Source organism: Staurois parvus, unplaced genomic scaffold (genome assembly GCF_062004578.1).
Source record: "Staurois parvus isolate SC_StPar_1 unplaced genomic scaffold, SC_StPar_1.0 ptg000011l, whole genome shotgun sequence".
Classification (NCBI taxonomy): domain Eukaryota; kingdom Metazoa; phylum Chordata; class Amphibia; order Anura; family Ranidae; genus Staurois; species Staurois parvus.
In genome coordinates, this window is record NW_028317807.1 from 25,241,313 (window position 1) to 25,363,208 (window position 121,896).

At 41.2% G+C, this 121,896-nt stretch overlaps 1 protein-coding gene across 2 annotated transcripts; it reads right to left on the reverse strand.

The window, feature by feature from the left end:
• Positions 1-55,984: 55,984 nt before the first annotated feature.
• FTCDNL1 (formiminotransferase cyclodeaminase N-terminal like) lies at positions 55,985-120,318 on the reverse strand. 2 transcript variants are annotated; one of them, XM_089672905.1, is made up of 7 exons: positions 120,241-120,318; positions 117,843-117,966; positions 97,580-97,606; positions 93,942-94,037; positions 83,109-83,261; positions 78,231-78,425; positions 55,985-56,472 (listed from the first exon to the last, which is right to left on the reverse strand). In XM_089672905.1, the coding sequence occupies exons 2-7, from the start codon at positions 117,955-117,957 to the stop codon at positions 56,036-56,038; spliced, it is 1,023 nt and encodes a 340-aa protein (XP_089529031.1). In that variant the 5' UTR covers positions 117,958-117,966; positions 120,241-120,318; the 3' UTR covers positions 55,985-56,035. The 2 variants fall into 2 exon arrangements, with proteins under 2 accessions (XP_089529031.1, XP_089529040.1); XM_089672914.1 differs by lacking the exon at positions 97,580-97,606.
• Positions 120,319-121,896: the final 1,578 nt, after the last annotated feature.

Here is a 121,896-nt window from a genome sequence, read left to right on the forward strand (position 1 = left end):
GGTAGACCATACTTAGAAGATAGTTCCTGGTATGACAGCAAGCGCCATTAGGCTTAATATCACATAAGGTTTTAACTTCTAATCTTGCTCACTGTTGACAGTCAGGAATAGATATAAAATGTGATAAAGAATGGTACACTACAGGGGCTGGTATAGTGACCAATAATCAGGCTTAATGAATCTCTGCCTAGCTGCCACCCACATCAGAACAGTTGTTCCCGTGGGACCCAGGAGATTGGTACAGGCTGTAGAGCCCCTAAAAACTATGTTTCTAAGTTCCTTAAAGGGAACCCAAAATGGCTGCCTACAGACAGACAGCGGAATTAGCAAAGGACCCTTTAAACCACCATCTAACTGTAACTAGGACACATCCCCAGAAGTAAATCTGATAATTGGGTAATCACCCAACAATTAAATAAGCTTGTTATGGCAGCCACCATGATGCTCATTTGTTTTGTCTTTGGAGCACAGTTATTTTTACTTTATGACACTTTCTCACTCCTAAGAAAGTCCTTTTATGGGTGAAACATGTTGAGTTGGTGGGGTTTGAGTTTTCACTAATGTAGCACTACCCTTGTGAGTGCCGCTGTGTTGTGGGTATCCCTAAGTTTCCCTCCACATTGCCAGGCAACAGGTATTTTTCACACCGATTCGCATATAAAGACAGTGACCAGTCCATGGGATTGGTTTTGTTGTTTTATTAGGGGAATTCAACTTGGATAGGGAAATAAGCATTAGGGGATGCGCAGTTTGGCTTGAGACAATGGAAGGGGGACACTTCCTTCCTATGTACAAAGGCAGATCCTTGCCTGTTCTTTTCCTAAAAGCCATCAGTTGTTGCGGATCAGTAGCAGCTGCCCTTTATGGGTGAGGAACTAGCAGCACCTCAAAATCCAACTAAACTTCTCATAGCTACAGAGACATCTTTCTCTCCTCCTCTAGAGCTGCTTCCAGCTCCACAGCCTGCAAGCACTACCAGCCCTCCTAGCTTCTTAGAAGATCTCCCAGGACAAGGATAAAGGATTGAGCCCAGCGCTGTCCTTAGAAAGCTTGCTACAAGTGGCAGTCCTTCCCCTTGTAGATCCCAAAGAATGCTGCTGTGCTCACACTGTCCTCTTTGCTCCCTGCTGCTCCAGGTCTTGATTCCATTCACGTCTCACTGCTGAATGTATCCTCCTGAAACAGCCTGAGCTGAGCCTGGAGGTTGCCCCCCATACCTAGGCTATCCCTCACAGGCACTGACAGTCTCCTCAGCACCCCATCTTCCACCCGACTCTCCTGTCAGCCTGACTCTCTCATATTTATGAGGCAATCCACCACTCTACCAGGGCCTCAAAATCTGGGAATGGCTGGTCCATGAATATGCAAATTAGGCCTCCACTTCTTCCTGTTTACCGACTTCTGGAAGGTTCTATGGTCCTCCAGAGTCAGGAGGAGGCGATAGAGCCAAAATCTGTTGCGTAGTCCAGCTGACCTGCAATAACCCGACCTTAATCACTGACTCAACACAATTACCATGAGTCATACACAATGATTTTACCTATAATTAACTACACTACTCAAGTAGCACATTAGAGAGTGTTACACTAATTTTGTGCTGAAGATTTTAGGGTAAGCAGAAAACAGTTATATAATATATAATATTACAATAGGCACATAAGGATATCTGTTTTGCTTGGAGATTCAATCTGGGAATCCCTGTCCTCATTATTTTCACTCCCTGCATATAACTGTAACAAATTCAAACCTTTTTGCTAATTTTGCTACTTTTTTTATTTAGTTTAATAAAAGTTACTTTTTAAGGCCCGGAGGGTCCTGTGCACAGAGAGACAAGCACACAGCTCTCATGTTATTTCACAGTGATAACTGGGTAATGCCAATCCCACTCTGGACTGGTAGATGTAATGTGGATTTTTCTAATTGAAGAAGGGCACCATGCCAAATAAATTAATTTACACACTGGTCAATTTCCCCAAAGAAGGACCCAGGTATCCAGGCATTACAGTTACCAAAAATATAATTGAATTTAGGAAGAAACAACATTTTGTAGGACACTAATGTGACCCAGAAAATTAAGAGGGAGATTGGCCAAGGAAACACATTTCCCCCTGAAGTTGTAGAAGCAATGGATATAAATGTAGATTATAGAAGCTATATGGGTCCCGTTACACCTGAATCCCCAAATACCAAAACTCTCCAACCCATTCCAGATGGGAAGCAGGGACCAGCACTAGTGCCTGAGGATCTAAAGCAAAAAGGACCAATTTAGACCAGTTTAAATTAATCCCAGAGAAGGTGCCAAAGGCATTAAACATATCAGTGTCCTGTAAATCCAGGAAAAAGTCATCGGCATAGAGTGATTTTTTTTCTCTAGGGAGCCAACAAGCAGACTGTTAATCAACTGTGAATCCTGTACCATAATAGCCAGTGGTTCCAAGACCTGAGCGAAAAGAATGGTTGATAAAGGGCACTCTTGGCAGGTACCTCTTTGAAGAGAAAAGGCATCTGAAATCCTGCCATTAGTGCCCACTCTGGTCCTGTTATTCAAAGGCACAACAGAAAGCTAGGCCCAATCCTAAATCATCACACCTCCCAGAGATAGACCCATTCAACCGAGTCAAATGCCTTCTTGGCATTCAACAAGGCAACAACCCTCATACCACAGTTAGTACAGGGAATTGCTAGATTAAATAACAAACAATGGATATTGATATTGTGCCCTTGCCAGGTATGAAGCCAGTCTGATCAGCATATATAAGATCATCCAGTATCCAGGACAGATGCCTGGTCAGGATTTTTGGAAATATTGTTGAGTCAACATTAGGCAAAGATATGGGTCTACAGCACACACACAATCCCCCAGGTCCTTACCTGGTTTGGGTGCCAACACAATAATAGTTTCAGGCATAGACTCTGGGAGAGATCCCTGAGGGGTGCATTGGTCGAACAGGGCAGCAAGCATAGGAGCCTGCAGTTCCACATGTTGGGAGTAAAACTCTGTAGGAATCCCATCCGTTCAAGAGCCTTGACAGGCTGAAAATGGCCTATCGCATTCTGCACTTCCTCAAATGAGAGATCCTGGTCTAATTACTCCCTAGCAGAGTCCTCTAGGGTGGGAAGAAGAGTTATCCTATCAAGATACTTACAAAAATTAGACTCATTATAGCTGGCCCTAGAAGAATATAAAAATGGATAGCATGCCATAAATCTATGGTTGATATGCTCTGGAGAGGTAAGAGGTTGTCCTTGAACAACCCAAATTCTACCTATGTAGGTAACAGAAAACTGGCCTTTAGCCAGCCAGGCAAGCAGCATCACATTATTGTCACCATATTTAAACACAAGTTGGGCAATATAAAGAAAGGATTTTTATTCTGGTCAATACACAACAGCACCACCTCCTTTAAAGCATGTTGCCATGCCCTATAGTTAGCTCAGTCAGGGCCTCCTTCTGCTGGAGATCTCACTTCAGTTCCACAAGGGAGTGCATATAATTCTTTATAGAAGAAGCAATACATGAAATATATTCCCTCCAAACTAAATTTTAAAAGCATCCCACAATACCAAGGGATTAGCACAGTCTTCATTGGTATTCCAAAACTGACAGATAAACTCAGGAACATCTGAGGAAGTATTTGGACAGCCTACACAGCCCATGACCTGGGGTCATGGAATTAGTTAAGTTGAGTAAAAAGGGAGCATGGTATGAGATTCCCAGTTTTCTAGGGAAAATTAGAATAGAGGTAACTCTCTGTAAAACAGCACAGGAGACATGGGCCGAGTCTATACATGAGAATGATCTATAAATAGTGGAGTCACAAGTGTACTCCCTACTTGAGAGTTGAAAATGCCTCCATGCATCTGTCAAGTGCCCATTACAAAAAGATCTTGGGACGATCTTGAGGTAAAGTGGGGTCTGTCCAGATCTGGGCATGATAGATTGAATTAACCTAGAAGCAGGACATTATCAGTGTCATAATGAGTTACTATCTGCATCAACAATAGGCTAGCATTAGCACAAGGTGGTAAATCCACTTAGCTCTCATAGCAGCCTTAACTGTATCAGTGAATCTTTCCAATTTCTGGGTTTCCACAGAGTAGTCAGGGAAGAGTAAAAGCTTCCCATTACAACAGGTTAGGTCACCAGTGGCATGTGCAGCCTGAAAGATCTTATCTCGGTTGCTAAAATTCAGCAGAATCAGGTGAATAGCCCACCAGGTCAGGTTTAGGCAGCATACAATAAGTATGTTCCACTGTAAAGTAAGGAGAAAGTTTGGCGGCATGTAGTAGGGACCGCAGTAACTCCTCCACAAACAGAGTTGGATTCTTTCTCTCAATGTCCTCAGCCAACTCCAGAATATGGAGATTATTTCTCTTGCTACGATTCTCATGGTTCTTGGCTATGTATAAAGATAACACCTCCTGCGCTCTAGGACTCAAACCAGAGGTGGAGGAATCGAGGAACCTCAAAACAATTCCACCAGTGCATAGAAGGATGTGCAGCTCTACTACAAGGCTGGGGAAGCCTGACTGACACTATAAAGTGAAACAAAAAGAAAGAGCGCACCAACCTTGCGCATTACTTCAGTAATTCAGTGATTTTATTAAATAAAATACCATATATATACTCACAAACAAGGATGTAAAACAAGCATTACAGATCCTCAAAGGAACTGGGGAGTGTAGAGCTAATGTAAGCCATGTCATGAGGGTAGACTTTCAAAGTATTTATGAAAAATAGGGATAAACATCAAAAATAACATAATCATAGAACAGCATCATCAAAAAAATTTGTAAAAATGAATATTGTCATAAACATAATGGTATTGGTGAATATTCTATTGTGTGCGTTGTTATAAATGATATGATCGAAAAGAGAACACAATGTATAAGTATACAGAAATACATAGTTGCATGAAATTATATTATAATATATGCTCTTGTACACATAAATGATAATATCGAGCATTGCTGTAAAAGTTATATATAGACAAATAAATGAATAAATAAACAAAACACTGCATAAAATGAAAAAGGACTGTACTTGAATAGAGATGAAGTTATTATATTATAGTAACACATTAAAAAAAATGAATCAATCAATTAATTAAATGAACAACTAACTGATTAAAAAATTAAACAATTAATTGAAATTGATGTAATAATATTGAAACTAGTTGGCTCTGATGAAGAAGGGTCTCCCTTCGAAACGCGTCAGCCTCACTTTGTCTACCCTCGTGACATGACTTACATTGGCTCTACACTTCCCAGTTCCTTTGAGGATCTGTAATGCTTGTTTTACATCCTTGTTTGTGAGTATACTGTATATATTTTATTTATTAAAATCACTGAATTACTGAGGTAATGCGCAAGGTTGATGCGCTCTTTCTTTTTGCTTCATTTCTTGGCTCTGTATTCCAGAGCTCTGAGTTTTTTTTTATATAAGGATCAGGTGGTAGTAGTGTCCTTCACAGTGGTGTCTTCCACATGGCTAATGAGCTGCTAAGGAGTGGTAAGCCAAGAGTGGATTTTGTCTAGGTCTTGCCAGATCAGGCCAATATCCAGCTGTAGGGCATACATCTTGCATTTCAGAGCCACAGAACAGGTATTAATAGCCTCTATAACATCAGGAAAGCCAGGCACTGGAAGAGTAAGCCATTCTGGGAGGCCATATTGGAAACCTGCTCAGGACAGCCTTCCTTCCCGTGCACTTGTGAGCCGGCCGCAAATCAATGTTCTGCGCACTGGAGTGCGGCTTTCCTAACTGTAGCTAGCTGCAAAGAGCTTTTCAGGTCCAGGACCATGCTGCACCCATCTGATGGAAGCTTCTCCCTGAAGACCCCCACAAAATTATTCCTACCTGAGAGTCAAAGACTGTCCGGCTAGCATTGGATGCCCCACAGGTGCTGTTCCTATCTGACCAGAACTTATCAGTGAGTAGGAGTAAAAGAGATAAAAGCTTAAAAATCATAACCAGCTTATCTCAATGTAGGACAATATCAGCATATTAGAGAATTCTATAAATATATTTTTGATTGTACAAATCTATATAAAAAACATGCTAAAAACAAAAAAAAGTAACACATACATTCTGGGGGCAAAACCCTCCTCATCAATCTGAATAGCTCTGGAAGTTGGCTCAATCATGTGTAGAAAGTAGTATGGTGATAGTCCAATATAGATATATTCTATTTTTCCAGTGCATTAGGTCAACACATTTCGCCAGCATTTGGCTCCCTTGTGACCTAAATGAATGATAAGGGTATAAACTACATAAGACAATAACAAATTTACAAACAACAACATTATCATGCACAGAAAATGTATATAAATGTATATGCATGCTTACAGTCTGATCTATATGGCACGGCACTCAGCAGACAGTCCCCAGGCAGACACAGAGGCTTCAGGGACCCAAACACCCATCTGAAGGACAGAGAAAGGCAGGTGGACAAAAATCTTTGTAAATAAACACAAAATAATATACATAGCACAATGAACTAGAATAATACAGGAGGGCACTAGGGAACATAGTTGTACAAGCCACCTACTTGACAACATGTTAGCATATGTGCCTGGTGGTCAGGAAACAAATAGGACCCAAGGACATGAAGGCCATAATATATTCAATTTTTATGGTACACCAGTGGGCCTACAGTATACAGAGTAAGATTCAATATTTCATATTACCCAAAGCCCCATTAATGGTAAAAGAAAAAATGCATACTTACACACAGAGTCAATAATAGATATTTCCCGTTAAGATATTTGTTGTGAAGTGGTCACCCAGGGCCATTAGGCCACAATCATGTCCAAACCACCAAGGGATCAAATCATCGCCTCCTCTATTAGATGTATATATATATATATATATACCAAACTGTTTGAAGACCAAGGAAAATAGAAGAATCTAAGGCGTAACCTTAATCACAGATAACAGAAGGCAGACCCAATGGTCCCCATAGGTTGAAAACACCAGTATGAAAAGTCAAACCAGTATGGACTCACCACTCCTGATAATGCACACCCATCTCTGACCGCCTTTTCAGACAATCACACCACCGAGGAGGAGGGCTCCTTAAACACCACCCCCCCGCCGCAAGATGCAAGGCGATGATATCCTTGAGCGATATGTTCCCCTACTCCCATGCATGCGCATTTCACACAAACACACCCATGCCATTCCTCTTGAAAACCCCACATCCAAAGCAGCGGTGAGAAGCCAATTGTGGAATGGCATAATACACCCCCTAGTGTCCAAGCATAGGAGTGCATGTGGAACACATATGGACGCCATGGATCACAAACCAGGCTACACCACCAAAGACCGGACAGGGCAAAAGCTTGTTACAATATATGCATCATTGAACTGCAATATTAAATAGAAATCAGCATAACCTAAGCAACTTCTAACACAGATATGAAAATGCACAGAATATGCATAAATAAAAAACAAAACACAAAAGGGGAAATAAAAAAAAGACATTTTATCTTGCTTTTTTTTTTTTGTTTCCCCTCTTTTGTGTTTATATATGTAACCCACTGACATGTTATTACTTACAATACATTAAAATGGACATCAGATGGCAGTGGCTTGCCATGCAATGTTGCTCACATTGATAGAACAGCCTCTGAACCAGAGGTCCTGTGGACTGTCTATCCATGGGGAAAGATGAATTGCGACAATCTGCTGAACTACCGTATTTTCGCTCCATAAGACGCACTTTTCCCCCCCAAAAAAGGGGGGAAAATGTCAGTGCGTCTTATAGAGCGAATATGGAGCGGCCGGTCCGGTATTTTCGCCGCCACCACCGTGTCAGAATACAGGGCAGCCACTCAGCTCTTCTCTGCAGCAGGACCTTACCAGTTCCTCGGTCCAGCGCTGTGCAATCTTCACGCGCCGGCATGTTTAGTGTGGGCACCCGGCTGTGACAGCCGGGTGTCCACTGCGCATGTGCGAGAAGCACTGCACTTTGTGAATGGTGCGGCATCTTCTGGGACACATGACAGGTCCCAGAAGACGCCGGGCCATTCACAAAGCACAGCACTTCTCGCACATGTGCAGTGGGCACCGGGCACAGCTGGGTGCCCACACTAAAGGGAGGACAACTCCATGCAAGTGGGAGCGGGTACTTGCTCCCCCCCTTCCCAAAGGTCTGCAGTCTCTGGTCATCCCCTGTACTGTCTGCAGTCTCTTGGTCATCCCCTGTACTGTCTGCAGTCTCTGATCATCCCCTGTACTTTCTGCAGTCTCTGGTCATCCCCTGTACTGTGTCCGCAGTCTCTGGTCATCTCCTGTACTATGTCTGCAGTCTCTGGTCATCCCCTGTACTATGTCTGCAGTCTCTGGTCATCTCCTATACTATGTCTGCAGTCTCTGGTCATCCCCTGTACTATGTCTGCAGTCTCTGGTCATCTCCTGTACTGTGTCCGCTGTCTCTGGTCATCTCCCGTACTGTGTCCGCAGTCTCTGGTTATCTCCCGTACTGTGTCCGCAGTCTCTGGTCATCCCCTGTACTATGTCTGCAGTCTCTGGTAATCTCCTGTACTATGTCCGCAGTCTCAACTGCATTGAACAAGACAAAAAGCACATGAGACAACAGACATAATGGTGACACATCTTTATAACTTCTGCTTTAACATTTACATGGAACTGTTTATGATACGCTTTACTTTGTTATTTTAAGCCATTGTGTGATAAAATAAAATCACACTTTATTTTTTACCTTTCCGGCTCTTTAATTACAAGCATAATCGCCTATAGACACTAAAGAAGTACTATACGTGTCTCAGAAAATTCAACAGGACTCCTTTTTTAAGGAGATCACTAGGAGAAAGAGCTCCCTTTTGTCCCAACAAAAGAAGGATAGGCAAACTACTACTTTGAAGTATAAGAAGAGCTCCCTTTTGTTTCCTTAGAATCTCTCAGGGATATTCCCTTGTCTGCACTTACCTTAGCAAGATAAGTTTCTGAGTTGGCTATCTTAACCTCTAGGGAGCCCTTTCTTCTGTTATGCAGGGACAAGGTTGGATTCAGGCCCAAGCACGTTTTACCTAAGGTGGTTTCTTCCATCCACCTCTACCAGGACATTATGCTCCCCTCACTCTGGCCTGCTCTAAAACATCCCATGGAGTTTTCTCTTTATTGTCTGGATGTAGTGAGAGCTGTTCGAGTTATCTCACAGCTGTTTTCTCACTTATACTGACTTACGGTATTTTTATCCCTCTTGAAGGGTCATGTAAATGACAGGCTGCATCTTATTCCATTATTTCTACGTGAAATAGGCATCTCATCATATACAGTTATCAGCTTAAGGACATGGTTCATTTTTTTCCTGTTAAACTGCACTCTGCTGGGTTTTTTCTCAGATTTGCAAAGCTGCCAAGTTGTCTTCTACCATGTAGATGTTTGGGCCGCATCTGAAGCAGATTTCAACTGTAAAGTTCTCAGAGTGGGCCTATGAGCTCTATTAGGCCTTCCTTGTTAAACTTTGGTTACTGTGACTTGTTAGCATTTTATTTGCTGTGTTGCCCACTCTCAGGTGGATTGTTTTGAGACATCACTACATTTCTGACTCCGCAATGTGTCCCCAACAGAAGAATTTTGGAAAACAGGAGATTCCATTCCCCTGTTTATGTGATCCACTCTTACTATTCTTGCTAAAAAAGTGGCATGCTGGGACTGAAAGGGGTTATGCTGGACTGTCTTATAGCTTTGATTGTACAACCTCCTGAAAGCATAACCCTACATTTCTGACTTATCCTGTATCGCCTAATGAATGCCAAGAAAAAGATTGACAGTAAGTCATAAATCCTATTTTTTACACTCTTTAAATAGGATGATTGATGAAGCCAGACATTTTTAATAGCATTAGATTTAAAAAATGGCTTGTTTGAAATCACTGTTGTGCATATATGTATTTTAGTGAATGGAATTTGATTTTAAAAAACATATTGAGTGGTACAGATTCCTGGATTCCTAAAGAACTCTGTATAGGTATATTTTATGTGTATGAGTCTTAAAAAGTGAAATCCATACCATTGTCAATTCCATGGTCTAAATAACAGCTGATTAGTTCTAAAGAATCCAGTTTCACCAGAGTCACAGTTGATGGGAAAATGGGCAGCTTAATAGGGCTGAGTAGCTGGTATCAGCCATTGCAATCTGTGTTTCTGAAGGGTTATTAAAGAGAGAAAAGTAAACAAAACTACTTCTAATGCTCCCAATGCATATGCCACACAGTTTTCAACTCCCTTCATATGTACATGCCAAACTCACAGGGAAAGGTGGTCAGCATTACCCAGAAATCGTAGTCCTTCTTGAAAAATGCCAAACATCATGAAATTTTAAGTTTGAAAGTCAAAACCGAAAACAGCAAAGTTTTCAGACTACTGACCTTGGTGAAATTCAGATCTGTAGACTCATGTTAGAATGTAGAAAAAACAGTCTTGTCAATCTCACTTAGCATTTGTATTGTTTTTCAGATTCCCTTGAAAATTTCCAATCATTGGTCCTTTTTATTCTATGCAGGATGAAACAGCTATCATTTGATAGGCTGGAATAACAAGCCAAGCAATTCATTACTTTTTTCTTAAAAGCCAGAAGCACATAATGTTTATTAATAAAGGGACAAGGTTTACAGAGATTTTATTATTATTATTGAACATAAAATGGTTTATAGTACAAGCAAGGGTGAAATTACCAGCTAATTAGGCTGCGAGAATCAGGTTTAATGGAATATAAATCTGGAATCTTCACAAACCTTTAGGGCCTCATTCATTAAACATTTATACATACAGGCTTTATGGTAAAGTTTGGGGGGGGGGGGGGGGTTGGAGGGTTGCACGTACAGATGGTAGATCCAAGGTCAAACAGCTCATTTTAAAATGCAAATCAGTTCCTGGGATATTAAAAATTCTCTAAACAGAAAAAGGCGAACATTCTGAACGCAGAAATGCTGACTATGGATGAGTCGTCTGGTTCTGGCAAGAATGTTTCTGCAATTTTTTGTTTGTCTTGTAATTTGTATTATAATATGATGCACCTATTAACTCTGTGAAAGCTGGATGGGTAGTGTATTTTACTCAAATATGAAGATGAAGTTTTAGACATTTATTAATGTTTATACAGAATCATTGTAAGGTTTGTAATTTAACTGGGCACTGCAGGGCATCCAGAGAAGGAATAATAGCTCCATACTAAGGGCAAAATATGGCCATAGCCAAAATTAGGGCAACTTTTAAGTTGCCAACACAGCCTCCTACAACGTCAAGCACATTGCAAACCCAATAAAGATATTGCCAGATAGCCAAGCTTTTTCCCTATGCCACACAGAACACTCCTCCCCACACCCCAAAAAAGCTACTTTAATTATGTCACAGAGCAGGCTGATGTGGCAGGCGTACACATGCAATGTCAAAGTAAGGAGGTGTTCCTCATCATCTGACCAATCACCATTACTAGGGAAAAGAGAGGAGAGGGAGTTTATTAGGAGAATTCATAATGCATACAAAACAGCGGTCTTGGCCAAGCTCCCCAGCCTTGCAACACTCCTGAATAAAGAGAAGCTATATTATGCATTTCAGCTGGGTAGATGGGCCCTAATAATGTATCCAATCAATGTACAATAAGATTCATAAAATAATTTAGTTCCTTGACCTGGCTCCTTTCACACGGAGCGAAGTCTGTTCTGATCCATGAGCAGATCCCTGGCTGAATTAGAGTCAATGGATGTCAATAGATAGATGTCAGGTTATTTATCCAATTCTTTATTTAGCAGTTTTGCAAGCGAACAATGCTGATCAAAAGAAAAAGAAAAAACACAAAAACCAAAATGCCATGCTCCAAAGGAAGACCTGCAGAAGATGTCAGGTTTTGTACATCCATACCTGTTCAGTTTGTACCTGGTGGACCCATGAGAGCTCTATGGGCAGCACAGTCCTATTCCATTTCTTTTTCCAGACCTGGAAAGACTCGGAGATAGGCAAGTATAATCAGACAATCAGCAGCTGAGCAGCAATAACATTTGTTCCTGTATTCGATAACAATAGTTCTTTGTTTTTGTATTCTGACACCATCTTCTACTCCCATATTTTCTATTTTTTTTTTGCATTCTGTGGGATCTATGCAGCATTTGGGTTCTGGTCAGTTTAATACAAAAGAGTCACTGGAACCGTGATTTTAAAACAGTGCTTTTATTGAAAGCTTTATAGAGGACACAGAATAACGTGAACATGAAAGGGAGAACATCCTTGCAGGCTCAACAGATTGTGTAATTTACTGTGAAAGGTTAAAGTGTAAGTAATGGAGATTTGGATAACGTGGTGAGTAGTTAGAACCACTGTCAGGTTTTTATTGCTGCATGTGTCCTCATCAGGGAGATTCTAAATGCCCAGATCACGAACGTCACTGAGTATGAAGAAAAGGTTAAATCAAAAATGTTTAAGTTGCCTCCAGAGCATGAATAGAGGTGAAATATTCTAGTAGGGGCACTTGTTAACGACAACTGTCTAAGAGGGGATTTCTCACACATTGGAAAGATATCTTCTTACTTCTTTCAGTCTACAAGAAAGGAAGTGAAAGAAAATATCCTTAACAGATGACAGTGGTTTTAACCCTTCCCTACTCTCCCAAACGAAAGAAAAAATTGGGGCTTCAGATATATTTTAATGTGCCAGTACAACAATGTGAAAAAATAAAGTTACCACCCTGAATCTGTACATTATTTTACAGAGGGGATATAAAATAGAATCAACAATAGATATACACCTGCACTAGGCAAAAGCAAGGAAAAACTTTAACTTTTTTTACGATCAGAGCTCATTGATGCATGGATGCCCAGATCACATTTAGCAGTGTCAATGCACAGTGATTAACATGACAATAATTCTAAGGCTACAATTTATACCAAAATAGTTTTACATTGTTTCTTAGGAACAACTAATTTTGTATAATGTTGTAATAAATACCGTGCTCAGATGTATTATTATAGACATGTGCACAAAAAACTATATTTCTAAATTTAAAAAAAATATTTACTTTTTAAACCTTGTACTGTCTTTAAAATTAGTATTTGTGATTTGTATCTGACAATTAGTTGATGCTGGTAGCTATCAGTGATAGCGTGATTTTGGAACTAGTAGCTGGCATTGCTGCAGGTTCCTGATTCCGCAGTGGAACATAGATTAATGTTTTCTCAACATGGGGGCATTGTGCTAGGGAATGTTACTCTACCTGAGCTGGAACTACAATGTGCAGCTCTGTTAATAGCACACTATCAGATGTATGCTATCAAATCAACTTTGCCATTGAAGCTTGAGTGTTCTACTGTAGATGAAACGTCTTGTCGTATGTGTGTTATTATTGTATTTCAGTTGTCCTTGTTGTATTTTAGAGCATGGGCATTTTTAGGCCTGTTTTCTAGATATCTATGTGTTTTCTAGGTAGTTTCACAGTAAAGTGCATTACATTTTTACACCTTACTACAATTGTGCCATCTAGTTTTGATGAATAGGAGAGGTGAGAAATGTCCTGCATGTTACCTTCTCTTCTTCATTACCAGCAATGTTTAGATCTTTACATAGAAAAATGTGGATTACAACTAACCAAGGAAAGTACTGATGCAGTCATAAAGAATTCCAGGGAGTCTGTTGACAAATCTAAACTGTGTCAAGTAAGGGCTTTTGGGTTTGGTTTGAGGGTTGAAGAGAGTGATTGGGAAGTTTGACTGGAAAGGGGGAGGAATACAGAACATTTTTGCAATTACTGTTACCCTATTCCTAGATCACTGGATGGAATGACAGCAGATTTAAGAACTGTGTATTTGGTTGTCCTGCACTTCAATAATACACAATAAACTAATACAAAAATAATCATAAATTAGTTTATTTGTGTTGATGAATCTATCTTTAAACACCTGATTGGTTGATTTAAATCAGCTCGTATGACTTGACTGAGCACTGTACTTTTCTGTAGTGAGTCATTCAGGAAACAGATGTAATGAAATAACCTCTCTATTGCCATGAATTACACATTTAAAACTGGCAACGATCCTCTATCTTAGCAAAAGACCTGGGCTGAGGTTCAGGACTGTTTTAAAGTTGGAAAATATTTCATATTCCAGAGCTTGCAGTTAAAACATACATTTCAGTTGCAGTTTCTCACCTCAGCAAATACTTTTAGGTCTTATGGGCTGCTCAAAAGCTATGTGGTCATCACTCTTACCTTGTGGTGCTGGAATCCTGGGATCAATACCTCCTTAGGACTCTGTTTAAAGGGGATTTATATTTCCTACACACGACTGTGTGGGTTTCCCTGGGATACTCTGGTTTATGTCCATAACCCTAAAACATATTGGCACTGGCTTACAAGCAAATTGACCCTAGAGACAGCCTGCATGTGTGTGCTTTTATAACTGTAGTAGATTATTAAGCTTTAGAGCTCGATTGGAGTAATATTGATATGTAGTCAGATAGATATTATACTAACAACATAAATTCGCAAATTCATACTATCTCTTTTCTGTTACAGGAGATGCATGATATGTCTAAATATGAATTTGCAGTTCAATAGGAATAAAAGTTAGACCAAGTGAACTCTGTAATCAGCCACAGTAACATAACACGACCCTGTCTTTGTTTGCCATACAAGTCTGTGTGAGGACACTTGTGCTGAGCAGCGTGGGTGTTAATCAGTTACACCAGCATAGAGCACTGGAGTGGGAGAGGAGAGTTGAGAATATTTCCAGACAATCAGTCACAGAAATACTAAGGTGTGAGACCTCAACTGGGCTTTAAAGGATACGTTCACGTTTTGGACCATGTTACATGTTCCACAAGGTTTTAGGGTAGAACATGTAACATGTTCCTAATGCTACAGCTAGCCCCCCTCCCCCCACCCCCGCGTGACATAATTTCAAGGAGAAGGTCCCCTGTACCTAGCTGTCTAATTTGAAAACAGCACGGCCATGCGGGCTCCACTCACATGGCCACATCATCAATTCACAGAGTTCTGTGAATTAATGAACTGCAAGTCCTGACAGCCTCAGTGGCTGTTGGCTTGTAGTTTTCAATGAACTACCACAGTGCTGTGGAGCGCCATGGTAGTTCATTGAATCTTCCTGTCAGTATATCTGCTTGCTTGTACATCCCATACGGGAAAGCAGATATACTGACAGGTCTGCAGGAGACCTGCATGGCATCAACGATCTGCTGATCATTGGTGCAATGTTTTACAAGCTCATGCAGACAAAAATAATAAATGCACGTTTTGTTACTTGCAAAAAAATGTGCATTTATTATTTTTGTGAAAAAGGTGTACTTATCCGTCAAGCTATTTTATAGGCAGTGAAAGTGATTGGTGAGTAAAGTGAATTGTTTTAAGGTTCATGCACAAGGACAGTTATAGGGAATTTTTATGCCTAGCATAAATTTCTCAGAGCTTTCTCATACCCGGGGAGCCATATGTACCAAGTAAAAACCTTCCATAAAAGTGAATGGCTGTATTCTTGTAAATGCCTATGCTTGTGTGCATCACTATTTACCCACACATGTACATCTGACATATTCACCCAGCATCCAACGGGGGGGATACAGAAGTAAAAAAAAAATCCTGGAGTTGGGATTTAAGGGTTGATTTTGGAGAAAATATTTAGAAGTTATGCCAAGGTAAAAGAGGAACTATAGCCTAAATGTTTGTGTTTAATTTTGAATAGATTTTCAGGTTTATATAGATTGTGGGGTTGGATAATGTATATTGCCACTGCTGTCTCTGTTGCAAAGATTTACCTAGTGGTTGACAAGACAGGAAGTGAGAAAAGATTTCTCCAATGTAGACACAGCAGAAAGAAAATAAAAATTGTGTAATGGGGATGAGCTCAGGGCATTTGGCATAGACAAAATGGACAGCTTCCATGACAGTTTCCAGCTGTCAATAGTTGCTAAGGAAGCAGCAGGCCCACCAGATCCATACCAACTATTGACGTCACACAACCCATTCAGCAGGAATCCCTGGCCACCTAAAGAAATGGGCAGGGAATAAAGCAAGTTACACCATTGCCTAAAAAGGCCACATGGACATATTTGGGCAATAATGTCACCACTATCCTCTCCCCTTCCCTTATATAGGTAATGACAGATCAGGGAGCAGTAATTTGGCTATAAATACCTTTGGGATTGGTCATATATGGTTAATCGTTGCAAGTCTATGGGCGGCAGGCATCATGATCGATGATGGCTTTACAATAAGGGGCTTTTTTAGGGATTTCTTTTAAATAAAGCACTTGCCAGATGTTTGAGTGTTTTTATTTCTAGGTGACATCTTTTTTGTGTGAATGAGTTGGGGTACTATGTACCCATCTTCACTCACGTTGTGGAGGTGGGCATTATTAAATGGGCTTCCAGATTCCAATAAGCTCCCCACCTCCACACCCCCTCAACCACAACCAGCTTCTTAAAAAAAAAAAAGAAGAGGGCACACAGACCCCTTGAAAAGTCCCCCTCTACGTTATAATGTAACTTAGGAATCTGCTATGTTATTTTGGGAACATTTGGGGCCTGTATAACATTTTTTTCTTTTTAAAAAAGAAGCCATAGATGTTTTTTTTATGTCAGATTTTTTAAATAAATCACTGCTACCAGCCACAGGAAATAAAAGAAAAATGTGTTTGCACTGATGCATGTTCCCCGAGGCAGTGCCTTCTGAAATTGCTATTTTGTTACACACCCTTGCCTATTAGTTAAAAAAAATTTCCATTTTTAATTTCACAGATTGGGCTCCCATTGATTACAATGCGGTTCAGGTTCGGCATCTGAACTTCTTTGAAATCTGCTGAACCCAGCTCCAACTGAATCCAGGGCAGTTTGGCTCATCACTGAACCCAGTGCAGTTTGGTTCATCACTGAACCCAGTGCAGTTTGGTTTATCACTGAACCCAGTGCAGTTTGGTTCATCACTGTTGTTTAATACATCTGAGGAAGGGTTGGAACTTCTGTCCAATTTTTATTGCTGATTGTGTCCCCATCAGTACCAGAGTGCGTAGTCCACTTCAGTTGGAATAAAATTAGTGGGCTAAACCAACTAACAGTGCTTTCCCCAGCCAACCAGACAGATGCATGTTTCCATTGCCAACTACTGGCTAATCTTCATTTTCAGCTTTGCTTTGAAATCCCAACCTTGTCCAGTTTCTAACTCTGTAATATTTGTTACACAAAGTTTTACCATCTTCACTATTGTACCATGCTTACCAACTGCCAAAATGTCCCAAGATAAGCCACTTTTTATATAGGTGTTCTTCAAAGGCTTTTTTTCCTGAGATCACAGTGTGAAGTTTGCTGGGTTATTCTATCACTACCTTTGCCCAGCAGCCCTGTCCAAGGCAATACAGCACATTACTCAGTCTGTGCTTATTTGTGGCACTTGGGGGGGGGGGGTGCACGGGATTAACGGTCCTGCTGTTGCACTGGACCCGCACTGAATGAGCTGATGAGAGGGAGAGAGCTGATATGTTGCTCACCCATACTGTGCACCCATGCAGACATCAACACATTTGGGGTCCTCTGTGGGGGGAGGCAAAGAGGGGCAAGCTATATTAGGATGGAGATGGGAAGACTTTTAATCCACTTAATTACACCAAATTTGGGGCATATTTTTTCCTGCTGACCTGCAATAATGGGCACAGTATTACTGACCATTGCATTCTGCACACAGTGCTGTATCTTGCTGAATCCTGCCCCTGCACTGCATTTACCATGTTGTACATTGTGCTTCTGACCCCAGCACAGCATTCACCATGTTGTGTATTATACTCTTGAACCCCACACTATATATGCTATGTTGTACATTATATTAAGCTGGGTGACAGAGTCATAACTAGTTTTATTATACAGCATTTTTGCCCCTTTAACCCATTAGATGGCAGCCAATAGCTTTTTTCTGTGTATATATTTTTGTTATTGACATACACTCTATCTATACCATCACAAAAGAAAAAATTGTGTGTAGAACATCAAGCAACCTCCACCCATTGGTTGGAGCCCCTCCTATAACCTAGTGTCCTTCACATTGTTGACTGTTTCCAATTTTTATCCAACGCTAGGGATGTTGATGCTAATCTTTGCTTGGCAGTATTTAGAATACCCTTTGTAGACACTTGCAAATGTAACAATTTTATTCTAGCACCTTTTTAAGGATTTTTTTCAGCTCAAGTTTATAGTCTGTTAAGTGTTAACAAAAGCAATGAAAAGCAGCCTGGCTTATTAAAACATCATTCATACGAAGGGTAACATTACATGACACAGCGCTGCCCCTGTAATTCTAGATGCAGGCTTGGCTTGGTTTTGAAGTTTACATTTTTACATTTATCCTGAATGTGACATACTGAAAGGCTGGATGACTGTTTAGGAATTGCGTGCTTTGTACCAAAAATCTGCTATATATCAAGGCAAGGAAATGTCATTAATTCAATAAAGCCAGTCAATTATTAATCAATTATGTTCCAAATGCAGATTGTTAAATGTGATGACAACCTGGCTTGTTTGGATGTGAATGAAAATGATTAATGATAGGTAGCATGAACTGAAGAAACACAATGATAATACTTAGCAGACTTTATTAACACATTTTCTATATCTGTACAGTTGACATAACTAGACTTGTCTCCAGTAATACAACAGAAAGAGAAAATTACAAGGACAATTACTAGGTGTAAAGCACCAATTCTGTGCTATCAAATCAATTTTCAATGAAACCTCAGATACACCCTTTTTTAGATACAGAGGCATTAGCAAAACCTTCAGTAAGTTTTGTATTGCTGCCACTGCTAAGCAGATTTTCCTCAATTCCTGTTCCAAGTGTCAATGGGCTGGGATAGGAAGCAAAGGCAAATCATTTGAATTAGGTCATAGCAATAAAAACCTGACAGAGGTCCTAATCGTTCCTCAGTCTTTTCAAAATAAGAAAATACATGGTCTGGAGTTTAACTTTAAGCACTTTAAATAAAATTAATTTTCTGCTTTTAGGTACAGCTAGCTCCCTTCTGCCTTGAAAACAGCTTTCAATTTTCAGACACAACAAAATTGCAGAATATTTTTTAGGGATTTTTGCTTTGTGTTGTATTTTGTACTTAATGTAAAGTCATTTTTTTTCATTTTGGAAAGAATAGGAAATGGTTAGAACCCCTGCTGACATTTGTTTTTCGTCTATGTCCTGTAGGGAGATGTCTCTTTAGTTCTTGTCCATATATAAAACATCAACTGAGAGGATTTTTTTTTTGTAAATTAGGGGAAATCCTGTTGGTAAGATTTTTCTTCACTTCCTGTCCCAGAAACACAATAACAACTGAGAGGAAATCTTTCTAAAATGAGGGGAAATCCCTTCACTTTCTGTCCCAGAGTCAAAACAGCAAATGAGGAGAGAAAATTAGAATAGAGAAGAGAGACAGCAGCGCCAGTCTAAGTGTAGATGGTTAAAATCAGGCAGATCTAATGGTAAAATTGCACTCACATAGATAGGTAACAGGTAGACACGTCAAGTGATGGAGGTCCAGTGGGAGCATCAGGTCCTTTGGCCACGCTCTGGGTGTTTTCCTGCCGCTTCAGTGGTGTCCAGGACCTGAAGCTCCCACTGGACCTCCATCACTTGACATGCCTACTTGTTACCCATCTATGTGAGTGAAATTTTACCATTAGATCTGCCTGATTTTAACCGTCTATACTTAAGAGTGGCGCTGCTGTCTCTCTTCTCTACCTGCATTAGGAGTATCTACAAGCTCTTACAGCCGGCTGCCTCCTCAGACAAGTCCATACTACTACAAGCCCCCCACTACAGATGGACTTGGACACCACCTCCACATGGACCTTCTACTAACCCCCATTGCTGATAGTCCATCCCCAAACGCACACAGGGTAGATGCGTCTTAGCGCCCCCCCCCCCCCCACTAACCTGAGAAAATTAGAATAGACTGCATCCCTATTAGAAGACAGCTGTAAAATATTGGCTTGTCCATTACTTTTTGTTCCAGTGACAACATTCACCAGGACAAATAGAAGGGATGAGTCTACCCAGTGCGGACACAGACAGCCATCAAAATATAACAAAGGCTTTAACACTTCTCTATTTGAAACCAAGAAATTGAAAACGTTTGGCTAGGGATATACTTTAATAGTATGGTATCTGCACCACCACTTGTCTGCAGTTTTGACACAAGCCATCCTGGACACATGGATTGTGACTTTTCCATCTGAATGTGGCAGATTTTTTTGTGGCCTTCTGTACACAAATGTTGTAAAGAGCAGTTACCTGAGCAGGAGTGGATGTCCTATCAGTGGAACAAGTCTTGCCATTCTCCTCAAAATCTCATCAACAAGGTGCTTTCACTCATACAACTCACACTCATTTAATTTTTCTTTGTTTTTTACAGTGTTCTCTATAATTGTACTTTATTCTCTCTGTTTCTACCAAAAAAGTCTTCGATTATTTTTTTCTTAAGTTTCTTTTGTAGTAACGATGACGTTTTTAATGCATGTACTGAAGCATATTAGAGAAAAACCTGGTCTTCTTTCTCAGCCATAGACTCCCTCACCAGCTTTTCTACCATAGAAATTCACCACATCATTGTTACTGAAGAAGGATAGGGCTAACTTTCTGCACCTCTGCACTGGTCACCTTCTTCCCCAATATAATTTCAGAACAGTCATTATAGTGAAAAAAGGGATTCTATTGACAGAGAATTTATTTCAACAACAATCTTCCTTTTATAGCTGCATTTAACATTTTATGTACAGTATGTTATTTATCTGTAAAAGGCCACCCTTGTGTAGATATCCAAAATCCTGAGACTGCTGCTGGGGTCAACGGTGCCCTGTTGCTCCCGTTGTAGTACATGAAAGTGGCAGATCAGCGATTTCTTGGGGTGATATCACCGTGTTGGCCAATGGGTACCAACAACCATTTCACAGTTAAAGTTGCTTTATGTATTATGTCACAGCCACATGATTTAGTCTTTGGCTTTTTGACTGAGGCAGCACATGTAACTAATAAAGATCACAGAAATTAATCATTATAGATGAAGGAAAAACATAGGACATGGTTATTTTCCAGTGAAATTATGAATATTCTATATATTTGTTTGTGTATGTAATATATATGTGTATATATATATATTACTGTATATACACATACAGTATATGTAAGTGTAAGCATATGGTATGAATACTGAAAACAGCTGTTATATGTTTATACACTATATTCAATGTCCTATGAAACAATGACCTAAAAGCTCTAGAAATAAACTTTGAAAGACTGAGCAATATTTGTAATTTTTTATTAGTTTTTGGCTAGGAAGGGAACATCACCAGTTGTCCTTCATCTCTATCGTCAATAATATCTGATATGTATATTACAGGTTTCCAACAGAGCAGCCCTGATCTTCCTCTTCTTGGATCCCCTGACGGAGCTCCTGAGCCAATAAGGAGGGAGAGACCCAGAAGAGCTGAGTTTCTCATGCAGAGTGCTGGATGGAGATGGGGCTCAGGTAAGTATAAGACGGGGGGTAAGGGGAAGCTGCACACTGAAGGTTTTTACATTCAGGCATAAAATGCATGAAGGTAAAAAACCTTCAGACTTTAGAACCACTGTAAAGGGTAACTCCACTTTGGTGGAGAAGTCTGCACTAAAATACATGTCAAATTTTAGGCATTTTGACCTCCTTATGATATAGGGGTCACATTACAGGGTAAAGAGTTTGCCTATCTTTTCTGGTAGCGGTGGCTGGATTGGTTTGCTCGCATCCTGGCACAAGATAATTTGGATCTTTTGTTTTCACAAGTACTTTTGTGAACTTTTTCTCACTTTATTATTTTGAATACAAAAAGAACTTTTTTGAGGACTTTATGTCAAACATAATATGGACATGGTGTATTGAGGATTTAAAGGGACATTGCCTATGTTTGACATTTGTAAACACCAATGATAGAGCTTTACATGTATGGTTTAATATTTTAGCTATCCTCTGCAACAAACAATTTCATTTTTCATTTTGTAAAACGCTGTGCAAACTGTTGGCGCCATATAAATCCTGTATAATAATAATCATTTCTGGTGAACTGCTCCTAATGGGTTAATCCTTCTAAAGGTATGCAGACCCTGCAATATTGCTCATTACAGCCCTGAAAGTGCATCAGCTGATCAATAATGAAAATGTCAATCCCATTCAGAAGTAAGTATCCAAAAGACATTGATGAACAAACAGCTATTTCTTCAGAGTAGAAACAGTAGAATTCTGCAAAAATAATTGTTAAAATCTCTGCAATGTGTTTTGATCTCCCAGAGGGGATTGTTTTTTTTCCTCAGCCAAAGGGGAATTACTTTTTAACACATATTTTATAGAGCAAACACCAATTTCTATGTAATCTGTGCTGAGAGATATATAGGGGCTGCCATTTTTAAGGTCCCTCTTTTAACCACTTCCCAACCAGCCACTGCGCATAAACAGCCGGGTGGGAGCTTTCTCATTCTGAGTGGATGCTCCTGAATGTCCTCTCAAAACATGTGCCTTGCACGGCCCCAGGGCTGTGGAGCGGCACAGTCCAGTGATGGCTGTGTACCTTGGACACAGCACATAACAGATCGGAACATGGACACTGTGATTGGCCCTCCCGAATACATGATGGCTGTGTCCAATCACAGCAATCACCCAATGTCACAGCAATCACCCAATATATAATGTTTGGGGGTTCTAAATTCTGATTTTTACTTGTAAACAAAAAGTGTTAGAAGGCTGCCTGCTCTTAAAGTGGATAATGCCTGAAGGTTATCCTTGGATGTTGGGCCTCTCTATGTGGCTAGGCTGTGAAAAAGTGTCACACGTGGTATCGCAAACTGTTATAACAGAAACTAAGAAAAAATTTTTTTCAAAATTTGCGGTCTATTTTAATTTATAGCGCAAAAAAATAAAAAAAAAACAAGTGGTGATTAAATACCACCAAAAGAAAGCTCTATCTGTCTCAAAAAATGATAACAATTTCACATGGGTACAGTGTTGTATAACTGAGTAATTATCATTCAAAGTTCGACAGAGCTGAAAGCTGAAAATTGGCCTGGGCAGGAAAGGGGTGAAAGTGCTCAGTATTGAGGTGGTTAAAGAGTGGTTAGTTTCGCTTATAGGCTCCCTGTCCTGTCTCCAGCCAGTTTAACCTGGTCTTCCATTCCCCTTGCTTCTAGCAATGGCGATGCATTGGCATTGTGAGGACCATGGAGAGCTCCAGCAGGTGGTAGTAAGCAGGCCACATGCATCCATTGGTCATGGCATGGGCCTAAGCATTTCAGTACTGGGAGGATGGCTTTTAGTTTAGCCTATGGATAATGGGAAAATCTTTGATCGTGGATATCTGTGTACCTCTGAACAGGTTTGTTGAGTATAATGGAAGAGACACTTATGCTCTTGAAATATTCGTAATATCACACCCCATAACTTAGACTCTGCAGTGCTAATTTAAAGGATAAGTTTACCTTTCATAACATGTTACACCCATATTCAGGGTGTAACATGTAAAGATAGGACTGGCCCCCACTCCCCCGTTGTGATAGCTAGCTGGGGATCTTCTGCTAGCTGTCAAAGGAGTCCTGCATGACACCAGTGATCTGGCTCCCAAAAACGAAAAATAGTAAATGCACATTTTGTCTTACCTGCATAAAAATGTGCATTTATTATTTTTTGTTGAAATGATTGGTGAACTTATCCTTTAACCATTTAGTAAAAAAACAGAAAAGCAAAGAGAGTGTGGTGCAGTGCATGGCATGAAATTTATCTGAGGTCCAGGTATATCCATATCTTCTCCCATGGTCCTGTGCCAGGCAGAGCACTGAGGATTCTGCTGCTTTCCTGGTTCTTGAGAGAGAGATAGAGACTATCCTGTGAAAAATGTGTACACATTAGTTCTCTGTACAGGTACAGGTAAAGCATCCAGGGCCTGTGATATTTCTTCTGCTTGGGGCGAAGTGGCCATCCACAACTTGGAAGGCTTCAGAGGTTGTATAATGATGACCATCCCAGAGACGTAGCCCCACCTCTTGTGTTCATGTCATACAGTAGGCCCCCTGCCATAGGAACTGGCTTATTAACCAGGGGCGGACTGACCATTTGGAAACTCGGGCACTGCCCGAGGGCCCGGGGTCAGTAGGGGGCTCCATGAAATTCCCCTGGTACCTTTTTCATAGGCTTTTTTGAGTTTGGGCAAGGACACAGGGGCCCCATGATCCCCTATTGCCTGGGGGCCCCATGAGTTGTCAGTCCGCCCCTGTTATTAACTGATGCTGGGGGGTGTTATCTTCTGAAATCATTAACTGAAGAGCCACCATGCGATACTGACCTGAAGAAAGGATATAGATCAGAACGGCATACATGTTACAGTTACATACATGATACAGTTACTAGAAAACAGTAGCTAGTAATTTCAGGATGCACTCAGCAATGACCCCTCCCTCTCCATTTTTTTTTATAGTACATGATTCCTACAGCTAAAATGCAGCTAAAAGATAAAAATATAGTATAGATAAACATTTTCTTTTTCTTTACTAGCTTGGAGTTTAATTCTAGCATCATATGTCTTTTAACTTACAGTAACTCATATTACCAATATGTTTTTTCTCCGGATCATCATAGGAGAGGAACCCCCTAAATGAATTGGGACTTTAAAGACATAAATATGTACCGTAACTTGAAAATAAAAAAAATACAAACTCTTTATTTTGTCAAATTTTCACAGCATAACTTCACCATCAAAATATTTGTTTGGCAATACAAAGAATATATATGGTCATACATAGTTAACCATTTTTAAAAAACATATTGTGACATCACCATCAACACATATTATTACAGAGACAATGTCTATAAGTCCAACACGTTTCGGAGTGACTTCACTCCTTCTTCAGGGAAAGAAGCTAACTCTGCATAGAGGTGACATCATCTACAAGATTGAACGTATATTTGTTTGAAACATTGAATATCACAAAAATACTGTTAGTGGATATAAGCAATCTGTAGATATACTCACAATACATAAAAATATAGGAATATAAGTGAATCTTTAGCCAGACTTAAAAACAGAACTTCGCATCGTCGGTACCTCATAGGCCAGGGGACCACTGAGCCCCGGGTACATAGGGCCCCCCTAAACTAGATCACAAGGGCACACCCAGATCACTGCAATAGAGGACTTGAAAAATAAAGGGCATTTCCAAAAACATATTTGTATAATAAACAAAGAACCATAGTGGTATTTCGGGGTAAAAACCCACCATGATATTTATGAGCATCTGGACACTTCAGCACCTCATCCAGATCTAACTCGATACACTGGGGAGTATATAGGTAACGGTCTTCAAACAATTATGTTCGATTAAGCCGTGTGAACCTATTGAAGATTTTATCACTAGGAGAAATCAATAAATATATATATATATATCAGTATACATATCCATTCAGCTGACAAAACATAGATGCAGGACCCTACTTCCCAGACTAAACAGGGGAAGAGAGAGGGAACTTACCAATAAATGGATCTAATGCTGCCCAACACACATAAAGCTGCCCTGCGGCAATCCAGAACCGTCTGCACTGGCCCATAAGAAAGAGGATTATCGAGGATATAAATTATGAACCCCAGTTATATAGGAACCTTGAAAGGGGTCCAACCAATCCTCAAACAGTGACTGAACATCGTCCACGGGAACAGACAAGGGATCCAAGATGGCGTCCAAATGCCAAACCAATTCTGTCCTATACATGGATGCTGCTGGGCACCTCCCCCCGCAACGCCGATGCATGGCGTCACCCCAACCCATAGTGCAGAGTGACTTCACGCATTGCGCCAGGGCACAGGGGAAGCGACAAAGGCCGGGACCCCGCACCACAAATCGACCGCACAAAGCTGCACTCACAAGGCCAAAGGCCAGTGGTGCAGCCCCAGCGTAGAGGGACCAAACACCCCGGTTCAAAACCACTCAGCCCAAAGCCAAGGGGCAGCAACAACGAAGTCATCCGCATCAACTCCACACTGTGCATGCATATATCAAAAAGTATACAGAATATACAAAATTACATCGATACAAGATAGGAAAATAATGGAAACAATGACAGAAGCCAGAACAATCTCAGATATGAGCACCAAAAAATGAAAAGTATACAATACATATATTGGGCATTAATGCAGCATAACATTTGACATAAAAATGCACTATTAAACACAGCAGGATAATTGGGCAAGACAGGTGGCCAGACAAGAGCATATGGTGGAAATTATTTTTCCATGCCACCAGAGACAAACTCTTGCAAAAATGGCCTAAAATTGACTGATTTGTTCAAACCAGGGGGGAAGTAGCTTGTAGATAGAAAATTCATCTAAGCTCCAACTGCAATAGCAGTTTGTTCCAGTCACCCCTCTGCGACCTGGATGTACCAGGTCAAGTATGAGGAATTTAACTAGGAAAATGACCGTTATGGAAAGCAAGAACATGGCGTCCCAGAGGTAATTCAGGATCACCTGTCCGCATACCTTTGTCTATATGCTTGTCTCCAAAATTCTAACTTTGGCTTGCTCACATAACAACATCCACATTCACAAAGAAGTTAATATATCACTCCTGCATGCTCGACAATTGGCAAAATGTTTGGATTTAAAAAGAACCCCATTTGGTAATCTAAGTTTTCTCCAGATCATGGTTGTCCATACATGGGCAGATTTCCTCTTGAGAACATCTTCCTATAGCGAAACGTGTCAGACTGGGACTAAAGCAGACGTCATCATGCAGCCAGTCTGTTTGCAATGCAGCTCTGTTTGCTTATTATATTGTGAGTACCTCTTCAGTGTGAATAAAGTGATGTATGCGGTTTTACACTATGTTGCTCTTGTAATTCATGTGCTGCAGAGGCCTGTGGTTCCCTATGTTCAATCCAAATAGGAGTGCATAGTGTACAGGCCTTTAATGGAAACGCGCCATTTGACCTCCTATAACGTGTGGTCTATTACTCGGGTAAGAGGCTGGTATTTATGTGTGGTGGAGGAGTCACATACAAGCCACAGATGAATTTGTCTGCTCACTGAAGATTTCTGTTTCAACACTATTTGCACAAATTGCGGTGTTTGCACATTTATGGAATGAATTTTATTCTATGATACGTTATGAACTTTTATATTGATAAATTATTTATTTGCACATTTTGTACATATTATGAGGTTTTATTATGAATTGTACAATGACGGTATTTGCACAATTGAATTGAGTTCTTAAAGGTGCAGCATAACCATATTTGGTTTTAGATTTCACATAGAGAAAAGTGGCTGACAAAATACCTACTCATCCTTGTCTGGTCTGCCTCACAGATAGCCAGATACATTGGCAGCTTCACACATGGTAAACACAGTCTCTCTGTAAAGAAGGAAGGATCACACAGCGTTTCCAAGCACCTGGAATATCTATCTCCTAGTGGTAATAAACCCAATAGCAAACATTTATTATACTGCAGCTTACCAATTCTTAGACGTGGTAGATGCATTCATTTTCTTTTTTAGGTTTTATTTCCCTTATTTTCACCTGGTGATCTGGCCAGTAAGTCTGTTGTTTTTCAAAAGAACACGCTCTCCTGTAGATGTATCAGTTAGAAGGATAAAACAAATCATTTAACACTGACGGGTGCTTACAGTGATCTGTTTTTATGAATGTAAAATCTTTATCCCAAAGGGAAGAAAACCTGTTACTGTAACTGTTTATAACATGTGAGCTGGAGTTTGGCTTACATTTGTTATTGTATCTAAATCTGCTAGTTAACCTAACACTTCCCTACCCCCAGATTAACTCCTTGTTGCCGACGCCTCCCGGCCCTTTAAGGGTTCCAGAAGCTGGGAGGCGGGCGGGGATTTAGGGACATGTGACCTCGGTGATTTGCTGTCATGGCAGTCACATGATCGGGAAAGGTGCTGATCTAAAGAGGAGATCGGGACCTTTCCGTTAGTACCAAACGTGTGTGCTGAGGGCGCGCACTCTCAGAACATATGTGTTTTTTTAATAGAACGCAAATGTGGGGCCGCTCGGCGTCTAGGCCGGCACCAAGAGGTTAACAATTCTGCTGTCCAAATGTGCCCCCTGTGCCTGTGTCCCCTTGCCTGAGATTCATATTGGCTCATTGGATTGGGACAGTAACAATTTATGTCAAGCCTAAAGCATTACTTTGGATACAGGGACCCATGATAATCTGGAATGATTGCTCTGGACTTGCTATTAGTATTAATACCTGTAATCTTTGTTGCAAAGATCACGCCATAACACATATTAGCCTGATCAAAAAATGTGCTACAGCCCTTCATATTCACATTTTTTTATCAGAAATAATAATTATTGAAAAAAGAAAGCATAGTTTAACAGGAGAGCCTCAGTTCCTGTTCTCTATACAGAGTGAAGCTCAAGTGAGTGATTTTATGTGTTTGAACTTTTCTGAATTCAGTGAATTCCATACTACAGTTTCAAATACAACCTGTTAATCTAGAACTTCATATTCATGCCTCCAGTACATGGTAAATCCCATAATTATAATGTATATAAAAGTTTATGTCCGCACCCTCCTTATTTCCTCCTAACTGGTCATGTTAAATGTCTTCTAGTATATGCAACTATGTTTCGTGACACACACCATGCTCCCATTAAACTGTGATTAATGTCCATGCCACCTAACTAATAGTCTTCTGTGTTGTAGTAAGTTTCTACAGGACAAGATTTCCATTTGAAGTTTAATACTGCCCTCTACTGGCAACAATAAATGTTTCCTTACAGTGACACAAACCATTGAGTACTGTCTGTGATTCTTCTATGTGCACTAACAGCAAATTTTCAGGACAAGCTTTTGGGGTGTACTCAGTGCTGGATTACCAAATAGGCAGAGCAGGCACCAGACTATAGGCCACATGCTGTTTAAGGGCCCCGCAATAACAGATCAAAATGATACTGATTCAATCTCCTAGATTGTGAGCTCGAAAGAGCAGGGCCCTTGAACCCCTCGTGTATTGTATTGTTACTGTATTGTCTCATGTACTGTCCCCCACTATAATGTACAGCGCTGAGCAAACCTTTTGGCGCTATATAAATACTGTATAATAATAATAATAATAATCTTGAAAAATAATTAAAGTGAAGCTTTTCTAAATTAAAAAACTCAAAGAAATGAAAATTCTACATTAAAGACTCTATAGAGAAAATAATGTATTCATGTAATGTACCCAATAACAAATCAAAGTAAATAAACCATAGACATCAGGTTCACATTACAGTTCCCTATTAAAAGTTCACCTTCTTTCAGCTGTCACGTAAAAAAAAAAATTGGTGCAGCTTATGTATGTGTACTGTTATCCCTCTAGAGCACATGCGTGAGAAACCTCCAGAAACCTACAGTGGGGGAGGGGGGGGGGGTCAAGGTTAGGCCCCAAAGTAGTGTGCATAAATAGGTGTCACCAAATTTTTTTACAAACCTGATGTCTATGGTTTATGTATTTTAAGTTGTTATTGAGTACATTACATTAATACAGTATACACTCTATATAGTCTTTACAGTGGATGTAAAGGCTCTAGGTTTTTTACCTTCATGCATTATATACGTGAAGGTAAAAAAAACCTCCTGTGTGCAGCAGGACCCCCCTCCCCCAGCTCGCTCCTCAATAACTACCCCCAGCTCCTGCTACTGTCAATCACAGCCAGTAAGCCAAAAAAGGGAGAGTGGGGGCGGGCCAGGGCTAAGCCACATTTGTGTGTGAATGGTCACACAAATCAGTGGCTCAGGAGCAAGCCAGCTCAGGTGCCTCCATAGCAAACTGCTTGCTGTGGGGGCACTTGGCAGGAGGGAGGGGCCAGGAGTGCAGGCGTGGCACCCGAGAAAAGGATCATCAGGACTGCTCTTTGAAACACCATTGCACAGAGCAAGAAGGTCAAGTAAGTATGACATGTTTGGTATAAAAAAAAAATAATAATAATAATAAAAAAAAAAAATATATATATATATATATATATATACTGCTCAAAAAATCAAAGGAACACTTTTTAATCGGAGTATAGCATCAAGTCAGTTAAACTCCTGGGATATTGATCTGGTCAGTTAAGTAGTAGAGGGGGTTGTTATTCAGTTTTAGCTGCTTTGGTGTTAATGAAATTAACAACAGGTGCACTAGATGGGAAACAATGAGATGACCCCCAAAACAGGAATGGTTTTACAGGTGGAGGACAATGACATTTTTTAGCCTACTCATCTTGTCTGACTGTTTTTCTCTAATTTTGCATTTGGCTAGGGTCAGTGTCACTACTGATAGCATAAGGCAATACCTGGACCCTACAGAGGTTGCACAGGCAGTCCAACTCCTCCAGGATGCCATACATGCCATTGCCAGAAGGTTTGCTGTGTCTCCCAGCACAGTCTCATGAGCATAGAGGAGATTCCAGGAGACAGGCAGTTACTCTAGGAGAGCTGGACAGGGTTGTAGAAGGTCCTTAACCCATCAGCAGGATTGATATCAGCTCCTTTGTGCAAGGAGGAACAGGATGAGCACTGCCAGAGCCCTACAAAATGACCTCCAGTAGGACACTGGTGTGAATGTCTCTGACCAAACAATCAGAAACAGACTTCATGAGGGTGGCCTGAGGGCCCAACATCCTCTAGTGGGCCCTGTGCTCACTGCCTGGGACCATAGAGCTCAATTGGCATTTGCCATTTAACACCAGAATTGGCAGATCAACCACTGGCACCCTGTGCTTTTCAAAGATGAGAGCAGGTTCACCATGAGCACATGTGACAGATGTGAAATGGTCTGGAGAAGCTGTGAAGAACGTTATGCTGCCTGTAACATCATTTGGAGGTGGGTCAGTGATGGTCTGGGAAGGCATATCCATAGAGGGACACACAGACCTCTACAGGCTAGACAATGACACCCTGAATGCCATTAGGTATTGGGGTGAAAACCTTGGACCCATTGTCAGACCCTACGCTGGTGTAGTGGGTCCTGGGTTCCTTCTGGTGCACGACAATGCCTGGTCTCATGTGGAGAGAGTAAGCAGGCAGTTCCTGGAGGATGAAGATGAAGGAATTCATACCACTGAATGGCCCCCACACTCGCCTGACCTAAATCCAATAGAACACCTCTGGGATATCATGTTTAGTTCCATCCAACGCTGCCAGGTTGCACCTCAGACTATCCAGGAACTCAGTGATGCCCTGGTCCAGATCTGGGAGGAAATATCCCAGGACACCATCTGTCATCTCATTAGGAGCATGCCCCGATGTTGTCAGGCATGCATACAAGTACGTGTTTTCAAAGTGTTCCTTTAATTTTTTTGAGCAGTATATATATATATATATATATATATATATATATACACACTCTATATTGACAAAAGTATTGGGGCGCCCCTCCAAATCATTGAATTCAGGTGTTCCAATCACCTTCATGGCCACAGGTGTATAAAATCAAGCACCTAGGCATGCAGGCTGCTTCTACAAACATTTGTGAAAGAATGGGTTGATCTCAGGAGCTCTCAGTGAATTCAAGTGTGGGACTGTGATAGGTTGCCACCTGTGCAATAAGTCCATCCATGAAATTTCCCTGCTACTAAATATTCCACCGTCAACTGTAAGTGGTATTATAATATGGCCACATAAAATGACAGAGCAGGGTCAGTGCGCAGAAGTTGTCAACCGTTTGCAAAGTCAATAGCTAAAGACCTCCAAACTTCATGTGGCCTTCAGATTAGCACAACAACAGTGCGTAGAGAGCCTCATGGAATGGGTTTCCATGGCCAAGCAGCTGCATGCAAGCCTTACATCACTAAGTGCAATGCAAAGATGCAGTGGCGTAAAGCACACCACCACTGGACTCTAGAGCAGTGGAGACATGTTCTTTGGAGTGACCAATCACACTTCTCTGTCTGGCAATCCAATGGGAATGTCTGGGTTTGGCTGTTGCCAGGAGAATGGTACTTGCCTGACTGCATTGTGCCAAGTGTAAAGTTTGATGGAGGGGAGATTATGGTGTGGGGTTGTTTTTCAGGGGTGAAGCTTGGCCCCTTAGTTGCAGTGAAGGGAACTCTTAAGGTGTCAGCATACCAAAACATTTTGAGCAATTTCATGCTCTCAACTTTGTGGGAACAGTTTGGGGATGGCCCCCTCCTATCCTACCATGACTGCTCACCATTGGACAAAGCAAGGTCCATAAAGACATGGATGAGCGAGTTTGGGGTGGAGGAACTTGACTGGCCTGCACCTCAACCTGATAGAACACCTTTGTGATGAATTAGAGCAGAGACTGTGAGCAAGGCCTTCTTGTCCATCATCAGGACCTTACAAATGCATCTCTGGAAGAATGGTCAAACATTCCCATAGACACACTCCTAAATCTTGTGGACAGCCTTCCCAGAAGAGTTGAAGCTGTTATAGCTCCAAAGGATGGGCCGAATCAATATTGAACCCTATAGATTAAAACAGGGATTCCATTAAAGTTCGTTAAAGCTCATGTGCGTTAATACTTTTGGCAATATAGTGTACATATGCCTTTACAATCACTTTAATGCAAAGTTTTATTTTCTTTAAGCTGATTCATTTTTTCTATCTTCTGTAAACAATTTCAGAAAGCTTCATTGTAATTTTCTTTCAAGATCAAATCAATATTATTTTGATTCACTGTCGCAGGTCCCTTAAACAGAGAGGGCCAATACATAATCTGGCAATGGCCATACTGAAAAAGAAACAAATGGGAACATAGACAATAAAAAGTTAGGGAGAAAAGATGGGGAAAACCAAGGAGTGGGGTTGATCAGTGACACAAAAGAGAATCTACCCTGTCTGAAAAGGCTAAGTATACTGTATATCTAGAAGGCTTTTTTTTTTATAACTCTGTTCCTGTTAAAAGTGTTCCCCTTACTTCCTATCCCAATGACAACTTTGTTACTAGGACAGGAAGTGATAGAAATTCTGCCCAGTAGGATCACAGACAGCAATAACACGCAAACAAAAGCTCTTACTCTTCCCTATTCTACCTATAACCAGGGGCGGACTGACCATTTGGAAACTTGGGCACTGCCCTGGGTCAGTAGGGGGCCCCATGAGATGCCCCTGGTACCTTTTTCATAGGCTTTTTTGAGTTTGGGCAAGGACACAGGGGCCCCATGATCCCCTATTGCCTGGGGGCCCATGAGTTGTCAGTCCACCTCTGCCTATAACATAAAAAAAATGTTGGTTGTGGTTATCCTTTAAAATGTTCCTTGCACCATCACCCCCAGGTCAACTTTGCCATTAAAAAATGTCACAGTTACTCCTTTAAAAAAAAACTGTGGTGAAAAGATAACAAAACATACTTTGTCATGTGTCACCATGTTTCCAGGTTACATTTCTTGCAAAAATATTTAAGCATATTGTGCACATTCGTAATTGTACTCCTAATTCAATCTACCTATTTTATGTCCTGCTGCACCGCTCCTTAAATTCACAGCCGTTGCCGGTGCTCCCTCTTCTCCCCTGCAGTTGGACATTCACCGACTCAGGGGAGCCAGAGCTGTGGGATCATGTGCCATGCCAGAGCAGGCTGAAAATAGGTAGGTTAACAGATCATTTTTAAACAGGGTAGACAGGATAGGTAGCAGGAGGGGGAGGGGACATTTTTAAGAATAGTTATGGTTAGATATAGGAATTCCACTTTAAGAAGTACATTGGTGTCATCTGCCTACTGTCTAGAAAATGAGACAGTCTATGTGCTATGCTGCTTTACACCGATGACAGCAGTGCAATAAAGCCTAACTGACACCGATGACCTTTCTTTTGCCAGTCTAATTTTGCTTGGCTGAGGAATACAGGAAGCTGATATAAAAATATTTTCAGGCACTTGTAGCACCTGTATTTAAATATGCTTTTGATCATTTCAGTGAATACATGACTGCAATAAATGGTATCTACTGGTGTAAACTCAACTTAAGCTAAATAGAAAATACAAGCTGTCATGCCAATTTGCTCCAAAGGACCCTGCCAGTTCAGGATGCAGATATGTCATATTGCAATGATAAAGTCTTACAGGTATTTGCAGTTAGTAAAACTAGACAAGTATTTAAGACATTTTACTAACATTTACCCACAAATATGCCAAGGATAAATACCTAGTAAAAAACGTAAACCTTAAACTGAGTTATGTTTACTGAAAACAAAGTCCACTCTATACGTTAGATAATGGAGCAATCATAATCACACGTATTTATTCTGAATTCAGCTTGGTATGTAAACCCTGACTGTCTCAAATGAACTCTGGAGAATTAGGAAAGACAGCTCAACAATATCCTGAATGAGCCACGAATGTGTTGATAAGCTACGCTGGCTGGTGAAGGGTTAAAAGGCGCACGGACGGGACTTCTGTATAAAGCAGACCTTTCCACTTGTACTAAATTACAGACCACACAAAACGTCCTAATAGAAGCCAGCTGGTTGGGCCCTATGTCACCAATAGCATCTAAGGTCTGAATTATGTCTATTTCTATTTCAAGTCCTCCAGCCCAAAAGCCACAGCCACAATTTGCTCACAGCCCATACAGTTCTTCTCTTTTAACCTGTACAGTACTGAAAGGCTTGTACTCTAGTAAAAAAAAAAAGTCTTTGTGATATTTCTACCTATAAATGCAAGTCGGTTTTCTGAAACCACTAACATAGCATAGACTGTTCAGAAAATGAAAACATACTGTATTAATATATCTTGATAGAATATGAGGTTTATAAATAGTAAAAGTTTAAGGAAGGCAAGTCATTCTATATATTTTAGTATGACCTTCAAAAATATAATTTTGTTAAAATTAGGAATTATAATATTAACGAAATTGATAATGATGAGCAGTTGGATATCTGTCTGCCTCACATTATTAGCAACATTACCTTTACTTTAAAAGTGGCTTGTCTACATAAGGAAACATAGTGAATGGTAATATGAAGTACTACAACAATGGTTTCAGAAACATCCAAAACTGAACCCCTGAAGCTGAATTCCAGACAGATAATAAAAAAGTCTAGTTTTGTGGTCATTAAAAATCATTAAACTAGACTTTGTACTAAAAAGAAAAAAGCAATTAAAGATACTTACTGCAAACCCAAGATTCCAGCCTTCTAGACACTAGTATTATCACTCAGTTGTACACCAACTTATTGGGAAAGCTGAAGATCCTAAAGTATGACACAGTATGGTTGTACAGTGCAGATTTGGGATCCTCATCTTTCCCAGAATGTTAAAGTGGAACTTCACTGCATCAGAGAACCACAAACCAAAAATGCTGTTTGCTCCATTTTTAACATTCAAAGTTAACTCCCCCATCCATGTCTCTGTGCATAATTTTGCTGAGAAATCACATTAAAAAACACACCCCTCCCTTACATTTCTGGCCGTGGCCATCTTGAGTAAGGGCAGATGATTCATGTAGCATTTACTTCCTGGAATCCATCTGTCCTTAGCATATGCATGCAGGCAGAAGGGTGTGCTTAGCTAAGAAAGCCCCTCCTCCCTTCCTGGTGACTCCTGGGATGTATGACATTTTTTGCCTAGGCAATCAGGAAGTAACTGAAGAAATGTAAAAAGAAAGAAAAAAGTTTAAAACAAGTAAATATGATATAAATTCCTATCTATTTACCAATGCTAGCAGCAGAAGTATTAAAAATAGTCAGTGTTGACTGAGAAGGTGAAGTTCCACTTTAAGTAAGGTTGCATAGCATCAGTGTCCATTAAGCAGAAAATTCTTGGTCGTTAATTTTTTGCATTAGTGTGCCAGGTACAACTCGCGATTTTCGTATCACAATCGAAAGTGCCTGATCCAACATGTTGGATTTTGTTTTGAAAAACTAAACAAATGATGGCAATGTCATGTCTATTGACAGTACATTCAGTTTACGACTCATCTATGGCCTGTCTTAGGCAAACAGGTCTGTAATAAGCATCTTTTACTTTTTTTAGTTTTTATGTAGCAATTTTAATTTTTTTAGAGGGGGATGCTAATCAATTGGCTAGAAATTATTTTTATTGCAAGGCCCCCTTTAAATGCATTTCTGCAAAGAAGTATCACAAGTATTTAAATATGTTAGATCCCTGTAGTGCTCGACATAGCATCACTCATACTGGGAGAAAGAGAGACATTACACTTGAACAATCTGAACTCTTGCTTAACCTCTTTGCACCCGCTGCACGCAAATGTGCGGCCTCCCAGCGTCTGGGCCTTGACACCGAGTGGCCGCACATTTGCGTGCAATTAAGAAAAACATATGTGCTGAGAGTGTGCGTCCTGCACGCTTCCAGCACACAGGTCCGGTACTCAGGTCCCGATCTCCTCTTTCGATTGGGACCTTTCCTGATCATGTGACCGCCGTGACGACGAATCACAGCGGTCACATGACCTTAAAACCCCGCTCCCGGCTTCTGAAACCCTTTAAGGGCCGGGAGGCTCTGGCGCCAAGGGGTTAAAGAGCACTTGCTTGCAAGGAAGAAGAACAGGGGATGACCTGCAGGCCTTCTGTGATTGAACAAGGTGGAGAGGTGGGGGTGGTGACATCAAGCTGTCCACATCGTCCAATCATTATTATTATTTTTTATTATTATACAGGATTTATATAGTGCCAACAGTTTGCGCAGTGCTTTACAAAATGAAGGTAGACATTACAGTTACAAAACAATTTGGTACAAGAGGAAACAGAGGACCTTGCTCGTTAGAGCCTACAATCTAGGAGGAAGGGTTGAGTGATACAAAAGGTAATAGCTGTGGGGGGATGGGCTGATGGAGGAAATAAATGGCGGTTTACTAGGTAGAAGCAGGAATGACTTCTTTAAATGGAAAGGTTTTCAGGGATCGTCTAAAGGTGGATAGATTAGGAGACAGCCGGACAAATTGGGGTAGGGAGTTCCATAGGATGGGAGAAGCTCGGGAGAAGTCCTGGAGGCGAGCATGGGAGGAGGTGACATAGGAACTAGAGAGCAGAAGGTCTCGGGAAGATCGAAGAGAGTGGTTTGGTTGATATTTTAAGACCAGGTAGGTGATATAGCTGGGGGCAGAGTTGTGGATGGCTTTGTAAGTTGTTGTTAGTATTTTGAATTTTATTCGTTGGGCGAGTGAAAGCCAGTGGAGGGATTGGCAGAGAGGGGTAGCAGACACTGAATGGTGCATTTAATGAGAAAATGCAAAACATTTCCTGAATGGCACCCGCGCTAAACGGATGATCTCCTATGCTCAGAATGCAGCAGGATAGCCACTTAGCACAGGACCTGGGAAGCAAGTGGAGATTACTGGAATAGCAGTATCTACATCACTGATTATCAGCTTCTATGGGCATTGGTCAATGCATACAATACCCATACTTGGAATTCCTTTTTAAAATAGAACTTGTATTTTCCTATATTAACCAGACAGAAACACATTTAAAAATGCCATTTGGATAGAGCAAGTATAAATCTGGTTGTTTTGGTACAAAGCAAATAGTTCTTACTGCAGACTCAATGATAAATCAGGCCCCTGATTATTTTCCAGTTGTGGTGTCACTACTTTCCTAATAACAAGTCATAAAACACAGGGATATATTTTACAAGGTATTGCCAGTGTATTCATGAGTGGTTAGCACTTTTGCCTTGAACTGCTGGGGCCCTCTTTTCATTTCTCTAGGACATTAGATCTTATATTCTATCTTGTACCATCTTGTTTTATCTCCCCTGGTTTGCATAGGTTTTATCCTGGTGTGCTGGTTGCCTTGCAAATACACAATGGCAGATTAATGCAAGAGTTGCACGGAATCCAGATAGCCAAAAGTAAAATACCATAATTACCAGAGATCATACCACACGCTTTCACTTTTATCTGACGTTTTACATATAAAATTGGAGGCTACTTTTATTTTAAACACAATAATATTGTTGGAAGAATGCACATCGCCGTGTTTGTGATTTCCATTATTTAGTGCTGCCACTAAAATAAGCTATGACTATGATGATATCAATGAGGTTAATGGAGCTGCTGGACCATAACTGACTTTCTGAAGTGGAAAATAATGAAGCATAGATCTCTCGCGACATGATAGAAAGGCAGGTCTGCCATTCCTAGTGTAATCCCATTAAGTCTCCGAATTGGCTCTAGGGTGAACTAAATGTTAAAAATAAAAGAAAGAAACATGCTAATATCATGAATAATTAAGCATCACAACAGCCGCTACAACAAAACAGCATTAACAAAAATGAGTTTTCTTGCTTACGAAGTGCAGCGGGTCATTTCTAATTAAGTGCCCCATGCGTCCATAAAAAACAATTACATTTTTAACACAATCTTATTAGATATTTATTCTTTTATTCCAAAGTAAAATCTTGACTACCATTCAAATACATTTCTGCCAGTGACTGAACATTCACTGTAAATGGAATTCTTGAAATGCCAGGGGGTCTTAATTATATGAGTAAACATTGAGATGTATGCTTTATACCTCAGTGCTTACAGTAAAGATGTCTTGTGGGGTGAATGGGGTTTATGTAGGTTACAAAAGAAATCACTTAAACAAATTGAAAACCTATATAGGCCATCATAGCTCTAGAATGTACAGCATTAAATGATCAGAATGTCATAAAAAACATTATTTTATACACCTTGAAGATTTTTTTTTGTTATATTTAATGTTGTACGATACACATAGAGTACGAATTAGAGAATTGCAATCCTACTGCCCTCAGTGTAGCTTATGAAGGTTTTAAAAAATGAAACATTAGAATTCCAGATATATTATATTTCTTAAGATTGCCTTTTAATTGGTAGAGGGTCAACTCAAGGCCATTCCGGAAAACAATGGCTGCAGCATTAACATTTGTAGAATCAAGGTTTGTGCTGGATAGGTTGGTGTACATACAGTATGTACTTAACAACAAAATATGAACAATAATATAATAAAAGCTTTTTAAAAAATAACAAAAATTTTCTATAGTTAGCATATTACTATATATATATATATATATATATATTTCTAGATAAAGTTTAACAAATCCTAAAAGATTCACAATTTTAATAATCAGAAATACACTCACTGGTCACTGTATTAGGTACACCTGTTCAATTGCTTGGTAATAATAATTGCTAATCATCCAATCACATGCAACTCAATGCATTTAGGCATTTAGAATTGCTGGAATTCAAATCGAGCATCAGAATGGGGAAGAAAGGGGATATAAGTGACTTTGAATGTGGCATGGTCGTTGGTGCCAGACAGGCTGGTCTAAGTATTTAAAAAACTGCTGATCTACTGAGATTTTCATCTCTTTACAGAGAATGGTCTGAAAAAGAGAAAATATCCAGTGAGCGGCAGTTGGGTGGACAAAAATGCCTTGTTGATGTCAGAGGTCAGAGGAGAATGGACAGACTGGTTCAAGATGATAGAAAGGCAACAGTAATTCAAATAACCACTCGTTACAACCAAGGTATGCAGAATACCATCTCTGAATGCACAACACGTTGAACCTTGAAGCAGATGGGCTACAGCAGCAGAAGACCACACCGGGTGCCACTCCTGTCAGCTAAGAACAAGAAAATGGAGGCTACAATTTCGCAGAGGCTCACCAAAATTGGACAATAGAAGATTGGAAAAATGTTGCCTGGTCTGATGAGTTTTGATTTCAACTGCGACATTCAGATGGTAGGGTCAGAATGTGGCATAAACAACATGAAAGCATGGATTCATCCTGACTTGTATCAACGGTTCAGGCAGGTGGTGGTGTTGTAATGGTGTGGAGGATATTTTCTTGACACACTTTGGGCCCCTTAGTATCAACTGAGCATCATTTGAACGTCACGGCCTACCTGAGTATTGTTGCTGACCATGTCCATCCCTTTATGACTACAGTGTACCCATCTTCTGATGATTACTTCCAGCAGGATAATGCACCTTGTCACAAAGCTGAAATCATCTCAAACTGGTTTCTTGAACATGACAATGAGTTCACTGTACTCCAATGGCCTCCACAGTCACCAGATCTTAATCCAATAGAGCACCTTTGGGATGTGGTGGAATGGGAGATTTGCATCATGGATGTGCAGCCGACAAATCTGCAGCAATTGTGTGATAATATCATGTCAATATGGACCAAAATCTCTGAGGAATGTTTCCAAAACCTTGTTGAATCTATGCAAGGAAGAATTAAGGCAGTTTTGAAAGCAAAAAGGGGTCCAACCTGGTACTAGCAAGGTGTACCTAATAAAGTGGCCGGAGAGTGTATAAGTCAATTTTTCACTTTATTTATATGGAATTTTGACCATCAAGTGCCATTATAATTAGTAGTGTTGCAATAAATGGTGAAACCAGTTAGACTCTCCATTGCAAGGGTTCTTCTTACCACAGGATGGCTAAAGGGCATAAAAATGGAACAACATTCTACACAGAAGCTCCCCCACTAGTGTAATAACACACTGGGGTTGATTTGCTAAAGCCAGAGCACCCAGATTCTGGTACAGCTGTGCATGATAGCCAATCAGCTTCTAACTTAAGCTTGTTAAATTTAGCTTTGCAAATGAAACTTGAAAACTTACTGGTTTCTATGCACAGCTGCACCAGATTTTGCTCTCTCCAGTGTTAGTAAATAACATGCATTGTTATTGTGCATTGCCTTTATGCACAAAGGCAGCGTGGGTAATATATAGAACAACTACATACTATATGGTCAAAAGCATGTGGATGACCTTCCGGATTTTTTAATTTAGGTGTCTCTAGTAAAGGGAACTGCTATTACCACAGCATACAAAGGCATTTTAACCACTTCAGTACTGGGCACTTTCATCCTCTTCCTGCCCAGCCAATTTTCAGCTTTCAGTGCTGTCACACTTTGAATGACAATGCATGGTCATGCAACACTGTACCCAAATGAAATTTTTATCATTTTTTTGAGACAGATAGAACTTGGTGGCATTTAATCACCACTGTATTTTTCATTGTTTGCTAAACAAACGAAAAAAGACTGAAAAAAAAAATTTGTTTCTGTTATAAAGTTTAGCAAAAAAGTAATTTTTCTTCTTCACTGATATGCGCTGATGAGGCTGCACTGATGGGCACTGATGAGGCTGCATTGAAGAGGCAGCACTGATGGACACTGAAGAAGAGGCACTGATGAGGCTGCACTGATAAGGTACCACTTATGAGATTTTATATGCTTTACTGATGGGGCTGCACTGATATGCTGCACTGATGGACACTGATATGCTTTACTAATAATCAAGGCACTGATGATCAGTGCCCTGACTATTAGTGTAAATGTCCCATCACAGGAAAGCCAGTTAACAGCCTTACTTTCCTCAGACAGTGACAGCGCAGAGGAAAGGAACTGCAGATAACCAGTATTTATTTACATGTGATCAGCTGTGATTTGACACAGCTGATCATATAGTAAAGAGCTAACGTCATTGGTTCTTTACTCTGATCAGTGATGCTCTGTGTCCGAGGGACATAGCTGACCACCGATCACGGCAAGAATGGGAGGATGTCATATGTCGCCCTCCCAGAATGAGAGTGGTCCCACCCGGCTGTCGTACAATAGGACGGGCAAGAACCAGTTAAACAATTGTGCGCTTCCAACCTTTTGCACAATACTAGGCCTAAAAACTCAGTTTGCAAGCCAGGTCTTCTCAACCAATATCAGTACTTGACCTTAAAATGCTCTTATGGCTGATTGGGAACAAATTCCCACAGACACACTCCAAAATGTTGTGGATGCTTCCAAAAAGAGAAGAGGTTGTTATAGTCAAGGTGAAGGGGGTTCAATTCTGTATCAACCACTTCCCGTCCAATGTACATATATATTTGTCCTTGTCGGGAAGTGGTTATACCAGGATCATGACTGCATCTGCAGCCATGATCTTGATATAATTCTTTTCATCTGGCAATTGTTTTTAAAATAAAAGTGATCTAAGTGGCTATACAGTCACACGATCACTTTTAAAAGCGGCGGAAAGGAGTGTCACCACATCCCACCGCTGCCCACTGCCTTTCCCGGGCTCTCCCATCCCACTGAGGAGCCGAAACTGACGCGACCTTTTCCTTCGAATGAGCTACGAAGAATGGAAGGAATGAATATATTTTACAAAAAAATTGGGTATTATATTGTGTTTGTGTGCACTAAAATTCACTAAAGTGTATCCTTCCTAAAAATTTGCATTTGAAAGATTGCAGCACAAATATTGTGTTACATAAAAAACTGCAACATCCACCAATTTATTCTCTAGGGACTTTGGATTCAGAAATTATATAGTGTTTGGGGGTTCTGAGTAATTTTGTACCAAAAAAGATGCAGATTTTTACATGTACACTATATTGCCAAAAGTATTGGGACGTTTGCCTTTACACACACATGAACTTTAATGGCATCCCAGTCTTAGTCCATAGGGTTCAATATTGAGTTTGCCCATCCTTTGTAGCTATAACAGCTTCAACTCTTCTGGGAAGGCTGTCCAGAAGGTTTAGGAGTGTGTCTATGAGAATGTTTGACCATTCTTCCAGAAGCGCATTTGTGAGGTCAGGCACTGATATCAGCTCTAATTCATCCCAAAGATGTTCTATCGGGTTAAGGTCAGGGCTCTGTGCAGGCCAGTCAAGTTCTTCAAACCCCAAACTCACTCATCCATGTCTTTATGGACCTTGCTTTGTGCACTGTGCGTAGTAATGTTGGAACAGGAAGGGGCCATCCCCAAACTGTTCCCACAAAGTTGGGAGCATGAAATTGTCCAAAATGTCTGGGTATGTTGATGACTTAAGAGTTCCTTTCACTAGAACTAACGGGCCAAGCCCAACCCCTGAAAAACAACCCCACACCATAATCCTCCCTCCACCAAACTTTACACTTGGCACAATGCAGTCAGGCAAGTACCATTTTCCTGGCAACCACCAAACCCAGACACGTCCATAGAAGTTCCAGACAGAGAAGCATGATTGGTCACTCCAGAGAACATGTCTCCACTGCTCTAGAGTCCACTGATAGCATGCTTTACACCACTGCATCCAATGCTTTGCAGTGCACTTGGTGATGTAAGGCTTGCATGCAGCTGCTTGGCCATGGAAACCCATTCCATGAGGCTCTCTACGCACTGTTGTTGTGCTAATCTGAAGGCCACATGAAGTTTGGAGGTCTTTAGCTATTGACTCTGCAGACAGTTGGCGACTTCTGCACACTGTGTGCTACAGCATGTGCTGACCCCGCTCATGCATTTTACGTGGCCTACCACTATGTGGATAGGTTGCTGTTGTTCCCAGTTGCTTCCACTTTGTTATAATACCACTAACAGTTGACCATGGAATATTTAGTAGCAAGGAAATGTCATGGATGGACTTATCGAACAGGTGGCAACCTATCACGGTACCACACTTGAATTCACTGAGCTCCTGAGAGCGACCCATTCTTTCACAGTCTGCATGCCTAGGTGCTTGATTTTATACACATGTGGCCATAGAGGTGATTGGAGCACCTGAATTCAATGATTGGACGGGTGTCCCAATACTTTTGGCAGTATAGCGTATGTCAGAAATGTCAGAATTGGCATGGTTTGAAGAGGTTAATGCCCGTGGTTTTAGAATGAAGAGTTCTAGGTATAATTCAGAAGGGAGTGTGTTGGAACTGGTGTGCAAAGAAACCATTGCTTCTATGCAACGATCAAGGGCTCTCCTCTACAGCATGCTGGCAAGAGACAGACTTTTCTTACACAGGTTGTGGCTGTTCTTTTTAAAGAAAACAAAGGGTGGGAATTTGCACCCCTTTTTTATTTGATGAATCTTTAATGTATTTAGATTATTTAAATTGAAAGTTCAATTTCTCTTTAATACTAAAGGACAACAATATTTAACTGAATTGATATAATGCATTAATCTGCCTTTATAAGGTTGGGATGGCAATGGCATACTCCCACCCCACCTTAGGAAAATGTGAGCATATCTGTTTTTTTTGCTTTCCGCTGGATAACAATGTCTACAGTTTCCGATTAATTCAAACCTTTTTTTCAGCTTTGTGAACTACAGTATGTATGTATGAGATGAAAAGAATAGATGCTAGGGACTACTGGTTGCAGAACTATTCCATCTAACCATTTTGATTTCATAAACGTTAACACACCAGGCCTGTTTGTCAGTAACTGGCTACCTACCACAAGTACACATTAGTTTCTTCAGTAACCCAATGTTAGGACTGTAGCCTATACCACCTCTTTTATTATTTTGCCTTCATTCTTTGAGATGTGTTTACATAATAACATAGTTACATAGTTAGTCTGGCTGAAAAAAGACAAAAGTCCATCCAGTTCAACCATAAAAAAAAAAAAAGTTATAATCCTATAGCCACAGTTGATGCAGAGGAAGGCAAAAAAAACCCAGTAAAGCATGATCCAGTTTGCTCCTGCAGGGAACAAAATTCCTTCCTGATCCCCCAAGAGGCAATCAGATATTCCCTGGATCAACTTTACCTATAAATGTTAGTATCCAGTTATATTCTGTGTATCTGAGAAAGAATCCAGGACTTTTTTAAAACGATCCACTGAGCTGGCCAGAACCAACACTTGAGGGAGTCTATTCCACATTTTCACAGCTCTTACTGTGAAGAAACCTTTCCATGTTTGGAGATTAAATTTCTTTTCCTCCAGACGTAAAGAGTGCCCCCTTGTCCTCTGTGATGACCTCAGGGTGAATAACTCTACACCGAGTTCACTATATGAACCACTGATGTATTTATACATGTTGATCATATCCCCCCTTAATCTCTTCTCAAGTGAGAATAAATTTAGTTCCTCTAATCTTTCCTCATAGCTGAGCTCCTCCATGCCTCTTATCAGTTTGGTTGCCCTTCTCTGTACTTTCTCCAGTTCCCCAATGTTCTTTTTGTGAACTGGTGACCAAAACTGAACTGCATATTCCAGATGAGGTCTTACTAATGATTTGTACAGGGGTAATATGATATCTCTCTCTGGAGTGTATACCTCTTTTAATACAAGAGAGGATTTTGCTCGCAGCTTGGCATTGCATGCCATTATTAAGCTTTTGATCTACCAGAACCCCCAGATCTTTCTCCATCATTGATTCCCCCAGTTGTACCCCCCTAGTATGTATGATGCATGCATATTCTTAGCCCGCAACTGCATAACCTTACATTTATCAACATTAAACCTCATTTGCCACATAGTTGCCCAATTAAACAGTGCATTAAAAAACAAATTTTAAGGAGTGGAAACTGCATTTATTTTTTTTACATACTCCCCTGCTACATTTATACACTTATCCCAGTGTTTATCTAATGCCTGGAAAGCTTCGGCATAGAACGATTTGTCAGTATGCCCGAACCATCCTAGGACAGCTTGCTTCACTTTGTCAATGATTGTTTTTACTGTTCCCACAGAAAGATTTGTCTCTTGTGCAATTTCATGACAGGTTATGTGTTTATTATCCAGGATCAGGCATTTCATGCACTGAACGTTTATATGAATGACTGCTGTGGGTTGGGAACCACCACGGCCGGGACTGTCACTGATAGAAGTATGGCCATCTTTGAAACGATTACAACATTCAAATGACTTACTGTAGCTGAATGTCTCATCACTGTACTGTGCTTGAAGTCTTCTGTAGATATTCGTGGATTTTACAACTTTGTTCACAAAACGCTGTCCCATGCACACACTAACACTGTTGTCTGCCATCTTTATTAACGGTCTCTGGACTGGCACACGACATGTGTGTTACCTAATAATAATCAGTAATAGGACATACTTGCCACTTACTACTGCGTGTAGTATCACCATGCTAGCATCCCTTTTTATACCTGTACATTTAATGAAAAATACTGGTATTAGTTTCTCTGTTCAGTATTTCCTAAAAAAATAAAAGCAGAATAGATAATGCAAAGGAACATCACCTATATGTTTTTTGAATGCGGCACCATATTGCTAGAAATGTCACTGCTGTAATGTTTTTTTTTCAGTTACATATATTTTTGTAGGTTCACTTGTATGTATTTTATGTCTTTAAACTAGAAACCCATGTTTTTTATGTGAAACAAATATTAATAGAAAAGATGCTACATTTTGTATAAATGTAAGGCGAATAAATGAATAACCTGAATAACTTTTCATCATCTACAAAACTACAACCACTCCTTTAATGTTTTAGATGTTCTCTAAGCTTCTTCTCAGATCACTGATCCTTCAGCCATGGCATTCATTACTATGTCTAGCAAGCAGAGCTGTCCAATTTCCTCCTGGTATAGTAGCATGTGGTTATGGAAAGCTGTATACTATTGTTAGTAATGTGATGCGTTCAAGATGGTAGTTCTTACAGAAGCCTAGATATAACTTAATGTATATCCCAGGGGCACTATTCATAAGATAATAGGGGCGTCTCAGCCTGTGGTTCTGGCAGTGACATTGAAAGCATTACCACAGTATTATTAGCACACATACTAGAGAATAATATATCATTATGTGTTTTATGTCTTGTCCATATCAATCTAAATAGTTATATAAATAACACTGAGCTAGTGCCAAATAATTCACAGCCAGCACCACTGCAGAGCAAAGGTACAGAAATTGTAGTACTCTCTGAGTAAAAAAGGAAAGCCTTCTTAAATGCTGCAGGGGCAAAATGCCAGTGCGTGAACTGCACAAATAATGAGTTCTAAAAGGCAGCAATATCATTCCATTGAACTTTTTTGGAACAAAAATTTCATAGATTCATTGCTCAGAATGTGACTTACTTAACTGCTCTCATTTAACAAAGGCAGAAGAAGTACCACTGTTCTCCGTCTTTTGAAGTCTTCTATTAAAGCCACGTACACACAAACATTGTACACAAATGCCGCTTTCAAAGTGATTGTACGATAATCTGATTGTTAGTACACAGCAATCGTCCAAAATTACTCGAAGGGACAAGCGCAGAAATTTTTGTCGTACGATACCAGATTATACGATTTTCGTTTAACCAAAAATACAATACAAATACCGTATTTTCCGGCGTATAAGGCGACTGGGTGTATAAGACGACCCCCTAATTTTCCAGTGAAAACATAGGTTTTTGGCTATACTCGCCGTATAAGACTACCCCCCTTCCGAGGCAACACCATTTAAAAACATCAGATTTTTTAATTGAAATGGTTATGACTTACCGGTACTTAAAATCCTTCAAAATCCTCATGTTCATCCTCTGACATCATAAGTTCATGAATGACATCTTGTGATACATTTGTAAGACAGTCATCATATGGATCAAATTCCAAATCAGATGGTTACCGCTGGATGTGCGGTAATACGGTAGCTTCGGCTACATACAGTATACAGTATATATACAGCCCGCTGGATGTGCAGTAATGTACATACAGTATACCGCGCTGAGACAAGCTGCTCAAAACAAATGTCCCTATGACAGATTAATCTGTCAGCCTGCTGGATGTGCAGTATATACAGTATACTGAGCCAAGCTGTTTCAAAACGTACCGGTACGTCCCTACTGTAATCAGCCCACTGGATGCGTGTATGTACGGTAGCTGCGGCTACATACAGTATACACTGGGCCAATCACGGCGAGCGATGTATTCTACTAATGAATACAAAGCCTGCTCGGATTGGCTGAGGTTGTGACATCATCAGCCCACCTCTCTGACTCAGCCAATCTGAGCAGGCTTTGTATTCATTAGTAGAAGACATCACTCACCGTGATTGGCCCAGTGTATACTGTATGTAGCCGCAGCTACTGTACATACACACATCCAGCGGGCTGACAGATTAATCTGTCATAGGGACATTTGTTTTGAGCCAGCTTGGCTCAGCGCGGTATACTGTATGTACATTACTGCACATCCAGCCAGCTTGACCCAAACAAACTCAAGGTTCACATTTTATACCCCACGTATAAGACGACCCCCAACTCTTGGGGTATATTTTTAAGTATAAAAAGTAGTCTTATATGCCAGAAAATACTGTACATTACAATACATTATATCACTTCCAAATTTTTATTCTGTCATACAAAAATTTTCGTAACTTTAGTAACCTCTTCATTTTCGATATGCAAAAAACTAGCATGCAGCAAAACAAAAAGCAAAAAATGGACAATCATTCTTCCGATATTCTCAAGGTGTATACGGAGGTGTATAAGACAGGCGACAGACTAAGCAAACTTTTTTTCTGCAACACAGCCAGTGTTGATAGGGGAATTCAGCTCCGCTGAGCTATTGAGTTCTCTTTGTGGGGAAGGCCGAACGGTGAGGGGAGCCATCCCTTCTGGGAAAAGACAGTTATTGTTGCTAGCGCTATCGACCAATCAACTTGGGTACATTTAACCTGCTCATAAATGGTTTGAATCTTGGCCGGTTCCTGCCAAACCAAGATTTGAACCCAATATGGCTGGCTTAAATGAGAATCTGTTTTTTTCTTGGGAGTACAGGCACTTGAATCTCTCTCCACCAAGTGTTATTTCTGGTTACCTGTATAATGAGATAGGATCACTGAGCTCTAAGTCTTGATTTATCACTGTGGTCTGCAGGTACATGACGTCTGCCCCACAAAGTAAGGCAAGTCATATAAGGAAAGAAAATTGGTCAATTCCTCCATCAACGCAGTCAGTGGTGATGAGGGAATCCCTCCCGCAGCGCTAGTTTGTTCTGCCAGCGGGGAGGCTTCTAGCTATATCTACCGGCGGTAATCTCATGTAAAAAAATCTGACAAGCAGATTGTACTCAAATCGATGAATGGATCGACTTGGGTACAACCAACCTGCCCATAGATGGATCGAATCTTGGGTAGCCCCTGCTAAACTGGCAGAGTTTCAATCCATCTCTGGCCGGCTTAACACACGCCTGCTAGGTTCATCACTGTTACAAAGATTATTTACTTGTTTTATTAGTCCTAAATCGGGCTTAGAATATTGTGATAATGTGCAATTAAATTTATTAAACATGTCTACAGTTTTTTTGTTGATGGGGAAAAAATATGTGGGCTATAACATACAGGGAACATCTGCTTTTTTGCTACTGGGGCCTATAAACACAGCTTACGGTGTCTGATGGTAAATCCAGCATCTACTAAAAAATTACAGTTTTCTGGAACAAGAGTTTAACCCATTTTTTATTAGTATTAGCTACCTCAAAAAAGAAACCTATTTGTTTTTCACACTACAATATCCTAACATGCACCTGTAGTGGCACTAGAATACTCTGAATATGTAGTTAAGCCTTGGAACTGATTTCTATTTTTAAGTGTAGGGATCCCATCTCAGGTAACACTGTAAACATAGTAAAGAATGCCAGTAGTCAAAATAAAAGCAAACACCAAGGTAACAAACCTATTTATGAATGGCAATATCATATAATTGCTTTCTTTTCAATTCATAGGGCCAGTTTAGCATTTTTAAATTTAGGTCTAAAATCTTTTAACTAAATCAACCTGCCATTTCAGTTAGTTGTTGAGTGACAATTTCTGGTGGAGCATTGCAAGTTGCACTAAGAGGAAGCTGTATAAAATGTAGCTGCAGAGCTGAACCTACAACAATATTAATTTCAACTTTTGCAGAAGCAACAATAATATACAGTATGTGCACAGAAAACTGACAGGCCATTTGTACTTTCATAAGTGATGCTTAATGAGACTAATTGCAAGTACAATATGAGTAGTGAAAACACTCCCGCACTGAGCTCAAGCCATTTACTTTACTATAAGAAGCTGCAACGGCGCCTGATCCAGAAATAATGCAATTACACACATGAGTGCCGAGCCTGCGGCAACAATGATATATATACTTTTATACACACGCCATGCCAATGGTAAAATGGTCATCACTTTTAATCTGGTGGCAGTTAAGTGTGCAATTTAAATGCTCTGAGGTCTGCAGTGTGGATATTTTTTAAATGCTCAAGAAAAAAACAGATACTAAAAAACACATTAGACAGTGGTTAGTATTCCACTAGAAAAGCTCTGGCAAGGATATGTTATTCCATATTCTTTTGCAGGTATTGTTTTGGAGATTGTGTGATGTGGTCAGGGGACTCGCTAAGACAGACAGCTCAAGAATTGATAGCAATGTTTTGTGGTTCTTCTTGTCCATCTATCAGTTTAGCTAAAATAGTTGCCTGTTTCAAAGATGCTGGCAATGAAGAATATCTGAATTTATGTTTGCTAAAGCTGCAATTGAAGTGGTAGAAAGAACGGAAAGATTTTTGGAGTATAGTTTTTCAGAGTCCTGTAGCCTTCCTAGCGGTCTGATTATGTCCATATTTCTGTGCTCAAAGCAGTACATTTTTTTGCATGGAAATATGTATTTTTTTTATTGTAGGCCTGTAATTTTTAGGAATAACTCACTGAAATCTGTCCGAACAACAGTCTAGTAAACATCCCGAGTATGTTAAAATTTGAAACACAAAATCAAATTCTAATTTATTAAATAATCATAAAAAATAATAATAATATAATAATAATAAATGTAATTAAATAATATAATCAAACCAAAAACACTGAAATTTGAAATATAGCGCCAAGTTCACACATCACTAAACAAAGTTGCAAAATCGGTTTCAGTGTCTGATGACGAATTTCCCCAAGAATCATTATCACTCAATTCTGCAAGTGGTTCTAATTTACTATCGCTGTTCTCTAGCTGGTCTAAAACCACTTTTGACCTAAAGTGATGTTTTTTGGACGCCATGGACGTTTCTCAGTTTCCAGGCAGAAAGAACAGTAAAAATGCAGGCAGGGCACAGGAACAAAATGTATGTGAAATGGTTTGATACAGTAATGTTTTACTATGTGATTGTAATGAATTTAGTGAATGTCACTTTTACAACTTTCAAATTTCCCGCCAGTTCCATCCCCCGTACGTTCCGACGTCGCAGGGAACGGAACTCAGAAGACAGAGGCTGGCATCAGCCGGAGGACATTGCCGGGGACACTGTAAGAGGGACATAGCGGGACCGCAGGACAAGGTAAGTGAAGAACAGATCCCGGAGCAACGCTGCAGGGTATTCCCGAGTGTAGCTCAGGGTTACCACTTGTGGTGCTGAAACTTTACCCCGAGCTACACTCGGGAATACCGCCTAGGAGGTTAATTAGACAGTCTAAAGAAAGCAAATCCCTAAACAGGACCTTAAAGGTATCAAATAAACAATTACATTAGAGTGCTGTGCTCACAACATTGATACATTAGATTTCCCCACCTATAATAAGCAGAATATCCAATATTTTAATTTTTTAAGGACATACAGTTAGATCCATATATATTTGGACACAGGTACAAGTTTCGTTTTTTTTTCAGGTATTTACCAAAACATATTCAAGCTATAGTTATATAATAGATATGGGCTGAAAATGCATGCTCTCAGCTTTAATTTGCGGGTATGTACATCCAAATTGGAGGAAGGGTTTAGGAATTACAGCTCTTAAGAGTAGCCATCCCACCTTTTTCAAGAGACCAAAAGTAACTGGACAATTGAATCAAAAGCTGTTTCATGGCCAGGTGTGGGATACTCCTTTATTATTACTTCATAAATTAAGCAGGTAAAATATCTGGAGTTGATTCTAAGTGTGGTATTTGCATTTGAAATCTATTGCTGTGAACCTACATCATGCATTCAAATAGCTGTCCTTGCAAGTGAAACAGGCCATTGTAAGACTTCAAAAATGAAACAAATCCATCAGAGAAATAGCAGCAACATTAGGAGTGGCCAAATCAACAGTTTGGTACATTCTGAGGAAAGAATGAACTGGTGAGCTCAGCAACATAATAAGGCATGGATGTCCATGGAAGACAAAAGTGGTGGATCATCGCAGGATCCTCTCTGTGGCAAAGAAAAACCCATTCACAGCATCCAGACTTGTGAAGAACACTCTCCAGGAGGTAGACATATCATTGTCATAGTCTATAATCAAGAGAAGACTTCACAAAAGCAAATACAGAGGGTTCACCACAAGGTGCAAACCATTCATAAGCCTGAAGAACAGAAAAGCCAGATTAGACTTTGCCAAAAAACATCTAAAAAAGCTAGACCAGTTCTGGAAAAGCATTCTTTGGATGGATGAAACTAAGTTTAATCTGTACCAGAATGACGGGAAGAAAAAAAGTGTAGAGAAGGCATGGAACAGCTCATGATCCAAAGCACACAACGTCATCTGTAAAACATGGTGGAGGCAGTGTGATGGCATGAGCATGCATGGCTTTCAGTGTCAATTGGTCATTGGTGTTTATTGATGATGTGACAGAAGACAGAAGAAGTCGGATGAATTCTGCAGTGTTTGGCTGAGTCAGTCACCTGATCTCAACCCAATTGAGCATGCATTTCACTTGCTGAAGGCAAAACTAAAGGCAGAAAGATCCACAAAGAACAACTGAAGACAGCTGCAGTTAGAGCCTGGCAAAGTATCAGAAAGGAGAAAACCCAGTCTTTGGTAATATCCATGGGCTCCAGACTCCAGGCAGTCATTGCCAGTAAAGGATTCTCAACAAAATATTAAAAATCAACATTTTATTTATGATTCTATTCATTTGTCCAATTACATTTGAGCCCCTGAAAATGGAGGGACTGTGTATAAAAATGGTTGCAGTTCCTAAGATTTGTACTTGATATTTATGTTCAACCCCTTGAATTAAAACTGAAAGTCTGCACTTCAAATTAATTTAGATTGTTTTGTTTTAATTTATTCTGGTGGCATACAGAGTGAAAAGTATGAAATTTGTGCCTGTGTCCAAATATATATGGACCTAACTGTAAATTATGTTATTTTTTAAGCTATGGTTTCATTAGAAAATAATAGCTCTAAAAAGACACACTGCTATCTACTGGCTGCAACTGCAGGCAGAAACAAGTATTCTCTCAATGAAGCTTCCGGTTTGCACGTGATCACTATGATGTAGCTGACATAGTGATCACTCTGATCACATGCTCACTCTGCTTGGTTCCCAATTGTTAGTTGGGCCTGAAGTTGTCAATGAAAGTAAGGTTTGATACCTAGTCTCCTTGCACAGTGTTGACTGTTAACTGTCAAAGAGATTGCATAAATAAATGTATTCCCAACACAAGGCATCTGTTACTATACAGATTGGCAGCAGAAAAGAGGTAAACCTGTACTCCAAGCCCATATAACTATAATACCAATTAATGCACCAATGTGTTATTTATTAAAGTTTTCCTAAACCCAGGACCCTGCATCCACTATATCTGGTCTCCCACAGTACACACAACATGGAAATGCAATTATTTTAGTAAATATAAACTGCTAAATACCTTTTCTAATCAGCAGTTAGAGCAGTCTTGTGACTTTAGCAGAGCACTGGTTAAAGCTTGTAGGAGGAGTTTTCTTTCTGCTCTAGGAGGTTGTGAAACCTATCACCCTCTGTCTGGACAGTGCTGATAGTCCCTGTGCTGATCACATGCACTTTCCCAAGAAAAAAAAAATCCTCTCTAGCAATACACACCAAACTGAGCATGTACATGTGACTACAGATTTAGTCTGTATCAGGTGATCATTTTAACAAGAGGAGGGGCAGAGAAGAAAGGATCAAACACCATGTTTATACAATGCAGAGGATTAACCCCTTAGGTTTCACAGTGAGTATAACAAGCATGGTTTACTGCATATACAGACTGATTTTACTGTTGTGGGTTTAGTAACACTTTAATTTAATGTATTTTTAACTTTAACTAATGTACTTGATTTTGATTTAGTATCAGTCAGACTGGGAGAGAGCAGAATGAGAATGGAATGGCACTAGGAGCTACAGTTGTGTTGCAGAGCACCAGAGCAGTCAAGTAACATTCTGAGGGCTTGTTCACACTGGTACACGGTGCGGGATACCCACACTCCTTGAGTGATTCCAGAACCACGTTCCAAACGCACTGGGTGTGTGATCGTCTGCAGGTGTCAATAGAATTCTAATGACACCCCAAATGCAGATCGCATACACAGTGCATTTGCCTGCACTGGATCGCATGGTACCGCATTACCATGCAATCTAGTTGCAGTGTGTTTTTTAAAGCAGTGCCCCCACTATTTTGGTAATAGTGTCCTGTGATATTTCAACCCATTCAAATGAATGGACTGATAATCACATTGTACTGAAATCACACAGAAGAGCAATTCCAGTGTGAACGGAACTAACAGCAGAAAAGACTAGACTCAGCAAAGGAACTATTTATCACTATGCTGCTGCTTCTTCACTGTCTGGTCACAAGCTGAAACTGGGAAGTGACCTAATTGTATTGATTAAAGTGGAATTCCTGGATAACTATATATACTCTTAAAACTGTCCTCTCCCCCCTTCTAACATGTGTGTTGCTAAGCTACTACCCACATGGAAGAAAAATATATTTGAAATATAGTTTAAAAATATTCTTCCCAGATATATTGACATATAAGTGAAATACTACAATTTTAGCCTTATTCAATATATTTCAAAATATATTTCAATTAAAAAGAAATATATATATATATACTGCATGTTCAACTGCGTTTTTAATACAATTACAAATATTTTTATACATTTCAAATAAATTGTATGTCTTTAAAAACACAAATCTACATTTTTGGAATGCATTTACAAATATATGTAAAAATATATGTTAAAATGACTTTTATATGTTAAAAAAAATCTGAAGAATATGTTTAAAAAATATATATTTAAAAAAAAATATATTTTTTAAATATATTCTGCAGATTTTTTTTAACATATAAAAAAGTTATTTTAACATATATTTGTAAATGCATTCCAAAAATGTAGATTTGTATTTTTAAAGACATGCACTATATTTGAAATGTATTTTTAAAAATATTTTTCATAGATTTTGCAATATAAATGCATATCAACATGCAGTATATGTATATGTAGATCATTATATATTTATTTATTGAAATATATTTTGAAATATATTGAATACGGCCAAAATTGTAGTATTTCAAATATATGCCAATATATTTAGGAAGAATATTTTTAAAGTATATTTCAAATATATTTTTCTTCCATATGAGTAGCTAGTTTATATACTTACTTACCTATTTTCAGGCTGCTCTGGTCCTGTCATTTGATCCTGCTCCCATGTGTCAACCAATGCTGCCGCAGTGGAGTGGAGGGAGCACCAACATTGGGTGGGCCATTGAAGCTTATGGGTGATGTCATCGCTCCAGGCTTTATTAGCCATTGTCGGAGAGCTCTCTCCTTTCCCCTGAAGCCACCGCTGGCTGACACAGGATAGATTATATGACCAGACTGGAGCAGACTGAGAATATGTAAATTTGCACGTCCTTCTTACATAGATTAGTAAGCATAAGTGTTGGGGGAATTAGCAGTTTTAGGAGTAGTTAGGGCTATCCAGGAATTCTACGTTACCGGAGGTCACCAGCTTAGCTGTGCTGTCAGTTAAGTCCTCGTTTACACATATGGTTTGGGGCAGTAAAAACATGAGACTGATGCACATTTTTACCACTCACCAACCACATACATATCCCTGCTGTCATGGTAATGCCAAACGCAACCCATTCAACTGATGTAGGGTATAGGGGTTAAACTAGAGCAGGGTCTATGGGGTTAAAACAGGTGGTGAGCAATATAGCACTTGTAAAATCCCCTCTGAAGAGCAATCCAATGGTTATCACTCTTCAGAGGACAACACAAGTGTAAACGAGTGCTTAAACTGGGTATATGTAAAGATTGGATGTACAGAAATACATATTCTTTGACAGGTAAAATTACAGCAATGTATTTTGAGGTTTGCCTGGAGTTCAGCCCTAAATATTGTTTTAGAAACAAAAAGGTGGCCTACTAACATTTTTTATTCCTAGGCTCATGTATGTTTCAAGATGATCCTATCAAGAGAGTGGTAAACAAGTAACAACACAACTGGCCTTCCTTACAAAGACTAGATTTCTATAGTGGACAATCAGATTTCAAGTCTAGAGCTGGTTAAAACATGAAAAACATTGCTACTGTTTTCTGTGAATGTTTTACAGATTTATTATAACTGAGGACTTTCAGGTTTTTCACATACAAACACCGTGTCTCTTCTTCCACATCTCTCCTATTCCATGCGATATTGCATACTTGGCTGTAGCTTTGCACTCTACTGGAGTGAAACCAACAAGGGCAGTTCCTGCTGTGTTGATGCCATGTTGTGAAGCTAATTGCCGAATCTGAGCCTCTATATACTGAGCAGATATGTGTAAAAACTTTTCTCCACAAATATGATGAAATGTATATTTATTAGCTTCTAATGAAGAAGTAGTCTCCTCCGTGTCTCTGAAACTCTCCACATTACAGGCTATTTCTACCTGACCGCTGTTTGGGAAAGCCATTGCTTGCACTCCCTTAAGTCCTCCAGACCGACCACGGATGGCAGTTGCTATAGCTCTACCTAAAGCCAGGTCCTGTGTGTCAAGGGTGACATTGCAGTTCATCACATATGGGCTGGCACCAACACCTGGAACAGTGAACATAGTGGGAAAATGTGAGAAAAAATATATTCTATTTGAAAAGCTGTTGATTTATTTAAAAAGCATAGATAAATGTAACATTATTCAAGAATGCATTTAAAAAAATTATGCATAATCATTTGCTTTTGAAGTATTTTCATATTCCCAAATATTTTAAGATGCAGCCACACATACCCTACGTACCTTTGGGTACATATGGCTGCACCTATCTGACTGGTAGATGGACCAGTCATATACTGCATAGCTCTGTGGCTTCCAGCCCTAGGAACCATAGTATTCAGTTAAACTTACTTACCCAATCTACGACCACAATAATGACCACCCTGGCTCTAAATGGGACAAATTCTAACAACTAAGAGAGTGCTCTTGACAGTTTAACATTGCGAGACTAGTAAGACCGCCATGGTGCAGACTGATTATAGATCAAGTGGCTATATACTTAAGCTGCTTCAATATACAGCTTACAAATCCAGTGGTCACATATGTGATTCCTGTTTTATATGGCTATTATACAGTTAGGTCCATATATATATGGACACAGGCTCAATTTTCATACTTTTGGCTCTGTATGCTACCAGAATAAATTAAAATGAAACAATCAAAATTAATTTGAAGTGCAGACTTTCAGCTTTAATTCAAGGAGTTGAACATAAATATCAAGTACAAAGTTTAGGAACTGCAACCATTTTTATACACAGTCCCTCCATTTTCAGGGGATCAAATGTAATTGGACAAATGAATAGAATCATAAATAAAATGTTGATTTTGAATATTTTGTTGAGAATCCTTTACTGACAATGACTGCCTGGAGTCTGGAACCCATGGACATTACCAAAGACTGTGTTTTCTCCTTTCTGATGCTTTGCCAGGCTCTAACTGCAGCTGTCTTCAGTTGTTCTGTTTGTGGGTCTTTCTGCCTTTAGTTTTGCCTTCAGCAAGTGAAATGCATGCTCAATTGGGTTGAGAGCAGGTGATTGACTTGGCCATTGCAGAGTATTGCACTTCTTTTCCCTTCGAATGCTCCTTGGTTGCTTTTGCAGTGTGTTTTGGATCATTGTCCATCTGTACTGTGAAGCACCATCCAATCAACTTTGCTGCATTTGGCTGAATCTGGGCTGACAGTATATCTATAAACACTGCAGAATTCATCCGGCTGCTTCTGTCTTCTGCCACACCATCAAAAAACACCAATGACCCAGTGCCAGTGGAAGCCATGCATGCCTATGCCATCACTTTGCCTCCACCATGTTTTACAGATGACGTTTTGTGCTTTGGATCATGAGCTGTTCCAACCCTTCTCCACACTTTTTTCTTCCCGTAATTCTGGTACAGATTAATTGTAGTTTAATTTGTTCAAAGAATGCTTTGACCGAACTGGTCTGGCTTTTTTAGATGTTTTTGGCAAAGCCTAATCTGGCTTTTCTATTCTTCAGGCTTATGAATGGTTTGCACCTTGTGGTGAACCCTCTGTATGTGCTCTCTTGAAGCCTTTTCTTGATTGTAGACTTTGACAATGACACGTCCACCTCCTGGAGAGTGTCCTTCACTTGTCTGGTTGTTGTGAATGGGTTTTTCTTTACCATAGAGAGGATCCTGCGATCATGCACCACTGTTCTCTTCCGTGGACGTCCATGTCTTTTTATGTTGCTGAGCTCACCAGTGCGTTCTTTCCTCATAATGTACCAAACTGTTGATTTGGCCACTCCTAATGTTGCTGCTATCTCTCTGATGGATTTGTTTTGTTTTTGAAGCCTTACAATGGCCTATTTCACTTGCACGTACAGCTCTTTTAAATGCATGATGTAGGTTCACAGCAATAGATTCCAAATGCAAATACCACATTTAGAATCAACTCCAGTCCTTTAACCTGATTAATTGATGAAGAAATAACAAAGGTGCAGCCCACACCTGGCCATGTAACGGCGTTTGATTCAATTTTCCAGTTACTTTTGGACTGTTGAAAAAGGGGGATGGCTACTCTTAAAGCGGAGCTCCACCGAAAAGGGGAAGTTCTGCTTTAAGGACTGCTCTTCCTCCAATTTGGATGTACATACCCTCAAATTAAACCTGAGAGTGTGCACTTTCAGTCCATATCCATTATATAACTATAGCCTAAATATGTTTTGGTAAATACCTGAAAAAAACTAAAATTGTGCCTGTGTCCAAATATATATGGACCTAACTGTATATACTAGGGATGCACCAATACTGTTTTTTTTAATTGGCGAATATGAGTACCGCTACTTTTGGTCAAGTACTTGTTGAAACCAAGTACCGATACTTTTCAGTGCAATTTGCATGCATACAAAATGGATTGTACCGCAAAGATCAGCATGCGATTTGCATAGGAATGCTATTCCTGTCCAAATCACATGCAGTTTCCCCACTGCTTCTGTGTGAACCCAGGCTGTCATAGGAGTGGTGCAGGGAGGTTTCCCGCAACAGAGAGTGGGAGAGTGAGCATGTGGGGATGTATGCCAGATGGCAGATGCTCCGTATTCTCAGCAGTGAGAGAGAAGAGAAAGTGGTGGGGATTTTCCCATGGATGGTGCTGACCAATCAGATGCCATCTAGCCTGTACTGTCATCACTGCAAGGAGAGAAGAGAAAGCTGCTTCACAAGTCTGGGGATTTGAAAGCCCTGCCCTACCCTGACAGTACAGGCTAGACGGCATCTGATTGGTCAGTACCGTCCATGTGACAGTGTTGACCAATCATAAGCCCTCTAGCCCAACTATCATCCCTGCAAGGAGAGGAGAAAAAGTGTCGGGGATTTCTAATCCCCAGACTTGTGAAGCAGCTTTCTCTTCTCTCCTTGCAGTGATGACAGTAGGGGCTACACGGCATCTGATTGGTCAGCACTGTCCATGTGAAAATCCCCACCACTTTCTCTCTTTATCGATGAGAATACGGAGCATCTGCTTCCATAGAATACTGTACATCCTCACACTTCCACTCTCCACTCAGCATGGGATGCCTGCGGGAAGGTGTCCCACACTTCTCCTGTGTGAATTCAGGCTATGACAAGACTGGGGTCACACAGGAGCAGTGGGGAGACCATATGTGATTTGGACAGGAATCGCATTCTTGTTCAAAACACATGTTAATCTTTGCGGTGTAATTTGTATTGATGCAAATCGCACCACAAAGTATTGGTTTCCGGTATCGGGAGCATTTTCACATGTACGAGTACTCATGAAAATACTCGGTATCGGTGCATTCCTAATATAAACTATAGATATCATGGGATCAGAATTGGAATATCTCATGCAAAGCATTATAGGCTATGTAACACAACTGAGAGTCCACTGTATTGCGAGGCCACTTACAGTATAGGTTGCGATGACTGCAGACTAATAATTTGTTACTCAGTTTTCAACAGTGGTTTATAATTTAATCAACAAACTATAATGTGTCATACCATGGGAAACCAGATGGCATTGTGATTGCAAAGGGAAATGAATTTCTTTATTGGAGTTGATGTGATAAGTTAAAGTGATATTAACCACTTGCCCTCCAGAGAATTTATCCCCCTTCCTGACCAGGCCACTTTTTGCAGTACGGCGCTTCATTACTTTAACTGACAATTCCGCAGTTGTGCAACGCTGTACATAAATGAAATTTATGTTCTTGTTTCCCCACAAATAGAGATTTCTTTCTGTGGTATTTGATCACCTCTGAGTTTTTTATTTTTTGCGTTATAAACAAAAAAAGATCGACAATTTTAAGAAAAAAATATATATGAGTTTTTGCTATTAAATATGTCCAATAAATTTTTTTTAAAAAATCACATTGCTATAAAATTAGGCCAAAATGTATAATGCTACATGTCTGTGCTAAAAAAAGTAATTGGTATACTAGTAATCGCAGCGATCAGCGACTTATAGCATATCTGCGGCGGGCATTCTGACACTGGGTGGGAACTGATTTACTGCCACTGACATCCCCAGTGACACTAATACGGAGATTAGTGCTAATAAAAAACACTGACACTGCACTAATGACACTGGGCAGGAAGGGGTTAACTTTTGGGCGATCAAAGGGTTAACTGTGTGCTGTGTGTGTTTTGCTATGTGTGCTGTTTTACTAGGGAAGCATGTCCATGCTGACAGGGGAGAGACCTGTATTGTTTACACACAGGTCTCTCCGCTGTGACCTTTGCACGGCGATCTCCAGGTGTCAGCGGTGATTGAAATGGCTAGCCGCCAATGATGGCGTAGGTAGGGCGGCGCGCACTACCCGGAAATGCAAATAACGTATATATATATATATATATATACACATACATACATATATACAGTGGGGCAAAAATAACGTGTATATATATATATATACATACAGTGGGGCAAAAAAGTATTTAGTCAGCCACCAATTGTGCAAGTTCTATATATATATATATATATACTGTATATATATATATGTGTGTGTGTGTGATTTTGTGCAGCCCTGTCACCCCATAGCAGTACTTCTACTATAGGGCAGTGGGGAAGCAGTTAAACCCAAAAGCAATCATTTAGTATATTGCAGCTTACCAATTTTTAGATATGATGGCTACATTTGTTTTCTTTTTTAGCTTTTGTTTCTTCTATTTACATCTGGTGATCCAGTCAGTAAGTTTGTTGTTTTTCAACAGAACATGCTCCCCAGCAGAATGTATTATTTATAGAAATGAGAGAAACCATTAAATACTAGGAGTGCTAACAATGATCAGCTTTTAATTATTTATGTAAAATATTTTTCCGAAAAGGAAAAAACAGTTTGCTGTAATTGCTTTTAAATTATTAGCTGAAGTATGGCTTCAATTTTCCAGTGTAATTATATGTGTTAATACATCTAACACCCCCACCCCACCCACCCAGACTGACAATGCTGCTTTCCAAAGGTGTCCCTTGTGCTTCTTCATGCAGAGTGGGGGCACTCTAATATAGGAGGTGTGTTACTGGCCAAAACACCAGGTGAAAACAGAGAAAAAAGCTTAGAAAAGAAAACTCACTCGGCTACCACATCTAATGATTGGTAAGCTGCAACAAATAATATTTTTGTTTGGGATTTAATGCCAGTTTAGCCTGGGTTCACAGATATGCTCTGTGGTATATCGCATGTGATTCGCACAGGAACCGCACTGCATTCCTCTGCAAATCAAATGTGATTTGTATGCGGTGCGATTGGACCAGCACCAAAAAGGTGCAGGACCCTTTTTTGGGTCTGCACTAGAATCAGATTGCATGGGTATTCACATCTATGCGATCCGATTCGGCACCGCATTTTGCGGACCGCTTTCAGGGGTGTTGTTAACTTAACATGCACACCCGCAGCTGTTCGAATGAACGGGGTGCGATTCTGATGTGGTGCGGAATTCGCACAGAAAACGCTGTGAATTCTGCACCGTATCAGTGTGAACCAGGGCTTAAACTGTGACTAGTGTTTATGTATGTACAATATATACTTTTACATTTATGTGGCAATAAAATGTATATTGCAAGTTCTCTACAGTCAAAACATTTAATGTTCTTAATGTTTTTGTAGTCTAAATAAAGTAAGTTATGAAATTAAATTTCTGTGCACTCACTGTAGTCATCTGTCAGGAGAGTTTCAGAAGTGCTAAGGCTGTTCAATAGTGCTTTAAAGCAGTGTTTCTCAACCTTTTTTTAGTCAAGGCGCCTTTTAAAATCCTGGAACAATCACAAGGCGCCCCATTCTAAAATTAAAGTACTAAACTAATAGCTTTACACAATGCAGCAACATTCACACGTGTGTGACACCCAGCACAATTTATTCTTCCAAAGCAAATACACCATTGATCACTGGTATTGACTAGTATTGTAATGTTTCATTCCCTCGCTCAGCTAATGTGACCCTAGTGCTGATGGAAGGGGGCAGGAGAGGAGCAAACAAAGATGCTGTCCGGCACCCAAAGTCCTCCTTATCAACCACTGATGGTATTGGTTGTTAGGACACTGGCAGCTGGAAGGCTGTAACGATACACAATGAAAACCTGTGGCTTGTGTAATCAAAAGGCAGACTTGATCTACCTGCTGGTTTGTGTACAATTTTTTGGGGAAATTTTTAAGCATTTTGCTCCCACTGCTGTCAGTCCAATGACGAGAGAGCGGGGGCGGGGCAGGGCGAGCCTCACTGTCTCTGTCTATAGATGCAGGTGGCACAACTCAGAATGGAGCCCGCAGGTGTAACACAATATGAAGTGCCTTCCTATGGTGGCACACCAAGAAGAGGAGGAGCCAGAAGTTCTGGCAAGGGACCCAAGAAGAGGAGAGCAGGTAAGTATACCATGAACACAGAGCAGGTAAATATACCATGTTTGTGTCAATTGACGGAGGCAGCACGGCTCCGAATCGAGCCCGCAGGTGTGCCACAATAGGAAGCGCTTTGCTATGGTGGCACACCAAGTAGAGGAGAAGCCAGGAGCTCTTGCGTGGGACACAAGCAGAGGAGAGCATGTAAGTGTACCAAGAGCACAGAGCAGGTAAGTATACCATGTTTGCGATTTTAAAAGGAAAACAAAATTGACTTTACAAATGCTTGAAATTATGTTGTACCAGTAATGAATGTCTGCATGTTTAGGCACTCTTTTCTTAGTCCCTTTAAAACCTTGGAATACATTTTTGAAACTGTATAGAGGGAGTTTTTGCCTGGCAAACAGAGGCCATCTCTAATTCCAATGCTTTGTGGAAGCTACCTGGGGCTTGGTCTACTTTATTCAACCTAGCCATAGTTCTAGGTAACTGTATTGGGAGATATGTCTTAAAACATTTTTAGGAAAATCATCAAAAGTTCTACAATGGTTTAATGTATTATGTTATGCGCAGAGAACGAGTTAAGCATTTAGACAAATAATAATTAGTTCTGAATGCTTTAAGCATTTTTGTTTACAAATGCTCATACCAAAACAACCCCGATATGGTTCGTTATGCTATTAACATTGATGTTGAGGATGTTTGTGGTACAGATTATTATTGAAGTCATATACACAGAATCAGAGGAAGACAAAACAAAAATGAAGAACACAACCAGAAACAGAAGGCTGGGAGAGGGGCCCAGAGACATACAAATAAGCTGTTTTTATTGTCCCCTCATAACACACTCCCCCACTATCAAAATCAATTGTACATCAGGGGTGAATAATTAAAAGAATAAGCAAGTTTTTATTCATGAAAGATGATGAGATTGGCTCCACATGTGTCCTCGTCTTCTGTACCACCACACAGGAAGGATATGAGTTTATTTATAGTTGGGAGGGGGAGAGCAGCTATTTTTTGACTAAGAATAGGGAAAATGATTAGGACATGTCAAGGACTATTCATGGCAAAAGGTCACTGTTCCTAGTAGGAACCAAGATAACTAAGAAAACAACTCTCCAATCAATATTTTGGTTTACAGTTCGTAACGATAAAGCCATTAAAACCTTGAGCATCTACCCCAGGTCCCGGTAGTAGACTTCTCCGTCTCCTCTCAAAAAAATTGCTTCCTACCATCTCAAAATCTGTATTATCATCCTAATTTTCCTCTTTCATGTTGCCAAGTTCATATCACATAGATGACGAGCCTTTGAACAAGGAGACAGTTCCTATCAGAGGTTCATAGTAATGCAGAGGATTCAGAATACTAGGACTACCCAGGTAAAATACAGAGAACATTGAGTAGGCCATGCTCCCATGAGGCCTAGTCACTGGTGTGACTAGAGTCATCCATTATGCTATATAACTGTATACAGCTAGAGTCTATCAAAATCAATGGTGGTTATACACAGGGATTTTCATAGTCGAGAAACAAACTGCTTTAAATAATATAATTTTTCCACATGTATTTGAACAATTTCCCACATTTCTCTCTAGCATTTTCCAGGCTGTATACATAACCAGGTGGACATTTGGAAATGAAACAGAAGATAACTTGGAATCATTTGAAAATTTCTAACGGGTCCAATCAATTGTATCCAACATTTTTGTAGTACAGTTGCAAGAAAAAGTATGTGAACCCCTTGGGATTATGTGGAGTTTTGCATGAATTGGGCATAAAATGTGCTCTGAACATCATCTAAGTCACAACAATAGAAGAACACAGTCTGCTGAACATAATACTACACAAACATTAGATGTTGCCATGGTTTAATTGCACATAACATGTAAACATTCACAGTGCAGGGAGGAAAAAGTATGTGAGGCCCTAGCTTAATGACTTCTCCCAGAGCTAATTGGAGCCAGGAGTGAGCCAACCTTGACTCCAATCAGTGTGATGATATAGGATGTGTTGCTGACAGCTGTCCTGCCCTTAAAAAACAAACACCTGTTTTGGGTTTACTGGTTTCAAGAAGCACTGTCTGATGTGAACCATGCCTCGCAGAAAAGAGCTCTCAGAAGACCTACGATCAAGAATTGTTGACTTGCATGAAGCTGGAAAGGGTTACAAAAGTATCTCCAAAAGCCTTGATGTTCATGTGTCCACGGTAAGACAGACTGTCTACAAATGGAGAACGTTTAGCACTGTTGCTACTCTCCCTAGACGTGGTCGTCCTGTAAAAATGACTGCAAGAGCACAGCGCAGAATGCTGCATGAGGTAAAGAAGAATCCCAGAGTGTCAGCTAAAGACCTACAGAAATCTCTGGCACATGCTAACATTTTTGTTGACACATCTACAATAAGGAAAACATTAAACAAGAATGGAGTACATGAGAGGACACCACGGAGGAAGCCATTGCTGTCCAAAAAGAATATTGCAGCACGTTTGAAGTTTGCAAAAGAGCACCTGGATGTTCCACAGCACTACTGGCAAAATATACTGTGGACAGATGAAACCAAGATTGAGTTGTTTGGGAAGAACACACAACACTATGTGTGGAGAAAAAAAGGCACAGCACACCAACATCAAAACCTCATCCCCACTGTAAAACATGGCGGAGGGAGCATCATGGTTGGGGCTGCTTTGCTGCCTCAGGGCCTGGACGGATTGTTATCATTGATGGGAAAATGAATTCCAGAGTTTATCAAGACATTTTGCAGGAAACCTACGACCATCTGTCCGGCAACTGAAGCTCCGCAGAGGATGGGTGATGCAACAGGACAATGACCCAAAGCATACAAGTAATTCAACAAAACAATGGCTGCAACAGCACAGAATACGCCTTCTGGAGTGGCCCAGTCAGTAATCTCTCCACTATCTATTCATACCTGCATTCTCCTTGCCCTGCAGCATTACAGATTGGCTCATTGTGCTGTTTCTCATTCCCCAGTCAAAGCTCTGCTGTTAAGGAACTGCGAGAGGCTGATATTCGGTCTAATTCTGGTACTTATACTGCCTGCATTCAAAAAATAATGTTAATTATGTATTAATAATTACAGTGCTGCATTTATTTGGTGTTTTTTTTATATTTGCCTGGACCATTTAGAAAGTTGGGATGTCTACTGTATTATTGTCATGGAAAAGTACAAATTGGATTTAAAAGTCAAAAAGAAAGTCGTTCATTGGGGCCTCTCCCCTAACAATGTCACCTAACTTCAGAATACTTTGACTGATGCACATGCAAGAAGGGTGGAGTGTTGTGTACAAACGAGAAATAGGTGACAGGCATGCGCCTCTTTTTTGCGTTACATGTGAGTTACATAGGGAGGTCTTGTCAGCTGAATGGGGAAAGAATTTTAAATTCGTTGAAGAAAGAGCTAGCTAAGCTTATCACTTAATGTGTAGCAGTGGTTTGTGAAATTTTTGGAAAAGGATGGAAAGGAAGAAAAAGGTTGCTTTAATCCACATCAGTGAAAGATGTTCAGGTTGCGACGTGATATTACTCTTTACACCTTTCCTTCTGCCCTACTGAATAAGCCTGTAACAGTCCATGTTTTCCAGTTGATTCACAAAGTCAAAGGGGACACGTTTCAATAAGTTGCAACAGGAATTAAGGGATGCTAAAGTGGCCTCTCAGTCAATATTAGGACATTAGGCTTGAAAGGCAGCCTTAAGATGCTATAAATGTTACTATAGCTTTGTGAATCAGGCCCACAGTGAGGTTCTATTAAATCAATCAGCACACCTGTGCTTCCACAAGGAAATGTGGAAATCATGCATGATGGTTCCTAAGGACCAGAGCTGAGAAATACACTGCTACACTATGCGCATCCATCACTCTGACAGGAAAAACAAATGCTCACTGCATTCTAAGAATCACTGTAGCTCATTAGTGGTCCTCTTACCACAGGAATGGGATAAGTGATAGCCAATTTTACTGTTTTTACAGTGTAGGGAAAACCTCTGATGGGGGGGTCGATTTATTAAAGGCAAATAGGCTGTTCAATTTTCAAGGGCACTTAGTAGGGAAATGTGTTCCAGAGCTTAGTTCATATGGTGAGGCTCTGATGACCTCCATCATCCAATCATAGGCAAGCATACAAATTATGTTTTTTATTGTCCGTGCATGTATTTGGTTATTCTCTGCATGGTGACATTTTGCCACATTCACTAGGCTCTGGGGGAAATTCCTTTGCAAAGTGCAACTTCACTTGCAAAGTAAACGGCCTATTTTCCTTTAGTAACTCAATTCCTAGGTCTTGCTCTGTACTAATTTTTAAAAAGAGCAGGCATGTCCTTATACAACCATAGAGATGCCTAACGAAGAGTAAGTGTAGTCTCCTATATAGGGAAATGCAGTCAAACATTTCAAAACAATGTGTATCAAATGTGTCATGTATAAAAATCCACACTGCACTTCTTCACAGTCCCATGTACTGAAATAGTTACAGAAGATGACTTCTCAAATTAAAGTGTGACTTTAATTTGAATAGCAAGATATAGTTTAAAATAATGAGCTCATTAAATTACTTAATACAATCAGTCAACACTTTTACCACTTTCTTTGCAATGGGAATGCAGCTAATATTTAGTCCAGTACCTGACATCCTTACATTCTTTATTTGCACCTACCACTCTTCTATACAAAGCAGACATCACAGTTTCAAGAGAGCAAGGAAAGATCTATGTTAATTATTGAAGCTTTTTTTTATTCAGACCTAATCACCTACTGTATGGCATGCCGAGTAGCAGAAGCAATCACAAACAGGGGTATACATCTAATTTGGAATATATGAGTCTTGTAGGTTAAAGCTGAACTCCAACCATACCCCCAATCTTGCACATTTGTACAGGCTCCTCTACTGTATTGAAACTGCTTACTTTGATTCAATAAGAAAGGTGTCCCTTGAAGATCACTGATGAGAACTATGAACTGAGTAGCAGATGATATACACTTCTCAAAAAAAATTTAAGGAACACTTTTTAACTAGAGTATAGCATCAAATCAATTAAACTCCTGGGATATATATCTGGTCAGTTAAGTTGCAGAGGGGGTTGTTAATCAGTTTCAGCTGCTTTGGTGTTAATTAAATTAACAACAGGTGCACTAGATGGGCAACAATGAGATGACCCCCAAAACAGAAATGGTTTTATAGGTGGAGGCCACTGATATTTTTTAGCCTACTCATCTTTTCTGACTGTTTTTCACTAGTTTTGCATTTGGCTAGGGTCAGTGTCACTACTGGTAGCATGAGGCGATACCTGGACCCTACAGAGGTTGCACAGGCAGAACAACTCTTCCAGGATGGCACATCAATACGTGCCATTGCCAGAAGGTTTGCTGAGTCTCCCAGCACAGTCTCAAGACCATGGAGGAGATTCCAGGAGACAGGCAGTTACCTTAGGAGAGCTGGACAGGGCCGTAGAAGGTCCTTAACCCATCAGCAGGACCGGTATATGCTCCTTTGTGCAAGGAGGAACAGGATGAACACTGCCAGAGCCCTACAAAAATTACCTCCACCAGGACACTGGTGTGAATGTCTCTGACCACACAATCAGAAACAGACTTCATGAAGGTGGCCTGAGGGCCCAAATTCCTCATAGTGGACCCTGTACTCACTGCCCAGCACCATAGAGCTCGATTGGCATTTGCCATTGAACACCAGAATTCGCAGGTCCACCACTGGCGCCCTGTGCTTTTCACAGATGAGAGCAGGTTCACCCTGAGCACATGTGACAGACATGAAAGGGTCTGGAGAAGCCGTGGAGAACATTATGCTGCCTGTAACATCATTCAGCATGATCGTTTTGGTGGTGGGTCAGTGATGGTCTGGGGAGGCATATCCATGGAGAGATGCACAGACCTCTACAGGCTAGACAAAGGCAACCAGACTGCCATTAGGTATCGGGATAAAATCTGTGGACCCATTGTCAGACCCTACACTGGTGCAGTGGGCCCTGGGTTCCTCTTGGTGCACGACAAAGCCTGGCCTCATGTGGCTAGAGTATGCAGGCAGTTCCTGGAGGATGAAGGAATTGATACCATTGAATGGCCCCCACGCTCGCCTGACCTAAATCTAATAGAACTCCTCTAGGATATCATGTTTCGGTTCATCCTACGCAGCCAGGTTGCACCTCAGACTTCCCAGGAGCTCAGTGATGCCCTGGTCCTGATCTGGAAGGAAATACCCCAGGACACCATCTGTTGTCTCATTAGGAGCATGCCCCAACATTGTCAGGCATGCATACCAGCACGTGGGAGTCATACAAACTACTGAGTACCATTTTGAGTGGCTGCAATGACATTTCAGCAAAATGGACTAGCATGCTGCATCATTTTTTTCACTCTGTTTTTCGAGGTGTCTTTGAATTCAGTTCTCTGTAGGTTGATAATTGTTTCATCAAACTATGAGGCATCCTTACATTCCTATATCAGTATAGATATCCAGCACGATATTTTTTTTCGTTGCGATGTGATGTGTCTTCAAAGTGTTCCTTTAATTTTTTTGAGCAGTGTATATTGATGAAATAAGCTGTATAATAATCTTATGAAATGTAATATTATATACATATATATATATACAAAAATATGGAAATTCTACATGATTTTCAGGTGTGAAAGTGACCACATATTTCTCATTGAAAGAGGAAGTGGTGTGAATTCTTCTGCTATCTGATGAGACACCTAGCTAAAAGGTGGGAAGCCTCACCATTCATCATTCACTGTGTACACTGCTAGTAATACGGTGTCATGTCAGAACTTACTGAGTGTCCAAGAGGGCACATTGTTGGTGCCCGCTTAGCTGGTGCCTCTGTAACTGAAGCTGCCAATTTATTTGTGGTATCGCAAGGTACAGTATCAAAGGTTATGACAGAATATAAAGTATCCGGAAAAACGTCATCTGATAAGCATAAGCGCGGTCAACATGGTCAATTGAATGAAAGACAAAAGGACATTGTGCAGGATTGTGACCTAAAATAAAAAAACAACTGCTGCAAAAGTGACTGCAGAGCTCAATCTCAGTCTTCCAAAGCCCATTTCCACCAAAGCGGTGTGGAGTGAACTCCAAAGGCAAAACAATCACGGTCGAGTTGCAATTGCCAAACCATTAGTGACAAATATTAATGCTCATAGGAGGAGAGAGTGGTGCAACATCCATAAATCGTGGGCTATCAATCAATGGAAGACTGTAATAAGGCCCAATGAATCAAGCTTCATTCGGTTCCCAACCACTGGATGCATTTACTGTCAGGGCTCCGGGTATGACCAGAGGTATGTGAACTGCTGCAGGGAAACGCAGGCTTCAGATATGTTATAAACAATATAATTTATTAATACTAACAATACAAAACGCAGTGCAATACTAAAACATAAACACAGTGCAAACGAACCAAACCAAACCACCCACAGATAACAATACATACAATGCAAGCGTAGTCAGGCAGGCCGGGTCAATAACAATCGGGCAGGTAGGAACAGGAGGAGCAGGCAGAGAGTAGTCAGGTCACGAGCCGGGTACAGCAACTAACGGGCAGGTAGGTACAGGGGGTCAGGCAGAGAATGGTCGGGGTCACAAGCCAGGGATCAAACAGGAGAAGTCAGCAGAGGTCAGGATCAGGCAGGGTTGGCAACGAGTCAGTCAGGCAGGAACAGGAACAGAAACAGAAACAGGAACAGGAACGCAGGTAACAAGATACAGGGGCCCATGGAAAAACACACACCAAGGCACAGACTGCAGGTCTGGCCATCCCTTAAATACACCTCCGTAATCAGCTTCAGGTGTTTGGCTGACTACAGGGTTGAGTCTCTGATTGCTGAGAGCACCCGCTGGCCAGCCCTGGTACTGCAGCCCACAAGGCAGGTGAGTCCCACCATTACTGGCAGGTCCATTCCTGACAGTTTACAAGTGGCAAACACCGTCCTAAGCTTACGGCCAGGACTGTCTTGTGCCAAGGGTAAAGCACGGTGACGGCGCAATCATGGTTTGGGCAGCCATATCTTGTTATTCTGCAGGCTCCATCATCACCTTGAAAGGTAGACACTGCCAGTGACTATGCACAAATTTTGACTGATCATGTGCACCCCATGGTGCAGACGTTGTTTCCCCATTTACCAAGACAATAATGTTCCCATTCACACAGCTGGAGTTGTCAAATCGTGGCTTTATGAACATGCAGCCAAAGTCTCGCACCTTCCCTGGGTGCCGCAGTCCCAGACCAAAGTCACTATGGTCAATTTTGGAGAACAAAGTTCGGGCTTGTTTTCTGCCATCAGAATCTCTGCTAGGACTGGAACTATTGTTGCATGAAGAGTATCAGATTCCATTATCCACCATCCAAGACTTATATTTGTCTGGAGAATTCAGGTCGCCTTGGATGCCAAAGGTGGTCCAACACCATATTAGGTAATGATTTCGTTCTTTTACCTGATGTTTTCATAATTTTGTCCAACCGTGTTCAAAATAATAGCAGTGTGTTGAAAAAAGTGAATAAAGCTCAAAATCCTTCTAATAGCTTTTATTTCCATACACACAAATGCATTGGGAACACTACACATTCTATTCCAAATCAAAACATGAAGAAAAATATATCAAATTTGTGTTGTTCCTCTAAAAAAATTGAAGAAAAGTGAATATTAGACTGTTCAAAAAAATAGCAGTGTTTGTATTCTTCTTTACAAACTCAAACATTCACTATATAAACTGAAAAATGTTTGAAGATTTTGCTTTCCATTGAAACACTTAATTAATATTTAGTTGTATAAGCACTGTTTCTGAGAACTGCTGTACATCTGTGTTGCATGGAGTCAACCAACTTCTGGCACCTGTGAACAGGTATTTTATCCCAGGATGATTGGACTACATTCCACAGTTCTTCTCTATTTCTTGGTTTTGCCTCAGAAACTGCATTTTTGATGTCACCCCACAAGTTTTCTATTGGATTAAGATCCGGGGATTGGGCTGGCCACTCCATAACGTCAATCTTGTTGGTCTGGAACCAAGATGTTGCACGTTTACTGGTGTGTTTGGGGTCGTTGTCTTGTTGGAACACCCATTTTAAGGGCATTTCCTCTTCAGCATAAGGCCGCATGACTTCAAGTATTCTGATGTATTCAAACTGATCCATGATCCCTGGTATGTGATAAATAGGTCCAACACCATAGTATGGGAAACATCCCCATATCATGATGCTTGCGCAACCTTCACAGTCTTCACAGTGTACTGTGGCTTGAATTCAGTGTTTGGGGGTCGTCTGACTAACTGTCTCCAGCCACTAGACCCAAAAAGAACAATCTTACTTTCATCAGTCCTCAAAATGTTGCGCCATTTCTCTTTAGGCCAGTCAATGTGCTCTTTGGCAAATTGTAACCTCTTCAGCACGTCTTTTTTTCAACAGTGGGACTTTGCGGGGGCTTCTTGCAGATAGCTTGGCTTCACATAGGCGTCTTCTTATTGTAACAGTACTCACAGGTAACTTTAGACCTTCTTTGATCTTCCTGGAGCTGATTGTTGGCTGAGTCCTTGCCATTTTGGCTATTCTTCTATCCATTCGAATGGTAGTTTTTCACTTTCTTCCACGTCTTTCAGGTTTTGGTTGCCATTTTAAAGCATTTGCGATCGTTTTAGCTGAGCAGCCTATAATTATCTGCACTTCTTTATATGTTTTCCCCTCTCCAATCAACTTTTTAATCAAGGTACGCTGTTCTGAGCAATGTCTGGAACAACCCATGTTCCTCAGAATTGCAGAGAGAAATGCACTGTAACCAGCATGTACAACATTTGCTGCCTTCCTTCCTTAAATAAGGGCAATAATTGCCACCTGTTTTTCAAAGAATGAATGACCTCACTAACAGAACTCCACACTGCTATTATTTTGAACATGCCCCTTTCAATTAGTGATTCAATTACACAGAATCAGCAGCATGCATGTCATGACTGTTGGGTCTGCTGGATTTCTATTACTCTACTACACCTGCTAGTACATTATTTGCCATGTAGAAATATCATTTCTACCAAAAACAGTGATTGATCAGGTTAGTGATGTCTGACTGCTATTATTTAAACACAACTGTGTATATATATATATATATATATATATATATATATATATATATATATATTATATATATATATACAGTGGGGCAAAAAAGTATTTAGTCAGCCACCAATTGTGCAAGTTCTCCCACTTAAAAAGATGAGAGAGGCCTGTAATTAGCATCATAGGTAGACCTCAACTATGAGAGACAAAATGAGAAAAAAAAATCCAGACAATCACATTGGCTGATTTGGAAAGAATTTATTTGCAAATTATGGTGGAAAATAAGTATTTGGTCACCTACAAACAAGCAAGATTTCCGGCTCTCACAGACCTGTACCTTCTTCTTTAAGAGGCTCCTCTGTCCTGCACTCATTACCTGTATCAATGGCACCTGTTTGAACTTGTTATCAGTATAAAAGACACCTGTCCACAACCTCAAACAGTCACACTCCAAACTCCACTATGGTGAAGACCAAAGAGCTGTCGAAGGACACCAGAAACAAAATTGTAGACCTGCACCAGGCTGGGAAGACTGAATCTGCAATAGGCAAGCAGCTTGGTGTGAACAAATCAATTGTGGGAGCAATAATTAGAAAATGGAAGACATACAAGACTTTGGGGCTGTTTCTCCGCAAAGGGACCAGAACGACTGATCCATGTACAGGACAGAATGAATGGGGCCATGTATCGTGAGATTTTGAGTGCAAATCTCCTTCCATCAGCAAGGGCATTGAAGATGAAACCTGGCTGGGTCTTCCAACATGACAATGATCCCAAATATAACACCCGGGCAACAAAGGAGTGGCTTCGTAAGAAGCATTTCAAGGTCCTGGAGTGGCCCAGCCAGTCTCCAGATCTCAACCCCATAGAAAACCTTTGGAGGGAGTTGAAAGTCCGTGTTGCCCAGCGACAGCCCCAAAACATCACTGCTCTAGAGGAGATCTGCATGGAGAAATGGGCCAACATACCAGCAACAGTGTGTGCCAACCTTGTGAAAACTTACAGGAAACGTTTGACCTCTGTCATTGCCAACAAAGGATATATAACAAAGTATTGAGATGAACTTTTGATATTGACCAAATACTTATTTTCCACCATAATTTGCAAATAAATTCTTTCCAAATCAGCCAATGTGATTGTCTGGATTTTTTTTCTCATTTTGTCTCTCATAGTTGAGGTCTACCTATGATGCCAATTACAGGACTCTCTCATTTTTTTAAGTGGGAGAACTTGCACAATTGGTGGCTGACTAAATACTTTTTTGCCCCACTGTATATATATACACACACACACACACATTATCTCACAGAAGTGAGCACACCCCTCACATTATTGTAAATATTTTATTATATCTTTTCATGTGACAACACTGAAGAGATGACACTTTGCTGCAATGTAAAGTAGTGAGTGTACAGCTTGTATAACAACGTAAACGTGCTGTCCCCTCAAAATAACTCAACACACAGCCATTAATGTCTAAACCGCTGGCAACAAAAGTGAGTACACCCCTAAGTGAAAATGTCCAAAATGGGCCCAAAGTGTCAATATTTTATGTGGCCACCATTATTTTCCAGCACTGCCTTAACCCTCTTGGGCATGGAGTTCACCAGAGCTTCACAGGTTTCCACTGGAGTCCTTTTCCGCTCCTCCATGATGACATCACGGAGCTGGTGGATGTTAGAGACCTTGCACTCCTTCACCTTCCATTTGAGGATGCCCCACAGATGCTCAATAGGGTTTAGGTCTGGAGACATGCTTGGCCAGTCCATCACCTTTACCCTCAGCTTCTTTTAGCAAGGCAGTGGTCATCTTGGAGGTGTATTTGGGGTCATTATCATGTTGGATTACTGCCCTGGGGCCCAGTCTCTGAAGGGAGGGGATCATGCTCTACTTCAGTATGTCACAGTACATGTTGGCATTCATGGTTCTCTCAATGAACTGTAGCTCCCCAGTGCCGGCAGCACTCATGCAGCTCCAGACCATGACACTCCCACCACCATGCTTGACTGTAGGCAAGACACACTTGTCTTTGTACTCCTCACCTGGTTGCTGCCACACACGCTTGACACCATCTGAACCAAATAAGTTTATCTTGGTCTCATCAGACCACATGACATGGTTCCAGTAATCCATGTCCTTAGTCTGCTTGTCTTCAGCAAACTGTTTGTGGGCTTTCTTGTGCATCATCTTTAGAAAAAGCTTCTTTCTGGGACGACAGCCATGCAGACCAATTTGGTGGAGTGTGTGGCATATGGGCTGAGCACTGACAAGCTGACCCTCCACCCCTTCAACCCCTGAAGCAATGCTGGCAGCACTCATATGTCTATTTCCCAAAGAAAACCTCTATATATGATGCTGAGCACGTGCACTCAACTTCTTTGGTCGACCATGGCGAGGCCTGTTCTGAATGAAACCTGTCCTGTTAAACTGCTGTATGGGCTTGGCCACTGTGCTGCAGCTCAGTTTCAGGGTCTTGACAATCTTCTTATAGCCTAGGCCATCTTTATGTAGAGCAAGAATTCTTTGTTTCGATCCTCAGAGAGTTCTTTGCCATGAGGTGCCATGTTGAACTTCCAGTGACCAGTATGAGAGAGTGAGAACACCAAATTTAACACACCTGCTTCCCATTCACACCTGAGACCTTGTAACACTAATGAGTCACATGACACCGTGGAGGGAAAATGGCTAACTGGGCCCAATTTGGACATTTTCACTTAGGAAAGTACTCACTTTTGTTGCCAGCGGTTTAGACATTAATGGCTGTGTTTTGAGCTATATTGAGGGGACAGCAAATTTACACTGTTATACAAGATGTACACTCACTACTTCACATTGTAGCAAAGTGTCATTTCTTCAGTGTTGTCACATGAAAAGATATAATAAAATATTTACAAAAATGTGAGGGGTGTACTTACTTCTGTGAGATACTGTATATATACACACAGTATATGTATTTATATAAAATAAAAAAAAAATTATCAAATAGCCATATTTTCAATTTAGACTTCGATCAGTCGGGGTGGACAATTATAGATTTTTTTACATCGATCGGCAGCACTGTGATATTTCATGAATATGATCATATTTCAGTCTATCAGATTATGAGATTAGATGGTAAAATCAGAGATACAATCAATTGTATCCTAACTATCCATTGAAATCAGCTTCCCTGTGTGTGGCATATCAATGCAATGGGTTGTTGACTACAAACCAATTATTCTTATCAGAAGAGATTGATCAGAAAAGAAATCATTCAGTTATCACAGAATGAATGGCCACCATCAGTAATGAGTGAATGGGATAGTCTTCATTTCGCTGAAAGTTTGGTGAAAATCATTGAAATGCATTGGAATGAGGAAGGTCAAAGTAAAGTAAATGTTTTTATTTTACAAAAGAAAGATACAAAGAAAAAGAAGTACAAAGTTGTACATAAAAATGCGGTGCAAAATCTTACCATATTTCCGAAGTTACATTATGTAATATATAATATATGACAGAAATCATGCTTTGAAAGACCACTTACTTAGCTCTTATAATGAGTGGGCATGTAAAAGACACACTTGTTCTGCTTTATAATAGAACAAGGAAAACCCATGAAACCTAAGATTTGATCATAAGGGACCACCAATGCATGGTCGGATACATCAAACTGGCAGAAATAAAGAGCATCATGAGGGGGAAAGAAAGAAAAACACAAAGAGAAGATAAGCAACATTCACAAGATTCTGGGCACGTGACCAGTCACCTTTATCCAAGGCGAATGACATAATAACTTATGGTGGCCAGATCTAAACTTTAGATAAGACTGAAAGCATTCAGAGTCCATGTAAAACAAGCAGGCATGCCAGGTTTCGCAGTGAATTTTTGTTCTTTCATACAGCTGGGCCTTCACATTTTCCATGATATTACATAATTCCCTAGTCCATTCAGCAAATGCAGGGCAGACCATGGATTTCCAATGGTGCAGTATACCCACGTGAGCGCACAGTAAGAAAAGTTGGAGAATATCCTTCTTAATGCGAGAAACAGATCCTGGTAATATCAATAATAAGGCAACTTGAGATGTTTGTGGGACTTGACAGAATGTGGAGAAGACATTTGTCCAAAAGGGCTGAATGTGTGGACAATCCCACCAGATATGATAAAAGGTAGCCTTGTTCTCCCCACACTTACAGCAGGTATCTGGGATGGAAGGTATCATTCTGTGTAACAGAAAGGGGCACCTGTACCAACGAGTTAAGAGTTTAAAGCTCCTTTCTTGTGTTACATGTATGTGTGAGAATAAAAGATTTGAGGGGCTCAGAGTCAGAGAGGGAACAATAAGGTTCTCTTTCCCATTCAGACATATAATGAGGTCCTGTGGGATAGGTTTCCCAAAAGTAATAACCAACACAGCTAGGAAAACAAATGCGTTGGCCCAGTAGGGTGGTAGCAAGGATGTTTGAATGGAGGAAAAAGATGTGTTAGGTACCCCAGCCGATGTAGCGAAGAACAAAAAATCATGAAGTTGGAAATAACACAGTCAGTGGCCACCTATAGCAGAGGATGGAGATAATAACAAAGCTAAGGATTTGAGATGTCCCACTTCTAAAGCAGAGCATATGGGTGAGGGTGTTCCATATAAAAAATGTATGGTTTTGGATGCCTGGTGGAAAGCTCGGGTTTCCTATGAGAGGGTTCAAGGGACTTATGTACTTTAAAGTTTTTTGTCTTAAAAGTGCAAAGGGCTTATATTTGCTCCTGAATGTTGTTGAAGCTCCTTTCAACTATCTTGGACCTGTTCTTGTGACAACAAAATAGCACCAACAGCTTAATTTTTTTTTCCACAGAAACAAAAAAAACAAACAGCAGAAAAAGTGAAATAAAAAATGTAAAATGATGGTACACAAATAATTATCAATACATAAGAAAAACCATAACACAAACTAAAACAAATCACCCTAAATACACCCACATAACACACCCTTAACATAAAAAAATAGCTTTAAAAAAAATTATTTTCAAGAAAAAAGGAGAGCTTTCTTAAAACAGAATGTATTTGGATATTGCGCATATACACATTTCTTTACTTGCCTCTATTGGGAATTTAAGGGCATTTCACTACCATCAAAGATCAAAAGCATTTTTAAGCACATTTCACCAAAGTAAGAGTTACTGCTTTGGTGAAATTATGACTATAGTCAGATATTTAAAAAGCAATTTATTTTAAATTTAAATAACAAACATGTTATACTTACCAGCTCTGTGCAAATGGTATTGCGTAGAGCAGCCCTGAACCTTCTCTTCCTGGGTTTTTTAAGGTAAAAAACATTTTAGCCTTAGAATCACTTTAACTTTGCCACAAAATTAATTTAATTCCCCCGTTAACTAGTAACAGTCATATTTGTTTTGATGGGTCCAAAAGACTAACCTGTTATCCCATACTTTTGTGATGGTTGTGGCCCAATATCAGCTTGTAGTGAGTTCACGTGGATTTCTGATTTCTTCTTAAACCATCCAAGAGATCTTCTCTTATCTGCCAAGCTCCTCATGTCTGGCCTGTCTGCATAGCCAAAAAGAAATACACTGCAGCCTGGAACAAGTGTGACCAGTTCTTCTGCAATACCTAAATAAGGTTTGGTGTAAATATAAAGAGAGGATGGTATGAAACAAGATGTAGAATAAACACTTATGGGCTTTGTTCATAAGGTATTTGAAAGACAACCGTTCTGGTTACCTTCTATTAGTAATCAGTGCTGTTTCATATCTAATGTGCACAATGAAAGAGCCTAGTTGGTTGCTTGCTATGGCATACAAGAACTATTTTCCTTCAAACACTTTTAAAAATAGGGTCCACTATATATTTGAAATAATCTTGTATTGCTCCTGAGATCTACTATAGCGAAATGACAGATTACAGGAACATTTTGTCACAGTTCAATTACACAGGCCAAAAAAAAATAATTCTTGTATTTTAGACCTGTTCTTGGGATTATTTGGGGAGCTGTTTCAGAAAAATGCATTGGCTAAAATACATCAGCTCTAGTTTCTTTGATATGGTTGAATATATATAATGTTTTAGCCAGTTTTTGGAAAGATATTGCTGATCAACTTGTTCTTCTGTTACCTAGATTATAGTTTTGATTTACAAATTAGCAGATATAATGAGATTGCTAATGTACTTCCACTTGTAATTTTACATCAGAAACATTGGATTTGAAAGTTATTATCTGCATTACAGTTATGATCACATAGGAGGTATGTGTGTATATCACCACTTATATTGTTTCATTTTTTCAGATCAAGCACTGTAGAGGTTATGGCTACTTTTTTATGTTTCTTTCATGCTACAAGGAGATTAAATAAAACACTAAATTAAAATATCCTGATTTTTGACAGGCAACCAGAGTGAAGAGTGATATATGGCATTTTTGCTGCATTTTAAAAAATAGAGCTGATAGGGAAAACATGGTGTTATTTTTGGAATCAGCAGGTCAAATATGCCCAGGACCAGGTCTAACATTCGAAGTACCAAACTGTGTGTTGGCCTTTGTTATAGATGATAATCATTAAATGATAATGTATATAAAATGTCACATATTAATATACATGCAATAGTTAAACTAAAATAAGTTCATATGGAAAGTACAGCCCCACTTCCTGACTTTACCAATGAAAAAAAATTGCTTAAAAAAATTGTATTTTCCACAAAACAGTTCATGCATTTCTGAGTAGCTTTGGCTGTATGCCACTAATCTTCACTAGGCGTTTAGAGCTAGTAAGTGGTAACTACCAGTGCTGATTAATGTACGCTGCCTTGTGTTATGTCTAAGTTAATCCTCTATGTAATTGCTGCTATGAAGCACTTTCAAGATCACAAACACACTAACAAGCTGCAAGAACAAGTACAATAGTGACATCTTGTGGTTTTCTGACTCTTACAGTCATTTTTGCACATAAAGAGAATGAAATAGAAAGATATGGATGGGATGATAAAAACAATTTCATTACAGTTTTTAATGAAAGCCCCCATTCTGTCTGCCTTTAGGCGATCTTTGAAAACTCACTTATTCAGGGAAGCCTACGCCACCTCCACCTAAGAACTGTACTTGAATCACCTCCACCAGATCATCCCCCCCCCGCAGCTATCACCTTTTGTACCATCTCCCCGTCCTTTAGATTGTAAGCTCCATGAGCAGGGCCCTCCTATTCCTTCTGTACTGAAATGTATTGTAATTGTACTGACTCCTTTATATTGTAAAGCGATGCGCAAACTGTGGGTGCTATATAAATCCTGTATAATAATAATAAAGCATAGGCTAGCAAACATGTTTTTAAAATAGGTAGGTAATTACTTCCTGTGTTAAAGGATAAGCTGCATTTTCCACACTTTCATCCAAAATCAGTAAACAGTCCATGAGCTTGGTTTTTGATGTTTTATTAGGGGTTTGCAACTTGGATGGGGTCTAGGAATAAATGGGATGCCCAATGGAACTGAGCAACTTGGAGGACAACTTCTTAGACAAAAATACCAAGAATCCAAGAAAAAAAAAATCACAAAAGAACAAAGGGATCCTAGCTCTCTACCCCTTCAGGAGACACTTCCCTTCTGACAGATTAGCACACAGTCTTTGCAAAGAGCACTTGGTCCCCTTAAGTGAACCTCCTCAGACCCCAGATGAAAATTTCCTCATCCACCTGGCTGTCTTGCGAGTATCCCAGGGCAAAGGATTCTGAGACCCACAAAGAATGTAGTCCCAGGGAGAACTAGATGGGTATTGCACCTGACCGCCCTATTCCTTTTTTGGCCCAGGAAGTGTAGAAGCACTCACACTGCCCTGTTCCTTCAGCTTAAAACGTTGAAGCTGTTTCAGGTCTTATGCTGGGCTGTGTCTTTTCCTGCTAAAAGACTGTCTTTCCCCAGAAGAATGTGGGACAGTGGAGGTTCTTCTGTCCAGCTTTGACCTGTAGGCAGACTCCCCTCTTCTGGGGCCCTCTCCCAGGCTCCACAACAGCAGCACCTCCTCACTCCATATTCCACCTGACTCCTCTGCTGACCATGCTCTCTAATAATTAAGGGCTGACCAAGCCACCATGCCAGGCCTCCTGCTTGGGGATTAGCCAGATGCTCCTAGGAATGCATATCAGTCCCTCCTCACCCCCGCTCACTGCTTCTAGAAACGTTTCCAAGTTTCTAGAGCGGGGGGGTATCGGAGAACTGACCTGCAGAGCCCTTCAACTTTAACCTGAAGTAACCTTGCTGACTTATTCCCAGACTGACTTATACCCGGGATTCTTGCCAGCCTCTAACTATGAGCACAAAAAAAACACTATAGGGCATTACATGCATGTTTATGACAACATATAAACATGTGTACCTTTAAATATACTGCAGTGCCTTAAATAAGGGTGTGTCCCTGTTCCTATATCACTGGGTGCCTAAAAACATTTCACAGCTTCATAGTCCATAGTTTCCTACCAAACATACACTTCACCTTTGGAGAAAACATTATAAACAAACAGGTAAAATACATACTGTATTTTTAGGTCTCATTTACATGTCCTAAATAGCCAAGATACTGGAAACAGGTATCTCAGGTGTTCCAGTCAGCAGGATTTTGGGTGAGCTTTCTGAAAGCTCACCCAAACCGTGCAACATAATAGAAGGCAATGGGAGAGCGCAGCCAACCCGCACAAACACTGTGGGTACACTACACTGTGCCCGTGCTGTGGCCAAAGTGCAGCAGGGGCAGTGAGGCATCCTGAGGCCTTATTGTTTTCTCTGCCAAAGGATTTGTAATTTTGATAAGGTACGGTTATGATTTAATCACCTGTTACACCACACTGCACATCACAGGTGACACTCTTATTTCCTGGTTTAGCTTCGTGGCTACCTATGTCATCTCTGTGCTGTGACCTGATCCCTGGCAATGCAACAGAATCATCATCACTATCAAACAAGGCAAGAGGCAGTCAGCCATGAAGTAGCAGAATGATCATCCTGACTAGAAGAGGTGAGTGACAACAACTGCTGGTCAAACTTGCAAATCGTCTGTCAGGTAATATATGGATTTGAAATGTATATTTAAAGTGATTGTAAAGCTTTTTTTAAATTAAAATACCAAATATGTTTTACTTACCCTTACCTGCTCTCTACAATGGTATTGCACAGAGGGAACTTAAACCTCCCCTTCTGGGGTCCCTTGCTGGTGCTCTCTGCTCCTCCTCTTCTGTCTGCCCCCACAGAAAATGCTTGCTATGGTGGCAGATGTGCGGGCTCGCTCACGAGCTGGGCTGTGTATCTACAAACACACACAGCACGACTTGACCTTATCCCCTGCTCCTTTCTCACAGAGTTTGGCTGACAGCAGCTGGGGCCAATGCTGTTTTCAGCTAAGCCTGTGGGAGAGGGTAGAGGGGAGAAGAGATACTGTAGACAGGACACCGCTGGATCAAGAATGGTTGAGTAAGTGTAAATGGGTGTTACGGAGGGGTTGGGAGTTTGCTATTAAAATTTTGTTTTTACCTTAATGCAGAGAATGCATTACGGTAAAAAACCTTTTTTCCTTTGGAACTACTTTAACTATCTGCCTGGAGTTCCATTTTAAAAAGGAATTTCAGTCCAAATGTTTAGTTGTGTGTTTTGGATAGACTGGAAAAGGACATTTGGAAGGCTTTTTTTTTTGCTGCAGAGAGAAAGTGGCCACTGAGACAGCAAGCGAGGGGAATCTTCCAAGAGGGACACTCTTCCCAATATATAGAAAAGAATGCCATGTTAACACTATCCAACCACATGATTGGATGATGGATACCAGCAGAGCTTCTCCTAATTCACAAAGCACTGGGGATAATTCCCTTGCAAAGTGCAATTCCCTTGCACAGTGAACAGCCTATCTGCCTTTAGTAAACCAACCTCACTGTGTTTTGTTGAATATGATATTAATTCTAATTAAGAAAACATGTATTAGAATATGGTATAAAATTTTCGATTGCCTAAAAACTTTTAAACTGATCCTAGCTAGTTTCCAAATCAAAGAAAATGGGCTGCACACTGATGATGTCTTAGAAATCCAGTGAGCTTTATTGAACAGGCTAAACAACACACACTGTAGACCTTCCACTTGAGGCCACCCCTGATCTTAGTTAGTTATTTAGCCCAAACCCGAAATGACTCAATGATCTTCAAAACAGGCAACTACGAAAGTTGACAAATTGAAGAAGGATCTGGCTAGCCGGTAACCACTCAAGATCCAGGATCCCCTCATAGCATAACTGACATAGTTTTATTGTATCATATAGCAGAACTTACCTTTTGCAATATCTCCACACTGCTCCAGTGTTATACTTGATAAAGGATAGATGGGTACTAAGTCAATTGCACCGAGACATGGATGTATTCCATCATGTATAGATAGGTTGATAGATGCAAAGCCTTCCACACAAGCAGACACAAGAGATTTACCTATATTGACACAAATTCAGAGATTCATCAACAAGTGTCCAGTTCAAAAGAAATACTATTATTTGTAAGAATGTCTCATGTCAATGACTGACTCACTAATATTATAGTAAATTAAATACACACCCTAGATTTTTATAACATGTTAGCATGTAACTTACATGTATTTTAAGAAATCATAAAAAGAGGTTAGAGTGACAAGGCAGACATGCTCCATACATGGTGGACATGACCAAAATTAGTCCCTTACTGGCTCAGAATCTTTGGTTTAATTCGTATGAGTTTTACATTGTTGTCCCCAAGAATTTATGGGTAGCCATTTCCACTACCCTATAGATAGTCTGATGTTAAGCCAACAAACGTTAGCAACCTTTTCTCCTAGAAGCTAAGCACCCCTGGCCAAGTCTTGTAAAAAATAAGTATACTCCCATGATGGCAGAAGTCAAATAAATTCATGTTTGCTCCATGAAAAACTCCTAAGCATTTTAGGTTACCCCAACAGCAAATTCTGGAAAGTATGGGGCTCCTGAATTCCATACACCATATCTTCATTGAACAGCATTGTATCTCAAGTTACCTATGAAACCACCCCAGGTTTAAATCCGCTTAAACCCACTCCCCCAGATTTAACCTCCCATACTCAAACCCCACACTTGTCCCATGTCTTGATCACCTTGTCTCTTCTCTCTCACTTCAAACTTTTTTCTGTCTGCTCTTTTAGCCTGCTCAAACTTCAAGCTTACCTTATGGTATAGTGAACCCAAGTCATGTGCCCACTACAGACTTATTGGCTCGTTTACGGGCTGGTATAGCAATTCACAAAAGGCCTTAGAAATGGACATATCTCATGGTATTCTTTTGTACATTTTTGTTTTATGCTGTGTTATACAATTTTGTATGTATGTATTTGCCTCTGTACTGGTTTATTAGTTTATCAAATTTTTTGTCTTGAAAACCAAATAAAACAGTGTTACCGGAAATCACCATAAGAAATTGACAGGCAAACATTTCATAACATCCATTGCAGTTTGTGCTAGCTAGTAGCCTGTTTTCCACTATCATCCGTGATATACTTTTTTACACTTCCTCATGGAACAAATATGCAGTTCCACTTATCCAGCACTGCATTTTGTCTGCATGTACCTACTCCAATCCTCTATTAACAATGTACGTATTATAGGAATGCTCCATGTGTGTTTTAAATGAAAGAATATCAGCACATCAAACACAGCAATCAGTGCTAGAAGATCTACCATGACAGTCTGTATGTTCTTAATAGTACACACTGCATTTCTCAGAATACTTACTGCAAGCCAGGGACTAGGATCCCAAATGTTTTTCAATTATTGGGGGCCTTAGAAAAATTATTAGATGTATTAGATACTATATATTACAACTAGATTTAAATTATAAACCATACCTTTTGGCAAGTCAAAACTAAAAGTAAAACTTTCATATGAGAATTACCATTGCTGGCCTCCTGAAAATGCTTGTTACCTGGCTCTCTCTGGTATGCTATAAATAAGTGTCACAATTCTTTCTTTCTAGTGTTTCCAAGTCAGCAAGTTAGAAACCATCAAAGCATCAGCAGCCCAAGGATCAAAAAGAGTTCAGTTATGGCAGCTTAGATAATTACCTTTAAACCTGACCTTCCCGTAGGGCAGTGAGTCAATTCACAATATTAAAGGAGGAACATGCAAGAGATGAAAGTGACAGAACCAAGCCCAACTTGCACAGTAAAAAAAAAAATAAAAGTTTGAACACTGTAAATGCCCTTCTCAATACAATTAGCTGTGATCCTCCTATCACTACACATCCATACTCTTACCTCATCCACCTGTGCATTAACATCCCATAGACTTGAATGGGCTGTACCCAATTGTATTAATACCAAACTGCGGGAGCACTGTCCCATTTAAGTCAAAGTATAGACCTGTATAAGTAAGGTAAGGGGGATGGGGGCAGCTGATTGTATCAAGGGAGCTAAAAAAGGTAAGGAAGTAGGTGGATTTTTGCATACGCTGAAACTTGTAGTTTAAGCTGCTGGAGGAAGAAGCCATTTGAATGAACTGATGCCTGCATATGAATGCCAGGTATTGTGATCTGCACAGAAACCTGCTGCTGTTGGAGCTTGTCCTCTATATCATAGAGAAGTACAATTAGCCACAGTAATTTCTACTATTCTTATTCTATTAATTTTACTATTATCCCCAACTTGTGGAATGTGGCCTACTAACAAACTTATGGACAGCCTTGCCTGTTAAAATATTACTTCACCAAAAGTGATACTAATATCTGTAGGTTTTAGTCAATGTTAGAAAGTTAAATCACATAATGCAACTTCCCAGTGACTACGGTGGTGAGATCTCTGCACTGAGTGTCCTGCTCTGCGCACCCAATGTGGCCATACAGTCACCTACTGTGGGTTTTTTTGCACCCTGGAGAATGCTGTAGGAGGAGTATCAACACCGAAACTTCAATGGAGAGGTGGTAACAGAGCCAGAATGGCAGGGAGTCATTACTGGAGTCACCAAAAGCTAAAAGGTTGCTCGCTCCACCTACATCTGAAATATCCATTTGGGCAGACTGGCCCTTTAAAATACTCTTAGCTAATAATGCACAATACATAGACAATGTACGTTTAATAAAACATATTTTTACATTTTCAATTTAAGAATCATTTGGAACAAGCTGTTCAGCTATAATTTTATTTTAAGTTTTCTAATACACAGAAACCCAGAAAATTAACTGTGCCTCATTTATTTAAGTCCTCATGCACACTGGACATTTTTACAGCTGCTGTTTTTGGCTTTTGATTTCTTTTCTACAGCCAGTAAACCCCCCAGCATGTTATCCTAAGTGTCCATGCACACATAGACTGTAATCAATGTTTTTTGGCTGGAAAAAAAACCCCAGGACTAGCGGGTTTCTAGAGGAGGTTTTTAGCTGTAAAACACTGTAATGCTGAAAAACGCAGCAAAACGCGGTAAAACACCGCAAACCGGCGTTTTTGGACTTTTTTTGACCAAGAAATAATTTTTTCTAGTAAAAAAAAAGCTAAAACCGCAAACGCGGGAAACCGCCGCTAATTGCGGCAAAACGCCACTAAACGGTAATGCTAAATTGCTGAAAAACGCACGTTTTTATCGTGACTTTACACAGTTAATGTTACCAGTGTTATCAAAAAGTCCAGTGTGCATGAGGACTAAAACTGCTATTGTTTTCTGAGCTACCTTTTTACAGTCAGGTATAGGAAAATAAAGAAACAATGATAAACTGTGGCCGCTCCTGTCACTGAAAGCTAATGTAGGATAACACAGCTGCACATCCATTCCAAAACTCTTTAGAAGATGATTAGAGGAGCAGCAACATTGCCCTGCACATCTCAGATTCACAGATCATGTATTAGTCTAGGTTCACACCTATGCGTTTTTCATTGTGTTGTGTAAAAACGCATAGCAGTCCATTTAACATGATTTCCTATGGGACAGGTTCACATCTCTGCGTTTTCACCCGGCGCATTTTTTGGAAAGGGTCAAGTACTTTTTTAAATGCAAAACGTTGTGTTTTTGGTTCTATAGACTTCAATGGAGACACTGCAGAAAAGCATGAAGTGTGTTTTTGATGCGTTTTTATCTGCCCAGCAACAAGTTGGAAAAAACCCCGCAAAATGCATAAAAAATGCGGCACAAAAAGCATAAAAAACGCATGTTTCAAAACGCAGTGCAAAAAGCACTGCAGAAACGACTCAAACTGCATAGGTGTGAACCTAGCCTTAGAGTAATGAATGGGCAAAAAATGGAATAGAATTAACAGACTCTCACACAGGCAAAAAATATTTAAAAAAAAACTGTATTTTTTTTCAAAGTGAAAATTTAATTGCCAAGTGATCTACTCATTTGCTTTTAGTAAATCAACTGCGACGAGTCATCACTGCCCCCCTGAAGTGAGTACCTGAACTATTCTGCTTTATCACTTTGTAGCAAAAGCACATATTTTATGTTTAGTTTTCAGGTTTACTGAAAGACTATGGGATTATGGGAAATAATGCAGAGGTAGTGACAATTCAACAGGTTTTTGAAATTAATAAAAAAATCACCTGCAGATTATTTGCAGGCGCATGTGTTTTCCTGCAACCATGAAAAAAAAGACAAAGACTGGGGAGGGGTAGATGACAAGATGTGACCCTGCTTAACCCCTGTTATACCTCTGAAAAGCGATCCACAGTGGATTGCTTTTCTGAGTTATTTGACAAGCAGCTGGGAGGCGATTTGAAAAGCCCACCCCCCCACAAAGCAACCACATAGATCATGGATGCAAGGCAGTTGCAGTGGGGTCTTAGCCACATGAATAGGTCATGTTGAGCAGCGTTATTGGCTGGGGGCATGTGACATGGGGTAACATTATTGGTGTGGCCACAACAAGTGTTCAACCCCATCCAGCCACCACTGTAGCTTAAGGAGAGTTATAAAATAATGGCTCAACCAACCGCCCATTTTTACCACCATATTTGGCCACCCATGTGAATGAGTCTTATCTTTAACTGCTGGTTGACAGGTTTGCGGTTCTTTCTTTTTTTTTTTATTATCTATTTCTCATGTTTTTTAAAATAATATTCAGTTTAATACTTGTCATATGATATATATATATATATATATATATATATATGTAAACACTTTCCACCGAAATGCTAAGAAAATACATGTACAAATTCATGTGTCCAAGCAAAGCATTAAACATTTTATGTGCTTTTCATTTCCCCAGCAAATGAAGTAATTTAATTAACAGCGTTTTCTTAATTCCCTTGGGATCTGTTTTTCACTTACTCAGCTAAAATAATGTTCACAAATGATGTTCCCGGATCTCGAAACAACAGAAAGAATATTTATTAAATCATGGGATGTCATACAGCACTTTATGGCCTATTCATTACATCCTGTGACTTCTTGCTCAGCACAACTCAATGCACAATGGCCCCAGGGATTGGGGATGTGTAGCAGCACACATGCCAAGTCATTTTCCTTAACAAAATAATAGAATTAAACAAAAGGGGATGGCTTATATTGGAGACATGCCGAATGCTCAACACATAGCAGTTATTTTTTATTTTTTTAATGGCCACACCCGTATTCCACCACTGTAGGTAGTCTCTTAGTCTCTGATCAGGTTTCTCCTGTATGTGGACTGTATGTATAGTTTACACCAGTGTTTCTCAACCTTTTTTCAGTCAAGTCACCCTTTAAAATTATGGATAGTCTTGAGGCACCCCATTCCCCAAATGTAAAAAACTATTCTAAATAGTTTTACACAATGCACCAACATCCACACACATAGGACACCCAACATTAGAAGTGATTTATTCTTCCAAAGCAAATACACTTTTGCACACTGGTACTAACTAGTATTCCAATGTGTCTCTTCTCCCTCAGTTTTTCTCCATCACTGAGCTAATGTGAATCCAACACTGACAGAGAGGGAAGGGTCAAGCAGAGATGCTGAGCAGGCAACCGACATCCTCCTTATCAACTGATGATGTCATTGGTTGCCAGGATGCAGTCGGCTAGAAGGTTGTAATGGTGCACAATGAAAACCTGTGGCTTTGTGTAACTTAAAGGCAGGCTTGTTCCACCTGCTGGCTTTTATACAGGTTTTGGGCAATTCTTAGACATTTTGCCAAGGCACCCCTGAAAAAACCTCAAGGCACCCAAAGGTGGCTGGGCACCCTAGTTGAAAATTTTACATTACAGTGTTTAACTTTAGGGAGATGAATTTAAAAGAAACATGCAGCACTTGGGTAAGCTCACTATAAATTGAAAAGTAGTTACAGTATGCATACTGAATCCTCATGGCTATCACATAAGTAATGTCTACAATGACCCATTGTTCATATGTTAAAATGTTAGTCTGCCAAAAACTGATATTCTACATTTAGTGGATGTCGGGAGTAAAGCCACCAGTTTTGTAGAACTCTAGGTGATTCTGCTGGTGATCCCAATTTAGGGAATCAATTATATATATGGCCAAAGTATGTGGGCACTCATTCATATTTATTTATTACAGGTACCTATATAGTGCAGCTTTTTACATATATTGTACATTCACATCAGTCTCTAACCCTCAAGCAGTGTACAACCTAAGGTTCCTAACTCACATTCATACATACACATACTAGGGCCAATTTAGACGGGAGACAATTACCTACCAGCATGTCTTTGGAGTGTCGGAGGAAACCGGAGTACTCGGAGAAAACCCATGCAAGCACAGGGAGAACATGCAAATTCCAGGCAGGTGGTAATTAGACTATAGTGTGGGTAAGTGTAATTTCAGTGCCAGCATGAATGTGTTGCTGATTTTAAAACCAGACCCATAAAGACATGGTTTATTGAATTTGGGGTGGAGGAACTCGAGTGGCCTACACAAAGCCCTGACCTCAACACTACAGAACACCTTTCATATTAAAACCAAGTACAAAACATAGATTTTTGTTCAACATTGGTATCTGACCTCAGAAATGCCCCTTTGCTTGAATGGGCACAATTTCTCAAAGACACAATCTAACATCATGTGAAAAGCTTCCAATAATAGTGGAGAATGGTATAGCTGGAAGGGGGACGACCTCCTTAATAATGCCTAAGCTTTTGGAATAGGATGTCCAGCTAGCTCATATTGCTGTGATGGTCAGGTGTCCACAAATATTTGGCCATAAAATAGAGATCTCTGTAGTGCCGTGTAGTACTGGGGCAGGGGGGAAGACCTGAGTTCTACAAGATGCAATTCCTGATTAAAGTAGTTCTAAACCCAATTAATAAACCTTTTATGAGATTTCAATAATTGAAAGTATTTGTTTAGATACTTCCTATTATAGGGTGACAGCTGTCTCCCAGTTGTTATTCTGTCTCATGTGCCCCTAGTGGAGACTACAGGTAGCCATGCTGACACAAATTGCACAGCCAGTGCCCACCAATGTCACTATCAGGAAGCTGTTGTGAAGCAATAATATACAGCTGCTGCTGTAGTGTATGCATGCAGACAGGAAATGGCTGAAAATGTTGCAGGAGGCCAGCAGCAAATATATACAAAAATTAAATAAAAAGGTGCAAACATGTTTAAGATCACTTAGATCAGAATCAACTAGAGTTATACAAAACTAGTGGCTTTACTCCCCACATCCACTAAATGTGGAATATCAGTTTTGGGAAGACTAACATTTTAGGAGAACAATTATCTTTTTGCATATTTACATTGGTCCATCTTTAACCAATGTAAATATGCGTATCCCATACCTGAGGATCTGCTGGTGAAGTTGACCATCACTGCAGTAGTTGGTGCTAGTACCATGATAGAAATGGTCTAGCTTCCCCACTGTACACTAACCATAGGAGGTTGCATGCTCAGCAAAGTCACCATTCACAGAATGCTTTGTATTTTTTTCAATTAATACAAGGCATTCTCTGATTGTATTAGGTAGAGAGGTGGGGCAGTGACATCATGATCTCTACCTCATCCAATCAGAGAATTGAAAAAAAGGTGTTCTGTAAATGGCTGAAGTGCCTGCACAGAACCCAGAAAATCACTGCTATCATTATGGTAGTGCTGACTGCCACAATGATTGTCAGCATCCCCATCTACATATAGTCATTGGGGCTAAAACTGATTAGAACAGGTAGAAACAGCAAAAGCAGTACAGAGATTTCAAGAGGAACTGATGCTGTAAAGATAATAATTTTACACAACACTAAAAACAACTTTAATGAAAACAAAATTAACATCTTGGATAATGGTCAGAGTGATGAAACGCAGTGCCCAACCCCTGCTTTTCTCACCAACTTATGACAAAGAAATGGACAACCTCACGCTGTGCTGTCACTTACCTAACAATCCCACTCTCAGCTGCACCCTACACAAAAATTTTCCATCTCATGGGAATCACAATCTAGGTGCCAACAGCCTGAGAGCGATTGGCACTGGGTTAATTAAGCAATTAACCTTTTAAACTCCAAACTGCCACCTTATAGCTTTGGGCCTATCAATCCTTCACAATATTAGCAAGAACAAGTATGAAAAAATAAATGTCTGCAACACAGTCACCACAGACAGGTATATTCAGAGATTTATAGATACATATACAGTATCATTCTTCAAGAGACAGGGATTCTTTAGTTTGCAGTAAAAGCCTTAGGGGCAATTTAAACACTTTTCAAAATAGAATTTAATAATGAAAAGGTCAAAATGGTGCAAATAAAATATTTACAGAAAAAAAGGTGTTACAAGAAATAAAGAAACAGAAAATTAAAATGGAGTTAAAAATGAAGAATAATTGCAGAGTCCAACTGATGAGGCAAAAATGGTACAGTGGCTCTCTCAAGTCTGGTTAAGTATTCCTTGGTTGATGTTAAACAAGAGCTGCCAGAGGTCCTGACATTTCCTTTTTTTGTGGTATCAAAAGAGGTGTTGACAGTGACCTTCTAACCAATTACCTGGTTTAAGGGGTGGTGGCTGGGAGGTCACCATGTTTATGACTGTATCATGGCCCTCCCTTACACACAGTTTTATACTAAAATTAATATCATCCAGGATGTACAGGTTGCATTCTGGAAACTGGTAGATTATTGTTCAGCATTATATTTCGTGTTCAGGGATACCAAACACAGAGTATTTCAGATGGGTCTGTAACCCAGGAGGTAGGAGACTGGTATCTCCCCTTTTGTATGTGCAAGCTTAGTCAAGTATGACCTTGATTTGTTCAGTATGATTTTACCCATTCAAATGTATACTTATTAATAAAGTGTCTTGGTCCTGCTGGATTTTTATCAATTGTGTGTGGGTTTTGTTAAGTTTTGAATTGGGCAGGGATCTCGGAGAGGTCGCCCCCATGCCTGGCTGCTTTCTGGGTAGACATTTTATGACACGCTATGTGTTCCTAGTGCTTAATTTTCCTATAAACCAAGTAAGACAGAACTGACGGATTTTGACATAGTTTTACAATAGGTCAGAGGGAAATGTTAATCTGTAAAGTTTTTATACTGTAGAAACTAACAGGCATCCTGCCAGGACTCAATTAGCTGTTTACAGCTCTGACCAAGGCCTATGTGCTGATTTCTGCTGTCCCTAAGTTGAGATAACAGGCTCTTTTAAAGTGTGTTAAATGTTAAGGCTATGTATAACATAGATTAGAGGAGGAGGGAGGGAGGGGGTAAGATCAATGGGCCCATGAAAGAAAATGGCTGCCACCTGAACAAGATAGATGTCCTCTACAGCTTTCATGTGCCTAATGCGCACAACCACTACAGTCAGGATGGCTGTTGCTCAGCACAGCCAAGGCCCATTGAGTACTGGACTCCCAAAAACAGTCCTAGTTTCACTGAAGGCATGTCACTGTGCTGAAGAGTTGTGCACTGCCCCAGACGGAGTTCCACTTTAGGCATCAGACTGTGGCAGCCTCAATACATCATAGGTGTCTCAGCTGTAAGAGATAACTTACCATAACCATGCATGATAAGTTTAACAAACCTATAGTCATACCTCTCAATAGTCTTAGATTGTGCCAGACTGTCCTGCATTTTGATCCTACTTCCGCTTTCCCATATACAGGAGCCCCACAAAATCTCTACCTCTATACAATGTGCCCACAGCTTATTTATATGAAAATTGCTGTGGGATCTGCATATGATAGAACATGTGTGTAAATGAGCTGACCATGGGTGGGTACTGGTGGGGAGGGAAGAGATCTGTATCATGGAGGGGTCTGTACTGAGAAGGGGTATGTGCTGTGAGGGTAGCCTGTACCGGCGTGTCTCTACTAAAAATGGGCTGGGGGGGGGGGTGTGGTTGTGCTAATGGAAATTTAGAGCTATGGTGGAAAATCTGTACTGGGCGGGGATTTGGGGCTGGGAGGAGAAGTCTGCACTGGAGGGCATGGATTGAGGAGGGATTTGTACTGGAAGGAGGGGTAGCTTTTGGTTGTACTCTGCACATTGGCCTGTGCATTAAGCACTTCTGACCCCTGCACTCTATTCGTTATACACTACTGAACTGCACCATAGAAACTGCTGGTGTTCATCACTCTATTCTCTGCAAGAGCTGCAAGGTTGCTGGACTTAAAATAAAAGTTGAGGTTAGCTACACAAATACATCATTTTACTAACGATCAATACCTTCTTGGACTATTTTTTACCTTTATATGATTCATCTTCCAGTGTCAGGTAGGATTCTTATCTTTTCCCTGGCCACACCCACTTTTCGCTGTGCTATGCTACATATGTCACATTCTGGCTCTTAAAACTTGTTCCCCTTTGTCAAATTCAAAAGTTGGGAGGTATAGCTATAGCATAAACCTCTGAAAGATTAAACATGTTATAATATTTTTTGCAGTAGCTAATGGCTCTCTTCTATAGACAAAAGTTTATACTTATCACTGCTCATGGTCCACATCTGTTCACAAGCCAAGATGGGAAGGAAAATCACAGTAGGTTACAAACAGTGCAGTGCTAGAAAAGACATTCTTCATTCTGCCCATCTAAGCTTTTCAAAAGAGTAGCTGTGTTATCTGCTGCTCACAGTAAAATTGTAAATATTCTGGAGTCAAATAAACTAAGTTGAAGGATAGGGATGAGATAGTGATGTAGTTATTATTTGTTCTTATTGAATAATTATATAATAAAATAAATTACGTGTCACACTCACCTATTTGTTCTCTGGTAGAAGCAATCGTGATCACTGACCTGTTGTAATCATAATTAGAGAACACATTCAGAACAGATGTATCTGGATGTTTCTGACCTGCCAAAAGAAAAGAAATTACTTTTTCTTAATATTGTGTGCTGTCTTTGGTCAGTGGATGATTTTGAAATATTGTTATATATTAAGAAAAAAAAACAGAATAGTGAAAAGTCGATTGCTGTGTAAAATCAGCCAAACTATGTACATGTGAAGATTTACAGTGGCCTATCTAATGTAAAAGAAGGGACTCCAAATCACTAGCCAACAGCAATTTTCCCAACACTGCAAATGCTCAAAACATACTGTAATCTATAGTAAACTCTAAAGGGCTTGTGCAGTTGTATTATGGTATGCAAAGCATTAAGGCAAGTCTGTCCAGAGAGAGATATGAAGCCTGCCACTATTGACCTCTTCATCGGTCTAGCTGCCATGTTGATGTTCTGTCTTCAATATTGAATATGAGTCACTAATCTGGAGCAGGTACAGAGATAAGGAATTCAGATTTTTCTTCAAATTTTCATTTGCTTGTTTCAGGTCTGTGGCTTAGAACAGTATTTCTCAACCTTTTTCCTGTCGGGGCGCCTCTTGAAAAGTATTTTCAGTCACAAGGCACCCCTGTTCAAGGCTTGGTTCACGTTGCTGTGTCGCGGAACGCACACGAAATCGCGCTCATTCCTGACATGCAGACAAATGCTCTGCTCTTTAGGGGTACCCCATACATAGGCAGACGTGGGGTGTTTTTGGTGTGGTGCAATTTTAAAACTAAGGTCAGGGACAACTTTCCCTGCATTTCTGCGGGTAAGGCAGCACATTGAAATGAATGGGCTGCCCTACACACAGCCACACAGACGTGAACCAAGGGTGAGATTGGAGAGAGGTAAAACCACACAATTGAGCTGCTTTTACTACCCCCAACTTCTCCCCCTTTAGCTGCAGAAACAACATGCTGTTGCCGCAGCTGGAAGTATACCTCCAGGTGAATGGAATTGAACTACAACCACCCCACAACTGTGTGCGCATTGCACACAGTTGTGGTGCGGTGATTGATGCTGCTTTTTACGGGGATACAAAAGGTAGCGAGGAGGCAACATATTGCCTCTTTACCACCTGTCAAATGCCTCTGAAAAGCGATCTGAGCATGGATTGCTTTTCAGAGGAGCAGCAGTCCTTGCTGCTTTTACAAACAAGTCCTAAAAAAGCAGTTCTGATAGGACAGTAATAGGGGGTCAAGATTAAAAGTAAAATACATATACGCATATAAAAACAAACACACAGATACAAACACACATACACACACGCGCGTATGTATACACACGTACGTACACACACACACACGTACGTACACACGCACACATAAACATGTACACACATACATGTACACATACACACACTCCTACCTCGCCTATACCACCTCCCTCCACGTCGCCAAGCAAGCCTATTTCATAACCCTTATCAACACCCTCTCCACCTGTCCTCACCGCCTCTTCTCCACTTTCAAATCCCTGCTCTCTCCCCACCTCCCCCCAGCACCTCACTCACCACCCACGAGATTGCCAATCACTTCCAAAACAAGATTGACGCAATCCGTAAGGACATTGTCAACTCACAATCCACCTCTCCACCCAACCTCCCGCCCTCCTTCAACCCCTCAACCATCCCCTCCCCCGACCTCATAGCCGCACTACCCCCCCTATACCTAATGCCCCGCACACCATCACCTCCCCAACACTCCGCTCCTTCAGCCCAACTACCCCTGAGGAGGTCTCTAAGGTCTTCACTGAAGCCCACCTCACCACCTGCCCCGTGGACCCTATCCCCTCACAGCTCCTCCAGTCACCCCCTCCATCATTCGCTCCCTCACCCACATCTTCAATCTCTCCTTCTCCACCGGCACCTTCCCCTCCCCTCTAAAGCATGCACACATCACCCCATACTCAAAAAACCCTCCCTTGACCCCACTAACCTTAACAACCTTAGACCCATCTCCCTGCTGCCCTTCACTTCCAAGCTCCTTAAGCGCCTGGCCTACAACCGCCTAAGCGCCCACCTCACTGATAACAACCTCCTTGATCCCCTACAGTCTGGCTTCCGTCCCCTGCACTCCACTGAAACCGCCCTACTTAAAATCACCAACGACCTGCTAACCGCCAAAGCCAATGGCCACTATTCTATCCTCCTGCTCCTCGACCTCTCCGCGGCCTTCGACACTGTTGACCACTCTCTCCTCCTTGCCAAACTGCACTCCCTTGGCATCAGGGATGCTGCTCTCTCCTGGTTCTCCTCCTACCTTTCCCAACACTCCTTCAGCATCACCTACAACACTGCCATCTCCCCCTCCCTCCCCCTCTCTGTCGGGGTCCCCCAAGGCTCTGTCCTCGGGCCCCTCCTCTTCTCCTTCTATAACTCCTCCCTTGGCAAACTTATTCACTCCCACAGCTTCAATTACCACCTCTATGCCGACAACACCCAAATTTACCTCTCCACCCCCCACCTCCCCCCCTCACTCTCTGCCCGCATCGCCCACCTCCTAAACGACATATCAGACTGGATGTCGCTCCATTTCCTCAAACTTAACCTATCCAAAACCGAGCTCCTGGTCTTCCCCCCACTCCGTGCCCCCCCCAATCCTCTCCATCACTACTAACAACGCCACCATCTCTCCCACCCCACACGCCAAAGTCCTGGGTGTCACCCTGGACTCCCACCTCTCCTTCCTACCCCACATCCAACTGCTATCTAGATCTTGCAGGCTCCACCTCTGCAATATCTCCAAGATACGCACATTCCTCACCCCAGACACCACCAAACAACTCGTACACTCCCTCATCATCTCACACCTGGACTATTGCAATTCCCTTCTCACTGGCCTACCCAAACGAACGCTATCCCCACTCCAGTCAATCCTAAACTCAGCGGCTAGACTCATCCACCTCACCAACCGCTCCACATCTGCCTCCCCCCTCTGCCAATCCCTTCATTGGCTCCCGATTGCCCAACGCATCAAATTCAAACTGCTAACTCTGACCTACAAAGCCATTCACAACGCTGCCCCAAACTGACCTGATACCCAAATACTACCCTACCCGTGCCCTCCACTCCTCACAGAACCTCCTACTCTCTAGCTCCCTGGTCTCCTCCTCCCACGCCCGATTGCAGGACTTCTCTAGGACTTCTCCCATCCTCTGGAACTCCCTACCCCAATCCCATCAGACTGTCACCTACCCTGCTCACCTTCAGGCGCACCCTGAAAACTCTCCTCTTTAGGGAAGCCTACCCCAACCTCACCTAACACCTGACCTCACCTAACTAACCTCCTCCACTCCTCCCACCATTCCATCCCCCACAGCCATTTCCTCCTGTACCACCTTCCCCTCCCTCCTAGATTGTAAGCTCGAAAGAACAGGGCCCTCGAACCCCTTGTGTATTGTATTGTTACTGTCTTGTCTCATGTTCTGTCCCCCTTGCTACTGTACAGCGCTGAGCATACCCTTTGGCGCTATATAAATACTGTATAATAATAATATATATAAACACACACATACAGTACATGTATACATACACACACAGGCACATGTATACAACATTATGAAAAGTTACAGTACCTTGGCTTCCATCACAGGTACTGCACTCTAGGGGGAAGCAGAGAGCACAGAAGACAGGGATGATTAGAAGAGCCAGGCATACAGTGGATATAAAAAGTCTACACACCCATTAAAATGACAGGTCTCTGTGATGTAAAAAAAAAAATGAGACAAAGATAAATCATTTCAAAACTTTTTCCACCTTTAATGTGACCTATAAACTGTAAAACGCAATTGAAAAACAAACTGAAATCTTTTGGGGGGGGGAGTAAATATAAAAAAACTAAAATTATGTGGTTGCATAAGTGTGCACACTCTCAAATAACTGGGGATGTAGCTGTGCTCAGAATTAAGCAATCACACTAAAAATCATGTTAAATAGGAGTCAGTACACACCTGCTATCATTTAAAGTGCCTCTGATTAACCCCAAATAAAGTTCAGCTGTTCTAGTAGGTCTTTCTTGACATATTCTTAGGCGCATCCTACAGCAAAAGCCATGGTCCGCAGAGAGCTTCCAAAGCATCAGAGGGATCTCACTGTTAAAAGGTATCAGTAAGGAGAAAAGTACAAAAGAATTTCCAAGGCATTAGATATACCATGGCACACTGTGAAAACAGTCATCATCAAGTGAAAAAATATGGTGCAACAGTAACATTACCAAGAACTGGATGTTCCTCCAAAATTGATGAAAAGACGAGAAGAAAACTGGTCTGAGAGGCTGCCAAGAGGCCTACAGCAACATTAAAGGAACTGCAGGAATATCTGGCAAGTACTGGATGTGTGGTACTGTATATGTGCCACCAATCTCTCGTATTCTTCATATGTCTGAGTTATGGGGTAGAGTGTCAAGACAGAAGCCTTTTATTATGAAGAAAAACATCCAAGCCCGGGTAAATTTTGCAAAAACAATCTGAAGTCTCCCAAAAGCAGGTGGGAAAATGTGCTATGGTCTGATGAAACCAAGGTTGAACCTTTTGGCCATAAATCCAAAAGATATGTTTGGCGCAAACATATCCATTCACCTGACAGATTTCAGTTTGTTATTCAACTGAGTTCTACAGTTTATAGGTTACATTAAAGGTGGAAAAAGTTCTGGAATGATTTTTGTCTCATTTTTTTACATCACAGAAACCTGACATTTTAACAGGGGTGTGTAGACTTTTTTTTATATCCATTGTATGTATATAGTCATTAAATATCTTTTTCTTTGTTGGTTTTTCTATGTTCCCACTAAGGTGCTTGCACAGTTTCAATATGGGCATCACTGCTGGTTGCTGGTTGGGAGACTTCCAAAACAAGGCCGCCAGCTCAGACACCCGACGAGTGGCGGTGATAGCAACCAAAAAGGCAACCTTCTGAGAAAGCGTGAGCAAGGGAAGATCCCCAATGTTCTCAAATGGTGGTTTCTGAAGGACCAAGAGAACTAGGTTTAGGTCTCATGGAGCCAATGGCTGGTGCACAGGGGGGGCAACATACCAAACCCCCTGAATAAAGGTACGAACCAAAGAGTGCGTAGCCAAGGGGCATTGGAAAGAGATCACCAGAGCAGATACTGGGCCCTTAAGAGTGCTCAAGGCTAGCTTCTGATCAACACCCCGTTGTAAAAAGGCCAGAATCCGAGAAATGGAAAAGGATGCCAACCCACCGACTCACAATACGAAATGAGGGTGCGATGATAGATCCTCCGGGAAGTAGAAGTCGGCAACCCCCTGTCCTTCAGCACCTGGCATTCAATAGCCAAGACATGGTAAAGCAGGGTGGAATATTGGCCCTTGAGACAGGAGATCCTCATACAATGAAGTTGCCAGGGGACATCTGTGACCAGCCTCTCCACGCTGGTGTACAAGGATCAATCCGGAGCTATTAAAATAAACAGAATCCCCTCGGCATCTATCCTGTGTAGTAGATGAGGGAGAAGCTTGGGAGGAGGAAAGGTAAAAATTGACACCATTAGACCCAGAACCCTCATGCAGAGACGTAGAGATGACCACTTGTGGAACAACAGCAACCGCACCACTGTCCAGAGAGTTCAAAGCTTGTCCAGTGGGAGGAACACCTTTGCCTGTGCCGAGTCGAGGATCATCCCCAAGTATTCCAAGCGCGGGGTCAGGAGCAACATGGATTTTTGGAGGTTCAACACCCAGCAGAGGTCCTGCAGGGTGCGCATAGTGATTGCCACAATGTCCCTCAGCGTAGAGCCCGACTCCGCTCGCAGTAGAAGATCGTCCAGGTAGCCCATGACTGCAATCCCCCATTGTCTCAGCAACGCCAGAACTGGAGATAGCACCTTTGTGAACACCCATGGGGCCACAGCCAGGTCAAAGGGTAACACCACAAACTGATAAAGCATGTCCCCGATCGCAAGTCTCAGGAAGCACTGGTGACTGGGACAAATGGGAACATGCAGGTACACGTCCTTGATGTCCATGGAGGCCAGGAAATCCCCCTGATGGAGGACGGCCACCAGAGAACAAACCGATTCCATCTTGAACCTCAGTACTTTCACAAAACAATTGAGGGCCTTGAGGTCCAGGATTGGTCAGACACCTTCTTTCTTCGGGACCGTGAAAAGGTTGGAGTAAAACCACAAAACCTTTCCGATGGTGGCACCGGGGCTATCACACCCTGAAAGAACAAGCCCTGCACCTCCCCATACAGAGCCTGTAGACGAGACGGGGAGAGATGAAGATTGGAAGGAAAGAACTTGTAGCCAGACAAAATCAATTCGTGGACCCAGTTGTAGGGAGGTCCACCAGTCCGTGAACCAATGAAGATGACCCCCCCACCCGGAAAATCGGTGGACACAGACCTTCATGCTGAAGAGGGCTTGTCTGCAGGCTTGAAGGGCTTGTGAAGCCAGGAGCGCTTAGTTCCACCTGTGGGAGCCTTGGTGGGCTGGGAACCTTTGTCCGCCGAATCCGGCGAACGAAAAAGTAGTTTGTGAGCTGAGGAGGGGCCATACTTGTGGAGTGGCTCCTTGCCCTTCCTGGATTTTGGGAGAAAAGTACTCTTCCCTCCTGTAAGATCTTTAATAATGTTGTCCAGAGTGGCTTCAAATAGTCGCTTGTCCTGGAAGGGTAAATCAGCCAAGGCTCTTTTAAACGTTCGGGCTGTTGACTAGCACTTAAGCCAAAGTACCCACCGAAGAACTACAGCCAAGACAGACAACTTGGAAAGCAGAGAGACCGCATCCAAGGCAGCATCACAAACATTTGAGACCCTGTACCAGCTGGTCTGTCAGTTCCACATATATTGGGGGTACCTGCACATTACCCAAATTGTGGTGCAAGAGCTTAGCCCACTCAGTAAGCATCTGAGACACAAGAACTGTGGCCAACACTGGGTAAAGGGCCAAACCCGCCATCGGAAACATAGAGCAGGGGACAGATTCCGCCTTCCTGTCTGCAGGGTCTTTGAAGGAAGGAGACCCCTCCACTGGAACCATGGTTGCCTTGTTTAACCTAGAGACGAGGGGTCAAGGATAGGAGGAGAGGACTACTTCTTTAGAAGGGACTCCTCAAACCACAGAAAAACTCCTTGGGACCAAAAAAGACCATTGTGGGCATTCCCAATCCTTGTAAATAAACAAAATCAAAATAGAGTGGGTAAGGAAAAACTTTAGTGGTGCCAACTGGCTTGTGAGACACTGTAACGGACCGCCTGACAGCACCTCTATCAGTCCCCCGGTAGAGCCTCCCCAGAGTGCGGAGTCTCAGCACCGGAGCACTTGTTCACCAGGGCCCCTGATGGTGGGGATGGACTTGGAGCGCTCCGGTACCAGGTCACAACTACCAGGTATCTCCAACAGGGGTAGAGGAGTCTGACAGGGGCTCCAGAGAGCTAGGAGTCTGATGTAGGGGAGCCTAGTGATCCCTGCGGGGTGGGTGGATGGATGAGCTAAATCAGAGTCATGCAGGCCGGGTCGGTAACTAGCGGATCGGTAAGGTACAAAATGGTAGGCAAAGGATAGTCAGGTCACACGCAGGGTCAATACCAGGAGGTCAGATCTAAACGGGAACATCGAGGAGCAGAGTCAGGCAAGCCAAGGGGTCAGGACGGGAGAAGGCAACAAGGTCAAAACAATCCAGATCAGAAGTACTCACACACAGGTAACAGGATACAAAGACCATTCGGCAACAAGTGTCTGTGCAGGGCTAGTTTAAATAGCCCGCCCTGCACTTGACAGGCGTAGCCTGGGTCCCAGTGCCTGCCTAGTACTGTCCAGACGACGGGTGCGCCTGGGTCCTAGTGCCCTGCCACCTATACGTCTCGGCAGACACCTACGCATGTGTAGACCCATGCGTTGCGATGGTTCCTGACAGACACAGAGGGGACAGACACTTCCTTAGTAACCCCAGAAGGATCCCCAATCTTTAAGGTGTCCCGCACCACGGTAATGAGCGAGGCCACCAGTGCCATTTCATGCGCTGCAATGGCCGTCGAGGACTCCTCTTCACTGTCAGAGGGATCAGGGCCCGCGTCATCCGAGCACTCAGGGAAGGCCAGACCCGTGACGGCAGAGCCTGACTCGGAATCCTTCTCTGAGGAGGGAGAGGGGCACTTTTTACTCGCCTTGCACCCAAACGCCACCTCAGACCAGGAAACAAATGATTTCATTACCACCAACAAAGCGTCCAAGGGGATAGAGGACCCAAAGGGACTAGCAGCCACCACAGAGGGGTCTGGAGGTGGGGCACCTGCTTCAGATGCCATGGCAGGATCCCACGCTTGACTGGGCACTGCCAGGCACAGAACACCCACAAGGGAGGGAAGTAAACACCCCTAAGCGCTGCCGCAGACCGGGGGGGCCAGTAAGACTCACCACCACTGACCCAGAGAGCTGAGGAGCAGTGCTGTGCGCTGTCTGTCCACCAGGTGAGGGGAGCTCCACATGTAGCAGAGCGTGCTAGGCCGTTCCAGACTGCTGGGAGATGCCACTCCACTCACCAAGAAGTCCCGCTCAGTGGGACAGCAGAGGCTGCCAGCGGGCTACAGGAAAATGGCAGCTGCCTGGAGTCTGACACCACCAACAAAATGGTGCCTGGTCGCAGCCAGAAAGGGATCCGGCCGCTCACACAGCACATGGCGGGCATGGTGAGTACCCCGCGCCCCAATGGCAAGCAGGAAACCTGGTGGGGGGGGGGGCTGGCACCAAAATATGTAGGGATAGGCAAAGTAAGCCGGCTGGAGAAGCAGCTGCTACATGAGCCTAACACCAGAGGGGAAGAGGAGACCCCACAGGACCGACTGCCCCAAGGAGTACCCGCAGCCTGGACCATGCCCTGTGAGGGGGGGGTGCAATGTACTTAGCAATCCAGCAGGAAATGTGGGTAAAGCACCCGAGACAAATCCGCCTCCCACCGAGGTGGGGGGGGGGGGCTGTCGGCCATGGTGACACTGTGACAGAGATACCAGGTGCCTGGTCATATGTGTCCGGCGGGACGTTCAACCGGCTGGTCGCCCCGATCCAGAATGGGGCACGTTGCGACCGATCCAGTGCTGAGTTAAGGTCTGCGCATGCTCGCTGGCCAGGCTGGGGGGACTACAAGGATCTATATTATCCAGCCTGTCACCCAGCCCAGCAGTTGATTGAAGACCTCTGCCGAAAAGAGAGGAAAACAAAAAAGAGGAGGGAAAGGAAAAAAAAAGAATCGACGGAACCACTGGTCCCAGCAGGGAGACAGGTATTTACTCCTACACTAGGCAGAAAAAAACTGAGCTGCCTATCGCAGAGTGTGGGTTTATTACCAGTTAGGACTGCCCACAGGCGGTGCTGTGCTTGTTCTTTTTTTCTGCCTAATCCTACTCCTGATGGTGGCGATATAACCCTAAGGTCAAGATTATTAAGGCTGTGTCCAAACGAAAGAGAAAAAATTAATTGTGGTTGTATGCTGCCATGGCCAGGTATAGATATGAGAATATAATGCAATTTATACATTTCAGTGATAACACACTTTGTCATCCTCGGGGTGAACCTGAATATGACCGGCTCCACAAAATTCGCCTTAACCTTAACCACAAATTTGCAGATGTGTATACTCCCCAGCAAAACATCTGCGTTAATGAATCCCTCATTCATTTTCCTGGCTGCCTTGCATTCAAACAATGTCTCCCCAGCAAGCTGATCATTCCTAAAATTCCAGGAAGAGATCATCACAGCCCTTTTGTATCCAGAAGGTGCTGTGGCCCAAACTCCCAACTGAGATGCAGTGAGGTCGCTGCATGAGAGGCATTTTTCTAATGCCATTTATGGTACCCCAACTCAAAAGTCACCCCAAAAAAGATGTGTCTGTAACAGACACGGAATTAGGCATGACACCCGCTTATTTTGTCCCTCCTGTTCTGTACACCATGGCACAGTTTAGGGCACATATATGCACAGGGTCTCAAAAGATGTTAGGTAGGCAGGAAACTGGCTACCACATTTTGAGAGACCCTAACATCTAGGGGTTACAGTTTTAAAAAGAAAGTTAAAAAAAAAAACCAAACATTTAAAAAAAGTAAAGAAAAAAAAAAAAATAATATATATATACACCCTGTTCCAAATGATTATGCAAATTCTATTTAAGTGTCACAAAGATTAAATATTTTGTTTTTCAGTTTAACTCATGGATGGCATTGTGTCTCAGGGCTCTTTTGATCACTGAAAACAATCTCGGACACCTGTGATAATTAGATTGGCCGAGGAGCCCAATTTAAGGAAAAACTACTAAAGGAGGGTGTTCCACATTATTAGCAGAGCACCATTTTCAAGCAATATGGGGAAGAAAAAGGATCTCTCTGCTGCTGAAAAGAGTGAAATAGTTCAATGCCTTGGACGAGGTATGAAAACATTAGATATTTCACGAAAACTTAAGCATGATCATCGCACTATTAAGAGATTTGTGGCTGATTCAGAGCACAGACGGGTTCGTGCAGATAAAGGCACATTGAGGAAGATTTCTGCCAGATCCATGCATCGGATCAAGAGAGCAGCTGCTAAAATACCATTACATAGCAGCAAACAGATATTTGAAGCTGCTGGTGCCTCTGGAGTCCCACGGACATCAAGGTGTAGAGTCCTCCAGAGTCTTGCAACTGTGCATAAACCTTCTATTCGGCCACCACTAACCAATGCTCACAAGCAGAAACGGTTGCATTGGGCAGAAAAATACATGAAGACTAATTTTCAAACAGTCCTGTTCACTGATGAGCGCCGTGCAACCCTGGATGCTCCAGATGGATGGAGTAGTGGATGGTTGGTGGACGACCACCCTGTTCCAACAAGGCTGCGACGTCAGCAAGGAGGTGGTGGAGTCATGTTTTGGGCTGGAATCATGGGAACGAGCTGGTCGGCCCCTTTAGGGTCCCCAAAGGTGTAAAGATGACCTCTGCAAAGTATGTGGAGTTTATGACTGACCACTTTCTTCCCTGGTACAGAAGGAAGAACTATGCTTTCCGTAATAAAATCATCTTCATGCATGACAATGCACCATCTCATGCTGCAAAGAATACCTCTGCATCAATGGCTGCTATGGGGATAAAAGGAAAGAAAGTCATGGTGTGGCCTCCATCCTCCCCTGACCTCAATCCTATTGAGAACCTTTGGAGCATCCTCAAGCAAAAGATCTATGAGGGTGGGAGGCAGTTTACATCCAAACAGCAGCTCTGGGGGGCTATTCTGACATCTTGCAAACAAATTCAGGCAGAAACTGTCCAAATACTCACAAGTTCAATGGATGCAAGACTTGTTAAGCTGCTATCAAATAAGGGATCCTATGTTAAAATGCAATGTGACCTGTTAAAATGTTTAAAAAGTTAAAATGTTGTTAAAAGTTTGATTAAAATAGCTTTCGATTTCAGTAAATATGCTGCAAACACAACAAATGACAATTTTCAGTTCTTTACAACCTATAAAGTGTTTTGAAACTTACTGTGCGTAATAATTTGGAACAGTACATTGTAAGTGTTTTATGTTTAAAAAAATACTGTTATCATTAGGCATTAGGAGGTTTGTTCAATAAAATTTGAATTGTACTCTTAATAGTTGATAACATGAGAATCATGCTGACTGTTATTTACATCAATTATTTAGGTAAATGAGAAAAATATAATTTGCATAATAATTTGGAACAGGGTATATATATATATATATATATATATATATATATATATATATATATGTAAAAAAATAAAATAAAAAAACTAAAATAGTTGTCGTTTTATTGAGTTACTGTTTTTTGTTAACTATTGCAATTTTCTTTCCAGGAATGCCATTCAGCTGCAGCACTGATCTATTTACTCTGACAGCAACAGGGGGTCTTGCTCTCTGAATATACGTAAGTATGTGCAGTACTGTTCGATGAGATGTTTCATCCACAGTTAAAAAAAGAACATATATGCCCAAGCATGGGGGCCTGGGGTGGATTGCTCCTATGCTTCGGCATATATCTTTAAAAAAAAAAAGATTTTGGCAGAGATTTTTTCATCCACATCAATCGATATGAATAGAGGAATCTGTTTCTTTTATTTTTTTTTCGTGGGCTGAATGTATGCCCAAAATTAGACGTAGGTGGATGCAGGGGGGTATATTCTAATGGTGGGCATACCACACACTTTTTCTGGCACAGAATACTTCTCTTTTTTCCATTCAGTCCACAGGCTGTATAAAAAAAAAACCCATAACATATATACCCAACAAGGACCAGCAATGTACTGGTACATCACTGGACTTTGAGTGGTTATACCAGGATGATCCTGGTATCGTTTTGTTCAGCCGGAAATTGGATTTCATGTAAAAGCAATCCTAGCGGCTAATTAGCCGCAAGATTGCTTTTACAAGCAGCAGGAGGAGATACTCCCCCACCTTCCACAACTTTCTCGGGCCATCGGGGAACCTGAGAATGCAGCCAGCCTTTCCGTTAGCTGACCATAGTGCTGATTGGAGACCAAAATGAGGCCAATCATCTCTATAGTCTAAGAAACCATAAGCTATGAGCATTTAACCACTTCAGTTTCGCCAGCTTATCAGCACTATTTTTAAATTGGGAAAGCATCTGATCACACCGATCTTGGTGAGATCAGATGATTTAAGGGCAGAGGAGATATCTAGAGTCTAAGAGACCCCAGATTTCTCAGAAAAGAATACATGTCACTGCCTATTGCCATCACAGAAGATATTAACATGCCCTGTGATAATAAAAGTGCTCAAAAATAAAAAAAAACATTTAAAGCACCCTCGCGCATGCACAATGGTGTATGCAAGCGTCGGCCCCATGTTGGTATGACAGCGGTTGCACCATGCATGTAAGGTATCGCCGTGAACATCAGATCAAGGGCAGTAATTCTAGTATTACAGTTCCTCTGTAAATCTAAAATGGTAGCCTGTAAAGGCTTTTAAAGCATCGCCTATGGATATTAAAAATGTATGTAGTTTGTCGCCATGGCACGGGGCGTGTGCAATTTTAAAGCATGTAATGTTTGGTAGCTATTTACTCGGCATACCATCATCTTTTATAATTTACCAAACAATTGGCCAATATATTGTGTTTTTGTGCATTAAAATTTAAAAAAGTGCATTTTTTTCCAAACAAATTTGCTTTTGCAAAATCGCTGCGCAGGTACTATGTGACATAAAAAATTGCACCAGTTTATTTTCTAGGGTGTCTGCTTAAAAAAATATATATAATGTTTGGGAGTTCAAAGTAATTTTCTAGCAAAAAATAGAGATTTTTTTCATGTGAACAAAAATTTTGAGGAAAGGCTTGATCTTCAAGTGGTTAGAACAGTGAGTGATGTGTGGCATAAGCTTCTAATGCTGGGCTTAAAATGCCAAGATAACACCCCCCCCCCACACACAAAATGACCCTTTTTGGACTATAGGCACCCCAAACTATTTGCTGAGAGGCATGTTGAGTCAATAGAAGAATTGATTTTTTACCACAAGTTTTTGGAAAACGACAAAAAAAAGAATTTTTTTTTTTTTTTACACAAAGTTGTCGCTTAAATTATATATTGCTCACACATGCCATGGGTATATGTGGAATTACTCCCCAAAATACATTCTGCTACTTCTCCCGAGTATGGGGATACTACATGTGAGATACTTTGTGGCAGTCTAGTCACGTACAGGACCCCAAAATCCAATAAGCACCTTCAGGCTTTTAAAGGACATTTTTTCCTCATTACACTTCCTGACTACCTATCACAGTTTCAGAGGCCCTGAAGGCCAAAATAGTACAACGCCCCCCCCCCCCCAATTGACCCCTTTTTTGGAAAGTAGACACCCAAAGAAATTTTAAAAGAGGTATGGTGAATATTTTGCAGATCATGTCATTTGAGGGGGAGGGGGGTGGTTGTGTTATCCTGGTATTTCAGGGCCTCCAAAACTGTGATAGATAGTGAGGAAGTGAAATGAGGAAGTTACACGCCTTCAGGCTTTCACAGTGGCCATTGGATGTTGGATTTTGGGCTCCTGTACGTGGCTAAGCTCCCAAAAAGTCTCACACATGTGGTATCCCCATACTTAGTAGAAGTAGCAGAATGTATTTTGGGGTGTCATTCCACATATAACCATGGCTTGTGTGAGCAATATATTTAAGTGACAACTTTGTGTTAAAAAAAAAATCTTTTTGTCATTTTCCAAAAACGTTTGGAAAAAAATAAATCTTCCATAGACTCAACATGCTTCTCAGCAGATAGCTTAGGGTGACTATCTTCCGAAAAGGGGTAATTTGGGGATGTTTGAACTGCCTTGGCATTCTCAAGAAATGTGATAGTAAAAAGTTGTGTTAATTCCAGTATCCATACCATAATTTGTAGACACTATAACTTTCACACAAACCAATTAATATACAGTTATTGGGATTTTTTTAACTAAAGACAGAGCAAAATACATTTTGGCTTAAATTTATGATGAAATTTGAGTTTATTAGATATTTTTTATAACAGAAATGAGAAAATATCGTTTTTAAAATTTTTGGTCTTTTTTTGTTTATAGCACAAAAAATAAAAATCCTAGTGGTGATCAAATATCACCAAAAGAAACATCTAGTTGTGTAAAAAAAAAGACATAAATTTTGCTTGGTTACGGCATTGCATGACCATGCAAATATTAGTTGACATAGCACAGCGCTGAATAGCAAAAAATGGCCTGGTCAGGAAGGGGGGGGGGGGGGGGTAAATCTTCCAGAGGGCATGTGGTTAATATACTAGCCATCATATTATACATTTGGTCTTTTTCTTCTTAGTTCAACAAATATTTATCTTGTTCTTGTTACTGATTCTTGTGCTTGCTACTGCCTTGGCATCTAAAAGGCAGGACATTCCAGAAAGCAAGATGGCACCTCTGAGTGGATTCCTATGCGCAAGCACAGACCAGCTCACTGCCCCCCACATGCACTTAGGAAATGTGCACGTACTCATGTGCGTGCGCATCAGCTCGCATCTGTCACCAACTATGGCACCAAATGGGCTATTTAAAGGGAGACAGTGCTCTGCTTCAGTGCTGTTTCATCTACAGCATTCCCGTGCAACCTGCTACCTATTACTCTACATCTGATTCCAGTTACCGACCTGACTTGAACTCTGCCTGAACTCTGCTTCTGCCTTCTCCCCTTGCCTCTCTACCACTGATCTGTTACCAACTCTGACCTGTACCCTGACTACGCTCTTGTGCTTGATACGACTACCAGTGTCTGACCAGGCTTGCCCAACTCTGCTACTGTTCTAACTGCTGCTGGACTACCTGCTGCAAGCATCTACCTGCTACCCTTCAGTGCCTACTCAACACCTATCAGATACCAGTCTGTGCTTTGCCTGTTTACTGTCACCAGTGCCAGCCTGTTCTTACCTACTAGTATGCAGCCCTACCCAGCTCACCTCCTCTGCTGTGGTCCTGGATATCCTGCCTAGCTCTGCTGCTAGTAAGATCAACAGACGCTTGTGCCACTCTGTGCTCCTGCGCTATCTGTCTACTTAATTAGGGGCTTCGAGCCAGAGGTTAAGTGAGGCCTTCCTCATTGTGTCAGGCTCTTCCATCAGATACGTGACGGTACTGCTTGAACTCTGATCTACACGTGGGTGACCCGGATTGTCTTGACTATACTGTTGCCTGACCCTTCAGTTTTACCAGTCTCACCATTACAAATCAGTTGTCCTGAACAGCACCTGCTACACCAGTCTCTCGCCGGTTCACCAACATCTGCAGCAGTGCACCACATGTACCAGCCAGCCTGCTCTGTTTACAGTCCTGCTCAAGGTATGTGCTCTTGTTACTGAACTCTTCACAATCAGCACATCTGAACTGTTTTACCTGCTATCTACTGTATGTAGTGTTTTCAAGTCTTATTTTTTAAGTCAAGCTTCATCAGGCACGACCCATTATTTTCATGCCACTGAAGATGGATAAAGACAATTGTTACCCCAATGTTCGCCTGTGGAATATGAACTGCACAATGGAAAATGCACCGTGCAAGTGTTCAGTAAAAGATATGGACTTTATTTCTAGAATAATGTTATATAAAGGAAGTTCCTGAATACCTGATTGAGAACGTGTGATGTGGGCCAGTGCATAGTTCGGGCACTGGCAGCTGGATAGGCATGACCCCCCAATAGGCTGCACTGGTGATATAAACAGGATCCTGAATCCATAGGTGACAAGCATAAACCTTGTTTGGCTGGGAGTTGGATGTGGTTAGTAGGAAGAGGTCTACCCCCTGTCAGTGAGTGAGGATCCCTCAAACAGGACATAAAAACTTTTAGCAGAGGTGTGTAGACTTTTTATATTCACTGTAACTCTTGCCCTAACAGTTGGATGTAATGAACCAAAGAGATAACTGGGAGCTGAATTCTAGCTTTTAGCCCTTGGAAATCAATTTCTGCATCCATTCATCTGAGATGCTGCTTGTTCAAGTGTCCACAAGGCTAACAGATGTCCCCCTACTTTTGAAAGTGGGACTGCCCCTTCATGCTGAAAAAGATTTATCTGATGGTTTGGGGGACGTTAAGGTCTTGCTTTAAGGAAAACTGTGAATAGCGGCTCCACTGGAAAGATCTAGGTTGACTTAGAAGTCTAAAAGGGGCATAGACTGGGGACAGCACTGGTAGCGGCTATGGGCTATTTCTTTTTTTAAGGTGATGCGTACAACATTAATAAGAGCTGAAATGGTCTCTTCTTTTGGGAGCAATAGCAGAAAACTGAAACTCCTCAGATGTAGTTTCATCCATCTGAGAGGCTCACCATCATATTTTTGGTAGTTCAAAAGTTCAGAAGCCGCTAAGGCCAATAGAAGATCAGATTAAGATCCTGCAGGGATAGGCATGTGGGCACACTTAAGGCTTCTGCCATCAAAATCAGCAATCATTAGTGCAATTTAGTCCATCCAGTTCTTCATGACTGCAATTAAATCCTCTCTGGATAGAGCAGAGGGTGCAACCAAGTCTGAGAGAGAACTCCAAGGATGGCATAGACTCTAGGAGAGGGCTAAATTCTAGGAATCAGTGTCAGGAACCTCGGGGGGCTTACTGCAGACAACACCAGAACCATTGGAGTGTGAGCTAGAGCCACCAGGTACAGTGGGATTGGCCCCCTTTATGTCTAAAATCAGACATGTTGCAATGGAAAGCAGAAGGCAACCTAATTTAGGATGCACAGCTATACTCAGTAACCTGGCTGCAGGGGGGCAACAGGAAAGAACCACAGAGAGCAGCAGTGGCAAGGTTTTTCCTGAACGATAGATGGCAGGAAGAGAGCGCACAGCATGAGCATGCGACACTCCACCCAGTGGATAATATCAGCACTAAATCTCTCAGCAGTAACCCCTTCAGTGGTGACAGAAAGCAGGAAATTTAACAGGGCCCAGTGGTCCTAGCTGCAAGGTACCTCCAGGTGCTTGACTCACATGGTATACTTGCAAAGTGAATCTTTCGAGACAAGGTCAGTTATGAAGCATGATAGCCTATGGATCTGAAAAGTGCTTCATGGCTAACTTTTACCAGTACGCACAGGTCTGCAAAGCATAATGCAGAGCCCAGTGCCCGAAGGTCATGTTTCAGACTAGCATGCAACATCCAGTTCAAGGCCATCTAGGACTTGCACTCAGGATGAGGGGAGGTCAGTCCAGATAGCTGCATAAAGAAACCAGCTGAAGCAATAGTAGGAATCCTGACTGAAAAAAAGTACTTAGCAAAAAGTTAAGACGTTTCTTAGCAGAGCAGAAAAAAAAGATGCCCATCACCCTAAGACAGTTTAAAAAAAAATAGGCATGCTGGGAGTAGGAGGGTTTACTCTGGGCTGGCCCACAAATTTCTTTGTTTGACGTTGTTTAATTCTCTTGTAGGCGGCAGTATAACTCAAAAGTCTCTGAATTCTCATGTTCTTTATCAGACAAAAAAGAAAAGAATTTTCTAACAATTTGTTAAAGCGCCATCCAGGAAAAAGAACAAGAACACTAACAAACGCAGGACAAATTTGCTGTCAGCATGATCCTCTGCAGAAGTAAATTGTTTTGTCTGCGTAATGGAGTATAATAGCTGTAATTTCACTTGAACTGCAGCTTCTAATAAGACTAAGAAGTGTTCCTCCAAGGCTCGGGGTATCCCAGCAGCACACAGCTGGCAGATTGCAGGGTGCAATCACTTAATCACTAGGCTGATAACCTAATCCTATAAAACAACTAAGGAGCCAAGAAAATAAAAGATTGGCCTCCACTGATTTACCAGGAAGAGAAGTTGTGTTAAGTAAACTGAAAACTATAATAAATACTATGGAGAGTTGATCGGAGTCAGAAATGTGTGCCATTGCCAACCAGTCACAGTATGCGCTTTGCAGTATGGTTAGTAGGTTAGTCAAGTAAACGTATGTGAAATGGTGACTTCTGACTAGTTTTTCAATATTAGAACACAGATCTAAAGGGAATTTACCATATTCTTAAAGAACAAAATTATATCAATTTATTTTTTTTTAATTTTTTAAAGATATTTTATATTTTTTAACTTTAAATAAATGTACATAGCGCCAGCACTGTTTGCTTATTATTATTATTATTATTATACAGGATTTATATAGTGCCAACAGTTTGCTCAGCGCTTTACAATATAACGGGAGACAATACAGCAACAATACAGTTCAATACAAGAGGGAAAGGATGGCCCTGCTCCTTGGAGCTTACAATCTAGGAGGGAGGGGCTAGTGGTACAAAAGGTAGTAACTGTGGGGGATGGAATGGTAGAAGGAATAGAAGATTCAGTTATTAGCTGAGGGCGGGATAGGCTTCCCTGAAGAGAAAGGTTTTCAGAGATCGCCTAAAAGTGAGCAGAGTAGGCGATAGTCTGATAAATTGCGGTAGAGAGTTCCAGAGGATGGGGGAAGCTCTGGAAAAGTCCTGGAGACGAGCATGGGAGGAGGAGACAAGGGAGCTAGAGAGCAGGAGGTCTTGCGAGGAGCGGAGAGTGCGTTTGAGTGATATTTAGAGACAAGATCGTTGATGTAATTTGGGGCAGATTTATAAATTGCTTTATACGTTATTGTTAATGTTTTGAATTTTATCCGTTGGGCAATGGGAAGCCAGTGGAGGGATTGGCAGAGAGGGGTGGCAGATACAGAACGGTAGTAAGGTGGATAAGTCTGGCAGCAGCATTCATGATAGACTGAACAGGGGATAGCCTGCGATTAGGTAGGCCAATGAGGAGGGAGTTACAATAATCAAGGCGAGATACAACAAGGGAGTGAATAAGTTGCTTAGTGGTTTCCGAGGTTAGAAACGGTTGTATCTTGGAGATGTTGCGGAGGTGAAGTCTATAAGGTTTGGACAGTGATTGGATTTGGGGGTGAAAGGACAGATGGGAGTCTAGGATTACACCTATTACCCTGGCATGAAGGGAGGGAACGATGGTTGTGTTATTGATCTTGATGGAGAAGTCAGGGGAGGGGGCACGGGCTGGTGGGAATATTAAGAGCTCAGTTTTGGAAACATTGAGTTTGAGGAAGTGGAGTGACATCCATGCCGATATGTCGCTTAGTAGGTTTGTAAGTTAGTATGTTACTACATACAGTACACAACGTGTGCTTCAAGTTCAAAGCGCATGAATGAGATCTTGTACAAACATCATTAGCAGGCCAGACCAGAGCAGAGCAGAAGGAAGGGGAAGCCAGTCAACGGTGACATACATATTTAAAATGGTGGTGCAGGTTTTGCGACATGGAAAGACGAAGTATTTGGGAATTATAAGGTAGGCAAGTAACCATAGGAGTTTGATGGTTAATCAAAGGTTAATCAAAGGTTAATCAAAGTGTGTGTGTGTGGGGGGGGGGGGGGTCTGCTTTCAACATAATGTTTACTAGCAATTTAATACATTACTGTTATCAAATAATAGATATTTTAGTATTTAAATAAATACATTAATTTGCATCAAGCAGTTCTGAATCTGGTGGGGCATTGTGGCAAGCTATAGAAAACAAGACTGGGATGTTCAACTCATGTTAGTTTGTTTGTAGCCCCCATCTCCTCGAATAAGCAGTCTGTTTCCATTGACTGGGAATTTGCACCATTAAAAAAAAATTGGTAAAAACTAAAAATTAAGAGCCTGAGGCATTTTGCAGCAAATATTCTTCATGATGCTTCTTTATGTCCTAAATGAGAGGATCTAATTTGTGAGTGATGAGGCAATGATTCTGTCAATCTGGCTCCCATAAAAACTTATGGGCAATACAAAAGTTCAACACAATAGATTTTAGAAAGCGCTTTGTGAAGAAGTGAGGCATTATTACTAGTTCAGTTTGGAAGGGGAAGAAGAAACAAACATGTTCATGTAAAGATTTTTCATTTCAGGTAGTGTAATGACGGTCAATATTTATACGATATAGGTATCTTTGTGTACATTTACCCTTATGTAGATGGTGCCCACATGTGCCTCAAAATGCAGTGCATTATTACCCCTAACAGCTGAAAGTCTACTTGTCAAAAGCCTGCTTGGAGACAGTGGCTGCATGAAATTCTCAGGGATAGTTCATAGAAATGCCTCAATGAAAATGAAAGGTTCATGGTCATTAATTCCTAAGCAAGCAAAGACCAAAACCACATTGTATTAGTATTCATTCAAAGGATTATTAGTGGTAGCCATTTTTATAGGCGGCTACTGGACAGGACATGGAAAAAATTAGTTCCTTCTCAACTCCACCATGTATATAACTTGCAGCTTGTGCTTTTGGGCTTTAATCCTTTCTATGCCATGTCCTATTCAGTTGTTCATGTTTACCAATAACACATATAGCACAGATTTGAATATTCAGCATAATGCACGAAAGCCTCATATTTTTTTTAAAAAGCACAGATCCTACAACATTAGAAGATTGTATCCATACTAGAAAATGCCAAGAAAATATAAAATATTACACTGTGATATGGAAATACAATTGTGTTCAAAAGTTTGCAGAAATTTCCCTCCTCTTTGGCTGAGACAGCAGCAGGAGCCCTTGGCTGTCAATCACAGCCAATGAGCCAATGTGTAGAGAGAGAGGGGGCGGGGCGGAGCAGAGCTGTGTGTCTGTGTGTGAATGGACACGCAGATCAGTTGCTCAGGAGCAAGCCTACTTAAGTGCCCCCATAGCAAGCTGCTTGCTGTGGGGGCACTCGGCAAGAGGAAGGGACCAGGAGCTCTGGCAGATAACCCGAGAAAAGGAGGATCAGTGCTGCTCATTGCAAAACCACTGCACAGAGCAGGTAAGTAAGACATGTTTGTTATTTTTCTTTAAAAAAATTGCCTTTAATATCACTTTAAGAAGTAAGTGTATGCAGACTTTTGAACAGGAGTCATTTCATTTGTTTACTTGTTGCCTTGTTTTGTTTTATGATTCATCCGGGTGGTTGCACCATTTAGGAACCAGTTTTTCCCCCTAGCCTTTGCTATTGTTATTCTAACATCAGAGCAGAGAGCGGAAGGCAAGATAGTAACAGATGGAGAGACACAGCAGCACTGGATGGAGGGCAGGAGCAAGAGCTGCACAATTTAACTTTCCAGATTAACCAGCAGTTGATTGATTGCAATGACGCAGGGCAGCCCGGACCTAGGAGGTAGCTAGAAGTAAACTGACATTTACATCCTGCCGCCCTTTGAGCTATCATGGGTCCGTTCATATCTGCCAAAAACTGAATGGGCACAAATGTCAAAAAACTATCATCCATCCTGTTCAGCTTAGATTCAGTAAGGGATCCACTCACGGCTTTATGTGAAACAGCTCTTAGGCTGCCCATATGTGTTTTTTATTTATTCAGGCTGCCAAAAAAAACTAACAGGTTCCTCCATCCACACAAATGAGGTGCCAGGAAATTGTGTTCTGATGGCAGAACCTGTTGCTATCAGAATACACTAATCAGTGGCTGCAGCGGCTGATAATCAGAACATTTTCCAACATGTCCCTTTTACAGAGGTCAATTATATCCAGCAGGGGTGGCCACACAATGATCGAATTTCAACCAGCGTGTGGCCAGCTTTAATAGACCCCTGTGGTCTCTGCGTGCTTTGTAGGTGAAGACTAAGGGCCCTTTCACACTGCTCTGTAGCAAAAAAAATCATATGCATTTTTGCTGTGATTTTGCTGTGTTTCAGATGCGTTTCCAGTGTGTTTTTGGTTGCTTGCACCTGTGAAATATGGACATCTGACTCAAAAATGCACCAAAAACACAAAACGCATTGTGTTTATGTTGCATTTTCTTGTCATTTCAATGGGGACCTACGCTTTTAAAATCGCAACAAAGATGCAGCATGCAGGACCTTTCTAAATGCACCCCACCCGCAGCGCAGCAGTGTGAGCAGTCCCATAGGATTTAAAGGGAAAGGTAAACATGCAGGAAAAACATATCAGTGTGAAAGGGCCCTAAAGCTTGCCATTCACTGTTAGCTTTTTTTTTTTTGTTAAGTCCGCTGGCTGAACAAAACAAATTTAACACATTCTGCCATATACTGATAAAAATTTGGCTGGTCCCTGCTGAACCAGATGAAATTCGATCAGTGTATGGCCAGCCTAAAGTGATATTAAGGGCAGCTTTTTTAATATATATTTACCTGCTCTGTGCACAGAACAGCCCTGATCCTCCTCTTTTCGGGTCCCCTGCCTGCACTCCTGGCCCCTCCCACCTGCTGAGTTCACCATATCAAGCAGCTTGCTATGGGGGTACCTGAGCAGGCTTGCTCCTGAGCCGCTGCTCGGTGTATCCATTCACACACTAGCACTGCTTGGCCCCCCCCCCCACTGGCTGTGATTGATAGTAGCAGGAGCCAATGGCTCCTAGCGCTGTCTCAGCCAATGAGGAGGAAGAGTCCCAAGAGACGCTGCTTTCGTGCACATCGCTGTATCGAGAGGGGGCTTAGTAAGTATTAGGGGGGGCTGAGAGGGCTTCTGCATACAGAAAGTTTTTTACCTTCATGCGAGAATGCATGAAGGTAAAAAAATCTTGAACCTTTACAATCACTTTAACACCTAGGACACTGATAGCAAACCTAAAAATTAACACTTCTAAGTTTACAATGAGGAACAGTCATGGCATGAGACTTTTGTAACACAGGCAGCAGGCTCTGAAAAGTGATCTGTGGTAGATTGCTTTTCAGATCGTTATTTGGAGACAGTTTACAGATGGCCAGGAGATAACACTGCCAGCTCCTGTACACTTTTTTTTTATCCCAAGGGGGACTTTACATTGTAATACTGCACCACCTTGCAAACACGCTAGTCTGCACTGCCTCATTCAGCACCAGGATAAACAAAAGAAACTGGAGACACCTGGTTTTACTATAGTCCTCCAATCATGTGAACCAGGTCTATAAGTAAGTAGGGGAACTCTCCTCCAGTCCTTGCTTTGTCAACCTTATTGGTGGCCAATCTCCCCCTCAACTACTGCACAGGTCCTGGAATTGTACTGAACACAAGTGATTGTGACTATAGCAAATTTTTGTTTTTGTGTGCTAACAGCTCTACTGAAAATACAAATATTATTAAGTGGTCTTAGACACTTAAATAACAGGAGTTCTAGTTATTCCTTATACTACCCAAAAAATGTTTTGGCTAGGGATACACTTTAAAATCATGTACATTTGTGAAACAATACAAAATTAAGATATATATGTGTGTAAATAAACTGCAAATGTGTGAAGCACATTGAAAAAAACTATTTATAATATGTTTAGTTATTTTCCATTCTCAAAAATGCATTTTGCAACACATGATCTATAAGTAGTATATGCATTTGATGTGAGCATATGGGGTTCTGCCTCTAATTCCTGGGTGACCGTGAAAAACTGTAAACTCACCATGGCTGTCAAATAAAGCAGCCCTTGCAATTCTCTCAACAACTTCTTTATTTCTGGCTTCTGAAATGTTCAGTAGACTGGCTGCTAAAGACATCCCGACTTTTCTTGATGCCATTCTGTTATTCTACAAGGAAAAAGGGATTTTATTAGTCCGTATTCTCTCTCAATTTACTACTGAAATAGACAATTGTTGTATGTTGTATTATATCTGGACCTAAGAATACAAATTTTATGTATTGCATCCTATCAGTCCTTGGATGTGGTGGACATTAGTTCTATTTTATTTTCATAATTTCCCTTAATGTGTTACTAAACCCAGGACCCTGTATTCACTATATCTGGTCTCCCACAGTACATAGAAGATGGAAATTCAATTATTTTAGTAAATATAAACGACTAAATACCTTTTTTCATCACACTTAGAGCCGTCTTGTGACTTCTATCAGTGTTCAGCCAAGCACTAGCTAAAGCTGGAAGGAGGAGTTTTCCTTCTGATTTAGGAGGATGCAGAACCCCTGACCTCTGTCTGGACAGTGCTGATTGGCCCTGTGCTGATCACATGCAGTCTCCTAAGGAAAAGCCTCTCCAGCAATACACACCAAACAGAGCATGTGCAAAATGCCTACTGTTCTGTCTTATCAGAAGATAAGAGGTGGTCATTTAAACAAGGGGAGGGACAGAGCAATCAGGAACAAACAGCCTTTTTACACAATGCAGAGGATTAACCCCTTAGGTTCCACAGTGAGTACAACAAGCATGATTTACTCTATATACAGACTGATTTTACTGTTGTGGGTTTAGTAACATTTGAAGTGTCCCAGAAGACTGAGGGAGGAAGGGGGAGGCTGAACATCTGGTTCACTTTGCCATGGTGAACTGATCCAGAAGTGGGTACCTGTCAAAACCAGGTATCTGCTGCCACCAAAAATATGGCAGTGGGGGGGGGGGGGGGGGGTTGGGGGTTAGCTAGGCAAACAAGTGGAGCTTCCACTTTTGGGTGGAACTCTGCTTTTAAGTATATGCAGTGACTATAGAACATCAACTGAAAAACATAAACTTTCATGTTCCTTTCAGACCTTCAGCTACCCTTCCCTTGTGGAACTGCAGGTAGGGTTGTCACCTCCTCCTTTAAAACAGAACACATTCATTACACAGGTTCTGAGGATAATTTATTGCACATAAGGCACTGAGTTTAACCGCTTCCTATCCGCCCTATAGCAGAAATACTGCTACAGGGCAGCATGGATGTACAAAATCACACACATATATATATATATATATATATATATATATATACACACACACGTGATTTTGCATTTCCAGGTAGGGAGCCCTACCCGCACCACCATTCACAGCTGTGGCTGTCAATCACCAGGTCCCAGCAGGTAATTACTCGCCGGCACCCGATGATTTCCAAAGATCTCCGATGGGGAGGAGGACTGCTTTGCCCTGTGCCCTCCCTGTCAGCTCGGGCACACTGCTCTGGATGGCTGTGTACAGCACAGTGTGATTACAGTGAAGCACACAGACACATCCCCCTAGTAAAACACTCCCAGCACAGTTAATCCTTTGAGCGCCCCTCATGTTAACCCCTTCCTGCCCAGTGCCATTAGTACAGTGATTTTTTTAGCACTGATCACTGTATTGGTATCACTGGGGATGTCAATGACACCAAGTCAGTTCCCCCCAGTGTCAGAATGTCTGCCGCAGTCCCGCTATAAGTCGCTGATTGCCGCCATTACTAGTAAAAATTAAAAAACAAATTTCATTATCTATACCGCCATTTGTAGATGCTATAACTTTCACGTAAACCAATTAATTTACACATATTAGGATTTTGTTTAGCAAAGACATGTCGCAGAATACATTTTGGCCTAAATTTATGACAAAATTTGATTTTTTAATTTTTTTACTGGACGTTTAATTGCAAAATGTCAAAAATATTGTTTCTCAAAATTGTTGGTCTTTATAGCGCAAAAAATAAAAAATGCACAGGCGATCAAATACCACCGAAAGAAAGCTCAATTTGTAGGAGAAAAGGACGTAAATTTCATTTGGGTGCAGCATTGCATGACCGCGCAATTGTCAAAGTAAAGCAGCGCCGTAATGCAAAAAATGGACTGCTCATGAAGGGGGGGAAATCCTCTGGAGGACAAGTGGTTACTGACCACCTTACTGAGCCACAGAACCTGTATAATTAATATGTGTTTTGGATTAAAGGGATGAGGTGACAACCGGAACTACAGGTGTCAGAATGTCCTGCCTGTCTCTATGATCATAACAGGGAACTGCATAATCTGCCAGCTAAACAGTGCACAGCCCAGGACAGAGCCGTGAATGATTTGCGCTGTTTATGGGGATAATAAATGAAGGAGTGCGCTCAGTTCCGGAAGTGTACCTCGTCCTATCCGCCTTCACACAGCTCCGTGCTATGGAGGGTCGCGGCATCCATGCCAACGTGTCTGCTCCTACAGCGCCACCTTGTGTTACAAACCTATAATGACCAAAGCCGCTCAAAAGTCCCATAAACAATCGAATACATGTTTTAAATCGGACAGCAAGCAATCACAAGAAGTTATGTATCTATAAAAACAAAAATAACCATTTTTTTTTGCATTTAAGAAAAAAACAAGTAGTGAATGGTGAAGCAGCTAGCAAAGTACAGTACATATTTGATATTTTCATGTCTCGAAGGTCTCAAGTGTTGTCTAAATGTCTAATTTTCTAATACAGGTATATGTTGCTGAAGTACCTCTGTCAAAGCTTTTACTACTGTCTATAGAGGAAATGAACAAAGTCTTCTGTCACTGTAATGGCCTATTATAATGGTGCAGGAAACTGATGTGAATGGCAGTGGCATCCCTAGGGGGGTGCGGGGGGTGCAGGCCGCACCGGGTGACACCATCACAGGGGGTGCAGGAGCAGGATGCCAGCAGAGCTTCTGGGTTCTGTGAATATCCTGGCCAGTTATTGGGGGGATCCTGGATTCCCAGCACAGTGACAGCTGCCTTCGGTGTAGCAAGTATCCCGTGAAGATATGTATCCCCTGAAGCAACTGCGCATGTGACGGTTTCAGGCCGAAGAAGCTGATTGCTGATCTCCGACTTCAGCACAGAACTGCCACAGTTAACCCCTTACAGGCTGAAAACTGCTGAAGCTGATCCCATGGATCACTATGGATTGCAAGATCAGTTAACTTATAGGTTGAACCAATACATGGTTAACTGATCTTGCAACCCATAGTGATCCACGGGATCAGCTTCAGCGGTTTGCATCCTGGAAGGGGTTAACTGTGGCAGCTCTGTGCTAAAGTCAGAGATCGGTTCTTTGGCCTGAAACCGACACATGCGCAGTTGCTTCAGGGGATACACATCTTCACGGGATACTTATTTTACCGCTGCACTGGCACCGCTCCATCCTCTCTGGAGGGGTGACACCATGTGTTACCGCACCGGGTGACACCAACCCTAGGGACCCCTCTGGTAAATGGTGACGCTACAGTTCCTTGAAAGAGTATTCATACCCCTTGAGAGTTTCCATATTTTGTCAAGTTACAACCAAAAATGTAACTGTATTTTATTGGGATTTTATGTGATAGACCAACACAAAGTGGCACATAATTGTGAAGTGGAAGGAATATGAGAAATGGTTTTCAATATTTTTTACAAACAAATATCTGAAAAGTGTGGCGTGCATTTGTATTCAGCCTCCCAGAGTCAATAATTTGGAGAACCACCTTTCACTGCAATTACAGCTGCAAGTCTTTTTGGGGATGTCTCTACCACCTTTGCACATCTAGAGAGTGACATTTTTGCCCATTTTCTTTGCAAAATAGCTCAAGCTCTGTCAGATTGGATGGAGAGCGTCTGTAAACAGCAATTTTCAAGTCTTGCCACAGATTCTCAATTGGATTTATGTCTGGACTTTGACTGGGCCACTCTAACACATGAATATATTCTATACTATATGAATATAATTTTTCTAACACATGAATATATTTAATCTAAACCAGGGGTCTCCAAACTTTCTAAACAAAGGGCCAGTTTATTGCCTT

Coding starts and splice junctions, on each gene's coding strand:
- FTCDNL1 (XM_089672905.1), bottom strand. CDS start 117,957: ATGGCATCAAGAAAAGTCGGGATGTCTTTAGCAGCCAGTCTACTGAAC. Junction 97,607..117,842: donor TGCTTTATTTGACAGCCATG/GTGAGTTTACAG, acceptor GCTTCCCCCTAG/AGTGCAGTACCTGTGATGGA. Junction 94,038..97,579: donor TACCTGTGATGGAAGCCAAG/GTACTGTAACTT, acceptor TTCTTTTGGCAG/GTCAGAAACATCCAGATACA.